Below are 144,179 nucleotides of genomic sequence, written 5' to 3' on the forward strand. Positions count from 1 at the left end.
TCAGGTGCTTGTAAATTAGGGTTTGAAGTACGTGCTAGGATTTTTAAGATACCAAATGATTAATAGGAAATTTATAATTTATTTTTTATTTATAGTAATTCTCAAAGATAAATTCTATATTATCCATAAATTTGATAAAAATTGAACAATTAGATCGAGAGATATGAATTTCTAAAGTTTGAGAAGAAGAAGCCCTTTATAAGAAAAATATGTTTTGAGGGGGTTTCATTACAATTTGAGCATTTTATACAAAGTAAAGGGATTTTTTGGAAGTCAAACCTTTATATATATGTTGAAAGTGGATATATAGAGCTATGGTTAAATTTTGATATAAAGATGAATTTTTGAAGAGAAATTAAGGATTTTCTTTGAAATTATTGAAAATTTAACTTATCAATAAATGGTTAGTTATGATTTGGTATAACCAAGAATGTTAGGAAATTCTTAGATATTTTAGAAAGCCTTATATATAAATCTTCTTAAATATAAAAGGTTTTACTAGTATAATATCTTTTTGATATTGTAGTATTTATTTGTCTTCTACTTTAAAGGTTAAATAACTTATTGTAGCTTGGTCAATAAGTTAAAACTAAACTCTCTATAGCTAGGTATCCAATGTGTTCTCAGATAGAAAACCATGCAATATGACCTTGCAACCTTCAAAGCATAACAATAGAAGTAGGATAATCCACTCACTTCTAAAATAAGATAGAAATAATAAGTTAGTACTCTTGTCAAACTATCAAGGACATGAATCTTCAAGAAAGAAATCCTCAATATACTCTTGTGTCACTAAAAAGAACTAGAAACTCACTTAAAGATAATATGGTATTAAATGAAAATAGCTATTGCCAAAAACAAGAAGACTAGAAAGTCTTAAAATAAGATTAAAGACTAGAAAGATATTGATACGAGTGAAAAAGGCTTCACTCTTGCTTCTTTATATTCTCTTAATTAAGAACTATGTGATAATATTTTATAGGACTTCTAAAATGTGCTGACTTTACAAGACATGTATCTTAAGTTACAAAGTAAGTTTTTTAAATATACGCCACACAGTTAACTTATTCTACAAGCAATCAATACTTGGTTAATTTTTTAATCAAGTTTCTAACCTATCAATCAACTACAAATACATATAAAATCAAAGGAGTATCTATGAAGCTTTTAGGAAGCTTTTCTAGAAGGTATTATAAAATTAATTTATTATTATCTACTTCTACTTACTTCTACCTAATCATATAGATATTTAGTAGAATATGTATATATATTTGAGATAGTCAACTCTAAAAAAAATTGCTAAAAGATGTTTTTTTTATATCATAGCTAAAAAAGAATTTATTCTCAGTGGAATTTGTTTTCAAGAAATTTTTTCTTTTATCACCTTTTTTGATAGATGCAAGTTCAATACTATTTTTGATAAAAAAAAATGTTTGAAGGTATTCATCAACACAAGCTTGAACAACTTTTTTATGAAGTCATATATCCTCTTGTTCTTCTTCCTTCCTTGGATACATTTGTCAATCATATCAAGGTCAAGAGCAAAAAAAATCTTAAATTGCCAATATTAGATTTAGCTTAGGTATCTCATATTGCATTACACATATCTACTACTCAACTCTGGTATGACCAAATGAGACATCTCTTTATTCTGATCATTTACAAAATGATTATATACCATTGTTTATCTGATTTTGAATTATTACGACCTAAAATTCTTCTCTATCTATGTGAAGGATGGATGATACATAAACAACATAAACCTAGCTATAAAATTCATTTAAATAAATAATATTTAATAATATGGAGTCAACTTATACATAGAGTTGTTTTGAAAAAATTATATTAAATATTTTTTGTTAATAGATCATATTATTATATTTTCTATAAAAATAATGTGATTAATTATAGATTTTTTAATATTTCAAAATAAAAATTAGAAGCTTTAACATTTCTTAATTGAGTTGTAAAATTCATCAAACAAGATACAAGCTACAATGTATTGAAAATTGATTAATCTTGAAAATTTTGTAATATATTTTTTGATCAATTCTTAAGTGATCATTGTATTCATTGATAAAATAATATTATCTATACTCCACAACAAAATAGTTACATTGACAAGACAATTAGATAATCTTCAAAATGGCTTAGAATATGTTATATACAAAATTGCTATTATCAAAATTATAGATAAAAGTAATTAATATAGTTATTTATCTTTTAAATTAAATTATTAATAAACAAACCAATATTTCTACTTTATATAAAAGCATTTATGGACTTAGACAATCTACACAATAATAAAATTTATAAATTTTTAATTTTTAAAAATAATTTTGATTCATAATAAATGAAACCTACTTATGTGTGAATTGCAATTATGGTGACCTTCATACATTCATTGACATCTATGTAAATGACAATATTATTATATCATTCTTATCAAATTATATTCATGAAAGTTTAAACTACTTGAAAATAACATTCAAAGTCATTATCAGAAGTATGGACTATTTTGTTGGTTTTCAGATTCAATAATGTCCAACTTCAGGGTCTTTGTTTCTACATCAACATCAATATATCAACCACATTCTCTTGCATTTTGGCCTCTATGATACCTATAAAGTTTTGACTCTATCTCATATTCATATCCAGTTTTGAAAAAATCAAGTTCCAATTAATCTTCTAATTGACATTCCATATTGACAAGTAATAAGTTGCTTGGTATATGCAATTATAATAAATCATCTAGATATTAGTTACGATATGAACAAAATATCACTCTCATTGAAAATCCCCGCCAAAGCCATTGAATTGTATTAAAATGCATCTATTTTTGTTTGAAATGAACTCAAGATTATGATTTATATTATTATGTATGAACAATACCACTCTATCTTATTGCCTATATTATCGTGTTACATAAAGTCTTGCTTGAGAATGCACCAAGTACCGACTATGGAAGATAGAATGGAAATTTCAATAATAAGAGGCTAATAACTCTTATAGAATCCTAAATAAATTTCAATTAAATCTTAATAATACTAATTAAGATTTAAACAAATTCAAAAGAAATCTTAAAGAAATTACAAAAGAAAAATAAAAAATCCTAAAGAAATATTAAAAAAATCTTAAAAAAATATTAATCAAATTCTACTTTAATCCTAATTGAAATTCTAATAGATTTTAACTAAATCCTAAATCAAATCCTAACTAAATCCTATACCATATCTTAGATAAATCTTAAATGCTAAATAAATTCTAAATTTTAAATCAAATCCTAGACAAATCCTAAACCATAAATTAAATCTTAATGAAAACTTGACCAACTCAAATCAATCTAAAGGTAGTTTAGAATCCCAATATCTATTGATAAAATTGTTGATCTTATTAAAAAAATTTATACATCCCTCAATCTCTTAGTAAAAAATAAGTATAACAAATTTGAAGATAAATGCACTTACCAAATAGAAAAAAAATCCTAAAATCCACTGAGGTATTGGCCAGCCTCTAAGTCCAATCTAAATGTCAAACTTCCAATGCTAATATCTCTCATTTGAACCATTGATTTTCTCTCAAAATTCATTTAATCTATTAGAAATCAAGTCTAGTTTCTACATCAAAAAAATTCACTTCAATCCACTTAAAAAATTACTAAAGATCTTAAAAATATTCATTGACCTTCAAACTCCAATTTCAAAGACTTCAATCCACAAAAGCTTTCACACACTTTCATCTATTTGTTCAATTCACTTTAAATTCACAACATACATCAAGCACAACTATATCCACCAACTTACAAAATTATATTTATAGATTTACTATGAAATTTCTAAAATTACCTAAAATATCAATCCTATTTTATTTCATAAATATCCAAGTCATCCAAAAACCTTGATTTTATAAAGCTCTTACAAAGTCATTACAAATCCAAATTATAAAAAACTAATGCTCAAATAAACCTTATTAAGTTTTTTCTCAAATTTCATTCTTTGATCTATCAAAGAATCCTTGAGTCACTATATGTACATAGTTTTGTACTTTGGAGTTTGATTTTGATCCAAGTTAACAACCAATCCTCTCTGAGTATCAATTTTTGGCTTTTTAAAGTAAATACTACTAAAATCTACTCTTAACTTTCTTCTACATATGATTATATCATTTTATTTTCCAATCTACTTTGTTTTGTTTTATTTATGGTCCTACAAAATAAATAGAAGCTTATTTTGTAAAAATTAGCAATAGTATCTTTTAATTTTATTATCTTTTTTACTATTACTTATTTTCTAAGATAATATGCTATAATATTTAAAAATAAGATCTCCTATAATATAATATTTTTTTCTCTCTTTCATTCATTAATTGTATTACATCATGACATCTACCACCCTTGAACCTATGCATCCTTTGGCATGTACCAAGTTTTCTTCATTACATTGATATAAAGTATTTTTTTATTTTGATCAAATTTTTATCTTCAATTTGATCTTCTACTCTCATGTGAATATCTTTTAATGGAATTTATTCTTCATCAAAATAAATATATTCACCGCTTTGTTTAAATAATTTAATTTGCTTACCTGATATAGGTATCATTAATTAAATACCATCAAGTTCTTATAATAAATATATTCCATTGTAGTATACTTATTTGACAACATAAGGCCCAAACCATCTCTTTGCAAATTTCTTTGTTGTGTTATGTTGGTTGTCCAAACTACTATCATAAACTAACACCAAATCAAGATTTTGAATTAGTTTTGGATGCAATCAATATTTTTTGTCAAAACTCTCGTAGTTTTTCTTCCTTGCCTCTTTCAACTTCCTTATAGCTACCTCAATAGCCTTAGGTTTTCTTTCAAGTTTTTGAATTTGTAATGCTAATAATTCTTCTTTTCTTAAACTATATTCTTAAGGTAATATATCTCATGTTGGTACAACTTCTTTTATTAGTATTACTAATTTTTATCCATAAATTAATTCTAGTCGCATGTATCATGTAATTATACTATGAGTTGTACAATCTACTTATAATAAAAATGATAATAACTTAGGCCAATCACCTATCTTGCCTTTGCATACTTTAATCAATGCTTTAACAATTAGAGAATGTCCATGTTCACTCTTACTATTCTTTTCTGGATTATATGCAATTGTTAATGCAAGTTTAATATCCATCCTTCTAAAGAACTCTTGTGCTTCATTTGCATCTAATTCCACTCTATCTGTAGTGATTTTTACAACACAACCATACCAAAAAATAATTTCCTCTAATATAAACTAACATATTCTTTTTATAAATCTTGTTCAAAGTGCTCTTTTCTTTACTTGATTTGTCAAATCTTCTCAAGAAAGTACCAAATATTTATTTTGTCCAAATTCCATTGGCATTGCAACTAAATCAATCATCCATTTATAATGAATTTCTAATAGATATGTTGGATGCAATCCATCTTGATGATGAATGTTTGAATATATTTGAAAGGTCTCAAAAAATCCTACAAAATCTGCCACATCCTTATACATGCCTTTCTACCAATATTTTTCTTTTACTTTTATAAATGTTGTGCAAATGCCTTAATGTCCAACCTACCAACTTTCAAGAAATTCTTTAATGATATTTTGTTGAGTGCTATAGTTACATACAACCCGTTGTGCCATTCGACTCCTTTGATTTGGATGCTTCTATAAAAATCTATCTTGAAGAAAATATCCATAAGACTTCTTCTAAATTCTTTTAAATTCATAATCTGTCTATTCTTCTTGCCACTTTAATGTATTAAAGTAATTTTTAATATACAACCATTTACTATCATATAACTCCTCCAAAAATACTTCAAGTAATATAGTCAAATATAACCTTTCTCTTTTGCGTATGTAATTGAAAAAAGTTAGTGCTAGCATTTTGTTTATCATCAATCATATCTTCTAAATCATCATATTGTATTCATGACAACATATTTACAATTGCATTATCTTTTTCTAAAATATGCTTGAATTCTGGATTTATAGATTTAATATATGCTATCTATTTTAACAATGTAATATTTGGCTTTGAACAACTAGCAATTATACCTAATAATGGTAGACAATGTATTTTAACAATCACAGTTATACTAATTAATTATTTTTTTTATTTTTTATTGTAGTTAGTATGCTCCATAACTCTCTCTTGACTTGTACATAAGCCCTTTGACAAGGATTTAAAACCTTTGCTCCAAATCTAACTACATATTTATTTCCCTCTTTATCATCTTGTCCAATTGTCTATCCAATACCTATTAAATTAGCATCAACTGTCAAATATATCATCGGCCCCCTTGAATTATAATTAATCTTTTTCAAAATTAATCGTAAAGAAAGAAGTTTCTTCAACTTTTTCATTACTTTGCTTTGTTTGATATTCCATTGAAATTTAAATCTTTTTTTTAATAAATAATATAATAGTTCTATTATATATGCAAAATTTGAAATCCAATTGTGGTAAAAAATGCATAATCCCAAAAACCTTTAAACCTCTGATATATTTGAACATTCTTTCATCCTTTGCATTGCATCTACTTTTTTTATTGATGGCTTATATCTATATGGTCTATACATATATCCTACCACCAAAACTTAGTTTATTCCAAATATTGATTTTGCTTTAGATAAGGTTAAATGAACCTCTTTTAATCTTGTGAAAATCTACTCACAATCATCAATATAATCTGCCACAAACTTTCTATATCCCTATGAATCCAATGTTCCATCTTTTTTTTCTTCTTTACATCTTTTAATTGGTACATCATCTAAAAAAGGCATTATTTTTTTTGATATAAAATCTCTTAATACCTTATGCATTCTATTTATCATATGTGCCACTAAATTTGTAGCCCCTTGTGGTAATGTACACATTCTAACTAATCTTAATGGAGTCTTTATAGTTGTCAAATCTCTGCTTTGTATTACAAAATAAAATTGATCATATTTGAAATAAAAATTATACATAGAATAATTTTTTTTTCCATAAATGCCTCTACAAATTCATCTACTATTGGATTAGAGCCCATGTTCCTAATAGTCACATTATTTATCAGTTGCATATCTTGAATAAATCTCAATGTTCTATTTTTCATAGGTACCATGAACCACCAATTAAAATATAGTACAATAGATGGTTCTAAAATCCCCATCTTAATCTTTTTATTGAATAATTCAACAAGCTTAGGCAAATAGGCCTTTTGAATCAAAATTGGCCTAAAATTCCATGGTTCATATGGAAATAGCCATAAGTACCACCACACTTAGATTGAAACATCCTATTTCATTTGATTCAAATGCAAATAACTTGCCATGTCAAAAAACCATCTCTTTGAAATATTTTTCCTTATCTTCCATCAAAAAGTCTTCACATCTAATCTTCAATCTATTTAATGTCAAATTATCTTTAAATTTATCCTCTATTTTTCTTAGATCTCTCAATTGGGTTGTATAGAAGTCTTTTCAATCTTTTTTTCATAATCCAATGGTAATAGCAATATCACTGGTTTAGCCTTCTTGACAACAATCTTATACTTAGTTTCCACCTTTACATCATATTTATCAATATATTCTTTCACCTTGTTATAAAATTCTTTAGATTGCACATTTACTACTTTATTATCATCTTCAAAATTCAAATCCAATAATACTTGCAATTTATCCATGGTATCACCAAAGCTACTTTCTTCAAACATTTCCAATATGAATTCATCTTCATTATACACTCCACATTTCTTCAATTCATACTCGATATTTTTGATAATTTTTTTTTATTCTTCTAAAATTATTTATATTTTTGAATGAAATATATCCATGTGCTAGCATAGGCCGTATTTAGTGATTGAAGGATTCTCCAATGGATCTATTCAATTGAAGGATTTCATAGGCCATTGATTTAGTACTCTCATTAATAGGAATCAATTACGATTATATAATATATAAAATGCGAGACAAGTTTCCATTTTTTTTAGAGGAGGTGACTTCGAATGGACTTATGATAGATCTAATTATGGTATAAATGTATTAGGGTGTAGAGGCGCTTGAAAGGATAGTTAGTAATTATTAATATGTCAAATGGGACGGAGGTAAAAAATGAACAGTATAGGTAACATGTTGTCATGATCATTATTCATAAGAGAATAGGAGTGGGGCACTAATTAGAGGTCATTTTGTGTTGTCATTTTTGGTTGTTATTCTGAGATTGCCATTTCTTGTGTTGCTTACGTATTCGAGAGTAACAGTTCTAGTTAAAAGGTTAAGAGCTTGAGAGAGAGTGTCATGGCGATTGAAAGTGCAAAGCGAGCTACAGACAAAGAGAAAAGTGATTAAAATGTGAGAGCTAAATGCGCTGTTGGGGTAGAAAGAGCTTGCCTCAAGAAAGTGTTGGGCTTTTGGCTACCACTAAATACTCAATCAAGTCTAAGATATAAAATACCAAGTTTATATATATAATATTTTCTTTTTTTGAGCAATTATATCAAATACATAAGCTTCAAGTAACCAACATCATCCAAAATATGATAAAATCCTCTGAAACCTTATATATCCTTATGTAGAAATTTTCCTAAACTTCAACAGCTCATATCTCCTAATCCGACTATCCAAACAAACTCAAATTTTACATAAGGTACTGATGTAATCTTATTAACTTCTATAATAAATTTCAACTACAAATTCATTGCAGATCTTGAGATATCTTAAAAATCCTAATAGTCACTTCAAACCCTTGTCTTTATATAACCACGTGCAATTTTTTTATATCTCACAAAATATAAGCTCAAATTCCACGAAATTTTTATATATAGCTTTTTAACACAAAATTTTACGTTCTCCAAAAAGTTTGAGCCAAAAATTGGCCGAAAAACTCAAGTTATGGCTCCAACCATTACTATAAATAAAACCACTTACTTACTACCTTTGATTTGGAAGCACCGCCTTCAACTCCTTATACCTCCTTCATATGAACTCCAAGAGTAATAATTTTTTCATGAAAGATGTAGGCCTTAAAATCTCTACTCTATTTGCACCTTCCGATCTTCAAAAGCTATTGTACAACTCCTCGTATCTTCAAAAGAGTAACTGTATATCTTAAATTAACACCTTAACTTCAAACGGCTATAACTTCTTCATCCTAACTCTAAATCTTCTAATTTTTACATACAAATTGTACCCCAAATTTTAAAATTTATAATTCTAGCTTCTAATCTCCGAATGTCTTCTTTTAAGTCGCCGAAACCCTTGTTAAGGTCGTGGACAGCCTCCTCAAAGTCCATTGGGCATGGTATTCGACCAATAGGAATGAAGTTCCCCATTCCTTGTCTTCATCCAACCATGCCTTACTTTCATCCCTCCCAATTAGCCTCCTACTAGTTTAGATTTTCATCTTTAGGCTTCCACCTTCTTCCAAGGCTTCATACTAAACATTTAGGTCTTATGTTTTTCTTTTAATGTCAAAATCAAAACAAGTAAAGAAACAAAGTAAAGTTTCTTATATCAACTCCTTTTAATTTAATCTACTAGCCACTCTAACACACATCTAGATTTATTAATACATAATATGTTTTAACTAATTTTTACATACTATAAGCATTTACAGTATGATAGTGTGTCAAAACCACCGTATGTAATAATCATTACAAATATGAAGTTAGATATGTGCTGGTGTCAAGGAAAAGAATATGATAAAGACAAATAAACAAGTGAGACTTCTCTTAAAGAAGGATGAAAAAATAGAAATAATTTGATATGTATATTAAAAAAAAAACTAGAATGGCTACTACTAAAAGCCAAAAAAATTAGAAACCCTTGAAACTAGACTAGAAGCAAGAAAGGAGTTGACAAGAGTGAAGAAGGCCTCACTCTTGTCTCTATATATACTATCTTACTAGGGGCTACGTGGCAACTTTCTATAAGACCTCTAATATGTGTTGACTTTGTAGGACACATGCCTTGACTTACAAGATAAGTTTTTCTACGTGTAGGCCACATAGTTAGCTTAGTCTTCAAGCTAACAACATGTGTGGCACATGGCCAACTTCTTGACCACGTTTTTAATTCCAAAAAGTCAATTAAAGATACCTATAAAGTCAAAGCTATATCTATGAAGCTTCTAGGAAGCTTTCATATCAAATACTATAGAATTAACCTACTTTTACCTACTTTTACTTACTTCTACCTATTTATACATGTAATTAATAGCTTATATGTGTATGTTTGTGACAACTAGACGTTGAGAAGAATAAGAGACTTTTGGAATGCACAATTGTTTCAGTTTTTGTATTAGTCAGATCACTTACCACCAATCAATGTGGAATTAGTGGAAGAATATATCACGAATTATGACCTCAAAGATGGATCGAATGTTGTACAAGGGAGAATTATTGAGATTGATGAAACAATCCTAAAAAAGATGTTATTTTTGTCCATTGGAGAGATTACGGTAGGAGTTGATGAGTCAAGCGATTTTAGCCCCGGAAGATTTTTCAAGGGAGGTATGTCATCCTTTGAGAAGAACCAAGGATGGCAGACTGTTGAAGCACTTTCATTGGAACTCGCGAAATGGTTCTGCTTTATGGTGAGGCAGTTAGGATTATACCGACACTTCACGTATATGTCCAAACGGTTATTATATGTAGCAATAGGAGCGCTGGAAGGGATGGTGTTCAATTGGGCAGCTTACGTAGCTACTCGTATTTTTGTGGAGATAGGAGCTAAGTAGAAATTGGAGAAGTTCTCACATTTGCTTTTTTCCAATTATGTATCTACTATGATTATATATACATTGAGTCAAACACTGCTAGTCAAGAAAAGTCTTATACCAATGCCAGTGCCTCTGCAGAGAGAACGGAATTTGGTGACATAAAATATCAATGCAATAGATATAATACACAAAATTGGAGAGTCAAGTCGTGCAGTGGCACAAGGAATCGTTTTAGCTATTGAATCAAAGTGGGTTCCAATTTGTTTAGCGATGGGAGCCCAGTTACAATGGATATCAATCAGTTGGGATTTCCACAAGATTGATTGTCTGAAAGATTACCTCTTAAAAATGCTCTATTGTAGCATATTTCACAAATACATTGTATGATGCGAGCATTAGATATAGAGGATAGTAGCAAATGGAAACTGGAGGCCAGCAAGAAGGTGATATCAAAGCAGAACCAAAAAATTGCAAGAAAAGAACGGATCTTTCAAGAGAATGTAGAATCCAAGTTGATATTTGAGACGAGATTTTTAAAGAAACAAGAAGCTTGAATGCAAGAAAAAGAACACATACTACAGATTGTAGAAGGACAATGAGATGAATTAATCCAGACTCGCAAGATATGGAATTTAGAATGGGAGCAACTCAAATGCCAATTACAAGTGAAACGAGAAAAGACTGAGTTTTTGGCAAAAGAGAAAGCGGCATTGAATGATCAATCCAGATGCAAAACAGAGAAGTTGAGGTCTAAAATTGAAGTTTTACAAGCTGAGGTGGCAAAATTGACAGAAGAGTTCACCGTGAAGAGTCAGTTACAAGTGTCAATTGAAGATGTTTTAGAATAGATGAGTCAACAGCAACATCAATTGGAACTCCGTTATGTCCAGATCTTGAAATTGGAGGCTCAAGTCCATGAATTGGGAGAGTATAATGAAGTTTTCTAAAATCAATTGAGGAAGGAGTCAATGAACGGATTAGAGGAGGAGGAAGATTTGCATTTAGAACCAAAATTGATGGAACCAACAATAGTTAATGTGGTAAGTGATCAATTAGGTAGGCCAAAGAAAATAGTAACTTTGTAGAGTTTTGTTAAGTAGTTTATAGATAGGTAATAATTGTGTATTTGCAAGGACGTTGCACAGATAGGAGTAGAATTATGTAGAATAGATATTAGTTTGTTTCTGTAAGATATTAGTAAAATAGATTAATAGTCCATAAAATAGTCAGTTCAAGAGGATGGATGATTAATTTAGTTATTAAAAGCGGTTAATTACAAGATTACAGTTAGAATCTGAGAATAGAGAGTAAGTATATAGGAGTTGTAGAAGTTAGTTTGAAGGCCAAACTGTGATAGTCATGAGCCGGGATAAGCTTGGTGCTACCTCTTTGTTTTTTTATTGTTGAAGAGTAATGGATAGTTTCTGAATACTCTGAAGTGAATCTGTGGAATAAATTAGAAATTGATTTATAAGTTATTGATTATGTAATTGGATTATTGTATAGTTGGATTATTGTGAGAAGATATTGAGAGTTTGTTATCAGATTCTGTGGGAGATTGTTAATAGATGGAAAATTATGATTATTGTTTATTGAGAGTTGTATGTGTTTCGATAGAAGAAGTCTACGATTACAAAAATTATGTGAAGACAGATTGTTTGGAATGGAAGTTTGTTATTTCTGGTTGTTGGATGGAATTTATGTATTTAGAGCGGTCTTTTAAGTTAGTATAAGAATTACGCTTTGATGTTATCAATCATTGCAAAGTACTATTAGGAAGTAGAAAGCATTGTAGTATTCTTTGGTGTTTTCAATGAATCAGAATACGGTTAATTATATGACCCTAATAAGTAGAACTCATGTACTTAGTCTTTCCTTGCGTTTGAATCCTTCTATACAGGCGTATTCTAAAAGAAATTTGTAGAATAAGTAAAACGACAATTACAATAATGCAATAATGGCATCATCTCTTCTAATAAGTAGGAAGCCATCACCCTTTCTATCATTGCAACCTCACTTTATAATGATATGAGGTAAAAATTTTTCACATGTTCATCTCTAAATTCTCTAATAACCTTTGGCAAAAGTTGGTCTCTCAAACTTCCATGGTTCCTCTCATGATTAGCATATACCATCAAAAATTCTACCATTCTTGTTCCATCATGATTCCTAATCTAAGCATATGCCAATCCATTGTCTATAACCTTTGTTTCCATGTAAGTAGTTGTAATATAAGATTGTCCTAGAATGATAGGATAAGTTGACGTATCTTTCTCAAAGAAGTTTTTCTCATCACTAACATCTCTTATTGTAATCTTTACATTTGGACATGTCCCATATATTCTTCTTGTGAATTATTTGTTGCTCAAATCAACTATCCATACTTGATATTAATAAGCTATTTTTTTTCTTTCATACAATTCTTTTGACATCAAATTGATCTCCAAACCATGACCAATTAATGCCAAAATAGGTTCTTCTAAATTCTCCAATTTCACCAATGTCTATATTGTTACTCTTATCCAATAATTACAAGAATAATGACTAAATATTTAGATTTTTTTTTTTTTTTTTTTTTTTTTCCTTTCATAATCCTTATATGTGAAACATCTCTATATGCATAATTATTGTCCTCTTCATCTATCATCACTCTTATTCTATGTGCATTTGAAACCATATTCTCACTCAAAATTTGTTATTTTTTCTTAATAATATCTATAATGACCTCATAAAATTCTCCTTTTGTTATCCCAAGAACTTCTCCTGATGTAAATTCCACCTTGCCATTTATAATGTGCTTTTCTAAAATCTTTTCCAAATCCATTATTACTCCAATATCCAATTGGAATTTATAAGTAGGATCCTTTACTTTTTTTTCACAATTTTTCTTTCTTTTATAGAAATAATCTTTTTTGTCTCTTCATGCATACAATTCTTTTTTTGTTGTATTTTTTTTCTTCTTGTAGTCTTTTTTGATGGTCTTTCATTATTTTCATCTTTCCTTCATTTTTCTTCTATTAATGCTTCATGTTGACTTATTACAACATATACATGCATAGAAAGACTATCAACCAGATCATTCCAATCCATAGTTTTTCAAATAGACTTGCATGTATTAATTAATATATCTCTAGCAACCTTTTCATTTACCACACTTCATTGCACTTGGCCACAATGAACTTTTATGATCCGATGTTTTAATGCTTATGCTTGGACAATCACGAGGAAATCCAATCTTATATGTCTTTGCTTCTATTGCATAAACCATCAATGCTTTCATACCTCCATTGCCAAAATTTGTCTCCAATTTTCTTCCACTTTCTTTTAGGCATATCATACCATCTTTGGAAAAAATAATCCCCTTACATAGCACTTTTATAAAATCTTCACATTTTCTTCTTGAATGATCTATCCTATCGCATTATATGCACCGATGTACTACACCTTCTATTAATCTGAACCTTTGTTTTATTAATACTCTTCATGATTGACTTTTTTCTTCAAATTTTATAATTTTATTTATAAATCTCTCATTCCTCATATAATTTTATAGATGTTCATTTCTTCTTTCTATGATATAGTCATTGAAGGTCGAATCATAGATGTAAGATTGGTAGTAGGAATTTTTACTTGAAATACTTGTAATAGTCTTTAAATATGCAATTCATTTTTTTTCTTTTTTCTTTTTCTAAGCAATCCTGTTGCTTCTTCTACTTATTTCTAATTTTTTGTCAAACCTTCATCTTCTTCTTTATCTTCAAGTAAGTTTTTGAACTTCTCTTGCAACTTTCCATCAACCACATGAAAAAAAAAATTCACTTTACTTAGATCCAATAATTACCTCTTTTTTATAAATAAGAATATTATTTTTTAAACTCCCTTAAGTTTATTGCTAGAAGATCCTTCTTAGGCCTTTCAATCCATTCAAAAAATGATTTTTTTGTAATTTTATCACTATCTTTCAAGAAAAACTAATCCTTCAATGATTGACATAATTTCTCCTATGAACCTCTACAATGTCCTATAATAGACCTCACATGATTTTTTATCTCTAGTATAGTAGATAATTCAAATAATTGAACCATCTTCTTTTTTGAAACATGCTTCAATTCTATTTCTTTTTAAAGCATCTTAAATACTTTCTAATATCTTTTCTTTTAAATTGATTGACTTAATCTACAACTGCCTATAATGTTTTGTTTGCCATACCTTCTTTGTATTCTTTAACTTATTATTAATGCATGAATAAGGCAAAAGCCTCAAACATTCTTGCAGAGTTAGGATCAAAATACATACTTTGTCTTCTACTAATACCTCTATTTATAATTACAATCAAAGCATCATACATAGCTCCTCCTTCAATTTTCTTGCCTTCCTTCTCTCTAATTCAAATAATCCAGAAAAAATTCCAAATACCTTCTATCTCAAGCTTTTCACGTCAAATTTACTAAATATGTTGTATTATATAAAGTCTTGTTTGAAAATGCACCAATTCCATATTACGTGGTTTTCAATTTGGGTTTATATTGGGTACTTAGCTGTAGAGAGTTTAGTTTTAACTTATTGGCCAAGCTCCATTAAGTTATTTAACTTTAAAAATATGAGACAAATAAATACTAAAATATCAAAAAGATATTCTACTAATAAATCCTTTTATATTTAAGAAGGTTTGTACATAAGGCTTTCTAAAATATCTAGAAATTTTCTAACATTCTTGGCTTTACCAAATACATAGCTAATCATTTGCTCATAGATAAGGTTTTTAATAACTTCAAAAGAAATCTACAACTTCATTTCAAAAGTTCATCTTTATACAAAAATTCAACCATAGCTCCATATATCCATGTTCAAAATATATATATATAAAGTCTTGGCTTCCAAAATACTCCTTTACTTTGTATAAAATGCTCAAGTTATAATAAAATCCCTTCAAAATATAATATTCTCACAAAAGATTTCTTTTTCTTGAATTTTAGAAATTCATATCTCTTTATCCAAATATTCAAATTTTTCTATTTTCATAAATATTATAGAATTCATTCTTAAGCTTTATCTTACAAAAATTCAATTATAAATTTGCTAACGATCGTCTGGCATCTTAAAAATCCTAGTAGATACTCTAAAACCCTAATTCAAAAGCACCTAAGTACTATTTTCTTTATATCTCACAAATCCAAAATCCAAATGTCACAAAACTTATGTATAAAGTTTAGTAACATAAAAATATATATTCATGGATATTCTTAGCCAAAATCTTATCAAATTATACAAGATATAGCTCAAAATCCAACTACTAGCAATTTAGATCACTTACTATTCTTAGATTTGCAAGCACTAACTTCAACCTTTAATATCTCCTTCATTCAAACTTAAAATCCATCAAAAAGTATGCCAAAAGTATAGCCAAGAGAATGCTCTCTTCAATCCTAGTTGTTGATCCTCTTTTTCTTTTTGTACGCCTACGTTATATCCAAAAGAGTTATAGTAGATACAAAATCAATACCCTAACTTTGAGCGTCCATATTTCTTTCATATAAACTCCAAATGATTCAAAATTTGTACCAAAACCGTAGTCAAAAACCTAAACTTGTTGATTCAAGCCTCCAAAGGTCGAATATGTCCAAAAACCTAACTCTAATCTCTAATATGGCCTCAGGCAGTCTCCATGAAGTCCATTGGTCATGATTTTTGACTAATAGGAATGGAGATTTTCATCATCCATCTCCATTTATCCATATGGATGCCCTAAATTCTCTTTTTTGCTATCAAGACCCTTTTCCAATCCTTTTTTTTATAAGATTTACATAATATATGTCCTAAACACCAAATAAAAGAAACAAAATAAGACTTTAAGAGTCACCAATATCTAACAAAGGTAACTCTAAATATTTAAAAGCTACTATTAATAAAATCAACTTCAAAGTCACTATCAAAAGAAATAAAGTTATATAAATACTAATAAAAGCCCTTTTGAATTATCTCTTTTTGAAGTTGTAATCTATCCACATCCTACAACCAATAAAAATCTACTAACATGGCTTTCACTATGTTATCTAATATATTGTGTATTAAATGTATAAACATATTATTTTCACATGGTAGCCAAACCACAACAAGACACAGGGCATTTGCATATGGAAGGAAGAAGAGAAATTGCAATAATAAGTTTGTAAAAATTTTAATAGAATCCTAAATAAACTCCAATTAAACCTTAATAACTCTAATCAAGCTTTTATCAAATTCAAAAGAAATCTTAAAGAAATTACAAAAAAAATATAAAGAAATCTTTAAAAAATATTAAACAAATCTTAAATAAATCTTAAATAAATTTTAATCAAATTTTAATAAAATATTATTTTAATCCTAATTCAAATCCTAATGGATCTTAATTAAATCCTAGATCAAATCCTAACTAAAATCTAAATCAAATTTTAGATATATCTTAAATCTTAAATCAAATCCTTAACAAATCTAAAATCCTAAATCAAATTGTAGACAAATACTACACAAATTCTAAATTCTAAATCAAACCTTAAAAAAATCCTAAATATTAAATCAAATCCTATTAAAATCCTAAATCCTAAATCAAATTCTAAATAAATCTTAAAACTCTAAATCAAATTCTATAAAAATCCTAAATCCTAAATAAAATTGTAGACAAATCCTAAATCCTAAATCAAATCCTAAATAAATTTTAAATTCTAAATTAAACTCTAAATAAATATTAAATCCTAAAATAAACTCTAAATAAAACCTAAACTCTAAATTCAACCCTAATCAAAACCTAATCAACTCAAATCAATCCTAAAGAAGATTAGAATCTTAATATTAATTAATAAAATAAGTGATCTTGCTTAAAAATTTATACATCTTTCAATCGCTTAGTTAAAAAGAAGTATAAAAAATATGAAGATAATTACACTTAACAAATGGAAAAAAATCCTAAAATTTGCTTAAGTGTTGGCGAGCCACTTATTCCAATGTAAATGTTGAACTTCCAATGCTAATATCTCCTTTTGAATCATTGATTTTCTCTCAAAATTCACCTAAATTTTAGAAAATCAAGTCTTATCTCTATATCAAAAAAATTCACTTCAATCCATTTAACAAATCACTAAAGTTATTAAAAATATTCATTGACCATCAAACTCCAATTTCAAAGACCTCAACCTACAAAAATATTCACATACTTTGAATAAACTATTCAATTCACCTCAAATTTATAACACATATCAAGCACAATTATATCCACTAACCAACAAAATTATATCTATAGTTTTGCTACATAACTCCTAAAATTACTTAAAATGTCAACCTATTTTTATTTCATAAAAACCCAGCTCATCCAAAACAACCTTGATTTTGTAAAGTACTTACAAAGACATTACAAATCCAAATCATAAAAAACCAATGCTTAAAAACATCCTCTCAAATCCCACTCTTCAATCTACCACACAACCTCGATTTTTTATTGAAATGCACATTGCAGAGCTATTTGCTCTTGTGGAGTCAAGATTTGAAGACCACTTGATTGTAATGTCTCCTTCATTTGTAAAATAATGCTCAAGAAATTCATGTAACTACTTACTCAGATAATAAAATAATTTTTGGTATAATAAAGAATCCAGACTACCAATCTCAAATCAAATCCATAAAAAATTAATATCTTCTTATCCATGAGCACTACAAATAAAATAAAATAAAATTCAAATATATTCATACTAAAGATCAAAATGCATGTTCATAAAGTTCCAATTAGTTCATATAAAGATCCAAAAATAAAGTGACAATATAAAGGAAAAAGATCATGAGAATATTAAGCTCTTATGCTATGATAGAATTGACGCTAAGAAAAAAAGATAAACATAATTAATAGATATATATATATATATATATATATATATATATGTATCTAAATAAATAAATATATATATATATATATATATATGTGTGTCTGATATATATATATATATATATATATATATATGTCTAAATATATATATAGTTAGTACTTCAAATACTTCCAATATGACAAGTAGTGAGAGTACTTCTACTCTAGGTAATGACAATGTTGATTTCATTGATAATTACTTTAATGAAGTTTATATTCAATCTTTAAAAACAACTCGCATTGTACTTTTGTAAATTCTATTATGACTCTACCATTTGCTTTAGCTTTAAAGTCTCTAGTATCTTCATTTGGATTTCTACATGAGGTTCCTCAATTATATCACAAGACACTTCATTTCTTTTATTCTTTACAATCAAAAAAAGTAATGCAAGCATAGTATGAATCTTTATTTGACAATAAAACATGGAAGTTTATAGACTTACTCTTGTGGTACAAATCCATTAATTGTAAATGGATCTATGCTCTCAAAACTAAAACTAATGATACTATTGATTGTTTTAAAGAAAGATTAGTGGCTAAAGGTTATTCATAGAAAATTGGTGTTGATTTTATTAAGACTTATTCTCCTATTGTGAAGTATAATTCAATCCAATTGGTTCTTTCAATTGTTGCATGGAAGGATATGCATATTTGACAATTCAATATTAAGACTACTTTTTTACATGGTCAACTTGAACATTAGACATATATGAAGCAAGTCCCTAGATTTGAAGATCCTTAAATTTTTCATAAGGTCTATTGCCAGAAAAAGACATTGTATGGTTTACAGCAAGCAAAGCTATACATAGAATAAATGCATAACCTAATTTTTAGTAACCTATAAGCTTAAACAAAGTATTGTTGATGCTTGTATCTATTGTTCCGATACAAATAATCAACTCATTCTCATAATGTTTGTTGATGATGATTTGTATTGTTGCCAAGATGCTTGCCGCATTCTCTATGTTCTTATGATAATAAACAACATTGTTGAAACAAAGATCAATGATCCAGATACTTAAGTGAGGTTGCAAATTGAATGTGATTGTTTTGCTACACTCATTTTTATACATCAATGTGCTTATTTGGAGAGAATTCTTTGTGAATATGGATTTTCTAAATCTTCATCCATTTCAACTCCAATTTCTTCTAATTCTTTTCTTTGTGGCATCAATTCTATCAATACAAAATTTAATAATAAATTTCCTTTTGTCAATGCTATTGGTAGTCTCTAATTTGCCTCAATAGATAATTGCTGTGATATTATCTACTCACTAAATAATATTACTCATTTTAAATCAAGATTTACTCAAACTTATTATAATGCTATTAAAAAGATATTTTGGTATATTTAGATAACTTTGGATTCCAACCTTGTATATGGTGGAACAAATTCTTTGACTCAATTCACTAGGTTTGTTGATGCAAATTAAGCGGCCAATTTGGACAATCAACAATCACATATTTGATACGTTTTATTTTTAAATGACGCATCTATTAGTTGGGGCTCAAAGAAACAATATTGTTTAGTCAATATTACTACATATTCCAATTATATCATCTTCTTTATGGCTACAAAAGAAATAATTTTGTATCGACAAATGCTAGCAGATCTTGGATTTCTTGAAGAGAAAGCTACCATTGTTTACTCTAATTCTCAAAGTGCAATTCAATTGATAGTTAAACCCAAGTTTCATTCAAGAACCAAGCATGTTGATATTGAATATCACATGTTTCCAAGAAAAAATTAAGAATGGTGTTTTACATATTGATTATATTTCTATGAATGCCAACATAGCAAACATTTTTACAAAAGCCTTGAATCTTGAAAAATTCAAGAAATTACATGCTTTTCTTACTATATATTCTTGCTAATACTTTACTTCTCCATTGTAGTGAGAGTATTACTACATGTTGTAATATCAATAGAGAAGTTATTCTTTAATGAAAATTCAGTAACTAGTGTGTTATTTTTAAGAAGGAATAACTTCTCCCCCAGTACATTACTATTTTTCTTGTTGTAATGAAGTGGCATGAATTATACCCGATGTAATGGTGTTAAGTGCCGTGAGCCAACTTAATTGCCACTGGGCTAGCTTTCTTGCTAGCTGCTCTAACTACTACCCTCAAGTCTACTGATCTTCACCTTTGCATTCCCTCGCAATATTCACAAATACACTCAGAAAAATTAGAGTACACAGTTGGAAACCAACTAAAAGACACGGGTACGGTGATGACACAAAATGAGATGAGTGTGAGAAGGAGTAGAAAGTATTTACTCACGTCTGCTCAAGCCTCCGTATTGTCAATATAGGGTCTGTCAAGATTCGTCCTTTCATCAATTAAAGAAAGACGTTCAGGGTTTCATTCGTTGCTCAGCAAATGCATTACACTGGTTTCAAATTTACCTTGACAGGATTGTATTAAGTCATGTTGAATACTTAAATTTTCCGACTAGTGTGCCAAATTTATAACACCGTTCCAATTCGAACAGTCCCATAGACCCCCCGTGGCCGAGCTCGCCAATTCTCACGCCAGTCGCTCATGCATATTGTCGACGAGGTTTCAAAACAGTGGAGGATTGTTCAAGTCCAATGTGGCGCCGGTGCAACCCAGCATAGCAGCATCTGTACAAAAAATATCATTTCATATGCGGGCACTCTTGACCCCAATCAATACTACGATGCCGTCTCAGAGTAGTTGTCCCTAATCCAACAACCCTCCTATCTACGATACCTATCGACTACAATGTCCACAATGTGTCGCTCCTCATCTCGCCAACGACCCGGTTGGCAATCCGGATGGACTAGCTTACGCGGCGGGCTTGAACTTGGTCTGCAAGTCCATCACATCCATGTCCTTGAGCTGGAACGCCCTGGCCAGTACCGAGGTGTCGATTGACGGCTGTGCTGCGAACACGGCGGTGGAGAACTGTACGCCGGGGTTCTGCCCGTTCAACACCGAGATCGTCACGGCGTGACCGCTGCCCACATTCAGCTGGAAGTGCACCAATCCCTTGGGGAACACGAAGAAGTCGCCCCTCTTCAGGCTCGTTGCGAAGAGCTTCCCGGCGGTGTCGACGAATCCGACGTGCACCTCTCCCTTCACCACGTAGATCACCTCCGCGGCCCTGGGGTGGGTGTGAGGGGGCACGAGCCCACCCTTGGCGTAGTTGAACTTGGCCAACGCGAATCCAAGGGTGTTCAACCCGGGGTAGTTGATGCCCGCGAACCCTGGTGCAAGCGCGATGCCGAGGGGGTTGTTGGTGTCTCCGTCCTTGCGGAAGCCCCTGAACGCGAAGTCCTCCGACATGGCAGACGAGGCAGGCTTGCAGGCCAGGCCGTTGATGGTGATCTTGCTAGCCAAATCCGCCACACAATAGTCGTTGATGGGGTCGGCATCACTAGCAGATGCCAAAGCAACCAGGGAAGCCACAACGACGAAGATAACGAGGACCTTGGCCATCTTGTCCAGATTGACTACAGTCACCGCGCAGAGGTAAACGCTCCGACGAGAGTGAATAGCGTTGTAAGTACCTTCACCTCTGCAATCGGGGATGTCGTGAAGTTCCTATATACTCCGTCGAAATGCTTGCCAGATCAGACATTCGTTAAGAAGTTATTACAGAAGCCGCTGAGTGTTGCCTTTCCAGTCTTTCTGCGGACCCACACCGATTTGCGGAAGTCGATCACCAATCAATAGTTCTGCCACTTAGTCTCCAATAGGACGCCGCTAATACCGCTGTGTCCCAAATTAAGATCCTCGCGCATCACACCACCCACCCATCGAGATGAAAATGTCGGTACGAGGCATTTCTACTTCACCCGAATCACCCCGCACAAGTGAGGCACCCGTGGATACTCGATATGCCATTCATTGTTGCACTGCTTTGCACACTCACTAGTTATTGACCAGGAAGTGCGAGGTACCAATATTAGTCTTGAGAGGATGTGCGTGAATGTTTGCGGCTGGTTATTGCTGCGGCTCAAAGTTGACGTGTGTGACATGGTATCTAGCAGGTTTGAGTCACGTAGGGTTGTGCTTCCTAAATCGTTGCGTGTGATTCATCGCCACACATGTCATGAATGGATATGGGTTCGGCCGTACTTGGAATAATATACTCGCCGATACCATTTATCCCTATACACTCCTTGCACCGTGTATCCCCCACAGTTGAATTCGCAAGTTCACACCAGTAGCTCATGAGGAATGCCTCTGAAGATTCGAAACTGTGGAGTTTTATTCAAGTCCAGTGTACCGCCGGTGCAACCCAGCATAGCAGCATCTGTACAAAAAAAATCATTTCATATGCGGGCACTCTTGACCCCAATCAATACTACGATGCCGTCTCAGAGTAGTTGTCCCTAATCCAACAACCCTCCTATCTACGATACCTATCGACTACAATGTCCACAATGTGTCGCTCCTCATCTCGCCAACGACCCGGTTGGCAATCCGGATGGACTAGCTTACGCGGCGGGCTTGAACTTGGTCTGCAAGTCCATCACATCCATGTCCTTGAGCTGGAACGCCCTGGCCAGTACCGAGGTGTCGATTGACGGCTGTGCTGCGAACACGGCGGTGGAGAACTGTACGCCGGGGTTCTGCCCGTTCAACACCGAGATCGTCACGGCGTGACCGCTGCCCACATTCAGCTGGAAGTGCACCAATCCCTTGGGGAACACGAAGAAGTCGCCCCTCTTCAGGCTCGTTGCGAAGAGCTTCCCGGCGGTGTCGACGAATCCGACGTGCACCTCTCCCTTCACCACGTAGATCACCTCCGCGGCCCTGGGGTGGGTGTGAGGGGGCACGAGCCCACCCTTGGCGTAGTTGAACTTGGCCAACGCGAATCCAAGGGTGTTCAACCCGGGGTAGTTGATGCCCGCGAACCCTGGTGCAAGCGCGATGCCGAGGGGGTTGTTGGTGTCTCCGTCCTTGCGGAAGCCCCTGAACGCGAAGTCCTCCGACATGGCAGACGAGGCAGCCTTGCAGGCCAGGCCGTTGATGGTGACCTTGCTAGCCAAATCGGCCACACAATAGTCGTTGATGGGGTCGGCATCACTAGCAGATGCCAAAGCAACCAGAGATGCGACGACGACGAGGATAGCGAAGGGCTTGGCCATTTTGAGTGATAATCCCAAACTACTAAATGGTTGGGTGAGAGAAAACCACTGCAGATGTCTGGTCCCCTACACTCTTACTGTCGTGAAGTTCCTATATACTCCGTCGGAATGCTTGCCACATCATACATTTGTTGAGAAGCGGTCACAGAAGCCGCTGGGTGTTGCCTTTCCAGTCTGACGGTGGACCCACACCGAGACGTGGAACTCGATCACCAATCAATAGTTCTGTCACTTACCCTCGAAGAGGTTTCGCGTAAATACCGCTGTGACCCACAATTCAGCTCCCCGCGCATCTCACTACGGACCGGTCGAGATTGGAATGTCGGCACGAAGCACTTCTACTTCATCCTGAACACACTGCACAACCCTGCAACAGTCGATGAGAAGTCCTAAAGCCCATTTACAGGTCCTCATTCTACGGTACTGCGACGCGGCAGCAGGTCCACCAATCAAGGCAGCTGTTAGGCCTTCTTACCCTGAACGGATTTTTCGCTGCGGTTGTCAATGCCAGGTATTTATGATCTTCGCATTTTTAAAGGTAAAATGATCGGCACCAGAGGGGTAGAAATGTCTGGATCACTCCCCGCGGAGTTCATTTAGTAACTAGTGTGTTACTTGTAAGCTAGGAAAACTTCTCTCCTGTATATTACTGTTTTTCTGGTAATAAAGTGGTATGGATTATACCCGATGTAATGGTGTAAAGTAGGTTATGGGCTCGAAGCTTCAAAACTGGGCATGATTGAGAGTTCTGCTGGTTGCTTAACCTAGCTTGCATTGATAGAGTGAATTGAATAGAGAGCGTTTTGAATTTGCCACACAAGTTTACTGCCTACTTCAGTCCTCGTGGTCATTTGCTTGATTTTCTTGATTTTTTTCTTAGGGACTGCACTTCTTCTTACCTTTCTATTTTTTCTGTTGACTTGATGTTTTTCATCTTGGTTACCATGTCTATTGAAAAAAGATTTAATAGGCATTCAGTGTTTCAATAGTACTGAGTTTCATTGCATGAAAATGTCAAATTAGAAATTTGTTTTGTGACAAAGGATACATTCAACATTTTGATGGCACTGTTGAATATGATTCAGATGATGAAGGCTGGAAAAATTGTGATTACAACGTATATACATTACTTACTTCTTTAATTGAAAGAAATGTTTAGGCTCTATTAACTAGTTGCACATGAGGTTTGAGCTCATCTTTTAAAAAAATATGAGCACAAGAATAGCAAAAATATTCATGAGTTATAGTGCCAATTTTTTGATGCTAAGTTAGAAAACAATCAATTTATATCTAACTTTATTGCTCAACTTGAACTCAGCATGAGTAAGCTCCAAGAATTTGATAATTCACATTCTTTGGATGCCTTCAAGATGTCTAAGTTTAGAGACTAACTTACTTGCTAGTTTTGATGGTTTTACCACTGCCTAAAAGAGCACTTCTAAAGAAGATCGTATCTTAGCTAATCTTAAGCTTTTCCTATGTGAGGAGGAGAAGAAGATTTTATGGCGCATACAACAAGAAGTTGCTTTGGATAGCAAAGCTTTTTATACCAGTCATGGACATCTTTCTATTAGTATAAGCTATAGAGGCCAATCTACTTGTAGGAGTCTTCATGCACGCAGATTCTTTATTGATATACTTCCATATGGTTATATAAATCCATTGTACCTTCATTTTGATGAGCATTATACTTTGCAATTTCCTACTCTTCTATTCTATAGACTCTTTTCTAAACCTCTATTGCCATTAGCAAAACAAACTTTGTTTCCACCAACTCATTTATAAACTCATAGGAATGCCAAGATTGCAAAAATGAAGTGTAGAACAAGATGTAATAATTGTGGTCGACTTGATCATTGGTGGTAAGAATGTCTGCATATATTTTAAGAGCTTGTCTATAGGCCACTCATTTTGTATTTTGGACCTTATATTCAAGCATCTTTTGTTGAGTTATTGGATTCCAATCATTCTTTTTTATCTCCAAAGGTTGCATATCCAGATGTGGAGTATTATTCTTCATTTACTTCTTACAATTATGATGATGTACATTCAAACTAGTTCAATTTTAATAAACAAGATATAAAAAAATAAAAATAAATAAATAAAAAAAAATCAGATTTCTCTCTCAATATTATCCATATTTATATAGCATTAGCATCAAGGAGAATCAAAGATGACTAGATTACTAATAGGAGAGCCATTCATCACATTATTGATAAACTCCAATGGTTTATTAGCTACAAACCATTACCACCTAATGCTATTTGGCTTGTCAAAATCTCTGTTGGTTACAAGTGCTACATAACCAATACAAGTAACAACAAAATTTTGGTTTAGCTTCTTAATCAAATAGAAGCTCATCTTTTTCAGCAAGTTCTCTATATCCTTGGATTTGGCCAAAATCTCTTGTCTCATTAAAGTTGCGAGACAACATAAATTTTTTATTATGTACAAAGATCATACTTGTGAACTTCATTAAGGCAATAGCCTTATCATGGCTAGCTGTATGCTTTAAATATCTTACATTTTAAATTTCATTGTCTTGCTTCCTCCAAGAGATGTTTCTTATATAGCATCTTATAAAAACATTGCTTCTTTAATAGAATTATAGGATATTGAAACTTGACACCTTTGCCTTGATCACTTATACTATGATATGATTAAAAAGATGGCTACCAATGGTTCAATCATTAAGATATAACTCAAGACTACTAAATCTCCAAAAATATATTTAAATTGCACCTTTGAAAAATCTTGCAGGCCAATGTTTTCTAAGAACATTATTAGAAGTCAATCCACAATGCTAGGGATGCTTCTTCACAACAATATCTATGATTCCATGAGTGTGCATTTTCATGATGGATCATTATATTACATTTGATTCTAAGATGATTGTACATGTTATCATTTTATTTTTTCTATTCTTCATAAATCAAATGTACTTACTTATTTTCAATAAATTTGCAAAATTATATTTTGAGATACAAGCTATAAGGTTCTTACATTACAAACTAGTAATGTAGGTGAATTTTATAGCAAATGTTTTAGTAATTATCTACATATAGAAGGAATCAAATATGAATTGATTGTATCATATATTCCAAAACAAAATGTTGTCTTAGAGAAAGATAATCAAATTATTATAGAAGTTGTTAGAAGTTTGATCTACTATACTCACTTAGATCCTATGTTTTGGATAGAGGCTTTAAATAATATTGGTTATACTTTAAATCAAATATGTTCTTGTCTTCTTCCAAATGCTATTATTTTCAAAGCTTTTATTGATAAAAGTAACCATGTCTTGCCCATATGCAATCATTTTGTTGCAAAGTTAATTCTCATATTTTTAATAAGCTTTGTAAGAAACTCAATCCAAAGAGCAAAACTAGATTATTTCTTAGATATTCCAATGAGACTAAGGGCTAGTACATTTGGAACTTATATCATAAACAAATTATCATCAGTAGAGATGTATTGTTTGATGAGCATAATTATGCTCAAGAAACACCATCTATTGCTTTTTAGTCTTCCAACACTACATCTATGGAAGTTCATTTTCTAAAATTTCAATACCCTCTTTTAGTGGAGATAAATCATAATTATTGTACCTCAAGTTTTAATTTTCTTATCTCCTCAAATTCAATTTAGATTCCTTATTTAACATCAAGTAATATAGTTAGTACTTCAAATACTTCCAATATGACAAGTAGTGAGAGTACTTCTACTCTAGGTAATGACAATGTTGATTTCATTGATAATTACTTTAATGAAGTTTATATTCAATCTTTAAAAACAACTCGCATTGTACTTTTGCAAATTCTATTATGACTCTACCATTTGCTTTAGCTTTAAAGTCTCTAGTATCTTCATTTGGATTTCTACATGAGGTTCCTCAATTATATCACAAGACACTTCATTTCTTTTATTCTTTACAATCAAAAAAAGTAATGCAAGCATAGTATGAATCTTTATTTGACAATAAAACATGGAAGTTTATAGACTTACTCTTGTGGTACAAATCCATTAATTGTAAATGGATCTATGCTCTCAAAACTAAAACTAATGATACTATTGATTGTTTTAAAGAAAGATTAGTGGCTAAAGGTTATTCATAGAAAATTGGTGTTGATTTTATTAAGACTTATTCTCCTATTGTGAAGTATAATTCAATCCAATTGGTTCTTTCAATTGTTGCATGGAAGGATATGCATATTTGACAATTTAATATTAAGACTACTTTTTTACATGGTCAACTTGAACATTAGACATATATGAAGCAAGTCCCTAGATTTGAAGATCCTTAAATTTTTCATAAGGTCTATTGCCAGAAAAAGACATTGTATGGTTTACAGCAAGCAAAGCTATACATAGAATAAATGCATAACCTAATTTTTAGTAACCTATAAGCTTAAGCAAAGTATTGTTGATGCTTGTATCTATTGTTCCGATACAAATAATCAACTCATTCTCATAATGTTTGTTGATGATGATTTGTATTGTTGCCAAGATGCTTGCCGCATTCTCTATGTTCTTATGATAATAAACAACATTGTTGAAACAAAGATCAATGATCCAGATACTTAAGTGAGGTTGCAAATTGAATGTGATTGTTTTGCTACACTCATTTTTATACATCAATGTGCTTATTTGGAGAGAATTCTTTGTGAATATGGATTTTCTAAATCTTCATCCATTTCAACTCCAATTTCTTCTAATTCTTTTCTTTGTGGCATCAATTCTATCAATACAAAATTTAATAATAAATTTCCTTTTGTCAATGCTATTGGTAGTCTCTAATTTGCCTCAATAGATAATTGCTGTGATATTATCTACTCACTAAATAATATTACTCATTTTAAATCAAGATTTATTCAAACTTATTATAATGCTATTAAAAAGATATTTTGGTATATTTAGATAACTTTGGATTCCAACCTTGTATATGGTGGAACAAATTCTTTGACTCAATTCACTAGGTTTGTTGATGCAAATTAAGCGGCCAATTTGGACAATCAACAATCACATATTTGATACGTTTTATTTTTAAATGATGGGTCTATTAGTTGGGGCTCAAAGAAACAATATTGTTTAGTCAATATTACTACATATTCCAATTATATCATCTTCTTTATGGCTACAAAAGAAATAATTTTGTATCGACAAATGCTAGCAGATCTTGGATTTCTTGAAGAGAAAGCTACCATTGTTTACTCTAATTCTCAAAGTGCAATTCAATTGATAGTTAAACCCAAGTTTCATTCAAGAACCAAGCATGTTGATATTGAATATCACATGTTTCCAAGAAAAAATTAAGAATGGTGTTTTACATATTGATTATATTTCTATGAATGCCAACATAGCAAACATTTTTACAAAAGCCTTGAATCTTGAAAAATTCAAGAAATTACATGCTTTTCTTACTATATATTCTTGCTAATACTTTACTTCTCCATTGTAGTGAGAGTATTACTACATGTTGTAATATCAATAGAGAAGTTATTCTTTAATGAAAATTCAGTAACTAGTGTGTTATTTTTAAGAAGGAATAACTTCTCCCCCAGTACATTACTATTTTTCTTGTTGTAATGAAGTGGCATGAATTATACCCGATGTAATGGTGTTAAGTGCCGTGAGCCAACTTAATTGCCACTGGGCTAGCTTTCTTGCTAGCTGCTCTAACTACTACCCTCAAGTCTACTGATCTTCACCTTTGCATTCCCTCGCAATATTCACAAATACACTCAGAAAAATTAGAGTACACAGTTGGAAACCAACTAAAAGACACGGGTACGGTGATGACACAAAATGAGATGAGTGTGAGAAGGAGTAGAAAGTATTTACTCACGTCTGCTCAAGCCTCCGTATTGTCAATATAGGGTCTGTCAAGATTCGTCCTTTCATCAATTAAAGAAAGACGTTCAGGGTTTCATTCGTTGCTCAGCAAATGCATTACACTGGTTTCAAATTTACCTTGACAGGATTGTATTAAGTCATGTTGAATACTTAAATTTTCCGACTAGTGTGCCAAATTTATAACACCGTTCCAATTCGAACAGTCCCATAGACCCCCCGTGGCCGAGCTCGCCAATTCTCACGCCAGTCGCTCATGCATATTGTCGACGAGGTTTCAAAACAGTGGAGGATTGCTCAAGTCCAATGTGGCGCCGGTGCAACCCAGCATAGCAGCATCTGTACAAAAAATATCATTTCATATGCGGGCACTCTTGACCCCAATCAATACTACGATGCCGTCTCAGAGTAGTTGTCCCTAATCCAACAACCCTCCTATCTACGATACCTATCGACTACAATGTCCACAATGTGTCGCTCCTCATCTCGCCAACGACCCGGTTGGCAATCCGGATGGACTAGCTTACGCGGCGGGCTTGAACTTGGTCTGCAAGTCCATCACATCCATGTCCTTGAGCTGGAACGCCCTGGCCAGTACCGAGGTGTCGATTGACGGCTGTGCTGCGAACACGGCGGTGGAGAACTGTACGCCGGGGTTCTGCCCGTTCAACACCGAGATCGTCACGGCGTGACCGCTGCCCACATTCAGCTGGAAGTGCACCAATCCCTTGGGGAACACGAAGAAGTCGCCCCTCTTCAGGCTCGTTGCGAAGAGCTTCCCGGCGGTGTCGACGAATCCGACGTGCACCTCTCCCTTCACCACGTAGATCACCTCCGCGGCCCTGGGGTGGGTGTGAGGGGGCACGAGCCCACCCTTGGCGTAGTTGAACTTGGCCAACGCGAATCCAAGGGTGTTCAACCCGGGGTAGTTGATGCCCGCGAACCCTGGTGCAAGCGCGATGCCGAGGGGGTTGTTGGTGTCTCCGTCCTTGCGGAAGCCCCTGAACGCGAAGTCCTCCGACATGGCAGACGAGGCAGGCTTGCAGGCCAGGCCGTTGATGGTGATCTTGCTAGCCAAATCCGCCACACAATAGTCGTTGATGGGGTCGGCATCACTAGCAGATGCCAAAGCAACCAGGGAAGCCACAACGACGAAGATAACGAGGACCTTGGCCATCTTGTCCAGATTGACTACAGTCACCGCGCAGAGGTAAACGCTCCGACGAGAGTGAATAGCGTTGTAAGTACCTTCACCTCTGCAATCGGGGATGTCGTGAAGTTCCTATATACTCCGTCGAAATGCTTGCCAGATCAGACATTCGTTAAGAAGTTATTACAGAAGCCGCTGAGTGTTGCCTTTCCAGTCTTTCTGCGGACCCACACCGATTTGCGGAAGTCGATCACCAATCAATAGTTCTGCCACTTAGTCTCCAATAGGACGCCGCTAATACCGCTGTGTCCCAAATTAAGATCCTCGCGCATCACACCACCCACCCATCGAGATGAAAATGTCGGTACGAGGCATTTCTACTTCACCCGAATCACCCCGCACAAGTGAGGCACCCGTGGATACTCGATATGCCATTCATTGTTGCACTGCTTTGCACACTCACTAGTTATTGACCAGGAAGTGCGAGGTACCAATATTAGTCTTGAGAGGATGTGCGTGAATGTTTGCGGCTGGTTATTGCTGCGGCTCAAAGTTGACGTGTGTGACATGGTATCTAGCAGGTTTGAGTCACGTAGGGTTGTGCTTCCTAAATCGTTGCGTGTGATTCATCGCCACACATGTCATGAATGGATATGGGTTCGGCCGTACTTGGAATAATATACTCGCCGATACCATTTATCCCTATACACTCCTTGCACCGTGTATCCCCCACAGATGAATTCGCAAGTTCACACCAGTAGCTCATGAGGAATGCCTCTGAAGATTCGAAACTGTGGAGTTTTATTCAAGTCCAGTGTACCGCCGGTGCAACCCAGCATAGCAGCATCTGTACAAAAAAAATCATTTCATATGCGGGCACTCTTGACCCCAATCAATACTACGATGCCGTCTCAGAGTAGTTGTCCCTAATCCAACAACCCTCCTATCTACGATACCTATCGACTACAATGTCCACAATGTGTCGCTCCTCATCTCGCCAACGACCCGGTTGGCAATCCGGATGGACTAGCTTACGCGGCGGGCTTGAACTTGGTCTGCAAGTCCATCACATCCATGTCCTTGAGCTGGAACGCCCTGGCCAGTACCGAGGTGTCGATTGACGGCTGTGCTGCGAACACGGCGGTGGAGAACTGTACGCCGGGGTTCTGCCCGTTCAACACCGAGATCGTCACGGCGTGACCGCTGCCCACATTCAGCTGGAAGTGCACCAATCCCTTGGGGAACACGAAGAAGTCGCCCCTCTTCAGGCTCGTTGCGAAGAGCTTCCCGGCGGTGTCGACGAATCCGACGTGCACCTCTCCCTTCACCACGTAGATCACCTCCGCGGCCCTGGGGTGGGTGTGAGGGGGCACGAGCCCACCCTTGGCGTAGTTGAACTTGGCCAACGCGAATCCAAGGGTGTTCAACCCGGGGTAGTTGATGCCCGCGAACCCTGGTGCAAGCGCGATGCCGAGGGGGTTGTTGGTGTCTCCGTCCTTGCGGAAGCCCCTGAACGCGAAGTCCTCCGACATGGCAGACGAGGCAGCCTTGCAGGCCAGGCCGTTGATGGTGACCTTGCTAGCCAAATCGGCCACACAATAGTCGTTGATGGGGTCGGCATCACTAGCAGATGCCAAAGCAACCAGAGATGCGACGACGACGAGGATAGCGAAGAGCTTGGCCATTTTGAGTGATAATCCCAAACTACTAAATGGTTGGGTGAGAGAAAACCACTGCAGATGTCTGGTCCCCTACACTCTTACTGTCGTGAAGTTCCTATATACTCCGTCGGAATGCTTGCCACATCATACATTTGTTGAGAAGCGGTCACAGAAGCCGCTGGGTGTTGCCTTTCCAGTCTGACGGTGGACCCACACCGAGACGTGGAACTCGATCACCAATCAATAGTTCTGTCACTTACCCTCGAAGAGGTTTCGCGTAAATACCGCTGTGACCCACAATTCAGCTCCCCGCGCATCTCACTACGGACCGGTCGAGATTGGAATGTCGGCACGAAGCACTTCTACTTCATCCTGAACACACTGCACAACCCTGCAACAGTCGATGAGAAGTCCTAAAGCCCATTTACAGGTCCTCATTCTACGGTACTGCGACGCGGCAGCAGGTCCACCAATCAAGGCAGCTGTTAGGCCTTCTTACCCTGAACGGATTTTTCGCTGCGGTTGTCAATGCCAGGTATTTATGATCTTCGCATTTTTAAAGGTAAAATGGTCGGCACCAGAGGGGTAGAAATGTCTGGATCACTCCCCGCGGAGTTCATTTAGTAACTAGTGTGTTACTTGTAAGCTAGGAAAACTTCTCTCCTGTATATTACTGTTTTTCTGGTAATAAAGTGGTATGGATTATACCCGATGTAATGGTGTAAAGTAGGTTATGGGCTCGAAGCTTCAAAACTGGGCATGATTGAGAGTTCTGCTGGTTGCTTAACCTAGCTTGCATTGATAGAGTGAATTGAATAGAGAGCGTTTTGAATTTGCCACACAAGTTTACTGCCTACTTCAGTCCTCGTGGTCATTTGCTTGATTTTCTTGATTTTTTTCTTAGGGACTGCACTTCTTCTTACCTTTCTATTTTTTCTGTTGACTTGATGTTTTTCATCTTGGTTACCATGTCTATTGAAAAAAGATTTAATAGGCATTCAGTGTTTCAATAGTACTGAGTTTCATTGCATGAAAATGTCAAATTAGAAATTTGTTTTGTGACAAAGGATACATTCAACATTTTGATGGCACTGTTGAATATGATTCAGATGATGAAGGCTGGAAAAATTGTGATTACAACGTATATACATTACTTACTTCTTTAATTGAAAGAAATGTTTAGGCTCTATTAACTAGTTGCACATGAGGTTTGAGCTCATCTTTTAAAAAAATATGAGCACAAGAATAGCAAAAATATTCATGAGTTATAGTGCCAATTTTTTGATGCTAAGTTAGAAAACAATCAATTTATATCTAACTTTATTGCTCAACTTGAACTCAGCATGAGTAAGCTCCAAGAATTTGATAATTCACATTCTTTGGATGCCTTCAAGATGTCTAAGTTTAGAGACTAACTTACTTGCTAGTTTTGATGGTTTTACCACTGCCTAAAAGAGCACTTCTAAAGAAGATCGTATCTTAGCTAATCTTAAGCTTTTCCTATGTGAGGAGGAGAAGAAGATTTTATGGCGCATACAACAAGAAGTTGCTTTGGATAGCAAAGCTTTTTATACCAGTCATGGACATCTTTCTATTAGTATAAGCTATAGAGGCCAATCTACTTGTAGGAGTCTTCATGCACGCAGATTCTTTATTGATATACTTCCATATGGTTATATAAATCCATTGTACCTTCATTTTGATGAGCATTGTACTTTGCAATTTCCTACTCTTCTATTCTATAGACTCTTTTCTAAACCTCTATTGCCATTAGCAAAACAAACTTTGTTTCCACCAACTCATTTATAAACTCATAGGAATGCCAAGATTGCAAAAATGAAGTGTAGAACAAGATGTAATAATTGTGGTCGACTTGATCATTGGTGGTAAGAATGTCTGCACATATTTTAAGAGCTTGTCTATAGGCCACTCATTTTGTATTTTGGACCTTATATTCAAGCATCTTTTGTTGAGTTATTGGATTCCAATCATTCTTTTTTATCTCCAAAGGTTGCATATCCAGATGTGGAGTATTATTCTTCATTTACTTCTTACAATTATGATGATGTACATTCAAACTAGTTCAATTTTAATAAACAAGATATAAAAAAATAAAAATAAATAAATAAAAAAAAATCAGATTTCTCTCTCAATATTATCCATATTTATATAGCATTAGCATCAAGGAGAATCAAAGATGACTAGATTACTAATAGGAGAGCCATTCATCACATTATTGATAAACTCCAATGGTTTATTAGCTACAAACCATTACCACCTAATGCTATTTGGCTTGTCAAAATCTCTGTTGGTTACAAGTGCTACATAACCAATACAAGTAACAACAAAATTTTGGTTTAGCTTCTTAATCAAATAGAAGCTCATCTTTTTCAGCAAGTTCTCTATATCCTTGGATTTGGCCAAAATCTCTTGTCTCATTAAAGTTGCGAGACAACATAAATTTTTTATTATGTACAAAGATCATACTTGTGAACTTCATTAAGGCAATAGCCTTATCATGGCTAGCTGTATGCTTTAAATATCTTACATTTTAAATTTCATTGTCTTGCTTCCTCCAAGAGATGTTTCTTATATAGCATCTTATAAAAACATTGCTTCTTTAGTAGAATTATAGGATATTGAAACTTGACACCTTTGCCTTGATCACTTATACTATGATATGATTAAAAAGATGGCTACCAATGGTTCAATCATTAAGATATAACTCAAGACTACTAAATCTCCAAAAATATATTTAAATTGCACCTTTGAAAAATCTTGCAGGCCAATGTTTTCTAAGAACATTATTAGAAGTCAATCCACAATGCTAGGGATGCTTCTTCACAACAATATCTATGATTCCATGAGTGTGCATTTTCATGATGGATCATTATATTACATTTGATTCTAAGATGATTGTACATGTTATCATTTTATTTTTTCTATTCTTCATAAATCAAATGTACTTACTTATTTTCAATAAATTTGCAAAATTATATTTTGAGATACAAGCTATAAGGTTCTTACATTACAAACTAGTAATGTAGGTGAATTTTGTAGCAAATGTTTTAGTAATTATCTACATATAGAAGGAATCAAATATGAATTGATTGTATCATATATTCCAAAACAAAATGTTGTCTTAGAGAAAGATAATCAAATTATTATAGAAGTTGTTAGAAGTTTGATCTACTATACTCACTTAGATCCTATGTTTTGGATAGAGGCTTTAAATAATATTGGTTATACTTTAAATCAAATATGTTCTTGTCTTCTTCCAAACGCTATTATTATCAAAGCTTTTATTGATAAAAGTAACCATGTCTTGCCCATATGCAATCATTTTGTTGCAAAGTTAATTCTCATATTTTTAATAAGCTTTGTAAGAAACTCAATCCAAAGAGCAAAACTAGATTATTTCTTAGATATTCCAATGAGACTAAGGGCTAGTGCATTTGGAACTTATATCATAAACAAATTATCATCAGTAGAGATGTATTGTTTGATGAGCATAATTATGCTCAAGAAACACCATCTATTGCTTTTTAGTCTTCCAACACTACATCTATGGAAGTTCATTTTCTAAAATTTCAATACCCTCTTTTAGTGGAGATAAATCATAATTATTGTACCTCAAGTTTTAATTTTCTTATCTCCTCAAATTCAATTTAGATTCCTTATTTAACATCAAGTAATATAGTTAGTACTTCAAATACTTCCAATATGACAAGTAGTGAGAGTACTTCTACTCTAGGTAATGACAATGTTGATTTCATTGATAATTACTTTAATGAAGTTTATATTCAATCTTTAAAAACAACTCGCATTGTACTTTTGCAAATTCTATTATGACTCTACCATTTGCTTTAGCTTTAAAGTCTCGAGTATCTTCATTTGGATTTCTACATGAGGTTCTTCAATTATATCACAAGACACTTCATTTCTTTTATTCTTTACAATCAAAAAAAGTAATGCAAGCATAGTATGAATCTTTATTTGACAATAAAACATGGAAGTTTATAGACTTACTCTTGTGGTACAAATCCATTAATTGTAAATGGATCTATGCTCTCAAAACTAAAACTAATGATATTATTGATTGTTTTAAAGAAAGATTAGTGGCTAAAGGTTATTCATAGAAAATTGGTGTTGATTTTATTAAGACTTATTATCCTATTGTGAAGTATAATTCAATCCAATTGGTTCTTTCAATTGTTGCATGGAAGGATATGCATATTTGACAATTCAATATTAAGACTACTTTTTTACATGGTCAACTTGAACATTAGACATATATGAAGTAAGTCCCTAGATTTGAAGATCCTTAAATTTTTCATAAGGTCTATTGCCAGAAAAAGACATTGTATGGTTTACAGCAAGCAAAGCTATACATAGAATAAATGCATAACCTAATTTTTAGTAACCTATAAGCTTAAACAAAGTATTGTTGATGCTTGTATCTATTGTTCCGATACAAATAATCAACTCATTCTCATAATGTTTGTTGATGATGATTTGTATTGTTGCCAAGATGCTTGCCGCATTCTCTATGTTCTTATGATAATAAACAACATTGTTGAAACAAAGATCAATGATCCAGATACTTAAGTGAGGTTGCAAATTGAATGTGATTGTTTTGCTACACTCATTTTTATACATCAATGTGCTTATTTGGAGAGAATTCTTTGTGAATATGGATTTTCTAAATCTTCATCCATTTCAACTCCAATTTCTTCTAATTCTTTTCTTTGTGGCATCAATTCTATCAATACAAAATTTAATAATAAATTTCCTTTTGTCAATGCTATTGGTAGTCTCTAATTTGCCTCAATAGATAATTGCTGTGATATTATCTACTCACTAAATAATATTACTCATTTTAAATCAAGATTTACTCAAACTTATTATAATGCTATTAAAAAGATATTTTGGTATATTTAGATAACTTTGGATTCCAACCTTGTATATGGTGGAACAAATTCTTTGACTCAATTCACTAGGTTTGTTGATGCAAATTAAGCGGCCAATTTGGACAATCAACAATCACATATTTGATACGTTTTATTTTTAAATGACGCATCTATTAGTTGGGGCTCAAAGAAACAATATTGTTTAGTCAATATTACTACATATTCCAATTATATCATCTTCTTTATGGCTACAAAAGAAATAATTTTGTATCGACAAATGCTAGCAGATCTTGGATTTCTTGAAGAGAAAGCTACCATTGTTTACTCTAATTCTCAAAGTGCAATTCAATTGATAGTTAAACCCAAGTTTCATTCAAGAACCAAGCATGTTGATATTGAATATCACATGTTTCCAAGAAAAAATTAAGAATGGTGTTTTACATATTGATTATATTTCTATGAATGCCAACATAGCAAACATTTTTACAAAAGCCTTGAATCTTGAAAAATTCAAGAAATTACATGCTTTTCTTACTATATATTCTTGCTAATACTTTACTTCTCCATTGTAGTGAGAGTATTACTACATGTTGTAATATCAATAGAGAAGTTATTCTTTAATGAAAATTCAGTAACTAGTGTGTTATTTTTAAGAAGGAATAACTTCTCCCCCAGTACATTACTATTTTTCTTGTTGTAATGAAGTGGCATGAATTATACCCGATGTAATGGTGTTAAGTGCCGTGAGCCAACTTAATTGCCACTGGGCTAGCTTTCTTGCTAGCTGCTCTAACTACTACCCTCAAGTCTACTGATCTTCACCTTTGCATTCCCTCGCAATATTCACAAATACACTCAGAAAAATTAGAGTACACAGTTGGAAACCAACTAAAAGACACGGGTACGGTGATGACACAAAATGAGATGAGTGTGAGAAGGAGTAGAAAGTATTTACTCACGTCTGCTCAAGCCTCCGTATTGTCAATATAGGGTCTGTCAAGATTCGTCCTTTCATCAATTAAAGAAAGACGTTCAGGGTTTCATTCGTTGCTCAGCAAATGCATTACACTGGTTTCAAATTTACCTTGACAGGATTGTATTAAGTCATGTTGAATACTTAAATTTTCCGACTAGTGTGCCAAATTTATAACACCGTTCCAATTCGAACAGTCCCATAGACCCCCCGTGGCCGAGCTCGCCAATTCTCACGCCAGTCGCTCATGCATATTGTCGACGAGGTTTCAAAACAGTGGAGGATTGTTCAAGTCCAATGTGGCGCCGGTGCAACCCAGCATAGCAGCATCTGTACAAAAAATATCATTTCATATGCGGGCACTCTTGACCCCAATCAATACTACGATGCCGTCTCAGAGTAGTTGTCCCTAATCCAACAACCCTCCTATCTACGATACCTATCGACTACAATGTCCACAATGTGTCGCTCCTCATCTCGCCAACGACCCGGTTGGCAATCCGGATGGACTAGCTTACGCGGCGGGCTTGAACTTGGTCTGCAAGTCCATCACATCCATGTCCTTGAGCTGGAACGCCCTGGCCAGTACCGAGGTGTCGATTGACGGCTGTGCTGCGAACACGGCGGTGGAGAACTGTACGCCGGGGTTCTGCCCGTTCAACACCGAGATCGTCACGGCGTGACCGCTGCCCACATTCAGCTGGAAGTGCACCAATCCCTTGGGGAACACGAAGAAGTCGCCCCTCTTCAGGCTCGTTGCGAAGAGCTTCCCGGCGGTGTCGACGAATCCGACGTGCACCTCTCCCTTCACCACGTAGATCACCTCCGCGGCCCTGGGGTGGGTGTGAGGGGGCACGAGCCCACCCTTGGCGTAGTTGAACTTGGCCAACGCGAATCCAAGGGTGTTCAACCCGGGGTAGTTGATGCCCGCGAACCCTGGTGCAAGCGCGATGCCGAGGGGGTTGTTGGTGTCTCCGTCCTTGCGGAAGCCCCTGAACGCGAAGTCCTCCGACATGGCAGACGAGGCAGGCTTGCAGGCCAGGCCGTTGATGGTGATCTTGCTAGCCAAATCCGCCACACAATAGTCGTTGATGGGGTCGGCATCACTAGCAGATGCCAAAGCAACCAGGGAAGCCACAACGACGAAGATAACGAGGACCTTGGCCATCTTGTCCAGATTGACTACAGTCACCGCGCAGAGGTAAACGCTCCGACGAGAGTGAATAGCGTTGTAAGTACCTTCACCTCTGCAATCGGGGATGTCGTGAAGTTCCTATATACTCCGTCGAAATGCTTGCCAGATCAGACATTCGTTAAGAAGTTATTACAGAAGCCGCTGAGTGTTGCCTTTCCAGTCTTTCTGCGGACCCACACCGATTTGCGGAAGTCGATCACCAATCAATAGTTCTGCCACTTAGTCTCCAATAGGACGCCGCTAATACCGCTGTGTCCCAAATTAAGATCCTCGCGCATCACACCACCCACCCATCGAGATGAAAATGTCGGTACGAGGCATTTCTACTTCACCCGAATCACCCCGCACAAGTGAGGCACCCGTGGATACTCGATATGCCATTCATTGTTGCACTGCTTTGCACACTCACTAGTTATTGACCAGGAAGTGCGAGGTACCAATATTAGTCTTGAGAGGATGTGCGTGAATGTTTGCGGCTGGTTATTGCTGCGGCTCAAAGTTGACGTGTGTGACATGGTATCTAGCAGGTTTGAGTCACGTAGGGTTGTGCTTCCTAAATCGTTGCGTGTGATTCATCGCCACACATGTCATGAATGGATATGGGTTCGGCCGTACTTGGAATAATATACTCGCCGATACCATTTATCCCTATACACTCCTTGCACCGTGTATCCCCCACAGATGAATTCGCAAGTTCACACCAGTAGCTCATGAGGAATGCCTCTGAAGATTCGAAACTGTGGAGTTTTATTCAAGTCCAGTGTACCGCCGGTGCAACCCAGCATAGCAGCATCTGTACAAAAAAAATCATTTCATATGCGGGCACTCTTGACCCCAATCAATACTACGATGCCGTCTCAGAGTAGTTGTCCCTAATCCAACAACCCTCCTATCTACGATACCTATCGACTACAATGTCCACAATGTGTCGCTCCTCATCTCGCCAACGACCCGGTTGGCAATCCGGATGGACTAGCTTACGCGGCGGGCTTGAACTTGGTCTGCAAGTCCATCACATCCATGTCCTTGAGCTGGAACGCCCTGGCCAGTACCGAGGTGTCGATTGACGGCTGTGCTGCGAACACGGCGGTGGAGAACTGTACGCCGGGGTTCTGCCCGTTCAACACCGAGATCGTCACGGCGTGACCGCTGCCCACATTCAGCTGGAAGTGCACCAATCCCTTGGGGAACACGAAGAAGTCGCCCCTCTTCAGGCTCGTTGCGAAGAGCTTCCCGGCGGTGTCGACGAATCCGACGTGCACCTCTCCCTTCACCACGTAGATCACCTCCGCGGCCCTGGGGTGGGTGTGAGGGGGCACGAGCCCACCCTTGGCGTAGTTGAACTTGGCCAACGCGAATCCAAGGGTGTTCAACCCGGGGTAGTTGATGCCCGCGAACCCTGGTGCAAGCGCGATGCCGAGGGGGTTGTTGGTGTCTCCGTCCTTGCGGAAGCCCCTGAACGCGAAGTCCTCCGACATGGCAGACGAGGCAGCCTTGCAGGCCAGGCCGTTGATGGTGACCTTGCTAGCCAAATCGGCCACACAATAGTCGTTGATGGGGTCGGCATCACTAGCAGATGCCAAAGCAACCAGAGATGCGACGACGACGAGGATAGCGAAGAGCTTGGCCATCTTGTCCAGATTGACTACAGTCACCGCGCAGAGGTAAACGCTCCGACGAGAGTGAATAGCGTTGTAAGTACCTTCACCTCTGCAATCGGGGATGTCGTGAAGTTCCTATATACTCCGTCGAAATGCTTGCCAGATCAGACATTCGTTAAGAAGTTATTACAGAAGCCGCTGAGTGTTGCCTTTCCAGTCTTTCTGCGGACCCACACCGATTTGCGGAAGTCGATCACCAATCAATAGTTCTGCCACTTAGTCTCCAATAGGACGCCGCTAATACCGCTGTGTCCCAAATTAAGATCCTCGCGCATCACACCACCCACCCATCGAGATGAAAATGTCGGTACGAGGCATTTCTACTTCACCCGAATCACCCCGCACAAGTGAGGCACCCGTGGATACTCGATATGCCATTCATTGTTGCACTGCTTTGCACACTCACTAGTTATTGACCAGGAAGTGCGAGGTACCAATATTAGTCTTGAGAGGATGTGCGTGAATGTTTGCGGCTGGTTATTGCTGCGGCTCAAAGTTGACGTGTGTGACATGGTATCTAGCAGGTTTGAGTCACGTAGGGTTGTGCTTCCTAAATCGTTGCGTGTGATTCATCGCCACACATGTCATGAATGGATATGGGTTCGGCCGTACTTGGAATAATATACTCGCCGATACCATTTATCCCTATACACTCCTTGCACCGTGTATCCCCCACAGTTGAATTCGCAAGTTCACACCAGTAGCTCATGAGGAATGCCTCTGAAGATTCGAAACTGTGGAGTTTTATTCAAGTCCAGTGTACCGCCGGTGCAACCCAGCATAGCAGCATCTGTACAAAAAAAATCATTTCATATGCGGGCACTCTTGACCCCAATCAATACTACGATGCCGTCTCAGAGTAGTTGTCCCTAATCCAACAACCCTCCTATCTACGATACCTATCGACTACAATGTCCACAATGTGTCGCTCCTCATCTCGCCAACGACCCGGTTGGCAATCCGGATGGACTAGCTTACGCGGCGGGCTTGAACTTGGTCTGCAAGTCCATCACATCCATGTCCTTGAGCTGGAACGCCCTGGCCAGTACCGAGGTGTCGATTGACGGCTGTGCTGCGAACACGGCGGTGGAGAACTGTACGCCGGGGTTCTGCCCGTTCAACACCGAGATCGTCACGGCGTGACCGCTGCCCACATTCAGCTGGAAGTGCACCAATCCCTTGGGGAACACGAAGAAGTCGCCCCTCTTCAGGCTCGTTGCGAAGAGCTTCCCGGCGGTGTCGACGAATCCGACGTGCACCTCTCCCTTCACCACGTAGATCACCTCCGCGGCCCTGGGGTGGGTGTGAGGGGGCACGAGCCCACCCTTGGCGTAGTTGAACTTGGCCAACGCGAATCCAAGGGTGTTCAACCCGGGGTAGTTGATGCCCGCGAACCCTGGTGCAAGCGCGATGCCGAGGGGGTTGTTGGTGTCTCCGTCCTTGCGGAAGCCCCTGAACGCGAAGTCCTCCGACATGGCAGACGAGGCAGCCTTGCAGGCCAGGCCGTTGATGGTGACCTTGCTAGCCAAATCGGCCACACAATAGTCGTTGATGGGGTCGGCATCACTAGCAGATGCCAAAGCAACCAGAGATGCGACGACGACGAGGATAGCGAAGAGCTTGGCCATTTTGAGTGATAATCCCAAACTACTAAATGGTTGGGTGAGAGAAAACCACTGCAGATGTCTGGTCCCCTACACTCTTACTGTCGTGAAGTTCCTATATACTCCGTCGGAATGCTTGCCACATCATACATTTGTTGAGAAGCGGTCACAGAAGCCGCTGGGTGTTGCCTTTCCAGTCTGACGGTGGACCCACACCGAGACGTGGAACTCGATCACCAATCAATAGTTCTGTCACTTACCCTCGAAGAGGTTTCGCGTAAATACCGCTGTGACCCACAATTCAGCTCCCCGCGCATCTCACTACGGACCGGTCGAGATTGGAATGTCGGCACGAAGCACTTCTACTTCATCCTGAACACACTGCACAACCCTGCAACAGTCGATGAGAAGTCCTAAAGCCCATTTACAGGTCCTCATTCTACGGTACTGCGACGCGGCAGCAGGTCCACCAATCAAGGCAGCTGTTAGGCCTTCTTACCCTGAACGGATTTTTCGCTGCGGTTGTCAATGCCAGGTATTTATGATCTTCGCATTTTTAAAGGTAAAATGGTCGGCACCAGAGGGGTAGAAATGTCTGGATCACTCCCCGCGGAGTTCATTTAGTAACTAGTGTGTTACTTGTAAGCTAGGAAAACTTCTCTCCTGTATATTACTGTTTTTCTGGTAATAAAGTGGTATGGATTATACCCGATGTAATGGTGTAAAGTAGGTTATGGGCTCGAAGCTTCAAAACTGGGCATGATTGAGAGTTCTGCTGGTTGCTTAACCTAGCTTGCATTGATAGAGTGAATTGAATAGAGAGCGTTTTGAATTTGCCACACAAGTTTACTGCCTACTTCAGTCCTCGTGGTCATTTGCTTGATTTTCTTGATTTTTTTCTTAGGGACTGCACTTCTTCTTACCTTTCTATTTTTTCTGTTGACTTGATGTTTTTCATCTTGGTTACCATGTCTATTGAAAAAAGATTTAATAGGCATTCAGTGTTTCAATAGTACTGAGTTTCATTGCATGAAAATGTCAAATTAGAAATTTGTTTTGTGACAAAGGATACATTCAACATTTTGATGGCACTGTTGAATATGATTCAGATGATGAAGGCTGGAAAAATTGTGATTACAACGTATATACATTACTTACTTCTTTAATTGAAAGAAATGTTTAGGCTCTATTAACTAGTTGCACATGAGGTTTGAGCTCATCTTTTAAAAAAATATGAGCACAAGAATAGCAAAAATATTCATGAGTTATAGTGCCAATTTTTTGATGCTAAGTTAGAAAACAATCAATTTATATCTAACTTTATTGCTCAACTTGAACTCAGCATGAGTAAGCTCCAAGAATTTGATAATTCACATTCTTTGGATGCCTTCAAGATGTCTAAGTTTAGAGACTAACTTACTTGCTAGTTTTGATGGTTTTACCACTGCCTAAAAGAGCACTTCTAAAGAAGATCGTATCTTAGCTAATCTTAAGCTTTTCCTATGTGAGGAGGAGAAGAAGATTTTATGGCGCATACAACAAGAAGTTGCTTTGGATAGCAAAGCTTTTTATACCAGTCATGGACATCTTTCTATTAGTATAAGCTATAGAGGCCAATCTACTTGTAGGAGTCTTCATGCACGCAGATTCTTTATTGATATACTTCCATATGGTTATATAAATCTATTGTACCTTCATTTTGATGAGCATTGTACTTTGCAATTTCCTACTCTTCTATTCTATAGACTCTTTTCTAAACCTCTATTGCCATTAGCAAAACAAACTTTGTTTCCACCAACTCATTTATAAACTCATAGGAATGCCAAGATTGCAAAAATGAAGTGTAGAACAAGATGTAATAATTGTGGTCGACTTGATCATTGGTGGTAAGAATGTCTGCACATATTTTAAGAGCTTGTCTATAGGCCACTCATTTTGTATTTTGGACCTTATATTCAAGCATCTTTTGTTGAGTTATTGGATTCCAATCATTCTTTTTTATCTCCAAAGGTTGCATATCCAGATGTGGAGTATTATTCTTCATTTACTTCTTACAATTATGATGATGTACATTCAAACTAGTTCACTTTTAATAAACAAGATATAAAAAAATAAAAATAAATAAATAAAAAAAAATCAGATTTCTCTCTCAATATTATCCATATTTATATAGCATTAGCATCAAGGAGAATCAAAGATGACTAGATTACTAATAGGAGAGCCATTCATCACATTATTGATAAACTCCAATGGTTTATTAGCTACAAACCATTACCACCTAATGCTATTTGGCTTGTCAAAATCTCTGTTGGTTACAAGTGCTACATAACCAATACAAGTAACAACAAAATTTTGGTTTAGCTTCTTAATCAAATAGAAGCTCATCTTTTTCAGCAAGTTCTCTATATCCTTGGATTTGGCCAAAATCTCTTGTCTCATTAAAGTTGCGAGACAACATAAATTTTTTATTATGTACAAAGATCATACTTGTGAACTTCATTAAGGCAATAGCCTTATCATGGCTAGCTGTATGCTTTAAATATCTTACATTTTAAATTTCATTGTCTTGCTTCCTCCAAGAGATGTTTCTTATATAGCATCTTATAAAAACATTGCTTCTTTAGTAGAATTATAGGATATTGAAACTTGACACCTTTGCCTTGATCACTTATACTATGATATGATTAAAAAGATGGCTACCAATGGTTCAATCATTAAGATATAACTCAAGACTACTAAATCTCCAAAAATATATTTAAATTGCACCTTTGAAAAATCTTGCAGGCCAATGTTTTCTAAGAACATTATTAGAAGTCAATCCACAATGCTAGGGATGCTTCTTCACAACAATATCTATGATTCCATGAGTGTGCATTTTCATGATGGATCATTATATTACATTTGATTCTAAGATGATTGTACATGTTATCATTTTATTTTTTCTATTCTTCATAAATCAAATGTACTTACTTATTTTCAATAAATTTGCAAAATTATATTTTGAGATACAAGCTATAAGGTTCTTACATTACAAACTAGTAATGTATGTGAATTTTGTAGCAAATGTTTTAGTAATTATCTACATATAGAAGGAATCAAATATGAATTGATTGTATCATATATTCCAAAACAAAATGTTGTCTTAGAGAAAGATAATCAAATTATTATAGAAGTTGTTAGAAGTTTGATCTACTATACTCACTTAGATCCTATGTTTTGGATAGAGGCTTTAAATAATATTGGTTATACTTTAAATCAAATATGTTCTTGTCTTCTTCCAAATGCTATTATTTTCAAAGCTTTTATTGATAAAAGTAACCATGTCTTGCCCATATGCAATCATTTTGTTGCAAAGTTAATTCTCATATTTTTAATAAGCTTTGTAAGAAACTCAATCCAAAGAGCAAAACTAGATTATTTCTTAGATATTCCAATGAGACTAAGGGCTAGTGCATTTGGAACTTATATCATAAACAAATTATCATCAGTAGAGATGTATTGTTTGATGAGCATAATTATGCTCAAGAAACACCATCTATTGCTTTTTAGTCTTCCAACACTACATCTATGGAAGTTCATTTTCTAAAATTTCAATACCCTCTTTTAGTGGAGATAAATCATAATTATTGTACCTCAAGTTTTAATTTTCTTATCTCCTCAAATTCAATTTAGATTCCTTATTTAACATCAAGTAATATAGTTAGTACTTCAAATACTTCCAATATGACAAGTAGTGAGAGTACTTCTACTCTAGGTAATGACAATGTTGATTTCATTGATAATTACTTTAATGAAGTTTATATTCAATCTTTAAAAACAACTCGCATTGTACTTTTGCAAATTCTATTATGACTCTACCATTTGCTTTAGCTTTAAAGTCTCTAGTATCTTCATTTGGATTTCTACATGAGGTTCTTCAATTATATCACAAGACACTTCATTTCTTTTATTCTTTACAATCAAAAAAAGTAATGCAAGCATAGTATGAATCTTTATTTGACAATAAAACATGGAAGTTTATAGACTTACTCTTGTGGTACAAATCCATTAATTGTAAATGGATCTATGCTCTCAAAACTAAAACTAATGATATTATTGATTGTTTTAAAGAAAGATTAGTGGCTAAAGGTTATTCATAGAAAATTGGTGTTGATTTTATTAAGACTTATTATCCTATTGTGAAGTATAATTCAATCCAATTGGTTCTTTCAATTGTTGCATGGAAGGATATGCATATTTGACAATTCAATATTAAGACTACTTTTTTACATGGTCAACTTGAACATTAGACATATATGAAGTAAGTCCCTAGATTTGAAGATCCTTAAATTTTTCATAAGGTCTATTGCCAGAAAAAGACATTGTATGGTTTACAGCAAGCAAAGCTATACATAGAATAAATGCATAACCTAATTTTTAGTAACCTATAAGCTTAAACAAAGTATTGTTGATGCTTGTATCTATTGTTCCGATACAAATAATCAACTCATTCTCATAATGTTTGTTGATGATGATTTGTATTGTTGCCAAGATGCTTGCCGCATTCTCTATGTTCTTATGATAATAAACAACATTGTTGAAACAAAGATCAATGATCCAGATACTTAAGTGAGGTTGCAAATTGAATGTGATTGTTTTGCTACACTCATTTTTATACATCAATGTGCTTATTTGGAGAGAATTCTTTGTGAATATGGATTTTCTAAATCTTCATCCATTTCAACTCCAATTTCTTCTAATTCTTTTCTTTGTGGCATCAATTCTATCAATACAAAATTTAATAATAAATTTCCTTTTGTCAATGCTATTGGTAGTCTCTAATTTGCCTCAATAGATAATTGCTGTGATATTATCTACTCACTAAATAATATTACTCATTTTAAATCAAGATTTATTCAAACTTATTATAATGCTATTAAAAAGATATTTTGGTATATTTAGATAACTTTGGATTCCAACCTTGTATATGGTGGAACAAATTCTTTGACTCAATTCACTAGGTTTGTTGATGCAAATTAAGCGGCCAATTTGGACAATCAACAATCACATATTTGATACGTTTTATTTTTAAATGATGGGTCTATTAGTTGGGGCTCAAAGAAACAATATTGTTTAGTCAATATTACTACATATTCCAATTATATCATCTTCTTTATGGCTACAAAAGAAATAATTTTGTATCGACAAATGCTAGCAGATCTTGGATTTCTTGAAGAGAAAGCTACCATTGTTTACTCTAATTCTCAAAGTGCAATTCAATTGATAGTTAAACCCAAGTTTCATTCAAGAACCAAGCATGTTGATATTGAATATCACATGTTTCCAAGAAAAAATTAAGAATGGTGTTTTACATATTGATTATATTTCTATGAATGCCAACATAGCAAACATTTTTACAAAAGCCTTGAATCTTGAAAAATTCAAGAAATTACATGCTTTTCTTACTATATATTCTTGCTAATACTTTACTTCTCCATTGTAGTGAGAGTATTACTACATGTTGTAATATCAATAGAGAAGTTATTCTTTAATGAAAATTCAGTAACTAGTGTGTTATTTTTAAGAAGGAATAACTTCTCCCCCAGTACATTACTATTTTTCTTGTTGTAATGAAGTGGCATGAATTATACCCGATGTAATGGTGTTAAGTGCCGTGAGCCAACTTAATTGCCACTGGGCTAGCTTTCTTGCTAGCTGCTCTAACTACTACCCTCAAGTCTACTGATCTTCACCTTTGCATTCCCTCGCATTATTCACAAATACACTCAGAAAAATTAGAGTACACAGTTGGAAACCAACTAAAAGACACGGGTACGGTGATGACACAAAATGAGATGAGTGTGAGAAGGAGTAGAAAGTATTTACTCACGTCTGCTCAAGCCTCCGTATTGTCAATATAGGGTCTGTCAAGATTCGTCCTTTCATCAATTAAAGAAAGACGTTCAGGGTTTCATTCGTTGCTCAGCAAATGCATTACACTGGTTTCAAATTTACCTTGACAGGATTGTATTAAGTCATGTTGAATACTTAAATTTTCCGACTAGTGTGCCAAATTTATAACACCGTTCCAATTCGAACAGTCCCATAGACCCCCCGTGGCCGAGCTCGCCAATTCTCACGCCAGTCGCTCATGCATATTGTCGACGAGGTTTCAAAACAGTGGAGGATTGCTCAAGTCCAATGTGGCGCCGGTGCAACCCAGCATAGCAGCATCTGTACAAAAAATATCATTTCATATGCGGGCACTCTTGACCCCAATCAATACTACGATGCCGTCTCAGAGTAGTTGTCCCTAATCCAACAACCCTCCTATCTACGATACCTATCGACTACAATGTCCACAATGTGTCGCTCCTCATCTCGCCAACGACCCGGTTGGCAATCCGGATGGACTAGCTTACGCGGCGGGCTTGAACTTGGTCTGCAAGTCCATCACATCCATGTCCTTGAGCTGGAACGCCCTGGCCAGTACCGAGGTGTCGATTGACGGCTGTGCTGCGAACACGGCGGTGGAGAACTGTACGCCGGGGTTCTGCCCGTTCAACACCGAGATCGTCACGGCGTGACCGCTGCCCACATTCAGCTGGAAGTGCACCAATCCCTTGGGGAACACGAAGAAGTCGCCCCTCTTCAGGCTCGTTGCGAAGAGCTTCCCGGCGGTGTCGACGAATCCGACGTGCACCTCTCCCTTCACCACGTAGATCACCTCCGCGGCCCTGGGGTGGGTGTGAGGGGGCACGAGCCCACCCTTGGCGTAGTTGAACTTGGCCAACGCGAATCCAAGGGTGTTCAACCCGGGGTAGTTGATGCCCGCGAACCCTGGTGCAAGCGCGATGCCGAGGGGGTTGTTGGTGTCTCCGTCCTTGCGGAAGCCCCTGAACGCGAAGTCCTCCGACATGGCAGACGAGGCAGGCTTGCAGGCCAGGCCGTTGATGGTGATCTTGCTAGCCAAATCCGCCACACAATAGTCGTTGATGGGGTCGGCATCACTAGCAGATGCCAAAGCAACCAGGGAAGCCACAACGACGAAGATAACGAGGACCTTGGCCATCTTGTCCAGATTGACTACAGTCACCGCGCAGAGGTAAACGCTCCGACGAGAGTGAATAGCGTTGTAAGTACCTTCACCTCTGCAATCGGGGATGTCGTGAAGTTCCTATATACTCCGTCGAAATGCTTGCCAGATCAGACATTCGTTAAGAAGTTATTACAGAAGCCGCTGAGTGTTGCCTTTCCAGTCTTTCTGCGGACCCACACCGATTTGCGGAAGTCGATCACCAATCAATAGTTCTGCCACTTAGTCTCCAATAGGACGCCGCTAATACCGCTGTGTCCCAAATTAAGATCCTCGCGCATCACACCACCCACCCATCGAGATGAAAATGTCGGTACGAGGCATTTCTACTTCACCCGAATCACCCCGCACAAGTGAGGCACCCGTGGATACTCGATATGCCATTCATTGTTGCACTGCTTTGCACACTCACTAGTTATTGACCAGGAAGTGCGAGGTACCAATATTAGTCTTGAGAGGATGTGCGTGAATGTTTGCGGCTGGTTATTGCTGCGGCTCAAAGTTGACGTGTGTGACATGGTATCTAGCAGGTTTGAGTCACGTAGGGTTGTGCTTCCTAAATCGTTGCGTGTGATTCATCGCCACACATGTCATGAATGGATATGGGTTCGGCCGTACTTGGAATAATATACTCGCCGATACCATTTATCCCTATACACTCCTTGCACCGTGTATCCCCCACAGTTGAATTCGCAAGTTCACACCAGTAGCTCATGAGGAATGCCTCTGAAGATTCGAAACTGTGGAGTTTTATTCAAGTCCAGTGTACCGCCGGTGCAACCCAGCATAGCAGCATCTGTACAAAAAAAATCATTTCATATGCGGGCACTCTTGACCCCAATCAATACTACGATGCCGTCTCAGAGTAGTTGTCCCTAATCCAACAACCCTCCTATCTACGATACCTATCGACTACAATGTCCACAATGTGTCGCTCCTCATCTCGCCAACGACCCGGTTGGCAATCCGGATGGACTAGCTTACGCGGCGGGCTTGAACTTGGTCTGCAAGTCCATCACATCCATGTCCTTGAGCTGGAACGCCCTGGCCAGTACCGAGGTGTCGATTGACGGCTGTGCTGCGAACACGGCGGTGGAGAACTGTACGCCGGGGTTCTGCCCGTTCAACACCGAGATCGTCACGGCGTGACCGCTGCCCACATTCAGCTGGAAGTGCACCAATCCCTTGGGGAACACGAAGAAGTCGCCCCTCTTCAGGCTCGTTGCGAAGAGCTTCCCGGCGGTGTCGACGAATCCGACGTGCACCTCTCCCTTCACCACGTAGATCACCTCCGCGGCCCTGGGGTGGGTGTGAGGGGGCACGAGCCCACCCTTGGCGTAGTTGAACTTGGCCAACGCGAATCCAAGGGTGTTCAACCCGGGGTAGTTGATGCCCGCGAACCCTGGTGCAAGCGCGATGCCGAGGGGGTTGTTGGTGTCTCCGTCCTTGCGGAAGCCCCTGAACGCGAAGTCCTCCGACATGGCAGACGAGGCAGCCTTGCAGGCCAGGCCGTTGATGGTGACCTTGCTAGCCAAATCGGCCACACAATAGTCGTTGATGGGGTCGGCATCACTAGCAGATGCCAAAGCAACCAGAGATGCGACGACGACGAGGATAGCGAAGAGCTTGGCCATTTTGAGTGATAATCCCAAACTACTAAATGGTTGGGTGAGAGAAAACCACTGCAGATGTCTGGTCCCCTACACTCTTACTGTCGTGAAGTTCCTATATACTCCGTCGGAATGCTTGCCACATCATACATTTGTTGAGAAGCGGTCACAGAAGCCGCTGGGTGTTGCCTTTCCAGTCTGACGGTGGACCCACACCGAGACGTGGAACTCGATCACCAATCAATAGTTCTGTCACTTACCCTCGAAGAGGTTTCGCGTAAATACCGCTGTGACCCACAATTCAGCTCCCCGCGCATCTCACTACGGACCGGTCGAGATTGGAATGTCGGCACGAAGCACTTCTACTTCATCCTGAACACACTGCACAACCCTGCAACAGTCGATGAGAAGTCCTAAAGCCCATTTACAGGTCCTCATTCTACGGTACTGCGACGCGGCAGCAGGTCCACCAATCAAGGCAGCTGTTAGGCCTTCTTACCCTGAACGGATTTTTCGCTGCGGTTGTCAATGCCAGGTATTTATGATCTTCGCATTTTTAAAGGTAAAATGGTCGGCACCAGAGGGGTAGAAATGTCTGGATCACTCCCCGCGGAGTTCATTTAGTAACTAGTGTGTTACTTGTAAGCTAGGAAAACTTCTCTCCTGTATATTACTGTTTTTCTGGTAATAAAGTGGTATGGATTATACCCGATGTAATGGTGTAAAGTAGGTTATGGGCTCGAAGCTTCAAAACTGGGCATGATTGAGAGTTCTGCTGGTTGCTTAACCTAGCTTGCATTGATAGAGTGAATTGAATAGAGAGCGTTTTGAATTTGCCACACAAGTTTACTGCCTACTTCAGTCCTCGTGGTCATTTGCTTGATTTTCTTGATTTTTTTCTTAGGGACTGCACTTCTTCTTACCTTTCTATTTTTTCTGTTGACTTGATGTTTTTCATCTTGGTTACCATGTCTATTGAAAAAAGATTTAATAGGCATTCAGTGTTTCAATAGTACTGAGTTTCATTGCATGAAAATGTCAAATTAGAAATTTGTTTTGTGACAAAGGATACATTCAACATTTTGATGGCACTGTTGAATATGATTCAGATGATGAAGGCTGGAAAAATTGTGATTACAACGTATATACATTACTTACTTCTTTAATTGAAAGAAATGTTTAGGCTCTATTAACTAGTTGCACATGAGGTTTGAGCTCATCTTTTAAAAAAATATGAGCACAAGAATAGCAAAAATATTCATGAGTTATAGTGCCAATTTTTTGATGCTAAGTTAGAAAACAATCAATTTATATCTAACTTTATTGCTCAACTTGAACTCAGCATGAGTAAGCTCCAAGAATTTGATAATTCACATTCTTTGGATGCCTTCAAGATGTCTAAGTTTAGAGACTAACTTACTTGCTAGTTTTGATGGTTTTACCACTGCCTAAAAGAGCACTTCTAAAGAAGATCGTATCTTAGCTAATCTTAAGCTTTTCCTATGTGAGGAGGAGAAGAAGATTTTATGGCGCATACAACAAGAAGTTGCTTTGGATAGCAAAGCTTTTTATACCAGTCATGGACATCTTTCTATTAGTATAAGCTATAGAGGCCAATCTACTTGTAGGAGTCTTCATGCACGCAGATTCTTTATTGATATACTTCCATATGGTTATATAAATCTATTGTACCTTCATTTTGATGAGCATTGTACTTTGCAATTTCCTACTCTTCTATTCTATAGACTCTTTTCTAAACCTCTATTGCCATTAGCAAAACAAACTTTGTTTCCACCAACTCATTTATAAACTCATAGGAATGCCAAGATTGCAAAAATGAAGTGTAGAACAAGATGTAATAATTGTGGTCGACTTGATCATTGGTGGTAAGAATGTCTGCACATATTTTAAGAGCTTGTCTATAGGCCACTCATTTTGTATTTTGGACCTTATATTCAAGCATCTTTTGTTGAGTTATTGGATTCCAATCATTCTTTTTTATCTCCAAAGGTTGCATATCCAGATGTGGAGTATTATTCTTCATTTACTTCTTACAATTATGATGATGTACATTCAAACTAGTTCACTTTTAATAAACAAGATATAAAAAAATAAAAAATAAAAAAAAAAAAAAAAATCAGATTTCTCTCTCAATATTATCCATATTTATATAGCATTAGCATCAAGGAGAATCAAAGATGACTAGATTACTAATAGGAGAGCCATTCATCACATTATTGATAAACTCCAATGGTTTATTAGCTACAAACCATTACCACCTAATGCTATTTGGCTTGTCAAAATCTCTGTTGGTTACAAGTGCTACATAACCAATACAAGTAACAACAAAATTTTGGTTTAGCTTCTTAATCAAATAGAAGCTCATCTTTTTCAGCAAGTTCTCTATATCCTTGGATTTGGCCAAAATCTCTTGTCTCATTAAAGTTGCGAGACAACATAAATTTTTTATTATGTACAAAGATCATACTTGTGAACTTCATTAAGGCAATAGCCTTATCATGGCTAGCTGTATGCTTTAAATATCTTACATTTTAAATTTCATTGTCTTGCTTCCTCCAAGAGATGTTTCTTATATAGCATCTTATAAAAACATTGCTTCTTTAATAGAATTATAGGATATTGAAACTTGACACCTTTGCCTTGATCACTTATACTATGATATGATTAAAAAGATGGCTACCAATGGTTCAATCATTAAGATATAACTCAAGACTACTAAATCTCCAAAAATATATTTAAATTGCACCTTTGAAAAATCTTGCAGGCCAATGTTTTCTAAGAACATTATTAGAAGTCAATCCACAATGCTAAGGATGCTTCTTCACAACAATATCTATGATTCCATGAGTGTGCATTTTCATGATGGATCATTATATTACATTTGATTCTAAGATGATTGTACATGTTATCATTTTATTTTTTCTATTCTTCATAAATCAAATGTACTTACTTATTTTCAATAAATTTGCAAAATTATATTTTGAGATACAAGCTATAAGGTTCTTACATTACAAACTAGTAATGTAGGTGAATTTTGTAGCAAATGTTTTAGTAATTATCTACATATAGAAGGAATCAAATATGAATTGATTGTATCATATATTCCAAAACAAAATGTTGTCTTAGAGAAAGATAATCAAATTATTATAGAAGTTGTTAGAAGTTTGATCTACTATACTCACTTAGATCCTATGTTTTGGATAGAGGCTTTAAATAATATTGGTTATACTTTAAATCAAATATGTTCTTGTCTTCTTCCAAATGCTATTATTTTCAAAGCTTTTATTGATAAAAGTAACCATGTCTTGCCCATATGCAATCATTTTGTTGCAAAGTTAATTCTCATATTTTTAATAAGCTTTGTAAGAAACTCAATCCAAAGAGCAAAACTAGATTATTTCTTAGATATTCCAATGAGACTAAGGGCTAGTGCATTTGGAACTTATATCATAAACAAATTATCATCAGTAGAGATGTATTGTTTGATGAGCATAATTATGCTCAAGAAACACCATCTATTGCTTTTTAGTCTTCCAACACTACATCTATGGAAGTTCATTTTCTAAAATTTCAATACCCTCTTTTAGTGGAGATAAATCATAATTATTGTACCTCAAGTTTTAATTTTCTTATCTCCTCAAATTCAATTTAGATTCCTTATTTAACATCAAGTAATATAGTTAGTACTTCAAATACTTCCAATATGACAAGTAGTGAGAGTACTTCTACTCTAGGTAATGACAATGTTGATTTCATTGATAATTACTTTAATGAAGTTTATATTCAATCTTTAAAAACAACTCGCATTGTACTTTTGCAAATTCTATTATGACTCTACCATTTGCTTTAGCTTTAAAGTCTCTAGTATCTTCATTTGGATTTCTACATGAGGTTCTTCAATTATATCACAAGACACTTCATTTCTTTTATTCTTTACAATCAAAAAAAGTAATGCAAGCATAGTATGAATCTTTATTTGACAATAAAACATGGAAGTTTATAGACTTACTCTTGTGGTACAAATCCATTAATTGTAAATGGATCTATGCTCTCAAAACTAAAACTAATGATACTATTGATTGTTTTAAAGAAAGATTAGTGGCTAAAGGTTATTCATAGAAAATTGGTGTTGATTTTATTAAGACTTATTCTCCTATTGTGAAGTATAATTCAATCCAATTGGTTCTTTCAATTGTTGCATGGAAGGATATGCATATTTGACAATTCAATATTAAGACTACTTTTTTACATGGTCAACTTGAACATTAGACATATATGAAGCAAGTCCCTAGATTTGAAGATCCTTAAATTTTTCATAAGGTCTATTGCCAGAAAAAGACATTGTATGGTTTACAGCAAGCAAAGCTATACATAGAATAAATGCATAACCTAATTTTTAGTAACCTATAAGCTTAAACAAAGTATTGTTGATGCTTGTATCTATTGTTCCGATACAAATAATCAACTCATTCTCATAATGTTTGTTGATGATGATTTGTATTGTTGCCAAGATGCTTGCCGCATTCTCTATGTTCTTATGATAATAAACAACATTGTTGAAACAAAGATCAATGATCCAGATACTTAAGTGAGGTTGCAAATTGAATGTGATTGTTTTGCTACACTCATTTTTATACATCAATGTGCTTATTTGGAGAGAATTCTTTGTGAATATGGATTTTCTAAATCTTCATCCATTTCAACTCCAATTTCTTCTAATTCTTTTCTTTGTGGCATCAATTCTATCAATACAAAATTTAATAATAAATTTCCTTTTGTCAATGCTATTGGTAGTCTCTAATTTGCCTCAATAGATAATTGCTGTGATATTATCTACTCACTAAATAATATTACTCATTTTAAATCAAGATTTACTCAAACTTATTATAATGCTATTAAAAAGATATTTTGGTATATTTAGATAACTTTGGATTCCAACCTTGTATATGGTGGAACAAATTCTTTGACTCAATTCACTAGGTTTGTTGATGCAAATTAAGCGGCCAATTTGGACAATCAACAATCACATATTTGATACGTTTTATTTTTAAATGACGCATCTATTAGTTGGGGCTCAAAGAAACAATATTGTTTAGTCAATATTACTACATATTCCAATTATATCATCTTCTTTATGGCTACAAAAGAAATAATTTTGTATCGACAAATGCTAGCAGATCTTGGATTTCTTGAAGAGAAAGCTACCATTGTTTACTCTAATTCTCAAAGTGCAATTCAATTGATAGTTAAACCCAAGTTTCATTCAAGAACCAAGCATGTTGATATTGAATATCACATGTTTCCAAGAAAAAATTAAGAATGGTGTTTTACATATTGATTATATTTCTATGAATGCCAACATAGCAAACATTTTTACAAAAGCCTTGAATCTTGAAAAATTCAAGAAATTACATGCTTTTCTTACTATATATTCTTGCTAATACTTTACTTCTCCATTGTAGTGAGAGTATTACTACATGTTGTAATATCAATAGAGAAGTTATTCTTTAATGAAAATTCAGTAACTAGTGTGTTATTTTTAAGAAGGAATAACTTCTCCCCCAGTACATTACTATTTTTCTTGTTGTAATGAAGTGGCATGAATTATACCCGATGTAATGGTGTTAAGTGCCGTGAGCCAACTTAATTGCCACTGGGCTAGCTTTCTTGCTAGCTGCTCTAACTACTACCCTCAAGTCTACTGATCTTCACCTTTGCATTCCCTCGCAATATTCACAAATACACTCAGAAAAATTAGAGTACACAGTTGGAAACCAACTAAAAGACACGGGTACGGTGATGACACAAAATGAGATGAGTGTGAGAAGGAGTAGAAAGTATTTACTCACGTCTGCTCAAGCCTCCGTATTGTCAATATAGGGTCTGTCAAGATTCGTCCTTTCATCAATTAAAGAAAGACGTTCAGGGTTTCATTCGTTGCTCAGCAAATGCATTACACTGGTTTCAAATTTACCTTGACAGGATTGTATTAAGTCATGTTGAATACTTAAATTTTCCGACTAGTGTGCCAAATTTATAACACCGTTCCAATTCGAACAGTCCCATAGACCCCCCGTGGCCGAGCTCGCCAATTCTCACGCCAGTCGCTCATGCATATTGTCGACGAGGTTTCAAAACAGTGGAGGATTGTTCAAGTCCAATGTGGCGCCGGTGCAACCCAGCATAGCAGCATCTGTACAAAAAATATCATTTCATATGCGGGCACTCTTGACCCCAATCAATACTACGATGCCGTCTCAGAGTAGTTGTCCCTAATCCAACAACCCTCCTATCTACGATACCTATCGACTACAATGTCCACAATGTGTCGCTCCTCATCTCGCCAACGACCCGGTTGGCAATCCGGATGGACTAGCTTACGCGGCGGGCTTGAACTTGGTCTGCAAGTCCATCACATCCATGTCCTTGAGCTGGAACGCCCTGGCCAGTACCGAGGTGTCGATTGACGGCTGTGCTGCGAACACGGCGGTGGAGAACTGTACGCCGGGGTTCTGCCCGTTCAACACCGAGATCGTCACGGCGTGACCGCTGCCCACATTCAGCTGGAAGTGCACCAATCCCTTGGGGAACACGAAGAAGTCGCCCCTCTTCAGGCTCGTTGCGAAGAGCTTCCCGGCGGTGTCGACGAATCCGACGTGCACCTCTCCCTTCACCACGTAGATCACCTCCGCGGCCCTGGGGTGGGTGTGAGGGGGCACGAGCCCACCCTTGGCGTAGTTGAACTTGGCCAACGCGAATCCAAGGGTGTTCAACCCGGGGTAGTTGATGCCCGCGAACCCTGGTGCAAGCGCGATGCCGAGGGGTTGTTGGTGTCTCCGTCCTTGCGGAAGCCCCTGAACGCGAAGTCCTCCGACATGGCAGACGAGGCAGGCTTGCAGGCCAGGCCGTTGATGGTGATCTTGCTAGCCAAATCCGCCACACAATAGTCGTTGATGGGGTCGGCATCACTAGCAGATGCCAAAGCAACCAGGGAAGCCACAACGACGAAGATAACGAGGACCTTGGCCATCTTGTCCAGATTGACTACAGTCACCGCGCAGAGGTAAACGCTCCGACGAGAGTGAATAGCGTTGTAAGTACCTTCACCTCTGCAATCGGGGATGTCGTGAAGTTCCTATATACTCCGTCGAAATGCTTGCCAGATCAGACATTCGTTAAGAAGTTATTACAGAAGCCGCTGAGTGTTGCCTTTCCAGTCTTTCTGCGGACCCACACCGATTTGCGGAAGTCGATCACCAATCAATAGTTCTGCCACTTAGTCTCCAATAGGACGCCGCTAATACCGCTGTGTCCCAAATTAAGATCCTCGCGCATCACACCACCCACCCATCGAGATGAAAATGTCGGTACGAGGCATTTCTACTTCACCCGAATCACCCCGCACAAGTGAGGCACCCGTGGATACTCGATATGCCATTCATTGTTGCACTGCTTTGCACACTCACTAGTTATTGACCAGGAAGTGCGAGGTACCAATATTAGTCTTGAGAGGATGTGCGTGAATGTTTGCGGCTGGTTATTGCTGCGGCTCAAAGTTGACGTGTGTGACATGGTATCTAGCAGGTTTGAGTCACGTAGGGTTGTGCTTCCTAAATCGTTGCGTGTGATTCATCGCCACACATGTCATGAATGGATATGGGTTCGGCCGTACTTGGAATAATATACTCGCCGATACCATTTATCCCTATACACTCCTTGCACCGTGTATCCCCCACAGTTGAATTCGCAAGTTCACACCAGTAGCTCATGAGGAATGCCTCTGAAGATTCGAAACTGTGGAGTTTTATTCAAGTCCAGTGTACCGCCGGTGCAACCCAGCATAGCAGCATCTGTACAAAAAAAATCATTTCATATGCGGGCACTCTTGACCCCAATCAATACTACGATGCCGTCTCAGAGTAGTTGTCCCTAATCCAACAACCCTCCTATCTACGATACCTATCGACTACAATGTCCACAATGTGTCGCTCCTCATCTCGCCAACGACCCGGTTGGCAATCCGGATGGACTAGCTTACGCGGCGGGCTTGAACTTGGTCTGCAAGTCCATCACATCCATGTCCTTGAGCTGGAACGCCCTGGCCAGTACCGAGGTGTCGATTGACGGCTGTGCTGCGAACACGGCGGTGGAGAACTGTACGCCGGGGTTCTGCCCGTTCAACACCGAGATCGTCACGGCGTGACCGCTGCCCACATTCAGCTGGAAGTGCACCAATCCCTTGGGGAACACGAAGAAGTCGCCCCTCTTCAGGCTCGTTGCGAAGAGCTTCCCGGCGGTGTCGACGAATCCGACGTGCACCTCTCCCTTCACCACGTAGATCACCTCCGCGGCCCTGGGGTGGGTGTGAGGGGGCACGAGCCCACCCTTGGCGTAGTTGAACTTGGCCAACGCGAATCCAAGGGTGTTCAACCCGGGGTAGTTGATGCCCGCGAACCCTGGTGCAAGCGCGATGCCGAGGGGGTTGTTGGTGTCTCCGTCCTTGCGGAAGCCCCTGAACGCGAAGTCCTCCGACATGGCAGACGAGGCAGCCTTGCAGGCCAGGCCGTTGATGGTGACCTTGCTAGCCAAATCGGCCACACAATAGTCGTTGATGGGGTCGGCATCACTAGCAGATGCCAAAGCAACCAGAGATGCGACGACGACGAGGATAGCGAAGAGCTTGGCCATTTTGAGTGATAATCCCAAACTACTAAATGGTTGGGTGAGAGAAAACCACTGCAGATGTCTGGTCCCCTACACTCTTACTGTCGTGAAGTTCCTATATACTCCGTCGGAATGCTTGCCACATCATACATTTGTTGAGAAGCGGTCACAGAAGCCGCTGGGTGTTGCCTTTCCAGTCTGACGGTGGACCCACACCGAGACGTGGAACTCGATCACCAATCAATAGTTCTGTCACTTACCCTCGAAGAGGTTTCGCGTAAATACCGCTGTGACCCACAATTCAGCTCCCCGCGCATCTCACTACGGACCGGTCGAGATTGGAATGTCGGCACGAAGCACTTCTACTTCATCCTGAACACACTGCACAACCCTGCAACAGTCGATGAGAAGTCCTAAAGCCCATTTACAGGTCCTCATTCTACGGTACTGCGACGCGGCAGCAGGTCCACCAATCAAGGCAGCTGTTAGGCCTTCTTACCCTGAACGGATTTTTCGCTGCGGTTGTCAATGCCAGGTATTTATGATCTTCGCATTTTTAAAGGTAAAATGGTCGGCACCAGAGGGGTAGAAATGTCTGGATCACTCCCCGCGGAGTTCATTTAGTAACTAGTGTGTTACTTGTAAGCTAGGAAAACTTCTCTCCTGTATATTACTGTTTTTCTGGTAATAAAGTGGTATGGATTATACCCGATGTAATGGTGTAAAGTAGGTTATGGGCTCGAAGCTTCAAAACTGGGCATGATTGAGAGTTCTGCTGGTTGCTTAACCTAGCTTGCATTGATAGAGTGAATTGAATAGAGAGCGTTTTGAATTTGCCACACAAGTTTACTGCCTACTTCAGTCCTCGTGGTCATTTGCTTGATTTTCTTGATTTTTTTCTTAGGGACTGCACTTCTTCTTACCTTTCTATTTTTTCTGTTGACTTGATGTTTTTCATCTTGGTTACCATGTCTATTGAAAAAAGATTTAATAGGCATTCAGTGTTTCAATAGTACTGAGTTTCATTGCATGAAAATGTCAAATTAGAAATTTGTTTTGTGACAAAGGATACATTCAACATTTTGATGGCACTGTTGAATATGATTCAGATGATGAAGGCTGGAAAAATTGTGATTACAACGTATATACATTACTTACTTCTTTAATTGAAAGAAATGTTTAGGCTCTATTAACTAGTTGCACATGAGGTTTGAGCTCATCTTTTAAAAAAATATGAGCACAAGAATAGCAAAAATATTCATGAGTTATAGTGCCAATTTTTTGATGCTAAGTTAGAAAACAATCAATTTATATCTAACTTTATTGCTCAACTTGAACTCAGCATGAGTAAGCTCCAAGAATTTGATAATTCACATTCTTTGGATGCCTTCAAGATGTCTAAGTTTAGAGACTAACTTACTTGCTAGTTTTGATGGTTTTACCACTGCCTAAAAGAGCACTTCTAAAGAAGATCGTATCTTAGCTAATCTTAAGCTTTTCCTATGTGAGGAGGAGAAGAAGATTTTATGGCGCATACAACAAGAAGTTGCTTTGGATAGCAAAGCTTTTTATACCAGTCATGGACATCTTTCTATTAGTATAAGCTATAGAGGCCAATCTACTTGTAGGAGTCTTCATGCACGCAGATTCTTTATTGATATACTTCCATATGGTTATATAAATCTATTGTACCTTCATTTTGATGAGCATTGTACTTTGCAATTTCCTACTCTTCTATTCTATAGACTCTTTTCTAAACCTCTATTGCCATTAGCAAAACAAACTTTGTTTCCACCAACTCATTTATAAACTCATAGGAATGCCAAGATTGCAAAAATGAAGTGTAGAACAAGATGTAATAATTGTGGTCGACTTGATCATTGGTGGTAAGAATGTCTGCACATATTTTAAGAGCTTGTCTATAGGCCACTCATTTTGTATTTTGGACCTTATATTCAAGCATCTTTTGTTGAGTTATTGGATTCCAATCATTCTTTTTTATCTCCAAAGGTTGCATATCCAGATGTGGAGTATTATTCTTCATTTACTTCTTACAATTATGATGATGTACATTCAAACTAGTTCACTTTTAATAAACAAGATATAAAAAAATAAAAATAAATAAATAAAAAAAAATCAGATTTCTCTCTCAATATTATCCATATTTATATAGCATTAGCATCAAGGAGAATCAAAGATGACTAGATTACTAATAGGAGAGCCATTCATCACATTATTGATAAACTCCAATGGTTTATTAGCTACAAACCATTACCACCTAATGCTATTTGGCTTGTCAAAATCTCTGTTGGTTACAAGTGCTACATAACCAATACAAGTAACAACAAAATTTTGGTTTAGCTTCTTAATCAAATAGAAGCTCATCTTTTTCAGCAAGTTCTCTATATCCTTGGATTTGGCCAAAATCTCTTGTCTCATTAAAGTTGCGAGACAACATAAATTTTTTATTATGTACAAAGATCATACTTGTGAACTTCATTAAGGCAATAGCCTTATCATGGCTAGCTGTATGCTTTAAATATCTTACATTTTAAATTTCATTGTCTTGCTTCCTCCAAGAGATGTTTCTTATATAGCATCTTATAAAAACATTGCTTCTTTAGTAGAATTATAGGATATTGAAACTTGACACCTTTGCCTTGATCACTTATACTATGATATGATTAAAAAGATGGCTACCAATGGTTCAATCATTAAGATATAACTCAAGACTACTAAATCTCCAAAAATATATTTAAATTGCACCTTTGAAAAATCTTGCAGGCCAATGTTTTCTAAGAACATTATTAGAAGTCAATCCACAATGCTAGGGATGCTTCTTCACAACAATATCTATGATTCCATGAGTGTGCATTTTCATGATGGATCATTATATTACATTTGATTCTAAGATGATTGTACATGTTATCATTTTATTTTTTCTATTCTTCATAAATCAAATGTACTTACTTATTTTCAATAAATTTGCAAAATTATATTTTGAGATACAAGCTATAAGGTTCTTACATTACAAACTAGTAATGTAGGTGAATTTTGTAGCAAATGTTTTAGTAATTATCTACATATAGAAGGAATCAAATATGAATTGATTGTATCATATATTCCAAAACAAAATGTTGTCTTAGAGAAAGATAATCAAATTATTATAGAAGTTGTTAGAAGTTTGATCTACTATACTCACTTAGATCCTATGTTTTGGATAGAGGCTTTAAATAATATTGGTTATACTTTAAATCAAATATGTTCTTGTCTTCTTCCAAATGCTATTATTTTCAAAGCTTTTATTGATAAAAGTAACCATGTCTTGCCCATATGCAATCATTTTGTTGCAAAGTTAATTCTCATATTTTTAATAAGCTTTGTAAGAAACTCAATCCAAAGAGCAAAACTAGATTATTTCTTAGATATTCCAATGAGACTAAGGGCTAGTGCATTTGGAACTTATATCATAAACAAATTATCATCAGTAGAGATGTATTGTTTGATGAGCATAATTATGCTCAAGAAACACCATCTATTGCTTTTTAGTCTTCCAACACTACATCTATGGAAGTTCATTTTCTAAAATTTCAATACCCTCTTTTAGTGGAGATAAATCATAATTATTGTACCTCAAGTTTTAATTTTCTTATCTCCTCAAATTCAATTTAGATTCCTTATTTAACATCAAGTAATATAGTTAGTACTTCAAATACTTCCAATATGACAAGTAGTGAGAGTACTTCTACTCTAGGTAATGACAATGTTGATTTCATTGATAATTACTTTAATGAAGTTTATATTCAATCTTTAAAAACAACTCGCATTGTACTTTTGCAAATTCTATTATGACTCTACCATTTGCTTTAGCTTTAAAGTCTCTAGTATCTTCATTTGGATTTCTACATGAGGTTCCTCAATTATATCACAAGACACTTCATTTCTTTTATTCTTTACAATCAAAAAAAGTAATGCAAGCATAGTATGAATCTTTATTTGACAATAAAACATGGAAGTTTATAGACTTACTCTTGTGGTACAAATCCATTAATTGTAAATGGATCTATGCTCTCAAAACTAAAACTAATGATACTATTGATTGTTTTAAAGAAAGATTAGTGGCTAAAGGTTATTCATAGAAAATTGGTGTTGATTTTATTAAGACTTATTCTCCTATTGTGAAGTATAATTCAATCCAATTGGTTCTTTCAATTGTTGCATGGAAGGATATGCATATTTGACAATTCAATATTAAGACTACTTTTTTACATGGTCAACTTGAACATTAGACATATATGAAGCAAGTCCCTAGATTTGAAGATCCTTAAATTTTTCATAAGGTCTATTGCCAGAAAAAGACATTGTATGGTTTACAGCAAGCAAAGCTATACATAGAATAAATGCATAACCTAATTTTTAGTAACCTATAAGCTTAAACAAAGTATTGTTGATGCTTGTATCTATTGTTCCGATACAAATAATCAACTCATTCTCATAATGTTTGTTGATGATGATTTGTATTGTTGCCAAGATGCTTGCCGCATTCTCTATGTTCTTATGATAATAAACAACATTGTTGAAACAAAGATCAATGATCCAGATACTTAAGTGAGGTTGCAAATTGAATGTGATTGTTTTGCTACACTCATTTTTATACATCAATGTGCTTATTTGGAGAGAATTCTTTGTGAATATGGATTTTCTAAATCTTCATCCATTTCAACTCCAATTTCTTCTAATTCTTTTCTTTGTGGCATCAATTCTATCAATACAAAATTTAATAATAAATTTCCTTTTGTCAATGCTATTGGTAGTCTCTAATTTGCCTCAATAGATAATTGCTGTGATATTATCTACTCACTAAATAATATTACTCATTTTAAATCAAGATTTATTCAAACTTATTATAATGCTATTAAAAAGATGTTTTGGTATATTTAGATAACTTTGGATTCCAACCTTGTATATGGTGGAACAAATTCTTTGACTCAATTCACTAGGTTTGTTGATGCAAATTAAGCGGCCAATTTGGACAATCAACAATCACATATTTGATACGTTTTATTTTTAAATGATGGGTCTATTAGTTGGGGCTCAAAGAAACAATATTGTTTAGTCAATATTACTACATATTCCAATTATATCATCTTCTTTATGGCTACAAAAGAAATAATTTTGTATCGACAAATGCTAGCAGATCTTGGATTTCTTGAAGAGAAAGCTACCATTGTTTACTCTAATTCTCAAAGTGCAATTCAATTGATAGTTAAACCCAAGTTTCATTCAAGAACCAAGCATGTTGATATTGAATATCACATGTTTCCAAGAAAAAATTAAGAATGGTGTTTTACATATTGATTATATTTCTATGAATGCCAACATAGCAAACATTTTTACAAAAGCCTTGAATCTTGAAAAATTCAAGAAATTACATGCTTTTCTTACTATATATTCTTGCTAATACTTTACTTCTCCATTGTAGTGAGAGTATTACTACATGTTGTAATATCAATAGAGAAGTTATTCTTTAATGAAAATTCAGTAACTAGTGTGTTATTTTTAAGAAGGAATAACTTCTCCCCCAGTACATTACTATTTTTCTTGTTGTAATGAAGTGGCATGAATTATACCCGATGTAATGGTGTTAAGTGCCGTGAGCCAACTTAATTGCCACTGGGCTAGCTTTCTTGCTAGCTGCTCTAACTACTACCCTCAAGTCTACTGATCTTCACCTTTGCATTCCCTCGCAATATTCACAAATACACTCAGAAAAATTAGAGTACACAGTTGGAAACCAACTAAAAGACACGGGTACGGTGATGACACAAAATGAGATGAGTGTGAGAAGGAGTAGAAAGTATTTACTCACGTCTGCTCAAGCCTACGTATTGTCAATATAGGGTCTGTCAAGATTCGTCCTTTCATCAATTAAAGAAAGACGTTCAGGGTTTCATTCGTTGCTCAGCAAATGCATTACACTGGTTTCAAATTTACCTTGACAGGATTGTATTAAGTCATGTTGAATACTTAAATTTTCCGACTAGTGTGCCAAATTTATAACACCGTTCCAATTCGAACAGTCCCATAGACCCCCCGTGGCCGAGCTCGCCAATTCTCACGCCAGTCGCTCATGCATATTGTCGACGAGGTTTCAAAACAGTGGAGGATTGTTCAAGTCCAATGTGGCGCCGGTGCAACCCAGCATAGCAGCATCTGTACAAAAAATATCATTTCATATGCGGGCACTCTTGACCCCAATCAATACTACGATGCCGTCTCAGAGTAGTTGTCCCTAATCCAACAACCCTCCTATCTACGATACCTATCGACTACAATGTCCACAATGTGTCGCTCCTCATCTCGCCAACGACCCGGTTGGCAATCCGGATGGACTAGCTTACGCGGCGGGCTTGAACTTGGTCTGCAAGTCCATCACATCCATGTCCTTGAGCTGGAACGCCCTGGCCAGTACCGAGGTGTCGATTGACGGCTGTGCTGCGAACACGGCGGTGGAGAACTGTACGCCGGGGTTCTGCCCGTTCAACACCGAAATCGTCACGGCGTGACCGCTGCCCACATTCAGCTGGAAGTGCACCAATCCCTTGGGGAACACGAAGAAGTCGCCCCTCTTCAGGCTCGTTGCGAAGAGCTTCCCGGCGGTGTCGACGAATCCGACGTGCACCTCTCCCTTCACCACGTAGATCACCTCCGCGGCCCTGGGGTGGGTGTGAGGGGGCACGAGCCCACCCTTGGCGTAGTTGAACTTGGCCAACGCGAATCCAAGGGTGTTCAACCCGGGGTAGTTGATGCCCGCGAACCCTGGTGCAAGCGCGATGCCGAGGGGGTTGTTGGTGTCTCCGTCCTTGCGGAAGCCCCTGAACGCGAAGTCCTCCGACATGGCAGACGAGGCAGGCTTGCAGGCCAGGCCGTTGATGGTGATCTTGCTAGCCAAATCCGCCACACAATAGTCGTTGATGGGGTCGGCATCACTAGCAGATGCCAAAGCAACCAGAGAAGCCACAACGACGAAGATAACGAGGACCTTGGCCATCTTGTCCAGATTGACTACAGTCACCGCGCAGAGGTAAACGCTCCGACGAGAGTGAATAGCGTTGTAAGTACCTTCACCTCTGCAATCGGGGATGTCGTGAAGTTCCTATATACTCCGTCGAAATGCTTGCCAGATCAGACATTCGTTAAGAAGTTATTACAGAAGCCGCTGAGTGTTGCCTTTCCAGTCTTTCTGCGGACCCACACCGATTTGCGGAAGTCGATCACCAATCAATAGTTCTGCCACTTAGTCTCCAATAGGACGCCGCTAATACCGCTGTGTCCCAAATTAAGATCCTCGCGCATCACACCACCCACCCATCGAGATGAAAATGTCGGTACGAGGCATTTCTACTTCACCCGAATCACCCCGCACAAGTGAGGCACCCGTGGATACTCGATATGCCATTCATTGTTGCACTGCTTTGCACACTCACTAGTTATTGACCAGGAAGTGCGAGGTACCAATATTAGTCTTGAGAGGATGTGCGTGAATGTTTGCGGCTGGTTATTGCTGCGGCTCAAAGTTGACGTGTGTGACATGGTATCTAGCAGGTTTGAGTCACGTAGGGTTGTGCTTCCTAAATCGTTGCGTGTGATTCATCGCCACACATGTCATGAATGGATATGGGTTCGGCCGTACTTGGAATAATATACTCGCCGATACCATTTATCCCTATACACTCCTTGCACCGTGTATCCCCCACAGTTGAATTCGCAAGTTCACACCAGTAGCTCATGAGGAATGCCTCTGAAGATTCGAAACTGTGGAGTTTTATTCAAGTCCAGTGTACCGCCGGTGCAACCCAGCATAGCAGCATCTGTACAAAAAAAATCATTTCATATGCGGGCACTCTTGACCCCAATCAATACTACGATGCCGTCTCAGAGTAGTTGTCCCTAATCCAACAACCCTCCTATCTACGATACCTATCGACTACAATGTCCACAATGTGTCGCTCCTCATCTCGCCAACGACCCGGTTGGCAATCCGGATGGACTAGCTTACGCGGCGGGCTTGAACTTGGTCTGCAAGTCCATCACATCCATGTCCTTGAGCTGGAACGCCCTGGCCAGTACCGAGGTGTCGATTGACGGCTGTGCTGCGAACACGGCGGTGGAGAACTGTACGCCGGGGTTCTGCCCGTTCAACACCGAGATCGTCACGGCGTGACCGCTGCCCACATTCAGCTGGAAGTGCACCAATCCCTTGGGGAACACGAAGAAGTCGCCCCTCTTCAGGCTCGTTGCGAAGAGCTTCCCGGCGGTGTCGACGAATCCGACGTGCACCTCTCCCTTCACCACGTAGATCACCTCCGCGGCCCTGGGGTGGGTGTGAGGGGGCACGAGCCCACCCTTGGCGTAGTTGAACTTGGCCAACGCGAATCCAAGGGTGTTCAACCCGGGGTAGTTGATGCCCGCGAACCCTGGTGCAAGCGCGATGCCGAGGGGGTTGTTGGTGTCTCCGTCCTTGCGGAAGCCCCTGAACGCGAAGTCCTCCGACATGGCAGACGAGGCAGCCTTGCAGGCCAGGCCGTTGATGGTGACCTTGCTAGCCAAATCGGCCACACAATAGTCGTTGATGGGGTCGGCATCACTAGCAGATGCCAAAGCAACCAGAGATGCGACGACGACGAGGATAGCGAAGAGCTTGGCCATTTTGAGTGATAATCCCAAACTACTAAATGGTTGGGTGAGAGAAAACCACTGCAGATGTCTGGTCCCCTACACTCTTACTGTCGTGAAGTTCCTATATACTCCGTCGGAATGCTTGCCACATCATACATTTGTTGAGAAGCGGTCACAGAAGCCGCTGGGTGTTGCCTTTCCAGTCTGACGGTGGACCCACACCGAGACGTGGAACTCGATCACCAATCAATAGTTCTGTCACTTACCCTCGAAGAGGTTTCGCGTAAATACCGCTGTGACCCACAATTCAGCTCCCCGCGCATCTCACTACGGACCGGTCGAGATTGGAATGTCGGCACGAAGCACTTCTACTTCATCCTGAACACACTGCACAACCCTGCAACAGTCGATGAGAAGTCCTAAAGCCCATTTACAGGTCCTCATTCTACGGTACTGCGACGCGGCAGCAGGTCCACCAATCAAGGCAGCTGTTAGGCCTTCTTACCCTGAACGGATTTTTCGCTGCGGTTGTCAATGCCAGGTATTTATGATCTTCGCATTTTTAAAGGTAAAATGGTCGGCACCAGAGGGGTAGAAATGTCTGGATCACTCCCCGCGGAGTTCATTTAGTAACTAGTGTGTTACTTGTAAGCTAGGAAAACTTCTCTCCTGTATATTACTGTTTTTCTGGTAATAAAGTGGTATGGATTATACCCGATGTAATGGTGTAAAGTAGGTTATGGGCTCGAAGCTTCAAAACTGGGCATGATTGAGAGTTCTGCTGGTTGCTTAACCTAGCTTGCATTGATAGAGTGAATTGAATAGAGAGCGTTTTGAATTTGCCACACAAGTTTACTGCCTACTTCAGTCCTCGTGGTCATTTGCTTGATTTTCTTGATTTTTTTCTTAGGGACTGCACTTCTTCTTACCTTTCTATTTTTTCTGTTGACTTGATGTTTTTCATCTTGGTTACCATGTCTATTGAAAAAAGATTTAATAGGCATTCAGTGTTTCAATAGTACTGAGTTTCATTGCATGAAAATGTCAAATTAGAAATTTGTTTTGTGACAAAGGATACATTCAACATTTTGATGGCACTGTTGAATATGATTCAGATGATGAAGGCTGGAAAAATTGTGATTACAACGTATATACATTACTTACTTCTTTAATTGAAAGAAATGTTTAGGCTCTATTAACTAGTTGCACATGAGGTTTGAGCTCATCTTTTAAAAAAATATGAGCACAAGAATAGCAAAAATATTCATGAGTTATAGTGCCAATTTTTTGATGCTAAGTTAGAAAACAATCAATTTATATCTAACTTTATTGCTCAACTTGAACTCAGCATGAGTAAGCTCCAAGAATTTGATAATTCACATTCTTTGGATGCCTTCAAGATGTCTAAGTTTAGAGACTAACTTACTTGCTAGTTTTGATGGTTTTACCACTGCCTAAAAGAGCACTTCTAAAGAAGATCGTATCTTAGCTAATCTTAAGCTTTTCCTATGTGAGGAGGAGAAGAAGATTTTATGGCGCATACAACAAGAAGTTGCTTTGGATAGCAAAGCTTTTTATACCAGTCATGGACATCTTTCTATTAGTATAAGCTATAGAGGCCAATCTACTTGTAGGAGTCTTCATGCACGCAGATTCTTTATTGATATACTTCCATATGGTTATATAAATCCATTGTACCTTCATTTTGATGAGCATTGTACTTTGCAATTTCCTACTCTTCTATTCTATAGACTCTTTTCTAAACCTCTATTGCCATTAGCAAAACAAACTTTGTTTCCACCAACTCATTTATAAACTCATAGGAATGCCAAGATTGCAAAAATGAAGTGTAGAACAAGATGTAATAATTGTGGTCGACTTGATCATTGGTGGTAAGAATGTCTGCACATATTTTAAGAGCTTGTCTATAGGCCACTCATTTTGTATTTTGGACCTTATATTCAAGCATCTTTTGTTGAGTTATTGGATTCCAATCATTCTTTTTTATCTCCAAAGGTTGCATATCCAGATGTGGAGTATTATTCTTCATTTACTTCTTACAATTATGATGATGTACATTCAAACTAGTTCACTTTTAATAAACAAGATATAAAAAAATAAAAAAAAATAAAAAAAAAAAAAATCAGATTTCTCTCTCAATATTATCCATATTTATATAGCATTAGCATCAAGGAGAATCAAAGATGACTAGATTACTAATAGGAGAGCCATTCATCACATTATTGATAAACTCCAATGGTTTATTAGCTACAAACCATTACCACCTAATGCTATTTGGCTTGTCAAAATCTCTGTTGGTTACAAGTGCTACATAACCAATACAAGTAACAACAAAATTTTGGTTTAGCTTCTTAATCAAATAGAAGCTCATCTTTTTCAGCAAGTTCTCTATATCCTTGGATTTGGCCAAAATCTCTTGTCTCATTAAAGTTGCGAGACAACATAAATTTTTTATTATGTACAAAGATCATACTTGTGAACTTCATTAAGGCAATAGCCTTATCATGGCTAGCTGTATGCTTTAAATATCTTACATTTTAAATTTCATTGTCTTGCTTCCTCCAAGAGATGTTTCTTATATAGCATCTTATAAAAACATTGCTTCTTTAGTAGAATTATAGGATATTGAAACTTGACACCTTTGCCTTGATCACTTATACTATGATATGATTAAAAAGATGGCTACCAATGGTTCAATCATTAAGATATAACTCAAGACTACTAAATCTCCAAAAATATATTTAAATTGCACCTTTGAAAAATCTTGCAGGCCAATGTTTTCTAAGAACATTATTAGAAGTCAATCCACAATGCTAGGGATGCTTCTTCACAACAATATCTATGATTCCATGAGTGTGCATTTTCATGATGGATCATTATATTACATTTGATTCTAAGATGATTGTACATGTTATCATTTTATTTTTTCTATTCTTCATAAATCAAATGTACTTACTTATTTTCAATAAATTTGCAAAATTATATTTTGAGATACAAGCTATAAGGTTCTTACATTACAAACTAGTAATGTAGGTGAATTTTGTAGCAAATGTTTTAGTAATTATCTACATATAGAAGGAATCAAATATGAATTGATTGTATCATATATTCCAAAACAAAATGTTGTCTTAGAGAAAGATAATCAAATTATTATAGAAGTTGTTAGAAGTTTGATCTACTATACTCACTTAGATCCTATGTTTTGGATAGAGGCTTTAAATAATATTGGTTATACTTTAAATCAAATATGTTCTTGTCTTCTTCCAAATGCTATTATTTTCAAAGCTTTTATTGATAAAAGTAACCATGTCTTGCCCATATGCAATCATTTTGTTGCAAAGTTAATTCTCATATTTTTAATAAGCTTTGTAAGAAACTCAATTCAAAGAGCAAAACTAGATTATTTCTTAGATATTCCAATGAGACTAAGGGCTAGTGCATTTGGAACTTATATCATAAACAAATTATCATCAGTAGAGATGTATTGTTTGATGAGCATAATTATGCTCAAGAAACACCATCTATTGCTTTTTAGTCTTCCAACACTACATCTATGGAAGTTCATTTTCTAAAATTTCAATACCCTCTTTTAGTGGAGATAAATCATAATTATTGTACCTCAAGTTTTAATTTTCTTATCTCCTCAAATTCAATTTAGATTCCTTATTTAACATCAAGTAATATAGTTAGTACTTCAAATACTTCCAATATGACAAGTAGTGAGAGTACTTCTACTCTAGGTAATGACAATGTTGATTTCATTGATAATTACTTTAATGAAGTTTATATTCAATCTTTAAAAACAACTCGCATTGTACTTTTGCAAATTCTATTATGACTCTACCATTTGCTTTAGCTTTAAAGTCTCTAGTATCTTCATTTGGATTTCTACATGAGGTTCTTCAATTATATCACAAGACACTTCATTTCTTTTATTCTTTTACAATCAAAAAAAGTAATGCAAGCATAGTATGAATCTTTATTTGACAATAAAACATGGAAGTTTATAGACTTACTCTTGTGGTACAAATCCATTAATTGTAAATGGATCTATGCTCTCAAAACTAAAACTAATGATACTATTGATTGTTTTAAAGAAAGATTAGTGGCTAAAGGTTATTCATAGAAAATTGGTGTTGATTTTATTAAGACTTATTCTCCTATTGTGAAGTATAATTCAATCCAATTGGTTCTTTCAATTGTTGCATGGAAGGATATGCATATTTGACAATTCAATATTAAGACTACTTTTTTACATGGTCAACTTGAACATTAGACATATATGAAGCAAGTCCCTAGATTTGAAGATCCTTAAATTTTTCATAAGGTCTATTGCCAGAAAAAGACATTGTATGGTTTACAGCAAGCAAAGCTATACATAGAATAAATGCATAACCTAATTTTTAGTAACCTATAAGCTTAAACAAAGTATTGTTGATGCTTGTATCTATTGTTCCGATACAAATAATCAACTCATTCTCATAATGTTTGTTGATGATGATTTGTATTGTTGCCAAGATGCTTGCCGCATTCTCTATGTTCTTATGATAATAAACAACATTGTTGAAACAAAGATCAATGATCCAGATACTTAAGTGAGGTTGCAAATTGAATGTGATTGTTTTGCTACACTCATTTTTATACATCAATGTGCTTATTTGGAGAGAATTCTTTGTGAATATGGATTTTCTAAATCTTCATCCATTTCAACTCCAATTTCTTCTAATTCTTTTCTTTGTGGCATCAATTCTATCAATACAAAATTTAATAATAAATTTCCTTTTGTCAATGCTATTGGTAGTCTCTAATTTGCCTCAATAGATAATTGCTGTGATATTATCTACTCACTAAATAATATTACTCATTTTAAATCAAGATTTACTCAAACTTATTATAATGCTATTAAAAAGATATTTTGGTATATTTAGATAACTTTGGATTCCAACCTTGTATATGGTGGAACAAATTCTTTGACTCAATTCACTAGGTTTGTTGATGCAAATTAAGCGGCCAATTTGGACAATCAACAATCACATATTTGATACGTTTTATTTTTAAATGACGGATCTATTAGTTGGGGCTCAAAGAAACAATATTGTTTAGTCAATATTACTACATATTCCAATTATATCATCTTCTTTATGGCTACAAAAGAAATAATTTTGTATCGACAAATGCTAGCAGATCTTGGATTTCTTGAAGAGAAAGCTACCATTGTTTACTCTAATTCTCAAAGTGCAATTCAATTGATAGTTAAACCCAAGTTTCATTCAAGAACCAAGCATGTTGATATTGAATATCACATGTTTCCAAGAAAAAATTAAGAATGGTGTTTTACATATTGATTATATTTCTATGAATGCCAACATAGCAAACATTTTTACAAAAGCCTTGAATCTTGAAAAATTCAAGAAATTACATGCTTTTCTTACTATATATTCTTGCTAATACTTTACTTCTCCATTGTAGTGAGAGTATTACTACATGTTGTAATATCAATAGAGAAGTTATTCTTTAATGAAAATTCAGTAACTAGTGTGTTATTTTTAAGAAGGAATAACTTCTCCCCCAGTACATTACTATTTTTCTTGTTGTAATGAAGTGGCATGAATTATACCCGATGTAATGGTGTTAAGTGCCGTGAGCCAACTTAATTGCCACTGGGCTAGCTTTCTTGCTAGCTGCTCTAACTACTACCCTCAAGTCTACTGATCTTCACCTTTGCATTCCCTCGCAATATTCACAAATACACTCAGAAAAATTAGAGTACACAGTTGGAAACCAACTAAAAGACACGGGTACGGTGATGACACAAAATGAGATGAGTGTGAGAAGGAGTAGAAAGTATTTACTCACGTCTGCTCAAGCCTACGTATTGTCAATATAGGGTCTGTCAAGATTCGTCCTTTCATCAATTAAAGAAAGACGTTCAGGGTTTCATTCGTTGCTCAGCAAATGCATTACACTGGTTTCAAATTTACCTTGACAGGATTGTATTAAGTCATGTTGAATACTTAAATTTTCCGACTAGTGTGCCAAATTTATAACACCGTTCCAATTCGAACAGTCCCATAGACCCCCCGTGGCCGAGCTCGCCAATTCTCACGCCAGTCGCTCATGCATATTGTCGACGAGGTTTCAAAACAGTGGAGGATTGTTCAAGTCCAATGTGGCGCCGGTGCAACCCAGCATAGCAGCATCTGTACAAAAAATATCATTTCATATGCGGGCACTCTTGACCCCAATCAATACTACGATGCCGTCTCAGAGTAGTTGTCCCTAATCCAACAACCCTCCTATCTACGATACCTATCGACTACAATGTCCACAATGTGTCGCTCCTCATCTCGCCAACGACCCGGTTGGCAATCCGGATGGACTAGCTTACGCGGCGGGCTTGAACTTGGTCTGCAAGTCCATCACATCCATGTCCTTGAGCTGGAACGCCCTGGCCAGTACCGAGGTGTCGATTGACGGCTGTGCTGCGAACACGGCGGTGGAGAACTGTACGCCGGGGTTCTGCCCGTTCAACACCGAGATCGTCACGGCGTGACCGCTGCCCACATTCAGCTGGAAGTGCACCAATCCCTTGGGGAACACGAAGAAGTCGCCCCTCTTCAGGCTCGTTGCGAAGAGCTTCCCGGCGGTGTCGACGAATCCGACGTGCACCTCTCCCTTCACCACGTAGATCACCTCCGCGGCCCTGGGGTGGGTGTGAGGGGGCACGAGCCCACCCTTGGCGTAGTTGAACTTGGCCAACGCGAATCCAAGGGTGTTCAACCCGGGGTAGTTGATGCCCGCGAACCCTGGTGCAAGCGCGATGCCGAGGGGGTTGTTGGTGTCTCCGTCCTTGCGGAAGCCCCTGAACGCGAAGTCCTCCGACATGGCAGACGAGGCAGCCTTGCAGGCCAGGCCGTTGATGGTGACCTTGCTAGCCAAATCGGCCACACAATAGTCGTTGATGGGGTCGGCATCACTAGCAGATGCCAAAGCAACCAGAGATGCGACGACGACGAGGATAGCGAAGAGCTTGGCCATTTTGAGTGATAATCCCAAACTACTAAATGGTTGGGTGAGAGAAAACCACTGCAGATGTCTGGTCCCCTACACTCTTACTGTCGTGAAGTTCCTATATACTCCGTCGGAATGCTTGCCACATCATACATTTGTTGAGAAGCGGTCACAGAAGCCGCTGGGTGTTGCCTTTCCAGTCTGACGGTGGACCCACACCGAGACGTGGAACTCGATCACCAATCAATAGTTCTGTCACTTACCCTCGAAGAGGTTTCGCGTAAATACCGCTGTGACCCACAATTCAGCTCCCCGCGCATCTCACTACGGACCGGTCGAGATTGGAATGTCGGCACGAAGCACTTCTACTTCATCCTGAACACACTGCACAACCCTGCAACAGTCGATGAGAAGTCCTAAAGCCCATTTACAGGTCCTCATTCTACGGTACTGCGACGCGGCAGCAGGTCCACCAATCAAGGCAGCTGTTAGGCCTTCTTACCCTGAACGGATTTTTCGCTGCGGTTGTCAATGCCAGGTATTTATGATCTTCGCATTTTTAAAGGTAAAATGGTCGGCACCAGAGGGGTAGAAATGTCTGGATCACTCCCCGCGGAGTTCATTTAGTAACTAGTGTGTTACTTGTAAGCTAGGAAAACTTCTCTCCTGTATATTACTGTTTTTCTGGTAATAAAGTGGTATGGATTATACCCGATGTAATGGTGTAAAGTAGGTTATGGGCTCGAAGCTTCAAAACTGGGCATGATTGAGAGTTCTGCTGGTTGCTTAACCTAGCTTGCATTGATAGAGTGAATTGAATAGAGAGCGTTTTGAATTTGCCACACAAGTTTACTGCCTACTTCAGTCCTCGTGGTCATTTGCTTGATTTTCTTGATTTTTTTCTTAGGGACTGCACTTCTTCTTACCTTTCTATTTTTTCTGTTGACTTGATGTTTTTCATCTTGGTTACCATGTCTATTGAAAAAAGATTTAATAGGCATTCAGTGTTTCAATAGTACTGAGTTTCATTGCATGAAAATGTCAAATTAGAAATTTGTTTTGTGACAAAGGATACATTCAACATTTTGATGGCACTGTTGAATATGATTCAGATGATGAAGGCTGGAAAAATTGTGATTACAAAGTATATACATTACTTACTTCTTTAATTGAAAGAAATGTTTAGGCTCTATTAACTAGTTGCACATGAGGTTTGAGCTCATCTTTTAAAAAAATATGAGCACAAGAATAGCAAAAATATTCATGAGTTATAGTGCCAATTTTTTGATGCTAAGTTAGAAAACAATCAATTTATATCTAACTTTATTGCTCAACTTGAACTCAGCATGAGTAAGCTCCAAGAATTTGATAATTCACATTCTTTGGATGCCTTCAAGATGTCTAAGTTTAGAGACTAACTTACTTGCTAGTTTTGATGGTTTTACCACTGCCTAAAAGAGCACTTCTAAAGAAGATCGTATCTTAGCTAATCTTAAGCTTTTCCTATGTGAGGAGGAGAAGAAGATTTTATGGCGCATACAACAAGAAGTTGCTTTGGATAGCAAAGCTTTTTATACCAGTCATGGACATCTTTCTATTAGTATAAGCTATAGAGGCCAATCTACTTGTAGGAGTCTTCATGCACGCAGATTCTTTATTGATATACTTCCATATGGTTATATAAATCCATTGTACCTTCATTTTGATGAGCATTGTACTTTGCAATTTCCTACTCTTCTATTCTATAGACTCTTTTCTAAACCTCTATTGCCATTAGCAAAACAAACTTTGTTTCCACCAACTCATTTATAAACTCATAGGAATGCCAAGATTGCAAAAATGAAGTGTAGAACAAGATGTAATAATTGTGGTCGACTTGATCATTGGTGGTAAGAATGTCTGCATATATTTTAAGAGCTTGTCTATAGGCCACTCATTTTGTATTTTGGACCTTATATTCAAGCATCTTTTGTTGAGTTATTGGATTCCAATCATTCTTTTTTATCTCCAAAGGTTGTATATCCAGATGTGGAGTATTATTCTTCATTTACTTCTTACAATTATGATGATGTACATTCAAACTAGTACACTTTTAATAAACAAGATATAAAAAAATAAATAAAAATAAATAAAAAAAAATCAGATTTCTCTCTCAATATTATCCATATTTATATAGCATTAGCATCAAGGAGAATCAAAGATGACTAGATTACTAATAGGAGAGCCATTCATCACATTATTGATAAACTCCAATGGTTTATTAGCTACAAACCATTACCACCTAATGCTATTTGGCTTGTCAAAATCTCTGTTGGTTACAAGTGCTACATAACCAATACAAGTAACAACAAAATTTTGGTTTAGCTTCTTAATCAAATAGAAGCTCATCTTTTTCAGCAAGTTCTCTATATCCTTGGATTTGGCCAAAATCTCTTGTCTCATTAAAGTTGCGAGACAACATAAATTTTTTATTATGTACAAAGATCATACTTGTGAACTTCATTAAGGCAATAGCCTTATCATGGCTAGCTGTATGCTTTAAATATCTTACATTTTAAATTTCATTGTCTTGCTTCCTCCAAGAGATGTTTCTTATATAGCATCTTATAAAAACATTGCTTCTTTAGTAGAATTATAGGATATTGAAACTTGACACCTTTGCCTTGATCACTTATACTATGATATGATTAAAAAGATGGCTACCAATGGTTCAATCATTAAGATATAACTCAAGACTACTAAATCTCCAAAAATATATTTAAATTGCACCTTTGAAAAATCTTGCAGGCCAATGTTTTCTAAGAACATTATTAGAAGTCAATCCACAATGCTAGGGATGCTTCTTCACAACAATATCTATGATTCCATGAGTGTGCATTTTCATGATGGATCATTATATTACATTTGATTCTAAGATGATTGTACATGTTATCATTTTATTTTTTCTATTCTTCATAAATCAAATGTACTTACTTATTTTCAATAAATTTGCAAAATTATATTTTGAGATACAAGCTATAAGGTTCTTACATTACAAACTAGTAATGTAGGTGAATTTTGTAGCAAATGTTTTAGTAATTATCTACATATAGAAGGAATCAAATATGAATTGATTGTATCATATATTCCAAAACAAAATGTTGTCTTAGAGAAAGATAATCAAATTATTATAGAAGTTGTTAGAAGTTTGATCTACTATACTCACTTAGATCCTATGTTTTGGATAGAGGCTTTAAATAATATTGGTTATACTTTAAATCAAATATGTTCTTGTCTTCTTCCAAATGCTATTATTTTCAAAGCTTTTATTGATAAAAGTAACCATGTCTTGCCCATATGCAATCATTTTGTTGCAAAGTTAATTCTCATATTTTTAATAAGCTTTGTAAGAAACTCAATCCAAAGAGCAAAACTAGATTATTTCTTAGATATTCCAATGAGACTAAGGGCTAGTGCATTTGGAACTTATATCATAAACAAATTATCATCAGTAGAGATGTATTGTTTGATGAGCATAATTATGCTCAAGAAACACCATCTATTGCTTTTTAGTCTTCCAACACTACATCTATGGAAGTTCATTTTCTAAAATTTCAATACCCTCTTTTAGTGGAGATAAATCATAATTATTGTACCTCAAGTTTTAATTTTCTTATCTCCTCAAATTCAATTTAGATTCCTTATTTAACATCAAGTAATATAGTTAGTACTTCAAATACTTCCAATATGACAAGTAGTGAGAGTACTTCTACTCTAGGTAATGACAATGTTGATTTCATTGATAATTACTTTAATGAAGTTTATATTCAATCTTTAAAAACAACTCGCATTGTACTTTTGCAAATTCTATTATGACTCTACCATTTGCTTTAGCTTTAAAGTCTCTAGTATCTTCATTTGGATTTCTACATGAGGTTCCTCAATTATATCACAAGACACTTCATTTCTTTTATTCTTTACAATCAAAAAAAGTAATGCAAGCATAGTATGAATCTTTATTTGACAATAAAACATGGAAGTTTATAGACTTACTCTTGTGGTACAAATCCATTAATTGTAAATGGATCTATGCTCTCAAAACTAAAACTAATGATACTATTGATTGTTTTAAAGAAAGATTAGTGGCTAAAGGTTATTCATAGAAAATTGGTGTTGATTTTATTAAGACTTATTCTCCTATTGTGAAGTATAATTCAATCCAATTGGTTCTTTCAATTGTTGCATGGAAGGATATGCATATTTGACAATTCAATATTAAGACTACTTTTTTACATGGTCAACTTGAACATTAGACATATATGAAGCAAGTCCCTAGATTTGAAGATCCTTAAATTTTTCATAAGGTCTATTGCCAGAAAAAGACATTGTATGGTTTACAGCAAGCAAAGCTATACATAGAATAAATGCATAACCTAATTTTTAGTAACCTATAAGCTTAAACAAAGTATTGTTGATGCTTGTATCTATTGTTCCGATACAAATAATCAACTCATTCTCATAATGTTTGTTGATGATGATTTGTATTGTTGCCAAGATGCTTGCCGCATTCTCTATGTTCTTATGATAATAAACAACATTGTTGAAACAAAGATCAATGATCCAGATACTTAAGTGAGGTTGCAAATTGAATGTGATTGTTTTGCTACACTCATTTTTATACATCAATGTGCTTATTTGGAGAGAATTCTTTGTGAATATGGATTTTCTAAATCTTCATCCATTTCAACTCCAATTTCTTCTAATTCTTTTCTTTGTGGCATCAATTCTATCAATACAAAATTTAATAATAAATTTCCTTTTGTCAATGCTATTGGTAGTCTCTAATTTGCCTCAATAGATAATTGCTGTGATATTATCTACTCACTAAATAATATTACTCATTTTAAATCAAGATTTACTCAAACTTATTATAATGCTATTAAAAAGATATTTTGGTATATTTAGATAACTTTGGATTCCAACCTTGTATATGGTGGAACAAATTCTTTGACTCAATTCACTAGGTTTGTTGATGCAAATTAAGCGGCCAATTTGGACAATCAACAATCACATATTTGATACGTTTTATTTTTAAATGACGCATCTATTAGTTGGGGCTCAAAGAAACAATATTGTTTAGTCAATATTACTACATATTCCAATTATATCATCTTCTTTATGGCTACAAAAGAAATAATTTTGTATCGACAAATGCTAGCAGATCTTGGATTTCTTGAAGAGAAAGCTACCATTGTTTACTCTAATTCTCAAAGTGCAATTCAATTGATAGTTAAACCCAAGTTTCATTCAAGAACCAAGCATGTTGATATTGAATATCACATGTTTCCAAGAAAAAATTAAGAATGGTGTTTTACATATTGATTATATTTCTATGAATGCCAACATAGCAAACATTTTTACAAAAGCCTTGAATCTTGAAAAATTCAAGAAATTACATGCTTTTCTTACTATATATTCTTGCTAATACTTTACTTCTCCATTGTAGTGAGAGTATTACTACATGTTGTAATATCAATAGAGAAGTTATTCTTTAATGAAAATTCAGTAACTAGTGTGTTATTTTTAAGAAGGAATAACTTCTCCCCCAGTACATTACTATTTTTCTTGTTGTAATGAAGTGGCATGAATTATACCCGATGTAATGGTGTTAAGTGCCGTGAGCCAACTTAATTGCCACTGGGCTAGCTTTCTTGCTAGCTGCTCTAACTACTACCCTCAAGTCTACTGATCTTCACCTTTGCATTCCCTCGCAATATTCACAAATACACTCAGAAAAATTAGAGTACACAGTTGGAAACCAACTAAAAGACACGGGTACGGTGATGACACAAAATGAGATGAGTGTGAGAAGGAGTAGAAAGTATTTACTCACGTCTGCTCAAGCCTACGTATTGTCAATATAGGGTCTGTCAAGATTCGTCCTTTCATCAATTAAAGAAAGACGTTCAGGGTTTCATTCGTTGCTCAGCAAATGCATTACACTGGTTTCAAATTTACCTTGACAGGATTGTATTAAGTCATGTTGAATACTTAAATTTTCCGACTAGTGTGCCAAATTTATAACACCGTTCCAATTCGAACAGTCCCATAGACCCCCCGTGGCCGAGCTCGCCAATTCTCACGCCAGTCGCTCATGCATATTGTCGACGAGGTTTCAAAACAGTGGAGGATTGTTCAAGTCCAATGTGGCGCCGGTGCAACCCAGCATAGCAGCATCTGTACAAAAAATATCATTTCATATGCGGGCACTCTTGACCCCAATCAATACTACGATGCCGTCTCAGAGTAGTTGTCCCTAATCCAACAACCCTCCTATCTACGATACCTATCGACTACAATGTCCACAATGTGTCGCTCCTCATCTCGCCAACGACCCGGTTGGCAATCCGGATGGACTAGCTTACGCGGCGGGCTTGAACTTGGTCTGCAAGTCCATCACATCCATGTCCTTGAGCTGGAACGCCCTGGCCAGTACCGAGGTGTCGATTGACGGCTGTGCTGCGAACACGGCGGTGGAGAACTGTACGCCGGGGTTCTGCCCGTTCAACACCGAGATCGTCACGGCGTGACCGCTGCCCACATTCAGCTGGAAGTGCACCAATCCCTTGGGGAACACGAAGAAGTCGCCCCTCTTCAGGCTCGTTGCGAAGAGCTTCCCGGCGGTGTCGACGAATCCGACGTGCACCTCTCCCTTCACCACGTAGATCACCTCCGCGGCCCTGGGGTGGGTGTGAGGGGGCACGAGCCCACCCTTGGCGTAGTTGAACTTGGCCAACGCGAATCCAAGGGTGTTCAACCCGGGGTAGTTGATGCCCGCGAACCCTGGTGCAAGCGCGATGCCGAGGGGGTTGTTGGTGTCTCCGTCCTTGCGGAAGCCCCTGAACGCGAAGTCCTCCGACATGGCAGACGAGGCAGGCTTGCAGGCCAGGCCGTTGATGGTGATCTTGCTAGCCAAATCCGCCACACAATAGTCGTTGATGGGGTCGGCATCACTAGCAGATGCCAAAGCAACCAGGGAAGCCACAACGACGAAGATAACGAGGACCTTGGCCATCTTGTCCAGATTGACTACAGTCACCGCGCAGAGGTAAACGCTCCGACGAGAGTGAATAGCGTTGTAAGTACCTTCACCTCTGCAATCGGGGATGTCGTGAAGTTCCTATATACTCCGTCGAAATGCTTGCCAGATCAGACATTCGTTAAGAAGTTATTACAGAAGCCGCTGAGTGTTGCCTTTCCAGTCTTTCTGCGGACCCACACCGATTTGCGGAAGTCGATCACCAATCAATAGTTCTGCCACTTAGTCTCCAATAGGACGCCGCTAATACCGCTGTGTCCCAAATTAAGATCCTCGCGCATCACACCACCCACCCATCGAGATGAAAATGTCGGTACGAGGCATTTCTACTTCACCCGAATCACCCCGCACAAGTGAGGCACCCGTGGATACTCGATATGCCATTCATTGTTGCACTGCTTTGCACACTCACTAGTTATTGACCAGGAAGTGCGAGGTACCAATATTAGTCTTGAGAGGATGTGCGTGAATGTTTGCGGCTGGTTATTGCTGCGGCTCAAAGTTGACGTGTGTGACATGGTATCTAGCAGGTTTGAGTCACGTAGGGTTGTGCTTCCTAAATCGTTGCGTGTGATTCATCGCCACACATGTCATGAATGGATATGGGTTCGGCCGTACTTGGAATAATATACTCGCCGATACCATTTATCCCTATACACTCCTTGCACCGTGTATCCCCCACAGTTGAATTCGCAAGTTCACACCAGTAGCTCATGAGGAATGCCTCTGAAGATTCGAAACTGTGGAGTTTTATTCAAGTCCAGTGTACCGCCGGTGCAACCCAGCATAGCAGCATCTGTACAAAAAAAATCATTTCATATGCGGGCACTCTTGACCCCAATCAATACTACGATGCCGTCTCAGAGTAGTTGTCCCTAATCCAACAACCCTCCTATCTACGATACCTATCGACTACAATGTCCACAATGTGTCGCTCCTCATCTCGCCAACGACCCGGTTGGCAATCCGGATGGACTAGCTTACGCGGCGGGCTTGAACTTGGTCTGCAAGTCCATCACATCCATGTCCTTGAGCTGGAACGCCCTGGCCAGTACCGAGGTGTCGATTGACGGCTGTGCTGCGAACACGGCGGTGGAGAACTGTACGCCGGGGTTCTGCCCGTTCAACACCGAGATCGTCACGGCGTGACCGCTGCCCACATTCAGCTGGAAGTGCACCAATCCCTTGGGGAACACGAAGAAGTCGCCCCTCTTCAGGCTCGTTGCGAAGAGCTTCCCGGCGGTGTCGACGAATCCGACGTGCACCTCTCCCTTCACCACGTAGATCACCTCCGCGGCCCTGGGGTGGGTGTGAGGGGGCACGAGCCCACCCTTGGCGTAGTTGAACTTGGCCAACGCGAATCCAAGGGTGTTCAACCCGGGGTAGTTGATGCCCGCGAACCCTGGTGCAAGCGCGATGCCGAGGGGGTTGTTGGTGTCTCCGTCCTTGCGGAAGCCCCTGAACGCGAAGTCCTCCGACATGGCAGACGAGGCAGCCTTGCAGGCCAGGCCGTTGATGGTGACCTTGCTAGCCAAATCGGCCACACAATAGTCGTTGATGGGGTCGGCATCACTAGCAGATGCCAAAGCAACCAGAGATGCGACGACGACGAGGATAGCGAAGAGCTTGGCCATTTTGAGTGATAATCCCAAACTACTAAATGGTTGGGTGAGAGAAAACCACTGCAGATGTCTGGTCCCCTACACTCTTACTGTCGTGAAGTTCCTATATACTCCGTCGGAATGCTTGCCACATCATACATTTGTTGAGAAGCGGTCACAGAAGCCGCTGGGTGTTGCCTTTCCAGTCTGACGGTGGACCCACACCGAGACGTGGAACTCGATCACCAATCAATAGTTCTGTCACTTACCCTCGAAGAGGTTTCGCGTAAATACCGCTGTGACCCACAATTCAGCTCCCCGCGCATCTCACTACGGACCGGTCGAGATTGGAATGTCGGCACGAAGCACTTCTACTTCATCCTGAACACACTGCACAACCCTGCAACAGTCGATGAGAAGTCCTAAAGCCCATTTACAGGTCCTCATTCTACGGTACTGCGACGCGGCAGCAGGTCCACCAATCAAGGCAGCTGTTAGGCCTTCTTACCCTGAACGGATTTTTCGCTGCGGTTGTCAATGCCAGGTATTTATGATCTTCGCATTTTTAAAGGTAAAATGGTCGGCACCAGAGGGGTAGAAATGTCTGGATCACTCCCCGCGGAGTTCATTTAGTAACTAGTGTGTTACTTGTAAGCTAGGAAAACTTCTCTCCTGTATATTACTGTTTTTCTGGTAATAAAGTGGTATGGATTATACCCGATGTAATGGTGTAAAGTAGGTTATGGGCTCGAAGCTTCAAAACTGGGCATGATTGAGAGTTCTGCTGGTTGCTTAACCTAGCTTGCATTGATAGAGTGAATTGAATAGAGAGCGTTTTGAATTTGCCACACAAGTTTACTGCCTACTTCAGTCCTCGTGGTCATTTGCTTGATTTTCTTGATTTTTTTCTTAGGGACTGCACTTCTTCTTACCTTTCTATTTTTTCTGTTGACTTGATGTTTTTCATCTTGGTTACCATGTCTATTGAAAAAAGATTTAATAGGCATTCAGCGTTTCAATAGTACTGAGTTTCATTGCATGAAAATGTCAAATTAGAAATTTGTTTTGTGACAAAGGATACATTCAACATTTTGATGGCACTGTTGAATATGATTCAGATGATGAAGGCTGGAAAAATTGTGATTACAACGTATATACATTACTTACTTCTTTAATTGAAAGAAATGTTTAGGCTCTATTAACTAGTTGCACATGAGGTTTGAACTCATCTTTTAAAAAAATATGAGCACAAGAATAGCAAAAATATTCATGAGTTATAGTGCCAATTTTTTGATGCTAAGTTAGAAAACAATCAATTTATATCTAACTTTATTGCTCAACTTGAACTCAGCATGAGTAAGCTCCAAGAATTTGATAATTCACATTCTTTGGATGCCTTCAAGATGTCTAAGTTTAGAGCTAACTTACTTGCTAGTTTTGATGGTTTTACCACTGCCTAAAAGAGCACTTCTAAAGAAGATCGTATCTTAGCTAATCTTAAGCTTTTCCTATGTGAGGAGGAGAAGAAGATTTTATGGCGCATACAACAAGAAGTTGCTTTGGATAGCAAAGCTTTTTATACCAGTCATGGACATCTTTCTATTAGTATAAGCTATAGAGGCCAATCTACTTGTAGGAGTCTTCATGCACGCAGATTCTTTATTGATATACTTCCATATGGTTATATAAATCCATTGTACCTTCATTTTGATGAGCATTGTACTTTGCAATTTCCTACTCTTCTATTCTATAGACTCTTTTCTAAACCTCTATTGCCATTAGCAAAACAAACTTTGTTTCCACCAACTCATTTATAAACTCATAGGAATGCCAAGATTGCAAAAATGAAGTGTAGAACAAGATGTAATAATTGTGGTCGACTTGATCATTGGTGGTAAGAATGTCTGCACATATTTTAAGAGCTTGTCTATAGGCCACTCATTTTGTATTTTGGACCTTATATTCAAGCATCTTTTGTTGAGTTATTGGATTCCAATCATTCTTTTTTATCTCCAAAGGTTGTATATCCAGATGTGGAGTATTATTCTTCATTTACTTCTTACAATTATGATGATGTACATTCAAACTAGTTCACTTTTAATAAACAAGATATAAAAAAAAAAAAAAAAAAAAAAAAATCAGATTTCTCTCTCAATATTATCCATATTTATATAGCATTAGCATCAAGGAGAATCAAAGATGACTAGATTACTAATAGGAGAGCCATTCATCACATTATTGATAAACTCCAATGGTTTATTAGCTACAAACCATTACCACCTAATGCTATTTGGCTTGTCAAAATCTCTGTTGGTTACAAGTGCTACATAACCAATACAAGTAACAACAAAATTTTGGTTTAGCTTCTTAATCAAATAGAAGCTCATCTTTTTCAGCAAGTTCTCTATATCCTTGGATTTGGCCAAAATCTCTTGTCTCATTAAAGTTGCGAGACAACATAAATTTTTTATTATGTACAAAGATCATACTTGTGAACTTCATTAAGGCAATAGCCTTATCATGGCTAGCTGTATGCTTTAAATATCTTACATTTTAAATTTCATTGTCTTGCTTCCTCCAAGAGATGTTTCTTATATAGCATCTTATAAAAACATTGCTTCTTTAATAGAATTATAGGATATTGAAACTTGACACCTTTGCCTTGATCACTTATACTATGATATGATTAAAAAGATGGCTACCAATGGTTCAATCATTAAGATATAACTCAAGACTACTAAATCTCCAAAAATATATTTAAATTGCACCTTTGAAAAATCTTGCAGGCCAATGTTTTCTAAGAACATTATTAGAAGTCAATCCACAATGCTAAGGATGCTTCTTCACAACAATATCTATGATTCCATGAGTGTGCATTTTCATGATGGATCATTATATTACATTTGATTCTAAGATGATTGTACATGTTATCATTTTATTTTTTCTATTCTTCATAAATCAAATGTACTTACTTATTTTCAATAAATTTGCAAAATTATATTTTGAGATACAAGCTATAAGGTTCTTACATTACAAACTAGTAATGTAGGTGAATTTTGTAGCAAATGTTTTAGTAATTATCTACATATAGAAGGAATCAAATATGAATTGATTGTATCATATATTCCAAAACAAAATGTTGTCTTAGAGAAAGATAATCAAATTATTATAGAAGTTGTTAGAAGTTTGATCTACTATACTCACTTAGATCCTATGTTTTGGATAGAGGCTTTAAATAATATTGGTTATACTTTAAATCAAATATGTTCTTGTCTTCTTCCAAATGCTATTATTTTCAAAGCTTTTATTGATAAAAGTAACCATGTCTTGCCCATATGCAATCATTTTGTTGCAAAGTTAATTCTCATATTTTTAATAAGCTTTGTAAGAAACTCAATCCAAAGAGCAAAACTAGATTATTTCTTAGATATTCCAATGAGACTAAGGGCTAGTGCATTTGGAACTTATATCATAAACAAATTATCATCAGTAGAGATGTATTGTTTGATGAGCATAATTATGCTCAAGAAACACCATCTATTGCTTTTTAGTCTTCCAACACTACATCTATGGAAGTTCATTTTCTAAAATTTCAATACCCTCTTTTAGTGGAGATAAATCATAATTATTGTACCTCAAGTTTTAATTTTCTTATCTCCTCAAATTCAATTTAGATTCCTTATTTAACATCAAGTAATATAGTTAGTACTTCAAATACTTCCAATATGACAAGTAGTGAGAGTACTTCTACTCTAGGTAATGACAATGTTGATTTCATTGATAATTACTTTAATGAAGTTTATATTCAATCTTTAAAAACAACTCGCATTGTACTTTTGCAAATTCTATTATGACTCTACCATTTGCTTTAGCTTTAAAGTCTCTAGTATCTTCATTTGGATTTCTACATGAGGTTCCTCAATTATATCACAAGACACTTCATTTCTTTTATTCTTTACAATCAAAAAAAGTAATGCAAGCATAGTATGAATCTTTATTTGACAATAAAACATGGAAGTTTATAGACTTACTCTTGTGGTACAAATCCATTAATTGTAAATGGATCTATGCTCTCAAAACTAAAACTAATGATACTATTGATTGTTTTAAAGAAAGATTAGTGGCTAAAGGTTATTCATAGAAAATTGGTGTTGATTTTATTAAGACTTATTCTCCTATTGTGAAGTATAATTCAATCCAATTGGTTCTTTCAATTGTTGCATGGAAGGATATGCATATTTGACAATTCAATATTAAGACTACTTTTTTACATGGTCAACTTGAACATTAGACATATATGAAGCAAGTCCCTAGATTTGAAGATCCTTAAATTTTTCATAAGGTCTATTGCCAGAAAAAGACATTGTATGGTTTACAGCAAGCAAAGCTATACATAGAATAAATGCATAACCTAATTTTTAGTAACCTATAAGCTTAAACAAAGTATTGTTGATGCTTGTATCTATTGTTCCGATACAAATAATCAACTCATTCTCATAATGTTTGTTGATGATGATTTGTATTGTTGCCAAGATGCTTGCCGCATTCTCTATGTTCTTATGATAATAAACAACATTGTTGAAACAAAGATCAATGATCCAGATACTTAAGTGAGGTTGCAAATTGAATGTGATTGTTTTGCTACACTCATTTTTATACATCAATGTGCTTATTTGGAGAGAATTCTTTGTGAATATGGATTTTCTAAATCTTCATCCATTTCAACTCCAATTTCTTCTAATTCTTTTCTTTGTGGCATCAATTCTATCAATACAAAATTTAATAATAAATTTCCTTTTGTCAATGCTATTGGTAGTCTCTAATTTGCCTCAATAGATAATTGCTGTGATATTATCTACTCACTAAATAATATTACTCATTTTAAATCAAGATTTACTCAAACTTATTATAATGCTATTAAAAAGATATTTTGGTATATTTAGATAACTTTGGATTCCAACCTTGTATATGGTGGAACAAATTCTTTGACTCAATTCACTAGGTTTGTTGATGCAAATTAAGCGGCCAATTTGGACAATCAACAATCACATATTTGATACGTTTTATTTTTAAATGACGGATCTATTAGTTGGGGCTCAAAGAAACAATATTGTTTAGTCAATATTACTACATATTCCAATTATATCATCTTCTTTATGGCTACAAAAGAAATAATTTTGTATCGACAAATGCTAGCAGATCTTGGATTTCTTGAAGAGAAAGCTACCATTGTTTACTCTAATTCTCAAAGTGCAATTCAATTGATAGTTAAACCCAAGTTTCATTCAAGAACCAAGCATGTTGATATTGAATATCACATGTTTCCAAGAAAAAATTAAGAATGGTGTTTTACATATTGATTATATTTCTATGAATGCCAACATAGCAAACATTTTTACAAAAGCCTTGAATCTTGAAAAATTCAAGAAATTACATGCTTTTCTTACTATATATTCTTGCTAATACTTTACTTCTCCATTGTAGTGAGAGTATTACTACATGTTGTAATATCAATAGAGAAGTTATTCTTTAATGAAAATTCAGTAACTAGTGTGTTATTTTTAAGAAGGAATAACTTCTCCCCCAGTACATTACTATTTTTCTTGTTGTAATGAAGTGGCATGAATTATACCCGATGTAATGGTGTTAAGTGCCGTGAGCCAACTTAATTGCCACTGGGCTAGCTTTCTTGCTAGCTGCTCTAACTACTACCCTCAAGTCTACTGATCTTCACCTTTGCATTCCCTCGCAATATTCACAAATACACTCAGAAAAATTAGAGTACACAGTTGGAAACCAACTAAAAGACACGGGTACGGTGATGACACAAAATGAGATGAGTGTGAGAAGGAGTAGAAAGTATTTACTCACGTCTGCTCAAGCCTACGTATTGTCAATATAGGGTCTGTCAAGATTCGTCCTTTCATCAATTAAAGAAAGACGTTCAGGGTTTCATTCGTTGCTCAGCAAATGCATTACACTGGTTTCAAATTTACCTTGACAGGATTGTATTAAGTCATGTTGAATACTTAAATTTTCCGACTAGTGTGCCAAATTTATAACACCGTTCCAATTCGAACAGTCCCATAGACCCCCCGTGGCCGAGCTCGCCAATTCTCACGCCAGTCGCTCATGCATATTGTCGACGAGGTTTCAAAACAGTGGAGGATTGTTCAAGTCCAATGTGGCGCCGGTGCAACCCAGCATAGCAGCATCTGTACAAAAAATATCATTTCATATGCGGGCACTCTTGACCCCAATCAATACTACGATGCCGTCTCAGAGTAGTTGTCCCTAATCCAACAACCCTCCTATCTACGATACCTATCGACTACAATGTCCACAATGTGTCGCTCCTCATCTCGCCAACGACCCGGTTGGCAATCCGGATGGACTAGCTTACGCGGCGGGCTTGAACTTGGTCTGCAAGTCCATCACATCCATGTCCTTGAGCTGGAACGCCCTGGCCAGTACCGAGGTGTCGATTGACGGCTGTGCTGCGAACACGGCGGTGGAGAACTGTACGCCGGGGTTCTGCCCGTTCAACACCGAGATCGTCACGGCGTGACCGCTGCCCACATTCAGCTGGAAGTGCACCAATCCCTTGGGGAACACGAAGAAGTCGCCCCTCTTCAGGCTCGTTGCGAAGAGCTTCCCGGCGGTGTCGACGAATCCGACGTGCACCTCTCCCTTCACCACGTAGATCACCTCCGCGGCCCTGGGGTGGGTGTGAGGGGGCACGAGCCCACCCTTGGCGTAGTTGAACTTGGCCAACGCGAATCCAAGGGTGTTCAACCCGGGGTAGTTGATGCCCGCGAACCCTGGTGCAAGCGCGATGCCGAGGGGGTTGTTGGTGTCTCCGTCCTTGCGGAAGCCCCTGAACGCGAAGTCCTCCGACATGGCAGACGAGGCAGCCTTGCAGGCCAGGCCGTTGATGGTGACCTTGCTAGCCAAATCGGCCACACAATAGTCGTTGATGGGGTCGGCATCACTAGCAGATGCCAAAGCAACCAGAGAAGCCACAACGACGAAGATAACGAGGACCTTGGCCATCTTGTCCAGATTGACTACAGTCACCGCGCAGAGGTAAACGCTCCGACGAGAGTGAATAGCGTTGTAAGTACCTTCACCTCTGCAATCGGGGATGTCGTGAAGTTCCTATATACTCCGTCGGAATGCTTGCCAGATCAGACATTAGTTAAGAAGTTATTACTGAAGCCGCTGAGTGTTGCCTTTCCAGTCTTTCTGCGGACCCACACCGAATTGCGGTAAGCAATTTGTGTTTAGAATTCGGACTGCCGTGCAGTTTGAACAGCGGATGGAGTGGGAGCTTACCGAGTCAATGGGGAAGTTGAGAGTTTATCAACAAGAGCCACTAAGTGATGAGTAGAGGTGGGAAATGTTGCAAAGAAATCGGAATTTTGAATCGAGGGAATCGGGTTGAGCGGGAGAAGTTGTGCTGAAGATGTTTTGTCTGCCTCAGTTTTAGATTTGGTCCTCCCACATAGGTAAGTGAGACTTGATTTAATACTTGTGAATGTGTACGGTGACTTGGAATGAAGTTACCGATTGTAATTTTGCATAGAAATTGGTTTCTGATGGCGTACTGAGAAGCTTTTGAATTATTCAGATTTACAGTTTATGTGATAGTTGAGGATCTTTTGAAATTCGTTCACAACAATGTTTTCAAATGGAATGCAGTTTGTGCATCCACTAACTTTGTGCAGTGTGGAACAAATTTGAATCAATTAATAACATATTTTTTTAATAAATTTTAAGAAATCCTAAGTAAGTTGTATAGTATAGTAATAACCTCAGTAATTATTAATTTAATTGTTGATCATGATTCAAAAAGATAATATTGTATGAATCTACTAATTGATAATAAGCATACATAATTTGATGAAAATTGTACTTGTAGATTAAAAACAAATGCTCTAAATTTTCTCAAGTGTTAATTGTTTTCCTTTTTTGACTTTGATGTGAATCTTCTAATATTATCACAAACATATATATTAACATTAGAATTTACTTTGAAAAAAAGAGATAGAAAGAAGTAATTAAATTCAATAATATTTTATGGAATAGCTTTTTAGAAGCCTCGTAGATACAATTTTGATTTTATAAATGTTTATAAGTAATTGTTAGATTTAAAACTTGGCCAACAAATTGGCCATGTGATGCAAATATTGGCCATTTGCTATATAAGTTGGCCACATGTTGCACATGTTGATCACTTGTTGTACAAGTTGGCCATATAGTGTATATGATAGAAAATTACCTTGAAAGTTAAAGTCATGTTTAAAAATTTGAACACGTGTTGGATTAATTATAGAATATTTTATATAATTAATTAGTTATATAATAAATATGGAAATAAGAGAAAAGCCATTATTACTTTCATCAACTTTTTTTTACTTCTATTCTAGTTTTAAGAATTTAGAATTTTTTGTTGTTGGTAATAGCAATTCTAATTTCTTCTTGAATTTACATACTTTTTAATTTTAATTATTTTATCTTGTTTTAAGAAACATCTCACTTGTTTAATTATGTTCTTTAAGTTCTTGTCTTTTATAGATTGGTAGAAATCTACTTATAATATTGAAGTTTTTTTATTTATTAGTTAAAAGTAGATTATTATTAAAAAACTTTAAGAATAAAAACAAACATCTAAGATGTATCTCAAAAAAAGATAAAATAAAAAATGAATAAAAAATATGTATATTTAAGAAGAAATTAGAATAGCTATAGCTAAAGACAAAAAGATCATAAACTCTTGAAACTAAATTAGAAGCAAGAAAAGAATTGATAGTAGTAAGAAAGGCCTCACTTTTGCTTTTATATATATTATTTAATTAAGATTTATATGACCATGTTTTATAGGACCTCAAATATGTGTCTTATTTGTAAAACATATTTTTAACTTGTAAAACAAGTTTCTTATATGTGAGCAATATGACCAACTTATATTTTAGGTGGTCAGTATTTGCAACATATGGCTAATTTGATGGCTAAGTTTTCAACCTATTAATCACTTATAAACATGTCTAAAATCAAATTTGCATCTATGGAGCTTCTAAGAAGTTTTTCCATAAGATATTAATTATTTAATTAATATATATTTATATTAATTAATATATTAATTATTTATTTATTTTTATTTATTTCTATATATATTATGTTATTTAAGTAATTATTAGTATCACTTATACTTGTAGCATTACCTCCTCTCTTCTTAAAAATGAGTTCTTTAAAAAATGGTGATTATATGATACAGAAGACTAAGATGCAATATATTATATTTGTCACATACTTTGATCTTTCTCTCTTTCAAAGATAATTGATTAGTGTTCTAAGATATTGATAGTGTTCCATATTAGGAAAGAAAACATCCTATTATTTGATCGTTGCTAAAATCTTCATAACTTTATTCAAATAAAACATTTGGAACACCATCACTAGAGGTTCCTACCTCTAATAATACCACCAAACATTGAAAGTCTCTTCTAAGGTTGTAATACCAAACATATTGGATCTTGTCATCTATTTGTAAAAAAATATGTTGTTTTTGAGGATCTTTATATATATTATATAATCTAAAAGGTTGAGACAATTTGAATGTTTTGTTTGGTAATTCAATAAGAAAAATAGCTCTTAAATAGAATTTGATTGTTATTGATTTTTCATCTCTTTAATACTATAAATATAAAAAATTACAAATAAATTAGTAGATAGAATTTAATCTTCATAAAATCTTGTTTATTTTATAGAAAAGAATTTTTTGATTTATGATCTTGATTTTACTAAATTTTATTAATGAAATGCATCAACCTACTTTGATGGACTTGCAAGATTCTTATATGGCTGCTAGATTCATTCCATCAACTTTTTTCAACTAAATAAATCACCAAATCATTGTATGTATATCAATTTAATATTACAAATAGATTAGTATTTTATTAAACATATTTTGAAAGCTTAGAATTATATGATTATATTCATACTTCTTTTTTCATAAAGTGGCTTGAAGTACTTTTGCACATATTTATACAATGTATATGTAATACTTGTTTGCATTTATTTTTAATGAATTAGTAAAAATCAACAGGTTATAAGCCTCAACAACATCACTATACTATGCAAAAAAATAAATCATTCTAAACTTATCAAAAATCTTTGTTGTAACATTCTTTATTAATAAGAATTGTAAGATAGATTTTTCATCTATTTTAGCCAACGATTGTTCTCTACAAATACTATGATGATTATCTTTTATTTATCTCATAGTAATATTTTTTATTATCCTAAGTTAATGATTCATTATATATGCTATAAAAATTAGAAAAAATATCATATATATCCTTCAAATATATCAAAATATTAAGAATATTTTTATATTTTTAATAATAGCATATATTTTTCTAAAATTATTAATAATAGTATACATATCCTCTACTTTGATAAGATATTAGAAATCTGAAAATTCCATTTATGTTTTTGTCTTCATGTCGGCTAAAAAAAAAAGAGATCACACATAACATGTCCTTTTGAGCAAATTGTCGAGAAAAAAAAAAAAAAAAAAAAAAAAATTGGAGGTGCTTGATAGTATACAACATGCAGCTCTCTCCTTCATTTCTAAGATCATTGAAAGAACAAATATTTTGCAAGGCACAGACCTTCCTTAGTAGAAGAAATTGTGATTGCAACTATAAGATATCCAACATCAAAACTTAGTAGCTCTACAGTAAGTTAAATACATAATCTTATTGTACAATAATTCTTTATAGATACTTTGTCATTTATAAAACCTTCACAATTAGATAAACTTACAAAGAAAAACTAAGAAGTTTAGCCACAAATCAATACAAGAATTATTTTTAAAAGTATTCAATGATTTTTCATATTTTGCAATGAGCAAAGAGACCACACTATTGGGTATATATACTACTTAATTCCAAAGGCTACTAGGATACTCCTTCAAAGAGTCATTATTGTGTGAATCCACCATTGTCTTAGTTTTAAGGAAGCAAAATTGTTAATTTAGAATGGTATGAATCAATTCCTAGCCTAAACATGGGATATTACGACTTTCATTTTTAGAATATAAAAATCAAATTTAGATGGTATTTGAAGACAAAATTTACCAATTCTGCATCTATAGCTTGAACCCAAATATAACTATCAATTTTAATTTGCATTAAAAATAACAATAATTAGACTTGACCAAATTGTTCACAAATATGGCCAACAATAGTAGTTGTAGTCATCAAAACGTTTTAAATTAGGCATCAAATTCTATGGCTTTAAAAATAAGTTGTATACACTATATTGTTGTATAATATGGATTCTTGCTTGAGAATACATTGAGCACCTACCTGTCAAAGATAAATAAAAAATACAACAACAAAATTTTATCAAATTTAATAAAATCTTAAATAAACTCTAATTAATTCTTAATAAGCCTATAGGAGCTTTAACCAATTCAAAAGAAATTTAAAAGAAATTACTAAAAAATATAAAGAAGTCATCAATTAATTTTAATAAATAAATAAATAAAATCTTCAAAAAATATTAAAATATTTTTTTTAAAGAAATATTAAATGAATTCTAATTAAATATTTATATAGTCCTAAATAAATCCTAATAAAATTCTAAAAAATCTTTTTAAAATTCTAATCAAATCTAAAAAAATTATAATAAAATCTTAAATAAATCCTAATAAAATATTAATTAAATTCTAATAAAAATTCTAATTTTATCCTAATCAAATCTTAAATCAATATTAATCATATCTTAACCAAATCCTAACTAAATCCAAAACCAATCCTAAACTAATTCTAAAAAAATCTTAATCAAATTATAATTTAATCTTAATCAAATTCTAATTAATCATAAATTAATCATAATAAAATTCTAATCAAATATCAATCTAATTTTAAAAAAAATTCTAATAAATTTCTAATGAAATACTTACTAAATCCTAAAATAAATCCTAAACAATCTAAAAAAAGCCTTAGCAAATCTTAACATATTCCTATAGCTGTTATAAAATCTCAATAAATATCAATTCACTATTGATCTTATCTAAAATTTCACTCATACTTCAATCTACAAGTAATTAATTTTTACAATAAATTTGAAGAAAATCGAATCTTCTAATTGAACAAAAAAACTCTTAAACCTCTTGAATGTTGCCTGATTTTCTTCTTCAATCTTAATGTTGAACTTTCAGCCGCAATTTTTCCTTGTCAAATTTTTTAATTTCATCAATAACTAGCTATTATGTAGAATTTTAGGTCCAAATAGCTTTTACCAATTTTTGCTTCAATCAAATTAGCTGATTTTATAAGATTGCAAAAACCCTCATTGACCATCAATTCCATGTATCTGAGATCTTAATCCAATAAAACTCTCATATCCTTCAATCTAATCATGTGTTTGACATCAAATTTTTTAAATATATTTATAACAAGCATAATAATAATCTCACGAATTTTTACTTATAAATGTACTACAAAATCTTCAAATTTGTAAACTTCATTTTATTTCTCAAAATCTAAAACTACTAAGTACATCTTTTACTTTGAAAAGCTTTCAAAAATTCAATATTCTTTCAAATCACATGAAACTAGCATTTAAAAGCCTTTCTCAAGTCTGCTTTCAATTTTCTAATCTTCAATTAATCAAAGAATCTTTAAACTACAATTAGTGTATGGTTTTATGTCTGAAGATCTGATTCTAATCTTGATTCATAACCGATCCTCTTTAGGTATTAATTCTTAGCATTTGAAGTAATTTTTGCTATATTCTATTTTTAATTTTCTTCTAAAGTTACTTATATTAATTAGTTATTAATATACATGTCTTACAAGTTAGATATGTATCTTGCAAGTTGAACATAACTTAGAAGTCCTATAGAACATTGACACATAGCTTTTAGTTAGATAGTATTTATGCATGTAAGAGTGAAGCTATCTTCACTCTTCTTAATGTTATTCTTCTTCTTAATCTTGTTTTAAGAATCTCTACTCTTTTTGCCTTTAACAATAGTTATTTTAATTTTTCTATTATACTAAATTTAAATAAATATCTATCTTTTTTTAATAAAATAAGAACATATTGTAATTTTTATTTTTTATAATTCATATTTATGATAGTTTGATAAGAATGTTATTTTATTATTCTTATTTTATTTTAAAAGTGAGTAGATTATTCTACTTCTTTTGTTCTGTTTTTGAAGTAATGGAAGAAAAAAAATTTAGATGCAATACTTTATAGAAGTGAGAATAGATTTGCAACTATTGTAGATCTTCATAACCTTGTAAATATTCTTAAGGTAGCAATCTTACTTACTTTCAATATCAACTATGAAGGTACTATTTTTATGTCTATAAAATAATTTAATAATAAAGTTTAATTTTTATACTAAAAAGTTATGAATTTGAAAAAAACAAGTAGATCAACCTCAAAATTTAATCCTGGAAGTCTTATTACTACAAGCATGAAAAACTTAAGGATTTATATGCTGAAAAAGTTTGAAAAAAAAAGATCAAAAATTTGAGGAATTCTACATCAAATAAAATTCTATTTAAGGTTGCATCTTTTTCAATATCTTGATGGATTTAATTAAATTTAATTTATTCAAATTAGATTTAAGTACTCTTTTTTAATTTATGTTTTTAATAGAAAATATTTTACAACTTTTCTATGATCTAAATTTATTTTTAAATATCTTTATAACCACATTTAAAAAAAATTGATTTACAAAAGGTAGCAAAGATCAAATTCTTATTTTTATAACAAAGATCATGTTTAGTGATTATATATGCTATTAAATTCCAAAAATTGGCTTATGATGTAGATTAAAATGATAAACCTTATCAACCAATTTTGATATGAATTAAAAGATAATATCTAAGATCTATTTTTGACAACACTAAGAACAAATTTCTTAAATTTTTTTATTAATTAAGTCATTACATACAACAATCAATTTTTTTAAAGATGCTAAGAACAAAGATTTGGTTAAAAAAGAATAGGCCTAGTCATGATGACAACTTCTAAGCTTTTAGAAACTTATTCATAAAGGCCAAAATCTATGAAAATTAATACAATATGTTTTAAATCTTTGATTGAGTAAAAAAAGATTCAATGTTGTGAAGAAGATTTGTGCTTTTATTGTAAAGAATCTAACCATATTATTTAATATTATCTAAAAATATAATAAAAAAATAAAAAACATAGTTGCCAAAAAAAATAATGTATTAAAAAATAGATTTCTCCAACTACAAAAAAGACCCTGCAATTAGAATCATATATAGCGTTTATTAAAGATTTTATTTTCTATTCAAATTCTTCACCTTGTTTTATAATAGATGTTTTTTTGGAACCAAATAATTATAAAATCTTTGTATTATTAGATTCACAAGTCTCAGCTTGTTTTATAGGTAAAGACTTTATTAAAAAATTACAAATACCTTCACTCAAGAAAACTAAGCCAATGCATGTAAGAGTTATAGATGGTTGTTTGTTATCTTCTAAATATATTATTTACAAAATTATTCCTTTAGATATATTAATTAATAGAAAAAATAGCTTAATAATATTAATTATAATTAGATCTCCTTCTAATCCTATTATTTAAGTTTATTGTGGCTAAAAAAATTTAACCTTCAAATAGACTAGATTTCTTATAACATTAATTTTTTTTGTAGAATAATCTAAAACTTTGTTACTAAAATAGAAAGTTATAAGTTAAATATAACCAAATTCTTATTGATAAATGCAAGAACTTTCATACATATTGCAAAAGAAAGATCACATTTTGTTATTTATGCCATATCTATTTTTGATGAAAAAAAGACTTCAAGTAACATTTCAAGCTAGTATTAAGATTATAAAAATATTTTTGAGAAAAAAATGTAGATATTTGTTTCAAAAAATGTCTTTATGATTATTCATTTGATCTTCAAGAAAGAGCTCAATTGCTATTTGGACCAATTTATAGCTTATTATAAAAAAAATTTGACTACACTCAAGGAATACATTGATGAAAATCTAGTAAAGAATTTTATATGTCATTCAAAATTCCTAATAAAAAATCAAATCTTTTTTGCAAAGAATAAAAATTGATCAATATAGATGTTTGTGGATTGTTAAGGATTCAATAAGGTTATAATCAATAATATTTATTCTCTACTTTTAATATCAAAATTTTTAGATCAATTAAATCAAAAAATATTTATATTAAAATAGATGTATAAAAAATATAAAAATTAATATGCATTAAAAAAGACATTGAATAGAAGATTGTATTTCAAATCAACTATGGATATTTTAAATATAATTTCATGTCTTATGATTCATGAATACACTAGTTGCTTTTCAAAATTTTATAAATGATATTTTTTAGGAATTTATAAATAATTTTGTCTTCTATTATTTAAAAATTATATATATTCTTAAAAAATATAGAAAAATATGAATTTTATATTTATCTTGTATTATAAAAACTTAGATATGCACGATTTTATGTTAAGATAAAAAAATATATATATTTTATACAAGTCAAGTTTATTTTTTAAGATATATTACTTTAAATGATGGTCATATAGTGGATTCTAAGAAAGTTTAAACTATCATAGATTTAATGATTTCAAAAATAATTAGAAATATCCAATGTTTTTAAATTTTATCAATTATTTTAAAATCTCAATCAATTATTTTTTAAATTACAGCCCTACTTACAAATTTGACTTATAAAGATAAAATTGATTAGAATAAAGAATTGAAAGCATTGTTTGAAGCTATGAAGAATTTTTTTATTTGTGTACCAATCTTATATTGGATCAATTCTTCTAAAAAATTTTTGTAGAAAAAAATGCATAGAACTTTGTTTTTAGTGCAATACTATTAGAAATGGAAGAAAATGATAAGCTTTATTAAGTAATTGTTTATTCAAAAACAATTAGCAATCAAGATCAATTACAAGATCCACAACAAAAAACTTCTTACAATTATGACTTCATTTTAAGAATAGCTTCATTATCTTAGAGGCACTTTATATCTAATTATTGTATATATGGATCATAAGAATCTCAAGTATTTCATATCAAAATGAGTTCTAAATTATTGTGAGGTCTATTATAGCATGTTTTTATAAAGATTTAACTTCAAGATTGTTTATTGATGAGAAAAAAAAGATTCGTGATGCATCTATTTTAGATATTTTTATCTTTTACTATAAAAAAAATATAAATTTTGATCAACATCAAAAAATTCTTTTAAAACTAAAAAAAATCCATCTTTGAGCAATAAAATCTATATTGACTCTTAATTCAATTTTTCTTAAGCAAGTTCAACTAAGCATGTTCTTTAATCCTCTTATTCAAGATATTAAAAATAATCTATTTAAATTTTATGATACTTCTAAACTTGAATTTAAAAATAATATTATATATTTTAAAGAATGCTTATATATTCTAATAGATAAAGTATAATTATATACACTTCAAGTTTGTCACAACTTTCTAACTGTAAGATAATTTTGATACAACAAGACTTTGGAGCTAATATCTAAAGATTCTTGATAGCCTCAAATATGGAAGGCACTTAATGACTTTGTAAAATTATGTGGCATTTATTTAAAATCATAAACTACTTGTCATTAATCTTATAGACCTTTTTAGCCATTACTAATAACAAAACAATGATAATCTTTGATTTCTATTAAAGTTTTTATGAATTTTATTAAATTTTTTTTACTTTCAAGTTATTATAATTTAATATTTTTAATAGTAGATAATTTCACTTAGTTGGCACAATTTTTATTATGTACAAAAACTATCATAGGTAAAAAATTTGCTAAAATATTTTTTAATAATATTTATTATTAATAAGGATTACTAAAAGGTATTATATTAGATGGAGTGATTCAATTTGTATCAATATTTTGGAGAATTGTTTTCAAGCTATTGAATGTAGATGTAAAATTATTTTTAATTTTTAATTTTCAAACCAATAAAAAAATATAATGAATAAATCAAATTTTGTAGTAATATTTAAGATGTACAATCAATTACAATTAAGTTGATTGGATAATTCTTTTGTGATTAATAATTTTTTTTTATAATAAAACAATATTTTTTTTCAATTCAACATATATTTTTTTATGCTAAATATGATTATCATCTACAACTTGATATTTTTGACCTTTCAAAAGTAAGGAATCTTATTGCAAAAGATATGACAAATTATTTATTGTCTATATGCAACAACAAAGGTACAATTAAAGAAAGCTTAAGAATAATAAAAATCAATATAAATACTTATTGCAAAGAGCAACTTTAATTCTATATAGATAATAACATATGATTACTTTGTCATAGTATGAATTCTAGTTGTTTTAGTCATAAGATAGATTATCATAAACTTAAATCATTTTTTATTTGTAAAAGAATCAATTCAATTATTTATTAATTATACCTATCAAATATCCTCTTTTAAACTAATATTGTTCTTAGTATCTTCTTTGTTCTCAAATTCCCTCTTCTACTTATCTTGAGCAATATTAGATATTTATTTTTTAAGTATTATCATGGCAGGGCTTATTGAAATGAAAAGTGCAATGATACAAATGCAAGAGCAATTAATGAAGTTAATGCTTGCGATGTATCAATTCAGTTTATCACCACAAAGAGCAACAAGAATGGTAGGAAGTGAAGATACAGATATGATTGGAGTTGCTTCAACAACTGCACCCAATCATATTCCTTCTCCTATAGTGGAACATCTTTGTGGTACTAGAGAACGAAGAATTGCCTTGGTTAAAAAGTTTGATAGCATAAGATCTAAGTTTCAAGGATTTATCAATCAAGTACAACTTACGATTGAATTTCAACCCCAAAGCTATCCAACATCAAGCTCACAAGTTAGATTGATTGGTATACTTCTTTCAAGTTTAGCATTATCATGGTTTTCATCTTTTCTTGAACAATGAGATCCAATATTAGATAATTTGGAGGATTTTTTAGTAAATTTTTGATCCATGTGTAGAAAACATGATGCAATTCATGTTGCAACCAACAAGATTTGTATTTTATGACAAAACAATCAATCCATAATATTATATACTTTACAATTTTGATAACTTATAATTGATATCAAGTAGGATGATGTTGCATCGATTAGCCAATTTCTCTATGGATTACAATATGAAGTAAAGAAATTGATGCTCAACTTACCTAATCTTCAAACATTGAGTCAAGAAATTGACTTTGTTGTGAAGTGTAAAAATTGACTTTTAAAATTTTATTTTGAGAGTCAAATAAGTAGGCCTCAATGTTACTATAAGTCAATGGTAATATCAACGCCTTCTCAACACATACATTCAAAAGTAGAAGATATACAAATTAATGCGGTACATTTCAAATCTCTTATTGAACAAAAAAAGACTTATTGTCGTAAGGAAGGATTATACTTATATTGTAGAGAACCTAGGTATAGTACTCAATATTATTCAAAGAAGCGACATAATTATAAAATGAAGAGTTTGAATGTCAAAGAAAATAATATACTACAAAACGAATTTGTCCAGCTACAATAGAAACTGTGCAACTGGAACCTAATACAATATCTAATAAAGGTCCTATTCTCTCTTCAGAATCCTCTCTTTATTTTATATTAAACTTTATTTTAGGAATATACATTACAAAGACTTTGCCTTATTAGATTCATGAATCTCAATGTATTTTTTAGATGAACAATTAGCTAAAAGACTTAATATATCTAATAAAGAAAACTAAACATGTTTTAGCCAATGTCGTATAGCGTGATTTGCTATTTTGGAATACACTAGGTATCTAGTTGTAGAGAGTTTAGCTTAAAATTTTATATGAATCTTGTCTTAGCTTCCAAAATTCCTTTAATTCGCATAAAACTCAAAATATAATAAAATCCCTTCACAACATATTTTTCCCACAAAAGATTTTCTTGTCTCAAACTTTAGAAATTCATAACTCTTGATTTAGCCATTCAATTTTTTTCAAATTTATATAATAGATAGAATTTACTCTTAAATTTTATCACAAAAACATCCAACAGTAAATTCACTCCTGATCTTTTGGCATCTAAGAAACCCTAGTAGATGCTCTAAACCCTAATTTACAAGCACCTGAACACTATTTTCTTAATATCTCAAGAACCCAATATTCAAATGTCATCAAACTTATGTACAAAGTTTATTAACATGAAATTACAAATTTTCTGAAATTTTGAGCCAAAACCTTGTCAAATTGCTGAAGATATAGCTCAAGACACTACCACTAGTAAACCGGGTCACTTACTATCCTTAGATTTCATGTGCTGACTTCAAAATCCAATAATTCCTTCATTCCAACTTGGAATCCAGCAAGTAGTATGCAAAAAGTGTAGCCAAAAAAATGCTCTCTCTAGTCACAATCGCCGATCCTCAATTGCCATCCGTATGCGTGCGTTATGTCAAAAAAAGTGACAGTAGCTTCCAAATCAACACCTTAACTTTGAGCGCCTATATCTCCTTCATACAAACTCTAAACTATACAAAACTTGCACCAAAACCATAGCTAATACCTAAACTTGCATAAACTGGCCTTCAAAGCTCAAATGGTTCTGAAAAACTAACCCTAATCTCTAATATGGTCTTTAGCAACCTCCTCAAAGCCCATTGGTCATGATTTTTGACCAATAGGAATGGAGATTTTCATCATTCATCTCCATTTATCTATATTGGTGCCCTAATTACTCCCTTTGCTACCAAAACCCTTCTTCAATCTTTTTTCTTATAAGATTTACCTAATTTATACTCTAAACATAAAATAAAAAAACCAAAATAAGTTTTCAAATGTCACCAATGTCTAACAAAGGTGACTCTAAATATTTAGAAGTTACTATCAACCAAAACCAATCTTAAAATCCACTATCAAAAAGAAAATTAAAGTTATATAAATTCTACAGTATTCTTTTTAAACAACCTCTTCTCAAGGTAATAATCAAATTTTATTCTTCAACCAACTAAAATCTACTAACATGGCTCTCACCATGTTACTTAGTAAATTATACATTAAGTACATAATTGCATTATTTTCATATAATAGCCGAACCACAACACGACAACGTAGAAGTCATAAATAGTCGCCTATTATTTTCTAGAGATGTTACTCACAAAATCCTTCCCATAGAAGTAATAACTAATAGTCATAATAGTTTTGTGGTATTTAATATCATTAGATCTCCGTCTAATCCAATCATTTTAGGTTTATCGTGGTTAAAAAAATACAACCCTTAAATAAATTGGATTTCTCGTAGTCTTGACTCTTCTAAAAGTATAATTAAGAGTATAGTTAATCAAGTAAAAAATCACAAGTTTAGTACAATTAAACCTATATTTGTAGGTGCAAGAGCTTTTTTGTTTCTTACAAAAGAAGGATCACCTTGTGTCATTTATGCTACATCTATTTTTAATAGAGCAAAGACTTCAAGTGGTATTTTAAGCCAATATCAAGATTTTCTAGATATATTTGAAAGAAAGAATATAAATATTCTTGTAGAATATAGTTCCTATAATTGTTCAATTGACCTTCAAGAAAAAATATAACTGCCATTTGGACCAATCTACAATTTATGACAAAACGAGTTGACTCAACTTAAGAAGTATATTGAAGAAAATCTAGCCAAAAATTTTATACGCCATTTCAAATTTCCAGTAGGAGCTCCAATTCTATTTGTGAAGAAAAAAGATGGATCATTGCAAATGTATGTTCATTATTAAAGATTCAATAAGATCACCATCAAAAACAAGTATCCACTATCTTTAATATTTAGAATTTTTGTACAATTGAATCAAGTTAAAATCTATACAAAAATAAATCTATGAAGAACATACAATCTGATACACATTAAAGAAGGAGATGAATACAAGACTATATTTTGAACTAGGTATGGACATTTTGAATATAATGTCATGCCTTTTGGACTTACAAATACACTAGTAGCTTTTCAATATCTTATGAATGATGTTTTATGAGAGTTTTTGGATAATTTTATTGTCTGTTATTTAGACAACATCTAGATCTATTTTAAGAACATAGAAGAACATAAATTTCATATTTGTTCTATCTTACAAAAATTAAGAGATGAGGGATTCTATGCCAAGATAAAAAAAGGTATATTTCACACTTCTCAAGTTGACTTTTTAGGTTACATCATTTCAAAAAATAGATTTATCATAGATCTTAAGAAAGTTTAAATGATTATAGATTGGAAGATCTCAAAAACAGTCCGAGATATCTAATATTTTTTAAAATTTTCTAATTACGATTGGAACTTTATTAAAGACTTCTCTCAAATTGTAGCTCCACTTACACATTTGACTTATAAAGACAAACTTCAATAAAATCAAGAAGCAAAAGTCACATTTGAAGATTTAAAGACAACCTTTGTTTCTACACCAATCTTGTATTGCGTTGACTTTTTTAAGGTATTCTTTATGGAAATGGATACATTGGACTTTGCTTTGGATGTTGTATTATGACCAATAGGAATAGATGATAAACTTCACCCAATAGCTTTTCATTCCAAATTTTTTTTGACAACCGAGATTAATTATGAGATCCATGATAATGAGCTTTTTTCAATTATAGATTCTTTTCAAGAATGGCATCATTATCTAGAAGGCACTTCCATTCCATTCACTAGATATGCGCATCACAAGAACCTCAAGTATTTCATGTTAGGTCCTGTTTTGAATTCTCACCAAGCTTATTAGAGCATGTCTTTATCAAGATTTGAATTCAATATCACTTATCGATTAAGAAAATAACAAGGTTTGTCCAATGCCCTTTTCAAACATTCTTATCTTGTATCTAAAGAAGGAGATGCAACTTTTGATCAACATAGGATAATTTTATTGAAGCCAAAATAATTTCATCTTTGAGTTGTAAAATCAACATTGACTATTGATTTAATCTTTTTCAAATAAATTCAATCAAGTATGTCCTCTGATCCTCTTGTTTATGATATCAAGCATACTTCTTCTAAGTCTCATAATACTTCTAATTTTGAATTCAAGAATAACCTACTTTATTTTGAAGGATGTCTAAATGAACCAAAAAGAGAAAAATATTTACATATTCTTCAAGTACATCAAGACTTTCTAGCAAGTTGACATTTTGGATACAATAAGACTCTAAAGCTAATATCTAGAGATTTTTGGTGGCCGCAAATGTGAAAGGATGTAAAAGACTTTGTTTAATCGTGTGACATTTGTTCAATGTCAAAAACTCCTTAATATGGACCATATAGACTTATTCAACGATTACCTATTCCAAAACAACTATGGTCTTCTATTTCTATGGATTTTATTACAGATCTTCTAATCTTAAGATTGTATGATTCTATATTTGTGATAATAGATCATTTTATCAAAATGGCATATTTTGTATCATATACAAAATCTATTATAGGTGAAGAAACTGCCAAACTTTTCTTTGACAATATCTATCGATGTTATGAATTGCCAAAAGATATTATATTCAATAGGAGGACTCAATTTATATCAAGATTTTAGACAACTCTTTTTAAAATTTTAAAGGTAGACATAAAGCTTTTTTTGGCCTTTCATCTTCAAACTGATGGACAAACAAAGCACATAAACCAAGTTTTAGAGAAATACTTAAGGTCTACCAATAATTATCAATAAGATGATTAGAGAAACTTCTTGACATTGGCAGAGTTTGCTTATAATAATATGATGCATTCTTCTATGCAACAAATAAATTTCTTTGCCAATTATGATTACCATGTACAACTTGATACTTTTGACTTTTCATAAGTTAATAATCTTGTGGCAGAAGGTTTGACAAATTATTTGTTAGAGCTATATTTAACAATGAAGGTGCAATTAAAAGAAGCTCAAGAATGACAAAAGATCAATGCGGTGTCGTAGTGTAATATGACTATATGGTAAAAGATGATAATATGGATCTTATTATAGAAGATTAAAGTTAAAAGAAAAAGTAAAAAAATATAGATAAAAGATAGGAAGGTAATAAAACTTTTAGTAGTAATGCTGCCCTTTTAGAAAAAATAGCTACTACTTACTTTGTAGGGCCAAAAATAAGGCAAAATAAAATAGATTGGAAAAATAAATGATATAGACATCTTTAAAAGAAAGTTAAGAGTAAATTCTAGCAAAATATATTTAAAAAAACTAGATATTGATACCTAGAGAAGGCCGGTTATGAACCAGGGTCGAAATCAGACCTTGAGGCACAAAACCGAATCTCGACAACAACTTCAAGGTTCTTTTGCAGATTGAAGTGTAAGGTTTGATAGAAAATTGGATAGGGTTTCTATAAGCATAGATTTTGGATGATTTGGAGTTGTTATGATTTTGTAAGAGCTTTGCAAAGTCAAGGTTTGTTTTGGATGACTTGGATTTTGATGAAATAAAATAGGGTTTATATTTTGGGTGATTTCAAGAGTTTTATAATAGATCTATGGGTGAAATTTTGTGGATTCCTGGTTATAGTTGTGTTTAATAAGTATTGTGAATTTAAGTTTGATCTAACAATTGAATTGAGGATTATTAAGGTTTAAGTGGGTCAAGGTCTCAAATAATAGAATTTTAGGTCTAGTGAGGGTTATTAAGATTTCTTATAATCTACTAGTTGGATTGAAAAAAAAATTTGTGTGTGAGGATATAAGACTTGTTTTTCTATGTATATAAGAAATTTAAAATCAATCGAACGGTGAAAAAGAGAGATATTGGCTTTGGAAGATTGGCATCAATGTTAGAGAAGGAGGCCGGCCAATACCCGAGCCTATTTTTGAGATTATCGTCAATTTGGTAATTTCGAACCTTTTCAAATTTTTTGTACTTGTTTTTAACTTATTTTTTAAGAAGTGTGCAAAATTTGAGTTAAGATCAATGGTTTATTCATTAGTTATTGAGGTTTAAATCTATTATAAGAATTACTAGGATTGGTTAGAGATTAATTTAGGATTTAGAATTTGGTTAGGATTTGATTTAGGATTAGGTTTTGATTTAGGATTTAGGATTTGGTTTAGGGTTTGATTAGGTTTTGATTTAGGATTAGGATTTGATTTAGGTTTAAGATTTAGGATTTGGATTAGGGTTTGGTTAGGGTTTAGTTAGGGTTTGATTTAGGATTTAGAATTTTATTAGGGTTTAAGATTTAATTAATTTTGGCCTAAAGTTTGCATGAAGTTCAATAGCATTTTTACTAGAATTAAATTAAGATTGAATTGAGATGTACTTGAGTGATATTTGTGATCATTCTAATATTTCTTTAAGAATTTTTATTGTTTGTTTGAAATTTCTTTGAGGTTTTTTTGAAAATTGCTTAGCATTATTATGGTCTAATTAGAGTTTAGTTAATATTTTATTATAGTTAAGATTTTGTTGTTGTAATTTCCATTCTACCTTCGACATCTAGGTGTCCGGAGCATTCTCAAGCAAGACTTCACGTATTACGACAACGGATGCTTATTGAAAGGAATAACCACAATTCAATGTCGGTGACAAGGTATGGTTGCTTTATCGTACTATTAAGACTACTCATCTTTGTGATAAGTTGGACTATAACAGGCTTGGACCTTTTCTTATTTGTAGATAAATCAATCTTGTTGCTTATTGATTATATCCACCAAAGACAATGAAGATCCATCTTGTCTTTCATATCTCTCTTCTTGAATTGTAGAAGACTATGAACATAACAAGAAGAAGACAACCTCCACCTCCTTTTATAAAAGTGAACAATAATGAAGAATTTAAAGTAGAAGAAGTTCTAAACTCAAGGTGGCGCCGAAATAAATTAAAATATCTTATCCATTGGCATGGATATGATATTAGTGAACATACATGGGAGCCAATAAAAAATCTTACAAATGCAACAAAGGTAGTGGAGGCTTTTCATCAACGACATCCATCTAAATTACAATGAAGAATAGTAAGTCTTTGCTATAAAAGAAATAAGATCTAAAGAAGATTGTATTCTATCTTCTATCTTTTTTTGTAGCTACCGTGTATTTGTGATGCTGAGGAGATAAAGAACCAACAACTAGCAGATTCAACTCAAGAGCTTTCATTTGCGGATTACCAGATGAGACATTACAATTATTACAACCTTCAAGACAATGAAATTGAGATGAAGATCTTCAAGAATGACATGTCTTTACTTGAATAGATGGCAAGATACAATGTATTTGATATCATGACCTTGGAAGAAACTCTTAATATTTGGTGATTTTATTAGAGGAGGAACAGTTCTTAACAATGTTTCAAATATTTTATTTGAAGGAAGTTACAAAGGCTTCAACAATGACCAAATAACAAGGAGGTCTTTCTACTGTCATACTATAATTGCGTATAATATGTAAAAATTAATTAGGACATATAATATGTTCATAAATCAAGGAGGTTGCCTGAGGCCTTATTAGGAATTAGGATTTCTTTTTTGAAGTCATTTGAGCTTTGGAGGCTAGGGTCATCAAGTTTAGATTTTTGAATATGGATTGGATGCAAATTTTATGTGATTTGAAATTTTTATGAAGGCGTTATTGGCGCTCAAAATTAAGGTGTCAATTTCACACCTACTATCACTCTTTGGGGCATAACATATGTTTACGGAAAGCAACAAAGAATCAACAATTGAAATTAGAGAGAGCACTTTTTTTACTATAATTTTTATGTATTATTTAATAAATTTAGATTTTGGATAAAGAAGTTATAAAGAGTTAAAGGCAATGCATGCAAATCAAAGGAAGTAAATAAGTGATTTTTTTCATAGTAATGGTTGGAGCCATATCTTGAGTTTTTGAACGAATTTTTTGCTCAAATCTTTTAGAAAAGATAGATTATTGTGTTAAAAAGCTATACATATAAATTTTGTGGCATTTAAGTATTTAATTTTTGAGATATGAAGAAAATTATATATAAATATATAAAAATTAGGATTTAAAGCTATTGTTAGGATTTTAGTGATATCTTAAGAATTGCTATGAATTTACAATTGAAATTTGTTGTAATAGTTGTTAAAAGTATATCAGTACTTTATGTAAAATTTGAGTGTGTTTGAATGGTCCAATTAGAAGATATGAGTTTTTGAAGTTTAGAAATAATACTTCATAAAGATATTTAAGGATTTAGAAGTTTTATCATATTTTGGGTGTTTTTGGAAACTTAAGACTTATATATTTGATATAATAGTACCTAAATATATATATATATATATATATATACAAACTTGGTCTTTTTTATCTTAAGACTTGATTGATTAATTAGTGGCAGCTAAGAGCCTAGTGCTTTCTTGAGGCAAACTCTCTCTACCTTGATATCACCCTAATATGGGATACTATCGATGGCTGAAAGGGCCTATCAACTATTCTCAGAGAGAACAAAAATTAGAGTAAGTGGCAAATATAATTTGCTGCATCTTGGATTTTCTCAACATATGAAGACTACTCCTTCTGGAACTTGTCCCTAGAAAGGGAGATAATGTCACAAATATATACATGTAAATTAATAATTATTTATATGATTTAGATAATAGTAGGTAAAAGTAGGTCAATTTTATAATATTTTCTATAGAAGCTTTGTAAACGCTGCTTTGACTTTATAGGTGTCTTTTATTGATTTTTTAGGTTAAAAACGTAATCAATAAGTTGGCCATATGCCACACCTGTTGGTAGCTTAAAGAATAAGCTAACTATGTGGCCCATATATAGAAAACTTATCTTGTAAGCTAAAGCATGTGTCTTGTAAAGTCAACACATATTAGAGATTCCATAGAATATTGCCACATAGCTCCTAGTTAGATAGTATATATAAAGGCAAGAATGAATCTCTCTTTACTCTTGTCAATTCTTCTCTTGCTTCTAGTCTAGATTTAAAAGTTTTTAGTTTCTTTGTCATTTGATAATAGCCATTTTAGTTTTCTTTTAATATACATACCTCTTTATTTCTATTTTTTCACTTTTCTTTTGATACAAATTTTTCAAGTTTAGCCTCTTCTTCTTGTTCTTGTCCTTGATACTTCATCCAAATCTTTAATTTTTTTCCAATCACAAGTTTTGACCACAATTTACTCAATAAATAGAGTCCAAATACAAGTCAGATTTTATTAAAAGGAACTAACTCAATTGAGATGTGCAATTCACCACTTGTGAATTGCCATTCTCTCATTGATTAATTTGGATTCTTCTTGATGATCCTTGGCTGAACTTCCACTTGGTGTAAATCCAAGGTGATGATAGCCTTCTAAATAAACTCCAGGGCTCTCACCTTTGAACGTCTGCTATTAGGCAGAAGCAGACGGTGGTTGATTTCGATGGATCCGATAGTATAAATCTGCCCTCTTAATTCTAATTCTCCTCCTGTCTTCTAACTTCTAAGTAACAAGCCCCAAACTTTGGCCGGAATGCCAAGTTCAAACTACAATCAATCGCTCCTAAATTATCACGACAACTACAGCTTCAATCGCCCTGAGCTCCGGTGATGGGAGATCTTTTAAAAGATGCTTCAAATTTTTTTGCCTTGCAAGTCTGTACCTTTGCAAAAACAGAGGATGTCTGGAAAAGTTAGACGGCGAGAATCAGTCACAAATCGGATTTGTGGACTCCAGCTACATCAATTGTAAAAATAGGGAGAGAATGAACAAAACCAGATTGCATTGTTGACAACTTCAACGACAATCCAACAACTTTCCACCAAGTGTTAAAGGTTCCCTTGGACTGTTGGCAAATGGAGGAGCAAAAACTTGGTTCTTATCCTTCCTGATTTGAGGACACAATGTCAGACAAATCTAGCACTAGACTAAACTAATGGTTTTGTTTTTCTGAGACATAAGCAACCGCACCACTAGGAGGAAGATCCGATTGATTTCATCCGAAGTCCATGGCATCCACCTCACAATCCACCCTCAGATGATACAACGTGCAACTACACTTACACTCTCAACTTTCGACTCTATTGGCTAAGAAGGATCTACAATACACAAGTGTATACTACTAGTCAACACACTCACTTCTTGTGATTATTATGCTCTAGCCGTCATCTAGTTCCACCGGAACTCTATATCACACGAAGCCTCTTTAGTGTCAACTGCCGTAGAACGGAAGCTCCACAAGTTAATTACAACAGCTCAATTTTGACGACTGATCAGATTGGAAGAACAAATGGTTGTGGAATTTGCTTGTTCATCCACTGGAGGAACCAACTCGATTGGATCCAATGAAGAATTACAACCTTATCTCAGCACTGCACAACCCATGCCGTGCTCCAGCCATTGCACCAAGGAACAGAAGCTCCTCCGAAGCACCTCGTCTTTACCAACCATATACTACTACGAAACCAAAGGAAAAATATATACAATTCATCAATTTTGATTCAAACTCAACGACACCTCCAAGTTTTCAATGTTGATTACTTACTACAACCAGCTAATCGCCGCTTGTGAATACACCCTTGAGCTTGAAGTATGGGTGTGTGGAAACACACTGAATCTCGACTGAAACCCCATGCCAACACCAGCAACACTCCACTTGGAATCGCTTGAGGGAGTAGCACAAGAGCCTTCACCTCCTAGCTCCACAACGTGGAATCACCCACCACCGCCATTGAGACCGCAAGCATAGAAGAGGAACACCCTCGAACTGCCAAATGTCAGACCATGATCCAAGTTCCGCAGTACCCCCACGAGCTGGACCATGCAGTAGCTCATCACTTCCCAACTAGTCGCTGCTCACACGCCTAGTTCCAACTTCTCTTGATGCAAGGGCAACTTATATCAGAAAAAGAAACCGCCACAGCAATCGCTGAACGGAAATTAGAAGAGGAATCGAAACTAAGTGCAGCCAACCGCAACCACACCATGACGACGAAGAAAAGAGAACTGCACAGCTTGCGCCATAGATCTAGAGAAGGAAAAAAATGAAAAACAAAAACACTGTTCCACAGCCGCCGCAATACACCAACTTGACTGACAAAAAACTAGATCTGCAACCTGCACCGCAAGCTCCAATACGGAAGAAGGAAAACTTTCGCGGCTCCAGTCACCACAAAAAAGTTGGTTTCTTCCTTGTTACGATGCAGTACACTGCACTGCAATGCACACCTACTAGCAGCTGCCGCGGAAGCAATCCAACAAGATAAAAAGAACAAAATCCAACGGCTACAGACTGTGACTATCGGAGCTCCAGCGACGAGCTCGACACATAGCTCCCAAGAATGGAACAGAGCACAGAGCACCAATACACAGTCCGCCGATCGCTCAAGCTCTCCATTGCTGATGGGGACCGCAACACACACAATAACAACAACGGAAACAGAGGGAAAGGTGTTCGTGAATCAGCTCACCAAGTCGCCACAGACCACACATGGAAGGAGGGAAACAAAAAACAGAAGAGAACCTCCAACCGCAACTTTCAAAAATTGCTATGCTCCACAAAACAGCTAGGAAGGAGGAAAAAACAGAAAGAAGAAAAATAGGGTCCAGGCTCGGACCACTGTCGACAGCAGCTCTTCCACGAATTCTGGAGTCGAGCATCAGAGCACAAGAGAAGAAGGATAGGCCGGTTTCCAAGAGTGGCCAAATCCTTCCTTCTAGTTAGTTTCTTTTCCATGCAGCTTTATTTCTAACTCACAAATCAACTAACTACTCCCTTCTACCAATTAATAATTAAAAATATTCTAGAATCTTACACAAAAGATTTAAAAAGAATCCTTTTCTACCATTATAGCTAATTACTTAAGTATTTAGAAATTCCTACATTCTTTTTTTAACAAAAATATTTTAATACTCTAATTGTAACTTATTTTACAAAAATAATTTGTGAGTTGTTTTGATAACTCAAAAAAGTAAAAAAAATATTTTAAAAATTTGCAATATTATTAACAATAAATGTTACAAGAAATATTTTGAAAAGATTAATATATATATATATATATATATATATATATATTTAGATATGTATTGCACAATATAGTAATAAGGTAGAGACCTATAACCTATTGAATTTAATCAATTCATCACATGTAAATGCAAGAACATGATTATATATAAATTGGTATAAAGTTGTATAAGTATACTTAACTTTGAGCTACTTTACTTAATTTGTATTTAAGATGCACGACTTTGCACAACTTTGCACACCTACATACTTAAAATAAAACCTTAAACAGAAGTCAAATCTATTTTAGAGTCTATAATAGTTTATGTTTATTGATATGGTAATTGATTTAGATTATATAAATTAAGAAAGTTGAATTAAATATTATATTCAATATTTTCCAATATATGTACCACATAGCCAACTTATATAATAAATGACCAGTATTTGTAACAAGTGGCCAACTTGTAAAGTAAATAGTCAACATGTGCAAAACATAGCCAACTTGTTTCCACTTATTTCTACCTATATCTTTTATCTAAATAATTACTGATATAAATATGTACATCTATGATATTACATGAAAAATGATAGATTCTTGTATTTTAGATGTTATGATATGACAAACTATAATGCAATCCAAAAGATTGTAAGTTGCTATTGCATTCTTAGTTGTTATTATTTGATATGTTATTAGATTGTTGATGTGTAGAATTTGTCCTTTTATATATAGTATTATAGGTGCAACTCTATTCTAGAGTAATAAAATCAATTTAAATCAACTAAAAATCATATTTCTAATATAAATAACTAAATAGACATAAGATTTACTTTCATGCTTCATCTAATTACTAACTAATATTTATAGATTTTTTAATAAAAAAATATATAGGTAGAAGGTTAATATAAATATTAGTCTTAATAACCAATCCTTAATATTCGACAATAAGTAAAAAAATTATATTAACTAAGATAATTATTTCCAAGACTTACAAAAATTCTATTTTTATAACTTATACTTTGATAAGACTCTTATATCCTATAAACATTGCTAAATTTTAATAAATACTTAAATCATCAAAAAGACTCTTTAATCCTAATATTTTAATATTGAAATAATTGAACCCTATATTTTTTTAAATTCTACCAATTAAAATTTATTGGTGGGATTCATAATTGACTCAATTGATTGCCATAAATTTTCTTGCATCAAATTTATTTGAATTCTATAACTCTATAATATATAAAGAGATATTTCTTCTAATTTTATAATTATAAAGATGTTCCTTACTACAAGGCCCATAGCTCTCAATTACAAATATATAAAAAAGAAGATAACATAAAAATGTATTGTACTCTTATTAAACACCAATCTTTATTAGCAAAAATCTACTATATACTTTTAAAATATTCCTAAATTATAATGTTGGTATAAAAATGGAGCAATAACTTTGACACATAAAATGACTAATATAAACGTATTGTAAAGCATAACATCGTTTTGCTCAAATAAATGTTTAACATGTACAAGTCATCTGTCAAGAATAGATGAAATCCTAACTACCCAAACCTAATGGACAAACATCGAAAGTCCCTAATGGATGTTCATGCCACCAGGTTATCAAAGACTGAAAATAAAGAAACATCGTCGGCGTGAATATCATTGCAAGTGCGACCCAAAACATATCTGTTCATAACATTTTTCGCCATCGATCACGCACAACGAAATGAAAAAGCACATTCATACGTGACTAAACTCTGCAAATTACCATGACATGCATGTCAACTCTAACCTGCATCAATCATCAACCGCAAACCTCCACGCACACCCTCCCCAAACTATTCTCCACACATCGCACATCATGACCAATACAAAGTGAGTGTGCGACAAAGGCTAAAAAAAATAACACATCGAAAACTGAAGTCAGTAAACATCTGCAAGGAGACTCGAATAAAAGGGAAATGATTCGTGCCGACGTGTTCATCTCGAAAAATGCGTGGTGAGATGCACAAAGGGCAAAATATTGGGACGTTGCGGCCTTACCAATGACGATTCCAGGTGATGGTGAAACAAATAAAGATTGCTCATCAAGTTCCGCAATTCGGTGTGGGTCCGCAGAAAGACTGGAAAGGCAACACTCAGCGGCTTCAGTAAAAACTTCTTAACGAATGTCTGATCTGGCAAGCATTTCGACGGAGTATATAGGAACTTCACGACATCCCCGATTGCAGAGGTGAAGGTACTTACAACGCTATTCACTCTCGTCGGAGCGTTTACCTCTGCGCGGTGACTGTAGTCAATCTGGACAAGATGGCCAAGGTCCTCGTTATCTTCGTCGTTGTGGCTTCCCTGGTTGCTTTGGCATCTGCTAGTGATGCCGACCCCATCAACGACTATTGTGTGGCGGATTTGGCTAGCAAGATCACCATCAATGGCCTGGCCTGCAAGCCTGCCTCGTCTGCCATGTCGGAGGACTTCGCGTTCAGGGGCTTCCGCAAGGACGGAGACACCAACAACCCCCTCGGCATCGCGCTTGCACCAGGGTTCGCGGGCATCAACTACCCCGGGTTGAACACCCTTGGATTCGCGTTGGCCAAGTTCAACTACGCCAAGGGTGGGCTCGTGCCCCCTCACACCCACCCCAGGGCCGCGGAGGTGATCTACGTGGTGAAGGGAGAGGTGCACGTCGGATTCGTCGACACCGCCGGGAAGCTCTTCGCAACGAGCCTGAAGAGGGGCGACTTCTTCGTGTTCCCCAAGGGATTGGTGCACTTCCAGCTGAATGTGGGCAGCGGTCACGCCGTGACGATCTCGGTGTTGAACGGGCAGAACCCTGGCGTACAGTTCTCCACCGCCGTGTTCGCAGCACAGCCGTCAATCGACACCTCGGTACTGGCCAGGGCGTTCCAGCTCAAGGACATGGATGTGATGGACTTGCAGACCAAGTTCAAGCCCGCCGCGTAAGCTAGTCCATCCGGATTGCCAACCGGGTCGTTGGCGAGATGAGGAGCGACACATTGTGGACATTGTAGTCGATAGGTATCGTAGATAGGAGGGTTGTTGGATTAGGGACAACTACTCTGAGACGGCATCGTAGTATTGATTGGGGTCAAGAGTGCCCGCATATGAAATGATATTTTTTGTACAGATGCTGCTATGCTGGGTTGCACCGGCGCCACATTGGACTTGAACAATCCTCCACTGTTTTGAAACCTCGTCGACAATATGCATGAGCGACTGGCGTGAGAATTGGCGAGCTCGGCCACGGGGGGTCTATGGGACTGTTCGAATTGGAACGGTGTTATAAATTTGGCACACTAGTCGGAAAATTTAAGTATTCAACATGACTTAATACAATCCTGTCAAGGTAAATTTGAAACCAGTGTAATGCATTTGCTGAGCAACGAATGAAACCCTGAACGTCTTTCTTTAATTGATGAAAGGACGAATCTTGACAGACCCTATATTGACAATACGTAGGCTTGAGCAGACGTGAGTAAATACTTTCTACTCCTTCTCACACTCATCTCATTTTGTGTCATCACCGTACCCGTGTCTTTTAGTTGGTTTCCAACTGTGTACTCTAATTTTTCTGAGTGTATTTGTGAATATTGCGAGGGAATGCAAAGGTGAAGATCAGTAGACTTGAGGGTAGTAGTTAGAGCAGCTAGCAAGAAAGCTAGCCCAGTGGCAATTAAGTTGGCTCACGGCACTTAACACCATTACATCGGGTATAATTCATGCCACTTCATTACAACAAGAAAAATAGTAATGTACTGGGGGAGAAGTTATTCCTTCTTAAAAATAACACACTAGTTACTGAATTTTCATTAAAGAATAACTTCTCTATTGATATTACAACATGTAGTAATACTCTCACTACAATGGAGAAGTAAAGTATTAGCAAGAATATATAGTAAGAAAAGCATGTAATTTCTTGAATTTTTCAAGATTCAAGGCTTTTGTAAAAATGTTTGCTATGTTGGCATTCATAGAAATATAATCAATATGTAAAACACCATTCTTAATTTTTTCTTGGAAACATGTGATATTCAATATCAACATGCTTGGTTCTTGAATGAAACTTGGGTTTAACTATCAATTGAATTGCACTTTGAGAATTAGAGTAAACAATGGTAGCTTTCTCTTCAAGAAATCCAAGATCTGCTAGCATTTGTCGATACAAAATTATTTCTTTTGTAGCCATAAAGAAGATGATATAATTGGAATATGTAGTAATATTGACTAAACAATATTGTTTCTTTGAGCCCCAACTAATAGATGCGTCATTTAAAAATAAAACGTATCAAATATGTGATTGTTGATTGTCCAAATTGGCCGCTTAATTTGCATCAACAAACCTAGTGAATTGAGTCAAAGAATTTGTTCCACCATATACAAGGTTGGAATCCAAAGTTATCTAAATATACCAAAATATCTTTTTAATAGCATTATAATAAGTTTGAGTAAATCTTGATTTAAAATGAGTAATATTATTTAGTGAGTAGATAATATCACAGCAATTATCTATTGAGGCAAATTAGAGACTACCAATAGCATTGACAAAAGGAAATTTATTATTAAATTTTGTATTGATAGAATTGATGCCACAAAGAAAAGAATTAGAAGAAATTGGAGTTGAAATGGATGAAGATTTAGAAAATCCATATTCACAAAGAATTCTCTCCAAATAAGCACATTGATGTATAAAAATGAGTGTAGCAAAACAATCACATTCAATTTGCAACCTCACTTAAGTATCTGGATCATTGATCTTTGTTTCAACAATGTTGTTTATTATCATAAGAACATAGAGAATGCGGCAAGCATCTTGGCAACAATACAAATCATCATCAACAAACATTATGAGAATGAGTTGATTATTTGTATCGGAACAATAGATACAAGCATCAACAATACTTTGTTTAAGCTTATAGGTTACTAAAAATTAGGTTATGCATTTATTCTATGTATAGCTTTGCTTGCTGTAAACCATACAATGTCTTTTTCTGGCAATAGACCTTATGAAAAATTTAAGGATCTTCAAATCTAGGGACTTGCTTCATATATGTCTAATGTTCAAGTTGACCATGTAAAAAAGTAGTCTTAATATTGAATTGTCAAATATGCATATCCTTCCATGCAACAATTGAAAGAACCAATTGGATTGAATTATACTTCACAATAGGAGAATAAGTCTTAATAAAATCAACACCAATTTTCTATGAATAACCTTTAGCCACTAATCTTTCTTTAAAACAATCAATAGTATCATTAGTTTTAGTTTTGAGAGCATAGATCCATTTACAATTAATGGATTTGTACCACAAGAGTAAGTCTATAAACTTCCATGTTTTATTGTCAAATAAAGATTCATACTATGCTTGCATTACTTTTTTTGATTGTAAAGAATAAAAGAAATGAAGTGTCTTGTGATATAATTGAGGAACCTCATGTAGAAATCCAAATGAAGATACTGGAGACTTTAAAGCTAAAGCAAATGGTAGAGTCATAATAGAATTTGCAAAAGTACAATGCGAGTTGTTTTTAAAGATTGAATATAAACTTCATTAAAGTAATTATCAATGAAATCAACATTGTCATTACCTAGAGTAGAAGTACTCTCACTACTTGTCATATTGGAAGTATTTGAAGTACTAACTATATTACTTGATGTTAAATAAGGAATCTAAATTGAATTTGAGGAGATAAGAAAATTAAAACTTGAGGTACAATAATTATGATTTATCTCCACTAAAAGAGGGTATTGAAATTTTAGAAAATGAACTTCCATAGATGTAGTGTTGGAAGACTAAAAAGCAATAGATGGTGTTTCTTGAGCATAATTATGCTCATCAAACAATACATCTCTACTGATGATAATTTGTTTATGATATAAGTTCCAAATGCACTAGCCCTTAGTCTCATTGGAATATCTAAGAAATAATCTAGTTTTGCTCTTTGGATTGAGTTTCTTACAAAGCTTATTAAAAATATGAGAATTAACTTTGCAACAAAATGATTGCATATGGGCAAGACATGGTTACTTTTATCAATAAAAGCTTTGAAAATAATAGCATTTGGAAGAAGACAAGAACATATTTGATTTAAAGTATAACCAATATTATTTAAAGCCTCTATCCAAAACATAGGATCTAAGTGAGTATAGTAGATCAAACTTCTAACAACTTCTATAATAATTTGATTATCTTTCTCTAAGACAACATTTTGTTTTGGAATATATGATACAATCAATTCATATTTGATTCCTTCTATATGTAGATAATTACTAAAACATTTGCTACAAAATTCACCTACATTACTAGTTTGTAATGTAAGAACCTTATAGCTTGTATCTCAAAATATAATTTTGCAAATTTATTGAAAATAAGTAAGTACATTTGATTTATGAAGAATAGAAAAAATAAAATGATAACATGTACAATCATCTTAGAATCAAATGTAATATAATGATCCATCATGAAAATGCACACTCATGGAATCATAGATATTGTTGTGAAGAAGCATCCCTAGCATTGTGGATTGACTTCTAATAATGTTCTTAGAAAACATTGGCCTGCAAGATTTTTCAAAGGTGCAATTTAAATATATTTTTGGAGATTTAGTAGTCTTGAGTTATATCTTAATGATTGAACCATTGGTAGCCATCTTTTTAATCATATCATAGTATAAGTGATCAAGGCAAAGGTGTCAAGTTTCAATATCCTATAATTCTACTAAAGAAGCAATGTTTTTATAAGATGCTATATAAGAAACATCTCTTGGAGGAAGTAAGACAATGAAATTTAAAATGTAAGATATTTAAAGCATACAGCTAGCCATGATAAGGCTATTGCCTTAATGAAGTTCACAAGTATGATCTTTGTACATAATAAAAAATTTATGTTGTCTCGCAACTTTAATGAGACAAGAGATTTTGGCCAAATCCAAGGATATAGAGAACTTGCTGAAAAAGATGAGCTTCTATTTGATTAAGAAGCTAAACCAAAATTTTGTTGTTACTTGTATTGGTTATGTAGCACTTGTAACCAACAGAGATTTTGACAAGCCAAATAGCATTAGGTGGTAATGGTTTGTAGCTAATAAACCATTGGAGTTTATCAATAATGTGATGAATGGCTCTCCTATTAGTAATCTAGTCATCTTTGATTCTCCTTGATGCTAATGCTATATAAATATGGATAATATTGAGAGAGAAATCTGATTTTTTTTTATTTATTTATTTTTATTTTTTTATATCTTGTTTATTAAAAGTGAACTAGTTTGAATGTACATCATCATAATTGTAAGAAGTAAATGAAGAATAATACTCCACATCTGGATATGCAACCTTTGGAGATAAAAAAGAATGATTGGAATCCAATAACTCAACAAAAGATGCTTGAATATAAGGTCCAAAATACAAAATGAGTGGCCTATAGACAAGCTCTTAAAATATGTGCAGACATTCTTACCACCAATGATCAAGTCGACCACAATTATTACATCTTGTTCTACACTTCATTTTTGCAATCTTGGCATTCCTATGAGTTTATAAATGAGTTGGTGGAAACAAAGTTTGTTTTGCTAATGGCAATAGAGGTTTAGAAAAGAGTCTATAGAATAGAAGAGTAGGAAATTGCAAAGTACAATGCTCATCAAAATGAAGGTACAATGGATTTATATAACCATATGGAAGTATATCAATAAAGAATCTGCGTGCATGAAGACTCCAACAAGTAGATTGACCTCTATAGCTTATACTAATAGAAAGATGTCCATGACTAGTATAAAAAGCTTTGCTATCCAAAGCAACTTCTTGTTGTATGCGCCATAAAATCTTCTTCTCCTCCTCACATAGGAAAAGCTTAAGATTAGCTAAGATACGATCTTCTTTAGAAGTGCTCTTTTAGGCAGTGGTAAAACCATCAAAACTAGCAAGTAAGTTAGCTCTAAACTTAGACATCTTGAAGGCATCCAAAGAATGTGAATTATCAAATTCTTGGAGCTTACTCATGCTGAGTTCAAGTTGAGCAATAAAGTTAGATATAAATTGATTGTTTTCTAACTTAGCATCAAAAAATTGGCACTATAACTCATGAATATTTTTGCTATTCTTGTGCTCATATTTTTTTAAAAGATGAGTTCAAACCTCATGTGCAACTAGTTAATAGAGCCTAAACATATCTTTCAATTAAAGAAGTAAGTAATGTATATACGTTGTAATCACAATTTTTCCAGCCTTCATCATCTGAATCATATTCAACAGTGCCATCAAAATGTTGAATGTATCCTTTGTCACAAAACAAATTTCTAATTTGACATTTTCATGCAATGAAACTCAGTACTATTGAAACACTGAATGCCTATTAAATCTTTTTTCAATAGACATGGTAACCAAGATGAAAAACATCAAGTCAACAGAAAAAATAGAAAGGTAAGAAGAAGTGCAGTCCCTAAGAAAAAAATCAAGAAAATCAAGCAAATGACCACGAGGACTGAAGTAGGCAGTAAACTTGTGTGGCAAATTCAAAACGCTCTCTATTCAATTCACTCTATCAATGCAAGCTAGGTTAAGCAACCAGCAGAACTCTCAATCATGCCCAGTTTTGAAGCTTCGAGCCCATAACCTACTTTACACCATTACATCGGGTATAATCCATACCACTTTATTACCAGAAAAACAGTAATATACAGGAGAGAAGTTTTCCTAGCTTACAAGTAACACACTAGTTACTAAATGAACTCCGCGGGGAGTGATCCAGACATTTCTACCCCTCTGGTGCCGACCATTTTACCTTTAAAAATGCGAAGATCATAAATACCTGGCATTGACAACCGCAGCGAAAAATCCGTTCAGGGTAAGAAGGCCTAACAGCTGCCTTGATTGGTGGACCTGCTGCCGCGTCGCAGTACCGTAGAATGAGGACCTGTAAATGGGCTTTAGGACTTCTCATCGACTGTTGCAGGGTTGTGCAGTGTGTTCAGGATGAAGTAGAAGTGCTTCGTGCCGACATTCCAATCTCGACCGGTCCGTAGTGAGATGCGCGGGGAGCTGAATTGTGGGTCACAGCGGTATTTACGCGAAACCTCTTCGAGGGTAAGTGACAGAACTATTGATTGGTGATCGAGTTCCACGTCTCGGTGTGGGTCCACCGTCAGACTGGAAAGGCAACACCCAGCGGCTTCTGTGACCGCTTCTCAACAAATGTATGATGTGGCAAGCATTCCGACGGAGTATATAGGAACTTCACGACAGTAAGAGTGTAGGGGACCAGACATCTGCAGTGGTTTTCTCTCACCCAACCATTTAGTAGTTTGGGATTATCACTCAAAATGGCCAAGCTCTTCGCTATCCTCGTCGTCGTCGCATCTCTGGTTGCTTTGGCATCTGCTAGTGATGCCGACCCCATCAACGACTATTGTGTGGCCGATTTGGCTAGCAAGGTCACCATCAACGGCCTGGCCTGCAAGGCTGCCTCGTCTGCCATGTCGGAGGACTTCGCGTTCAGGGGCTTCCGCAAGGACGGAGACACCAACAACCCCCTCGGCATCGCGCTTGCACCAGGGTTCGCGGGCATCAACTACCCCGGGTTGAACACCCTTGGATTCGCGTTGGCCAAGTTCAACTACGCCAAGGGTGGGCTCGTGCCCCCTCACACCCACCCCAGGGCCGCGGAGGTGATCTACGTGGTGAAGGGAGAGGTGCACGTCGGATTCGTCGACACCGCCGGGAAGCTCTTCGCAACGAGCCTGAAGAGGGGCGACTTCTTCGTGTTCCCCAAGGGATTGGTGCACTTCCAGCTGAATGTGGGCAGCGGTCACGCCGTGACGATCTCGGTGTTGAACGGGCAGAACCCCGGCGTACAGTTCTCCACCGCCGTGTTCGCAGCACAGCCGTCAATCGACACCTCGGTACTGGCCAGGGCGTTCCAGCTCAAGGACATGGATGTGATGGACTTGCAGACCAAGTTCAAGCCCGCCGCGTAAGCTAGTCCATCCGGATTGCCAACCGGGTCGTTGGCGAGATGAGGAGCGACACATTGTGGACATTGTAGTCGATAGGTATCGTAGATAGGAGGGTTGTTGGATTAGGGACAACTACTCTGAGACGGCATCGTAGTATTGATTGGGGTCAAGAGTGCCCGCATATGAAATGATATTTTTTGTACAGATGCTGCTATGCTGGGTTGCACCGGCGGCACACTGGACTTGAATAAAACTCCACAGTTTCGAATCTTCAGTGGCATTCCTCATGAGCTACTGGTGTGAACTTGCGAATTCAACCCTGGGGGATACACGGTTCAAGGAGTGTATAGGGATATATGGTATCGGCGAGTATATTATTCCAAGTACGGCCGAACCCATATCCATTCATGAGATGTGTGGCGATGAATCACACGCAACGATTTAGGAAGCACAACCCTAGGTGACTCAATCCTGCTAGATATCATGTCATACACGTCAACTTTGAGCCGCAGCAATAACCAGCCGCAAACATTCACGCACATCCTCTCAAGACTAATATTGGTACCTCGCACTTCCTGGTCAATAACTAGTGAGTGTGCAAAGCAGTGCAACAATAAATGGCATATCGAGTATCCACGGGTGCCTCACTTGTGCGGGGTGATTCGGGTGAAGTAGAAATGCCTCGTACCGACATTTTCATCTCGATGGGTGGGTGGTGTGATGCGCGAGGATCTTAATTTGGGACACAGCGGTATTAGCGGCGTCCTATTGGAGACTAAGTGGCAGAACTATTGATTGGTGATCGACTTCAGCAATTCGTTGTGGGTCCGCAGAAAGACTGGAAAGGCAACACTCAGCGGCTTCTGTAATAACTTCTTAACGAATGTCTGATCTGGCAAGCATTTCGACGGAGTATATAGGAACTTCACGACATTCCCGATTGCAGAGGTTAAGGTAGTTACAACGCTATTCACTCTCGTCGGAGCGTTTACCTCTGCGCGGTGACTATAGTCAATCTGGACAAGATGGCCAAGGTCCTCGTTATCTTCGTCGTTGTGGCTTCTCTGGTTGCTTTGGCATCTGCTAGTGATGCCGACCCCATCAACGACTATTGTGTGGCGGATTTGGCTAGCAAGATCACCATCAACGGCCTGGCCTGCAAGGCTGCCTCGTCTGCCATGTCGGAGGACTTCGCGTTCAGGGGCTTCCGCAAGGACGGAGACACCAACAACCCCCTCGGCATCGCGCTTGCACCAGGGTTCGCGGGCATCAACTACCCCGGGTTGAACACCCTTGGATTCGCGTTGGCCAAGTTCAACTACGCCAAGGGTGGGCTCGTGCCCCCTCACACCCACCCCAGGGCCGCGGAGGTGATCTACGTGGTGAAGGGAGAGGTGCACGTCGGATTCGTCGACACCGCCGGGAAGCTCTTCGCAACGAGCCTGAAGAGGGGCGACTTCTTCGTGTTCCCCAAGGGATTGGTGCACTTCCAGCTGAATGTGGGCAGCGGTCACGCCGTGACGATCTCGGTGTTGAACGGGCAGAACCCCGGCGTACAGTTCTTCACCGCCGTGTTCGCAGCACAGCCGTCAATCGACACCTCGGCACTGGCCAGGGCGTTCCAGCTCAAGGACATGGATGTGATGGACTTGCAGACCAAGTTCAAGCCCGCCGCGTAAGCTAGTCCATCCGGATTGCCAACCGGGTCGTTGGCGAGATGAGGAGCGACACATTGTGGACATTGTAGTCGATAGGTATCGTCGATTGATTGGTTGTTGTATTCGATGTTTTGACTCTGAGATACCTCACCGTTAGTATGTGGGTATTACCAACTGTATATCTTGAGGATGTAGTGTTAGGACTTGCTGTATGTATTGAGGGATGCACTGGTTTTGATTTGTATCAGATAGGCCTTAATATGTGTAAGATTGGTAGAAAATGACATATCTGTGGAATTTTGATAAGTTATGGTAAGGAATCATGAGCTGGTCAAAACTTTATGCTTAAGTTTTGAAAACAATGGAGGCAAAGAAATCAATCTTGAGAGAAACAAGGAGCAAGCATATTCATAAATCTCTGCAACATGCATGTAGTTTCTGAACTCGTAACATTTCACGAACAGTATGTAGCATCTAAACAATCATCCTTTAGATATCACTGTAATTTTTATGTTGATAAAAGTGTTTCTAGAAAAAGTTATTAATGGTTTCATTTCATTTATATTTTAACCATATATAACACCTTTTTTAAATTAATTTTTTGGATAATAAAAATTAAGAGATTATGTTTCATCATCATTATTTACATCTATGTCAAGTTAAATATATCAAGAAATATTTTTTTAAATAGAAAAAGAGAGAAAAGAAAATTTATGCTATTTAGATCCTAAGAAAACTTCAACCGAAAGATATTTATGATTTGAAAGAGAATATATTACCATATAAGATATTTTCGTGTTAGATTCTTTTAATTATATATTTTGAAATCTAAAATTTAAAAATACATACGTCTATCTTTTTGAAACATTAAATATATGGATTTAAAGTAAATTAAAAAGAGAATACGTTTATTGAATACTAAAAAAGAAAAAAGAGACACTCTTCTATATATACAATAGTTTTATTTTTTTGAAAGAACCATTAGGTAGACACCTCTTATGCCATAGACTATCACATATATACAATAGATTTTTTTTTAATTTAAACTATATTTTTTTAAAGCAACTTCATATCTTAAGATTTCTTGAATAAAATCAGTAAGCTTCTAAAAGTATATAGAAGAATTAGATATATTGTATCATAAAATTCAATATAAATAAATTAAAAAAATAAATTAAAAAAATAAATTAAAAAATGCCATAAGCTGCAATATATAATTTTTTTATTATAAATCTATTCTAAAATGTTTTAGTATGAATATGAGTTTTATTGTTTTATATGCAAGGATATGTGACATAACAAAATGTCTTTGTTGTAAAATAGGATTGTCTACCTCATGGTTTCTTCTTAAATACGAAATTTGAATTAAGAAGACCAAAGGTGCTTTGGTCTTGTATATATATATATATATATATATATATATTCAAAAAGAAACTAGAATGGCTATTGCATTTGATCAAGAAATTAAAAACTCTTGAAATAAGACTAGAAGTAAGAAAGAAATTAGCAATGTGAAGAAGGCTTCATTCTTGCATCTATTTATACTATCTAATTAAAAGCTTCATAACAATATTCTATAGGACCTCCAACACATGTCTAACTTATAAGATAAATGTGTAATTTGTAAGGTAAGCTTTCTATAATTGGATTACATGTTCAACATGTATCACAAGTAGTCAACATGTATGATATATAATCAACTTATTGGCCAAGTTTTTAACCTATCAATCAGCTATAGACACATATAAAGACAAAATTACATTTATGAAGCTTCTAACAAAATTTTATAATATATTTTTAAATTTATCTATTTTTATTTATTTAAATCTATTTAAAATATTCAGATATTTATTCAAATTAATTAAATATATATATATATATATATATATATATAATATTTTCTTCTCTTTTAGGAAAAAAATTCAAGAAGAGTATTGATTATATATTGATGAAGTCCAAAATACAACAAATTGCATTTGTCACATATTCTAATCTTTATTTCCTTTGAAGCTAGTTGATAAGTCCTTTTAGCCATTGATAATGTTCTATACAGAGATAAAAAGTCTATACTAAATAGTTATAAAAAGTTTAGTTCTTTAAAAATAACATATTCTGCCTTAAATAGATGGTGAGATACAATGCATTTGGTATTACAACTTTAAAAGAGATTTTAAATATTTAATGATATCATTTGAGATAGAAACTACTTTTGATAGTGTTTCAAATATTTTGTTTGAAAAAAGTTATGAAAGATTCATAAATGTAATTTTGAAGGACTAAATTTTTATATTGTTATCTTGATGGTTGTAACAATCACAATGTCTTATTTGATAACTTAACAAACTATAGCTTTTGAATTATATGTATTGATTATTGATTTTTTATTTCATTAATACCACAAATATAAAAAAATTACAATCAATAATAAAAGATAGAATATAAGCTTCATTGAACCTTGTTTCTTTTAAAATAAAGAATAGTTTAACTATTCATGTTAATTTTGATGGTTGTTAATAATAAAAAACATTAATCTTTTTTATTGCATTTTTACAATTTTTGGCTGGCTCCTATGTATATTTACTAATATCATATCCATGCCAATGTACAAGTTATTCCAACCTATTTTTGCATTGCCTTGAATTTAAAAGTTCTTCAATCTCAAAATCTTGATTATTGTTTATTTCTATAAGATGATGGAAGATTTTTTTAATTTCTAATATATCTTCTATCTTATAAAGCTTAAAAAAAATATAAAATATAAGATGGATCTTTATAGATTTTAGTAATGTAATTAATAAGAAATTAGATTGATTAGTTTATAAATAAAAAATAGACTCAATTTATAATAATCCCATTTATTACAAGAATACTTGAAAACTAAAACAATTTGTCACAAGGATGAATAGTCTTGATATTGTGATGAAGTAACCATACCTTATCACCCACATTAAATTATGATTTTTCCTTGTGATAGTCATTTGCATTGATCTATTGTCGTTCTTAAACTTTCTTTGATTGTGCCTTTATTGTTGTATGTAGTTTTGACAAACGATTTGTTGAATCTTTTATAGCAAGATTATCAACTTTTGAAAAGTCAAAAATATGAAATCGTAGATAATAATCGTAATTAGTAAAAAAAAATGTTTGTTGAGTAGAAGAATGTATCAAATTATTGTATATAAACTGTACCAATAGCAAAAGAATTGTTGAATTATCTTAATGATAATTAATGGTATATTTCAAATATTGCTTTAAAACTTGATTCATCCATTCTATTTGCTTATTAATTTGAGGATGAAAAACCAAAGAGAGCTTTATATCCACCTTTAATATCTTGAAAATTATTTTCCAAAATCTTGATATAAATTGAGTCTTCTTATTTGATATGATATCCTTGAGCAATCTATGATAGCAATAGATGTTGTTGAAAAAAAACTTAGCCATTTCTTCACCTGTGATAGATTTTGTATATAGTACAAAATATACCATCTTGGTAAAACAATCTACTATAATGAATGTAGAATCATATGAACTTGAGATTAAAATATCTATTTTAAAATCCATAGAAATAGAAGATCATGATTGTTCCAAAATAACTAATAGATGAAGAAGTCCATAAGATTGATGATGAGGAATTTTGGATCTTAAACAAATATGATCTGAATGTACAAAGTCTTTTATTACCTTCTATATTTGAAGCCACCAAAAATCTCTAGATATTAGCTTTAAAGTGTTATTGTATCCAAAATATCTGGTTGCTAGAAAGTCATGACAAGCTTAAAGAATATATAATCATGTTTCACTTTTTGAAATGTATAATCATTCCTCAAAGTAGAGTAGATTTTTTTTAAAGTCAAATTTAGGAGTATCATAAGATTTATAAAAATTATTCTTCATATCATGAATAAGAAGTTCAAAAGTCATACTTGATTAAATTTTCTTGATAAAGATTGAATCAATAGTCAATATTGATTTTATTGCTAAAGCATGAAAATACCCTGACTTCAAGAAAATTATTCTTTATTTCATCAAAAACTACATCTCATTTTTTTGATATAAGATAAGAATTTCTAAAAAAGGCATCTAATGAATCTTATTTATTTTTAGATCTATTAGTGATCTTGAAATCAAATCTTATTAAAAACATACTCCAACAAGCTTGGAAATGATTCAAAACACATGCTTACATAAAGTACTTGTGATCCATATATATAATAACTAAATTAGAAGCATCTTCTAAATAACGATGTCATTCTTGAAATGAATCCATAATTGTAAAAAGTTCTTTTTTATAGATCTTGTAGTTAATTTCAACTATTGAAAAAAATTTAGAATAAAAAGTAATTGGGTGGAGCTTATCATTTGCTATCATTTGTAATAAAATAGCACCTATAGCAAAGTTTGATGCATTTATTTCTATAAAGAATACCTTAGAAAAATCAATGCAATAAAAAATTGATATAAAAATAAATATTGTCTTCAAGGCTTCAAAAGATGTTTCTACTTCTTTGTTCCACTCAAGTTTTTCTTTACATATTAGACGTGTAAGAAGAGCTACAACTTGAAAAAAAGTTCTTGATAAAGATTCAATAATAATTGTTAAATTTGAAAAAATATTACACATCTTTGACTATTTTTAGAACCTTTTAAATTATAATAGTTTGAATCTTTTTAAGATCCATCATTAATCTTTTGTTGGAAATGATGTAACTTTGAAAATCAACCTAAGTAGTATGGAATATAAATTTTTTTATCTTTGTATATAACCTTATATCTTTAAGTTTTTGTAATACATAACAAATATGAAGTTCATGTTTTTTCTATGTTCTTAGAATAGATTAAAATGTTGTCTAAATAATAGATAATAAAATCATCAAAATTTCACAAAAGATATCATTCATGAGATGTTGAAAAATAGTTGGTATGTTTTTCAGTCCAAAAATTATGATATTATATTCAAAATATGCATACTTAATTTAAAAAGTAGGATTCTATTCATGTCTTTTTTAAATGCAAACTAAGTTGTATACTTCTTGTAGATCTATTTTTATATAAATCTTTGCTTGATTAACTTGGTCAAGAAGTCCTAAAATTAAAAGTATGAAATGCATATTCTTAATAGTGATCTTGTTAAATTCTCGATAGTCCACATACATCCACAATGATCCATCTTTTTTCTTCATAAATAAGATAGGAGCTCATGTTGGAGATTTTGAGTGGCATGTGAAGTTCTTAACAAAATTTTCACTCATATACTCATTTAGTGGAGCCAACTTATTTTAGGATAAGTTGTAGATTGATCCAAATAGTATTTGAGCTCCTTCTTGTAGATCAATTTTACAATCATAGGATCAATACTTTCAAAGAATATCTACATTTTTTTTTTTTTTCAAAAATATCCTAAAAAACTTAATACTTGCTAAGAATATCACTTGACATCTTTCCACTATCAGAAATGGGTATGGCATATATAACAAAAGATTGATTTTTTTTTTGCCAAATGTATAAAAGCTCTTGTACGTAGCTCTAAGAATTTAGATGTATTAGGTTTATCTATTTCTATTTCACTATCAAAATTTTAGATTAAATTATAAGAAAAGTTAAGATTATAAGAAGTCTAATCTATTTGAGGATTATATTTTTTTTAACCATGATAATTCTAAAATAACAAAATTAGAGTAAGATCTTATTATATTAAATATTATTATACTATTATGATCTTTAATTGCTACATTTAAATAAACAGTCTCATAAGTAACGTCTCCAAAAGGCAACAAACAATTATCTATGACTTTTACATATATGAATTTAATTTTCTTCAGTAAAGATATTTCTTATTTTTTGACAAAGTCTTTGTCTATAAAACATGCTAAGGCTCTTGAATCTAATAATACAAAGACTTTGTAATTTTTAGATCCTAAACACATATCTATTATAAAACAAGGTGAAGGATATGAGAAAAACTCATTTTTCAATACATTATCTTCTTTGACAATCATGCTCTTCATTTTGTGATTGTGTTGCTTCTTTAAATAAGGTTGAGTAATATACTTAGCCTCTCTATAATATAAGCACAAATCTTCTTATTTATGTTGAATCTTTTCTTATTCTAAGAGGAATTTAAAATATATAATATCAATTTACATTGATTTTAGCAATGATGAATAGGTTTTTGAAAACTTAGGAACTACCATCATGACTTGAATTGTTTTTCTTCAGCTAAGTCTTTGTTCTTGATGCCTTTTAAATTATCAATTATTGCATGTAATGGCTTAAGCAATAAATTATTTTAAAGATTTTGTTTTTGATATTATCAATAATTTTTTTTTTTGATATTATCCTTCAATCAATATTGAAATTGATTGATAAGAACTTTGTCATTCTAGTCCATATCACAAGTAATATTTTAGAATTTAGCAGTATATATGGTGGTTGACTATGATTCTTATCGTAAAGATAAGATCTTGGTCTAAAATTTGAGGCCACTTCTCCTCATCTAGTACACCTTTTTACTACATATAGAGCCTTTGAGACACCTTTTTAATAATTATATTTCACTCACTATACCAAAATTTGTTTTATTAGGAGATATCAATTTACATATTATTTAAAATATTAGATCTATTATCTTACAACTCAAATCTGGTCAATATATATAAATTTTAGATATTTTATATATTCTATAATAAAAAAAATCTATTTTCAATGGCTCAAATAACTAAAATTGGATACACAAAAATTAAGTTTATAAATGATACTTATATAATCAGTAGTAAATTATCCTAGACTAGTGAAGTTAATTATTTTTCAATCTTCAAATGTGATGATTTATATTTCTAAGATGAAAAAGTTTTATTAACACTATCTTTATTTAATGTATAGAACAATGGCTATCAATGCTTAATGACAACTTTACAATCACCAATGTAGAGCCAAATTCCACTCTTTTGATCTCCAATGAGACTCAAAGCTGCAATCTTAATGTTGATAAGGCCTTGCTTTGGAAGAATGACCTTCGTCTTGATAAGGCCACGACTTGTTGTAATTCATTTCTATTGCAATCTAGATTGGCTACAAGTTGCAACTATCATATTAAATCTATTGGATAGCAAACTTACTAGCTTACTTTGATTACAAGTCATTGCCTTGCCTACTTCAATTCTACCAAATCAATGTAACGGCTCAATTATAAGTTTGACTGCTTCTCTCAACACTCCAATATTTGCTTAGATTATACCGCCTAAGTCCTATGTTTCTACTATAGGTGGTAGCAAGCCTCAAATCTACAATCCCTATTAGAACACCAACATCTTTTTACAAACTAACAAAGTTCCTGCAATATTTCTATCACATCAGATGAATATTCTAACCTTTGATCATCTTTTATCTATATTATTTAATCCTAAGGCAGTGACATCTATAACAATAGCCACTAGTTCTCTATTATTATAGCAATCTTATGTTTTTACATTCAATAACAATTCCAAAGCCAATAGTAGCTTTATTGTGGTGTAGGCCTATAATAGTCTTAATATGGTAAGGACTTGCCTAGCTACTATTCAAGCTAATATAGCCCAAGTTGACATAGCTTAGGCCAAAGCAACTTATACTAGCATGGCCTAAACTTGCATGGTCTAAGCTTACATGGCTTAAGTCAGTGTGGGCTTTATTAAAGTAACTGCTTAAAAGTACTTGATCCTCAACAACAACCAATAGCCTTCTATTTAACCCATTTCAACTTCAAGAAATATTTTGATATTGTGGCATTAATAATTAAAGCATATTAATCACTCTAGCATGTAACATATTTCATACTATCAACTTCTTTCTGGATTACCTTTATTAATAAATAATTATCTTTTTATAAAGATTATATTTATGATAAATATAATAAAATATTTGTATTCAAAACATGTGCCACACGTGCAACAACATTATTGATCTTTATGCATTCCAATCTTTGTGGTCATATAGCTATCCCTTCTTTTGGAGGGGCTTATTTTTTCTTATTATTTTTGTATGATTACTCATGCTTTACAACAATCTTTTTTTTCAAAAAAGAATCCAATTTTTTTCCTATTTTTTAAAAATATCATTGTTACATTACTACTTAATTTGGCCAATCATTATTAATACTTCAAATAGTTGATAGTAGAAAATTTATAAGTAAGAAATTTTCTACTTATTATGAGCCATATGGTATAATTTGATATTTTACAACTCCTCATATTCCTTCTTAAAATAATATAGTTGAGTATAAAAACCTCTCTTATCAATTTGGCTTACACTATATTACATGTGGCCAAGCTCAATACTATTTATTGGGCTAGAGTAATTTTTACCACTTGCTATTTAGAAAATCCTTCTATTCTTTTTTCTATGTTGAATATTATTTCATATGAAAGATGGACCAATCTTAAACCAAAATTCCATCATTTATAAGTTTTTGGAGATTTAGCTCTTGCTAAAATACCAAATACTAAACATACCAAACTTAATCCTTTCACTTGACAAATCTTACTTTTAGGATATGCCAAACCTCTTGGAATTAAAGGATATTGAGATTATGATTTAAAAACTCATAAGCTATTTATAAGTTGAGATGTAATTTTTAATGAAGATTCTATATTCTTCTCCGTTTCTTTTCTAAACTCTCTTTTTTTTTTTGAAAAGGTGAATGATATTTCAATGCTACTTATGGTGGTTCTATTATATTATATTACATGAAGTTTGATTGAGAATGCAATAGATGCCTTGTTATAGAAAGAAAAATGGAACTTACAATAAGATGATCCTAACAACTCTAATAGAATCCTAAAAAAACTCTAATTAAATTTTAACAATATTAATATATTTTTAATTTAATCCAAAATTAGTCTCAAGAACTTATTAAAAAAATATAAAAAAATAATAAATTAACCTTAATAAAATATATAATATAATTTATTTTTTAAAATATCAAAAATAAATATCTTAATTGAATTCTACTCAAACTTTAATGTAATCTTTAACAAACTTTAATAGAATCCTAAACCAATTATAATCAAATCTTAAATCAAATCTTAGGTCAAATCTTAATTAAAATCCTAATTGAAATCCAAATGAACCTTAATTAAATCTTATTTCTAACTCTAGTAAAATCCTAATAAAATCCTAAATCCTAAATTAATCCTAATCAAATCCTAACTAAATCCTAATCAAATCTTAATTATATTTTAAATAATCTTAATCAAATCTTAATCAAATTCTAATTAAATCCTAATCTATTTTAGAAAAAATCCTAAAATTTAACCAAATTCTAAAAAAAATCATAAATTCTAATCAAATCCTAGATCTTAAACTAATCCTAATCAATCATTAATCAATCCTTAAATCTTAAATAATTCTTAATAATCTTGTAGTAAATTAAAAATTTAATAATTAATGATTGAATTACGGATTTTGATTCAAAATTTGTATATCTTGCAACAACTCAATAAGCAACAAGAATAAATACTTTGAAGAAGATTGCATACACCAATTGCAAGAAACGCTCTTAAAATCTCTTAGTTATTGATTGCCTTCTTTTTTCAACTTGAAAGTCAATCTTTCAACAAAGATTTTTCCTTGCTGAACCATTCAAATAATCCAAAATTTAGATTGTGTATAGATATTTAAGTCTAAATTTCTCTCACCAATTTTTGCTTCAATTAAACAAGCAAATATTGTCAGATCTCGAAATCCCTCATTGATCCTAAATCTCAATTATTTGAGACCATAATCCACAAAAATCCTCAAATGCTTCAATTTAATTGCTCAATTAATATCAATTATTTCACATATATTTATAATAAGCAAAATAACAAAATTTTCAATTTTCACTTATAAATATGCTATGAAACTTACAAAATCTTGAAATTTGTAAACTTATTTTTATTTCTCAAAATCCAAATCCACCAAGTATATCATTAACTTTGAAAATCCCTCAAAATTTCAATATTAATCCGAATGACATGAAACTAACACTTAAAAATCTTTCTTCAAGTTTTTTCTCAAATCTTATACATTGATTGACAAAAGAACCTTGAAATTTTTGTAGATGCATGGTTTTGTGTCTCACAGTCTGATTTCAATCCACATTGACAATTGGTCCTCTTCAAATATCAATTTTTAGTAATTTAAGGTAATTTTTGTTTTAATCTATTTTTAATTCTCTTCTAAAGTTTCTCATATTATTTTTTTATTTTATTTATTTTTATTTGAAGCTTTCATGTCTCTACAAAGTAAATAAAAGTTCTTTTTATAAAAAGTAGCATAAAGACTAAACTTTTTATTATCTTTCTATCATTTATCTTTATTTTTTTATTATATCTTTCTATTAGGTTCTTTTATAATAACATCCATATTTTTATCTTTCACCATATAGTTGTATTACCACATAACATCTATCTCTTCTAAACTTGTGCATCTTTTGATATGTGCCAAATAATCCAAATCCTATTTGATTCATGTTATGTTGTCCATGTCTTGATGCAAATCTTCTTCATCATTTTTGTTATCTAAGTCTTGGAGGATTTATTTCTTCTATAAGGTCTGATAAATCTTCATGATCCAAGACCAAATATCTCATTTGCCATAATGTGCTTGTCATAATAATCAAATTAATAATCCATCTAAAATGAATAATTATATGACATGCTTAATATAGACCATCTTGATGTTGTATATTAAAATATATTTGATAACTTTCATACAATTCTATAAATAAAAAAAATCTCAATATATATATTTTTTGTAAATATTATTATCAATAAAATCAATCCATCTTAATTGTGTTTAATAGTCTAATGGAGTAACTTCACTCGCATAAAGTTAGATGTCTTTTCTTTCTTAACCATTGTTTATTTATGATTTTATTTTATAAAATTCTTTTTAATTAATTAATTTATATATTTATTTATTTTACTTATTTACTTATTTATTATATATATTTTTTAATTAATAATTTTTTTATTTAAATTATCTAACAATCAATTCATGAAAATTTTCATATGCATCACATTCTTCAACAAAGAAAAAATTATATTAAAATATTGATTAAAATACCACAATTGCCTATTATCATACCAAAAAATATACACAAGAATTCTTCTAAACTTTTTGTCTAATAACTACTAAAAATCAACTACCACCTCACAACAATATGAAAAATCACAGTCAATCTACTATGATTGTCAATTCCTAATCCAAGTCTTGCCCTTGTTGCTACCAAATCATTTCTATATCCTTGCAATACCATCACTCTGATTTCTTCTAGTAGGAATGCTTTTACTTTGCTATCTCTTCTAAAATGGTGTCATAGCTTAGATCCATCAATACCAGCCCAATATAATATTACTATTGTTTTTTTTCAAATCGATTCAAACTCCTTAAGAATCTACATTCCTTCCTTTTTTTGATCAACAATCCTCTCTATTGATTTAAATCTACTCTTATGCCCTACCACCAAAAATCCCTTCATGTCACAACCCTCTCTTTTTTTTTTTTTTTGAGTCTCTCATTCACCTCATAACATTCAATCATAATCCAATCTTCCATGTAATCTCAGTCCAAATTATTGCTCTATTCAATAATTCCAACTTTCTAATGAGCAGAAATTCTCTAAGTAACATCCATGTCCCAGATGAGATTACCTTCATTAACTCAAATCTGAGCCGCCTTGTCTCATTGCCCTCCTTAGTTCTACTATGTTCAAATTTTGGTGCTCTTGACTTTGTTCGCCCAATACAATTGACATCATTTGCCTAATGGAAAACTGTCTAGATTAGAATCTGTGCAATCTAAATCACTCTTAGTAGTTTCTTGGTCTATGGATTTTTATTTATTTATTTATTTATTTTTTAAGTTTCCATTACATCCTTATGAGAGATTATTAGGAGTCCTTCTAGAAGTCTTTTCTATTCTATTTTTGCTTAGAAATAGTATGTCTAATATTATTAATTATTTTTAATATATTTTTTTAGTTTTAAAGATTGAAATAACGTATTTTCTACTATTTATTCCTTTCTTTACTACTTTATTAACATAACACCATTGTCTTTATTTAATCTAATTTTAAACCATAATTGTTTTATCTACCATTATAAATATATTTTGCTCTTAATATCTAAATGAGCCTTTTTTTTGATAATTTATTCTACTTAGCTACATCCAAATTTTTCTCTTCTTAATTCTATTGGTTTATTCTATTATTTTTTTAATTAAATTATAAGTCAAAAAATTTGGCTCACATACTTGAAAAAAAAGCTCTACTTGACTTAAATCCAATAATTACTTGTCTTTCTTTAATAAATAAGAATATCATTATTCAAAATCTTTTAATAATTATATTGTTAGAAGATCCTTTTTAGGCCTTTTAATCCATTCAAAAAATAACTTCTTTATAACTCAATCACTATCTTCCAAGAAAAACTCATCCTCGAATACTTGTGAAATTTTTTTCCATGAACCTCAAAATTTTTCTATAATAGACTTTACTTGATTTTTTATCTCTGATGCAATAGCCAATTAAAATAATTAAACTATCTCCTTCTTTGAAACATCCTTTAATTCCATCTTCTTTATATAACACCTTAAATATTTTGTAATATCTTTTCCTTCTAATTGATCAATCTTGTCTATGATCACTTGTAATGCTTTATTTGCCATACCTTCTTTGTGATTTTTAATCTATTATTATTGCATGAATAGAACAAAAGCTTCAAATATGCTTGCAAATTGAGATCAAAATACATACTTTATCTTCTACTTATAGTTCTACTTCCAATTTCTTTGTAGTACCATCAAAAGCCTTTCCTTCTATTTTCTTGCCTTCCTTCTCCATAATCCAAATAAACCAAAAAAAAATCCAAACACCTTTCACATTAAGCTTTTTACTTCAAGTTCATGAAATATATTGTATTATATGTATTTTTGCTTGAAAATGCACTAGATACTTAGTTATGGAAGATAAATACAAATACAAGAATAATTCTATCAAGTCTAATAGAGCCTTAAATAAGCTTCAAGTCATTTCTAATAAACTCAATTAAATTTTAATCTATCAAAATAAATTTAAAAGAAGTTAGAAAAGAAATACAAAGAATCTTTAAAAAATACTAAAAATAAAAATTCTAATATGATCCTAATTAAAATTCTAATTTAATCTTAATCAAATCTTAAGTCAAACCTTAATTGAAACTCTAATTAAATTTTAATCAAATCTTAGGTCAAATCTTAATGAAATTCTTATGAAATCCTAAATCTTAGACAAATCCTAGAAAAATTATTAACTAAATTTTAAATAAACCTTGATCCTAACCAAATCTTAGATCCAATCTTAAATCAAATTCTAATCAAATTCTAGATCTTAAACAAACTCTTAACAAATCCTATAGCAAAATGAAACCTCAAAAATTAATGATCAAATCATTAATATCAATTTAAAATTTGTGTACTTCTTAATATCTTAATTAGAAATAAGCGCAAGAAAGATAAAAATAATTGTACTTACCAATTGAAAGAAATGCAAGATAATTCAATCGGATATTGGATAGCCTCCTATTCTAATCTAAATTCTTAATTTTTAGTGCTACTATCTTCTTTTTAAACCATTGAATTGCTTTCAAATTTCATCCAAACATTGAAAACTGAATCTAGTATCCATATAAAAAAATTTACTTCAATTCAATTAACAGATTGCTAACAATCTTAGAAACATTTATTGACCTTCAAATTCCAATTTCTAAGTCCTCAATCCACAAAAACCTTCATATATTTCAATCTAATTGTTTGATTGATTTACAAATTTTGATTTTATAAATCTTAATTCTACTAAGAATATTTTGAAAATCTTTCAAAATATCAATATTGATTTAAATGATATGAAACCAATGCCTAAAAATTTCTCCTTGAGTTTGCTTCCAAATTTTATTCTTTGATCTACCAAAGAACCTTGGAATCACAATTGGTATGTAGTTTTGTACCTTTGGATCTGATTTTGATCCAAGTTAATAATTGGTCCTCTCCAAGTATCAACTCTTGACTTCTTAAGATAAAATTTACTAAAATCTGCTCTAAACTCCTTCCTACACATACTTATATCATTTAATTTTCCAATCTACCTTGTTTTGCCTTATTTATGGCCCTACAAAGTAAGTAGAAGCCAATATTGTAAAAAGGCAGCATTAGCACCTTTTGATTTTATTATCTTTTTGACTATTATCTATATTTATAAGATAATTTACTATAATATTTAAAAATAAGATCTTCTATAATATAATGTTTTTTTTCTCTCTTTCATTCATTAGCTATGTTATATCATAATAATGTATTTTAGGTACAGTTCTCAATAATGCTTTTTGAGGAATTTTTCTTTTTTGCATTATAGAATTGGTAGAAATCCAAAATCTACTTATCTCTATACTTCCATCAAAGTCGTCATCTATCCTAGCATCATAACTTGTACTTTTTGTTGTTGCTACTCTATGTATTATTAAATAGTCTTGAATAATATTGTCATATCTTTATTATCAAAATTGGTTTGAAAGAGATTCTTTGTATCCTTTAATGGTACTTTTCTAACTTTCCAAAAAATAGCTTCTTATTGCACCATATCATTAAATTCATTGCAATCTTTCTTAGTATGAGAAGTATTATCACATTAAATGCATCTTTATATATACCCTTGTTTGGAAGTAGCCTTCAAATTATTTGTAGAAATCTTTTCTTCAAGTCTTGTCAATTCAATTTAAAGATCCCACATCCTTCATATAATCTCTTCAACTTTTTTATCTTCTTTTTTTAATATACATGTTAGAGATTTAACAATAGATATTGTCAATTACATTGTATGTACTTGATTTTTAGGTGCTTATACTATCTTTGAAAAATTATTTCTATCCTTCTTTTTTTCTTATTTTACAAGCAAATTCATTGCATATTCAACATTCTTTGACTTTATTGTCAATAATTCATCTTCTTCTTTTTCTTTAAGAAGCAATTCCAAATTTTTTTATAATTCTCTATTAGTAGCTTTAAAAAATAATTTAACCTTCTTTGGCTCCAATCTTAACTTCTCCACCTTTGATAATTGAGAATAGTACCTTGTAAACTTCTTTAATAGCTTTGTTGCTTGTAAATTCTTGTTAGGCCTTTCAATTCATTCTAAAAATAATTTCTTAGTAATACAATCAATGTCTTTTAAGAAATATTCATCTTTTAATGCATGTGAAAATGACTCCCATAAAATCTTATAATACTTTATAATTAATATATCATATTTTTTTTATCTTTGATACTATGACAAGCCCAAATAGCTCAATTATCTTTTTTTCAAGAATCTAATTTAATTCCATTTTTTACACATAATATCTTAAATACTTAGAAATTTCTCTTCCATGAAATTGATCAACTTTGTTAACCATTGCTTGCAATGTTTTAGTTGCCAAAGCTTCCTTATAATCATTGCTTTATTATTATTATATAGATAATATAAAAACTTAAAAGATGCTTGTAATGATTGGATCCTTTAGTAGAAACTCCATTAGAAGCTCTTCTTGAAGCTCCTTCTATAACTTGTTCGAAACTGTTGTTCTTTTTTTTCCATTAAATAAAAATAAAAATAAAAACAAAAAAATTTCAAAACCTCCTACTTCATATTTTTTATGTCAAATTTGCTACTTATGTCATATTATATGAAGTCTACTTGAGAATGCATTGATATCATGGTGTGGTTGTTGTTTTACTTATTCGGGAAGAAACCTCCCAGAATAAATCCGTATAGGGGGGATTCGAACATAGGGAAAGACCATGTATATGAGCCCCAATTATTAGGATCACACAATTAACTGCTATTGCTGAATGCTTACCATACTGAAGAATACTTAACTTTTCCTCCTACTGTCCACTCTCTCATATCAATACAATAACATCCATGACAATGATTTCAGTACCCTGTGTAATTCACGAACACACAAGCATATCCCAAACCCTGAATGAACAACTTCCAATCCACAGAATCTGATCAAGACAATTCCTTCGATTACAATTCCTCTCCACTGAACTTACAACCTTGCGATAAACAGTAACTAGAAACTTCCATACGTCCTCAATCTTTCACAACAATTGATAAACAGTGATCCATAAATAACTTTGTAAATCAAACATTAATTCATTAAATCAATTTTCTTCACTAGAATCAACACTAACACAAAAGAAACAAGAAAATTAAGAAGAAGAGATAGCACCAAGCTTATCCCTAGCTCAGTACTATCGCAGTCTGGTATTTTCTTCCCATCTCCCATCCTCCTTATACTACCGTGAGGTACCAATTCCTATACTACAGATGATAACTACTTTTCCTGACTATTCATCCATTCTATCTATTGAACCACCTTTTCAAGAATTATCTATCCCTGTTTATACTATACACTAAGTATCTACATTTTGAAAATAACCACTTATTCTACATAGCCCCACTCCTAACTATATAGCATCCCTGCAAACACAGTATTGATAAACAAAAATCAATCATTTTTTTTTTTTTTTTTTTTTTTAACTGGATTGTTCAATCTCTTCTATTTCTGGCGCTGGCTCCATTTGGTCTTGTTCCAACACTATATCTTCTTCCTCTGACTCGTCCTGAATCTCTGTCCTTAATCGAGTTGTTAAATCTTCATTATATGCTCCCAATTCTTGAACCTGAGCTTCCAATTGGAAGATTTTGGCATCTTTAACTTCCAGTTGTTACTGCTGCTGTTGCAATTTCTCCTCCAATTTTCCAATTCTTACTCCCGTTGAGGCAAATGTCTGTGATTGACCAATATTGACTAAATCACTCTCCAATTTCATTATTGTTTCCTTCAAAATAACAATTTTTTTCTGTAGCTCATCCATATTATTTCGATATTGGTCATCCAATTGTTTCTTTTCAAGCTCCAATGCCTCCTTCTTTTCTCGTTCCATCTTCAACTGAGCGTTCATCTTTTCCTATTCCAATCTATATGATTTACGAGTTTGTAATAATTCTTACCTTTGATTTTTCAGGATATGCTGAATCCTCTATTTTTCTTTTGACCAGTTTTCCACTTTCTCATCCAATTCACGTTTCACTTGGATTCCGATTCTACCTTGATGACTTGTTTCTATTCCCTGATTTTATAATTTTGTTCCAATATTATTTTCTTACTCGCTTCTACTTGCCTTTTTAAGCTACCCTCATCTTCGAGCTTACTCATCATAAGTTGCAGCTGGGAAATTTGACCCAATATAACTTCTTTAAGATTCTATCCTTCCGTTACACCCCGTTAAAATCCTAATTGGTTGCTTTCCCTTTGAACTGGTATTGGTGTCGTCATCTCTATTGTCGGCCAAATTGGAACTCACTCTAGTGTAGATATTGGTCTTGCTTCGCGTTTTGCTACTCTGCTGGATTCTCCCACTTCATACACCATTACCCCTGGACTAACTGTTCCCGTTTGTAAACTTGGAACTACTGGTTGAGATTCCTGTTTCAATGTATACTCAATTACTGAGTTTACATAATTGGAACATAATAGTGAAGAAAACTTCTCTGTCTTCCGCTTAGCTCTCATTTCTACATATATCCTTGTCACCACATAAGCTGCCTAATTGAATACCATGCCTTCCAGTGTTCCTATCATGGAAAATAATAATCGCTTTGCCATGTAGGTGGTATGCCGATTCAATGCTAACCACTTGTGAACAAATTATATCCATTCCATAAGTTCAGGCGTAAGTGCCTCCTATACCTTCCATCTTTGATTTTGCTCGAGAGATGACATCCCTCCTTTGAAGTAGCTTCTTGGCCTGAAATCATTTGACGCTTCTCCTCCCACCTCAAGCTCTCCGGTTGATAAATGCAAAATCTTGTGTAAGATATTCTCATCTATCCCAATCAAGACTCTTCTTATCACACTCGAACCATCCTCTGGATCATAATTTTTTATATATTCTGCCACTCGTTCTACATCAATTGGTGGTAGTTTATCCGATCCTCACAAAAACATAAATAACTGTGCATTTCTAAAATCTTTTTGCCTTTTCAATGACCAACATATATC

General features: G+C 34.3%; 18 protein-coding genes, 1 long non-coding RNA gene and 2 pseudogenes across 22 annotated transcripts; 3 read left to right on the forward strand and 18 right to left on the reverse strand.

Moving 5' to 3' along the window:
- Positions 1 to 21,010: 21,010 nt before the first annotated feature.
- Positions 21,011 to 22,172, reverse strand: LOC112275621 (germin-like protein subfamily 2 member 1). Its single transcript, XM_024506133.3, has one exon. It carries the CDS (start codon positions 22,080 to 22,082, stop codon positions 21,429 to 21,431), a length of 654 nt encoding a protein of 217 aa, XP_024361901.2. The 5' UTR covers positions 22,083 to 22,172; the 3' UTR covers positions 21,011 to 21,428.
- A 665-nt stretch (positions 22,173 to 22,837) lies between these two features.
- Positions 22,838 to 23,819, reverse strand: LOC149986459 (germin-like protein subfamily 2 member 1 pseudogene; annotated as a pseudogene). Its single transcript, XR_016500277.1, has one exon. The product of XR_016500277.1 is annotated as a germin-like protein subfamily 2 member 1 pseudogene (transcript).
- Positions 23,820 to 29,695: 5,876 nt separating this feature from the next.
- On the reverse strand, positions 29,696 to 30,854 carry LOC149986460 (germin-like protein subfamily 2 member 1). The gene has a single exon (XM_090246569.1). The coding sequence runs from the start codon at positions 30,765 to 30,767 to the stop codon at positions 30,114 to 30,116; it is 654 nt and encodes a 217-aa protein (XP_090102695.1). The 5' UTR covers positions 30,768 to 30,854; the 3' UTR covers positions 29,696 to 30,113.
- Positions 30,855 to 31,522: 668 nt separating this feature from the next.
- On the reverse strand, positions 31,523 to 33,108 carry LOC149986461 (germin-like protein subfamily 2 member 1). The gene has a single exon (XM_090246567.1). The coding sequence runs from the start codon at positions 32,423 to 32,425 to the stop codon at positions 31,772 to 31,774; it is 654 nt and encodes a 217-aa protein (XP_090102693.1). The 5' UTR covers positions 32,426 to 33,108; the 3' UTR covers positions 31,523 to 31,771.
- Positions 33,109 to 38,380: 5,272 nt separating this feature from the next.
- Positions 38,381 to 39,540, reverse strand: LOC112275560 (germin-like protein subfamily 2 member 1). Its single transcript, XM_024506028.3, has one exon. The coding sequence runs from the start codon at positions 39,450 to 39,452 to the stop codon at positions 38,799 to 38,801; it is 654 nt and encodes a 217-aa protein (XP_024361796.1). The 5' UTR covers positions 39,453 to 39,540; the 3' UTR covers positions 38,381 to 38,798.
- A 667-nt stretch (positions 39,541 to 40,207) lies between these two features.
- Positions 40,208 to 41,194, reverse strand: LOC112275562 (germin-like protein subfamily 2 member 1). The gene has a single exon (XM_024506030.3). The coding sequence runs from the start codon at positions 41,108 to 41,110 to the stop codon at positions 40,457 to 40,459; it is 654 nt and encodes a 217-aa protein (XP_024361798.1). The 5' UTR covers positions 41,111 to 41,194; the 3' UTR covers positions 40,208 to 40,456.
- Positions 41,195 to 41,865: 671 nt separating this feature from the next.
- Positions 41,866 to 43,451, reverse strand: LOC149986462 (germin-like protein subfamily 2 member 1). The gene has a single exon (XM_090246450.1). The coding sequence runs from the start codon at positions 42,766 to 42,768 to the stop codon at positions 42,115 to 42,117; it is 654 nt and encodes a 217-aa protein (XP_090102576.1). The 5' UTR covers positions 42,769 to 43,451; the 3' UTR covers positions 41,866 to 42,114.
- A 5,272-nt stretch (positions 43,452 to 48,723) lies between these two features.
- Positions 48,724 to 49,882, reverse strand: LOC149986463 (germin-like protein subfamily 2 member 1). Its single transcript, XM_090246564.1, has one exon. It carries the CDS (start codon positions 49,793 to 49,795, stop codon positions 49,142 to 49,144), a length of 654 nt encoding a protein of 217 aa, XP_090102690.1. The 5' UTR covers positions 49,796 to 49,882; the 3' UTR covers positions 48,724 to 49,141.
- Positions 49,883 to 50,550: 668 nt separating this feature from the next.
- On the reverse strand, positions 50,551 to 52,136 carry LOC149986464 (germin-like protein subfamily 2 member 1). The gene has a single exon (XM_090246563.1). It carries the CDS (start codon positions 51,451 to 51,453, stop codon positions 50,800 to 50,802), a length of 654 nt encoding a protein of 217 aa, XP_090102689.1. The 5' UTR covers positions 51,454 to 52,136; the 3' UTR covers positions 50,551 to 50,799.
- A 5,273-nt stretch (positions 52,137 to 57,409) lies between these two features.
- On the reverse strand, positions 57,410 to 58,575 carry LOC149986465 (germin-like protein subfamily 2 member 1; annotated as a pseudogene). The gene has a single exon (XR_016500260.1). The product of XR_016500260.1 is annotated as a germin-like protein subfamily 2 member 1 (transcript).
- A 660-nt stretch (positions 58,576 to 59,235) lies between these two features.
- On the reverse strand, positions 59,236 to 60,821 carry LOC149986466 (germin-like protein subfamily 2 member 1). The gene has a single exon (XM_090246565.1). The coding sequence runs from the start codon at positions 60,136 to 60,138 to the stop codon at positions 59,485 to 59,487; it is 654 nt and encodes a 217-aa protein (XP_090102691.1). The 5' UTR covers positions 60,139 to 60,821; the 3' UTR covers positions 59,236 to 59,484.
- Positions 60,822 to 66,093: 5,272 nt separating this feature from the next.
- On the reverse strand, positions 66,094 to 67,773 carry LOC149986467 (germin-like protein subfamily 2 member 1). Its single transcript, XM_090246571.1, has one exon. It carries the CDS (start codon positions 67,163 to 67,165, stop codon positions 66,512 to 66,514), a length of 654 nt encoding a protein of 217 aa, XP_090102697.1. The 5' UTR covers positions 67,166 to 67,773; the 3' UTR covers positions 66,094 to 66,511.
- Positions 67,774 to 67,920: 147 nt separating this feature from the next.
- On the reverse strand, positions 67,921 to 69,506 carry LOC149986468 (germin-like protein subfamily 2 member 1). The gene has a single exon (XM_090246570.1). The coding sequence runs from the start codon at positions 68,821 to 68,823 to the stop codon at positions 68,170 to 68,172; it is 654 nt and encodes a 217-aa protein (XP_090102696.1). The 5' UTR covers positions 68,824 to 69,506; the 3' UTR covers positions 67,921 to 68,169.
- A 5,274-nt stretch (positions 69,507 to 74,780) lies between these two features.
- LOC112275559 (germin-like protein subfamily 2 member 1) lies at positions 74,781 to 76,535 on the reverse strand. The gene has a single exon (XM_024506026.3). It carries the CDS (start codon positions 75,850 to 75,852, stop codon positions 75,199 to 75,201), a length of 654 nt encoding a protein of 217 aa, XP_024361794.1. The 5' UTR covers positions 75,853 to 76,535; the 3' UTR covers positions 74,781 to 75,198.
- A 5,272-nt stretch (positions 76,536 to 81,807) lies between these two features.
- On the reverse strand, positions 81,808 to 82,966 carry LOC112275561 (germin-like protein subfamily 2 member 1). Its single transcript, XM_024506029.3, has one exon. It carries the CDS (start codon positions 82,877 to 82,879, stop codon positions 82,226 to 82,228), a length of 654 nt encoding a protein of 217 aa, XP_024361797.1. The 5' UTR covers positions 82,880 to 82,966; the 3' UTR covers positions 81,808 to 82,225.
- Positions 82,967 to 83,634: 668 nt separating this feature from the next.
- On the reverse strand, positions 83,635 to 85,220 carry LOC112275558 (germin-like protein subfamily 2 member 1). Its single transcript, XM_024506025.3, has one exon. The coding sequence runs from the start codon at positions 84,535 to 84,537 to the stop codon at positions 83,884 to 83,886; it is 654 nt and encodes a 217-aa protein (XP_024361793.1). The 5' UTR covers positions 84,538 to 85,220; the 3' UTR covers positions 83,635 to 83,883.
- Positions 85,221 to 90,485: 5,265 nt separating this feature from the next.
- Positions 90,486 to 91,643, reverse strand: LOC149986469 (germin-like protein subfamily 2 member 1). Its single transcript, XM_090246693.1, has one exon. The coding sequence runs from the start codon at positions 91,555 to 91,557 to the stop codon at positions 90,904 to 90,906; it is 654 nt and encodes a 217-aa protein (XP_090102819.1). The 5' UTR covers positions 91,558 to 91,643; the 3' UTR covers positions 90,486 to 90,903.
- A 20,013-nt stretch (positions 91,644 to 111,656) lies between these two features.
- On the reverse strand, positions 111,657 to 114,091 carry LOC112275757 (uncharacterized). Of its 2 annotated transcripts, none has more exons than XR_002967840.3 (2): positions 112,993 to 114,091; positions 111,657 to 112,110 (listed from the first exon to the last, which is right to left on the reverse strand). It is a non-coding gene; the product is annotated as an uncharacterized LOC112275757 (long non-coding RNA). The 2 variants fall into 2 exon arrangements; XR_002967841.3 differs by having other exon boundaries at positions 111,657 to 112,131.
- A 2,575-nt stretch (positions 114,092 to 116,666) lies between these two features.
- Positions 116,667 to 117,833, forward strand: LOC149986470 (germin-like protein subfamily 2 member 1). Its single transcript, XM_090246702.1, has one exon. It carries the CDS (start codon positions 116,762 to 116,764, stop codon positions 117,413 to 117,415), a length of 654 nt encoding a protein of 217 aa, XP_090102828.1. The 5' UTR covers positions 116,667 to 116,761; the 3' UTR covers positions 117,416 to 117,833.
- Positions 117,834 to 123,104: 5,271 nt separating this feature from the next.
- On the forward strand, positions 123,105 to 124,690 carry LOC112275531 (germin-like protein subfamily 2 member 1). Its single transcript, XM_024505964.3, has one exon. It carries the CDS (start codon positions 123,788 to 123,790, stop codon positions 124,439 to 124,441), a length of 654 nt encoding a protein of 217 aa, XP_024361732.1. The 5' UTR covers positions 123,105 to 123,787; the 3' UTR covers positions 124,442 to 124,690.
- Positions 124,691 to 125,445: 755 nt separating this feature from the next.
- LOC112275532 (germin-like protein subfamily 2 member 1) lies at positions 125,446 to 126,521 on the forward strand. Its single transcript, XM_024505966.3, has one exon. It carries the CDS (start codon positions 125,446 to 125,448, stop codon positions 126,097 to 126,099), a length of 654 nt encoding a protein of 217 aa, XP_024361734.1. The 3' UTR covers positions 126,100 to 126,521.
- Positions 126,522 to 144,179: the final 17,658 nt, after the last annotated feature.

This window comes from Physcomitrium patens, chromosome 23, assembly GCF_059467195.1.
Source record: "Physcomitrium patens ecotype Gransden chromosome 23, ASM5946719v1, whole genome shotgun sequence".
Taxonomy (NCBI): domain Eukaryota; kingdom Viridiplantae; phylum Streptophyta; class Bryopsida; order Funariales; family Funariaceae; genus Physcomitrium; species Physcomitrium patens.

Bases quoted from the DNA above. Each gene is read 5' to 3' on its own strand.
- LOC112275621 (XM_024506133.3), bottom strand. From the start codon at position 22,082: ATGGCCAAGGTCCTCGTTATCTTCGTCGTTGTGGCTTCCCTGGTTGCT.
- LOC149986460 (XM_090246569.1), bottom strand. From the start codon at position 30,767: ATGGCCAAGGTCCTCGTTATCTTCGTCGTTGTGGCTTCCCTGGTTGCT.
- LOC149986461 (XM_090246567.1), bottom strand. From the start codon at position 32,425: ATGGCCAAGCTCTTCGCTATCCTCGTCGTCGTCGCATCTCTGGTTGCT.
- LOC112275560 (XM_024506028.3), bottom strand. From the start codon at position 39,452: ATGGCCAAGGTCCTCGTTATCTTCGTCGTTGTGGCTTCCCTGGTTGCT.
- LOC112275562 (XM_024506030.3), bottom strand. From the start codon at position 41,110: ATGGCCAAGCTCTTCGCTATCCTCGTCGTCGTCGCATCTCTGGTTGCT.
- LOC149986462 (XM_090246450.1), bottom strand. From the start codon at position 42,768: ATGGCCAAGCTCTTCGCTATCCTCGTCGTCGTCGCATCTCTGGTTGCT.
- LOC149986463 (XM_090246564.1), bottom strand. From the start codon at position 49,795: ATGGCCAAGGTCCTCGTTATCTTCGTCGTTGTGGCTTCCCTGGTTGCT.
- LOC149986464 (XM_090246563.1), bottom strand. From the start codon at position 51,453: ATGGCCAAGCTCTTCGCTATCCTCGTCGTCGTCGCATCTCTGGTTGCT.
- LOC149986466 (XM_090246565.1), bottom strand. From the start codon at position 60,138: ATGGCCAAGCTCTTCGCTATCCTCGTCGTCGTCGCATCTCTGGTTGCT.
- LOC149986467 (XM_090246571.1), bottom strand. From the start codon at position 67,165: ATGGCCAAGGTCCTCGTTATCTTCGTCGTTGTGGCTTCTCTGGTTGCT.
- LOC149986468 (XM_090246570.1), bottom strand. From the start codon at position 68,823: ATGGCCAAGCTCTTCGCTATCCTCGTCGTCGTCGCATCTCTGGTTGCT.
- LOC112275559 (XM_024506026.3), bottom strand. From the start codon at position 75,852: ATGGCCAAGCTCTTCGCTATCCTCGTCGTCGTCGCATCTCTGGTTGCT.
- LOC112275561 (XM_024506029.3), bottom strand. From the start codon at position 82,879: ATGGCCAAGGTCCTCGTTATCTTCGTCGTTGTGGCTTCCCTGGTTGCT.
- LOC112275558 (XM_024506025.3), bottom strand. From the start codon at position 84,537: ATGGCCAAGCTCTTCGCTATCCTCGTCGTCGTCGCATCTCTGGTTGCT.
- LOC149986469 (XM_090246693.1), bottom strand. From the start codon at position 91,557: ATGGCCAAGGTCCTCGTTATCTTCGTCGTTGTGGCTTCTCTGGTTGCT.
- LOC149986470 (XM_090246702.1), top strand. From the start codon at position 116,762: ATGGCCAAGGTCCTCGTTATCTTCGTCGTTGTGGCTTCCCTGGTTGCT.
- LOC112275531 (XM_024505964.3), top strand. From the start codon at position 123,788: ATGGCCAAGCTCTTCGCTATCCTCGTCGTCGTCGCATCTCTGGTTGCT.
- LOC112275532 (XM_024505966.3), top strand. From the start codon at position 125,446: ATGGCCAAGGTCCTCGTTATCTTCGTCGTTGTGGCTTCTCTGGTTGCT.